General features: G+C 44.3%; 1 protein-coding gene and 1 pseudogene across 1 annotated transcript; both read right to left on the reverse strand.

Moving 5' to 3' along the window:
* Positions 1-24,494: 24,494 nt before the first annotated feature.
* SLC18A1 (solute carrier family 18 member A1) lies at positions 24,495-103,295 on the reverse strand. The gene is made up of 15 exons (XM_077469796.1): positions 103,039-103,295; positions 93,897-94,029; positions 93,369-93,705; positions 93,211-93,269; positions 83,798-83,881; positions 79,244-79,336; positions 79,055-79,144; positions 69,635-69,678; positions 69,492-69,552; positions 66,085-66,180; positions 38,555-38,633; positions 38,410-38,461; positions 37,131-37,314; positions 25,158-25,291; positions 24,495-25,081 (listed from the first exon to the last, which is right to left on the reverse strand). The coding sequence occupies exons 2-15, from the start codon at positions 94,006-94,008 to the stop codon at positions 24,941-24,943; spliced, it is 1,566 nt and encodes a 521-aa protein (XP_077325922.1). The 5' UTR covers positions 94,009-94,029; positions 103,039-103,295; the 3' UTR covers positions 24,495-24,940.
* On the reverse strand, positions 95,971-96,081 carry LOC143964593 (U2 spliceosomal RNA; annotated as a pseudogene).
* Positions 103,296-144,179: the final 40,884 nt, after the last annotated feature.

Raw genomic sequence — 144,179 nt, forward strand, 5'->3', positions numbered from 1 at the left:
TAGGGGTTCCTCTTGCAGACTGAATGCCGGCCTAGCATAAATCAACATTTATATTGTAAGCCCAGACCCTTACAGAAGCACTGCCTGAGTGTGTATCATTGCACATTAATGCTCCAGGGAAAAGAGATCAATGAGCTGCACTGCCGCTGCCAATGCAGGAGAAAGGACCACTCACCGCCACCATATGAGAAGAGAGAGGACCTATGATCTCACTGGACCTACCAGAAGTATTATGCTTTTATTTTTATTTTAAAGTGCATGAGGGCTTTGGGTGAAAGTAGGAGTGATGGTGGCATGTGCATGTGTGTGTGTGTGATTTGGGGGTGGTTGTAGGAAGGCTTTAAAACCAAACTCCAGGATAAGCAAATATATTATAAACACAAGAGTCATGTGTATTCTTCCCTGAAGTGGTCTTTGTGTATTTCTTCCAGATCTGTGCAGTAATCCAGTGTGAAATTTTACCTCTGTGGAGGAGCTTCCTGTAATAAAGACCAGTCACTGCTGCTCTCTCTCCTTGTGTAGGGTGACTGGTCTTGTCTCCGCCCCTTCCTGTTCTTTTCTGCAGACAGCCCGTAGTGGGTGGAGCCCGCAGGAGAGTTCCTCCCCCACTTGCCCAGCAGTATACAGAGCTGGCATTGTGATGACAGAGCTGGCATTGTGATGGCAAGCCTTTTTTTTTTAGCTGGCAAATTAATATAAAGACACATTTCTGGAAATTTCACTAAACTAATCTGATTAAAAAAAAATGGCTTTGAAAGAAAATACGCAATGTCATATATTGTTTTATATTTTTTCCTGGAGCTATTATCTTTAATTAAGAGTCACATGCTCACAGACTGGCGGCTCCCAAGCTGCTGTTTGCACAAGGTGTAGGGCAGGGTAAGGTATGGTCTGTGCAAATAGCAGCTTGACAATATAGTACTAGTAGTATAGTATACTATAGTATAGTACTAGTGCAAATAAACACCAGACCATATTCATCTCCATCTTGTATGAATGTTCTCTTGACAATATTAGGATTATTGATTGTGCTAGAGAGGTGTGACGCAGCATGACCTAAGAAGCTTTAATGCCGCGTACACACGATCTGAATTTTCATTGAAAAAGCCTTGGATGGTTTTTCCAACGAGATTCCACTCAAGCTTGTCTTGCATACACACGGTCACATCAAATTCCGACCGTCAAGAACACGGTGACGTACAACACGTACAACGGGATTATAAAACGGAAGTTCAATACCCAGTGCGCCACCCTTTGGGCTCCGTCTGCTAATCTCTTGATTATCTGTTGTTAGTAAAAGTTTGGTGAGAGACGATTCAAGCTTTTCAGACTTGTGCTTTTCCGATCGTTACTTCTCTTCAGTTTGTGCTTGTGGGTTTGTATCTGGTTTTCAGTGCATGTAGTCAGTTTGTATCTGTTTTCAATTGCGGTCTTGTCCACTCGTTTCTGATTTTCAGCTTGCTCTTCACAGGCCCTGCTGTTTTTCAGTGTGTTCAGTTAGTTCGTTACGACCAGCTGACCGTTTTGAAGCCATGTTGCGGGTACGTCCTCGTTGTAGAGTTCGTGCTCTGCGGGGTCTTGGTGTTGGGGTTCTTACTTTGATCCAAGCCCAGTCCATGAACAGGACCAGTTCTCTCATATACCTTTGCTGCAGGAGATCCAGGAGAATAACCCTGATGATTTCAGGAATTTTCTCTGGATGACGGACCCCGTTTTTCACCATCTGTTGGCTTGGCTGTCCCCTTATATTATGAAGCCATCACTCCTGAGTAGGAATGGGCGGAACACACACCCCTCCCCCCACCTTTCGGTTCGCACCAGAACATGCAAACAGGCAAAAAATTCATTCGAACACGCGAACACCGTTAAAGTCTATGGGACATGAACGCGAAAAATGAAAAGTGCTAATTTAAAGGCTTATATGCATGGTATTGTCTTAAAAAGTGTTTGGGGACCTGGGTCCTGCCCCAGGGGACATGTATCAATGCAAAAAAAGTTTTAAAAACTTCAGTTTTTTTGGGAGCAGTGATTTTAATAATTAAAATGAAACAATAAAAGTATAATATTCCTTTAAATTTCGTACCTGGGGGGTGTCTATAGTATGCCTTTAAAGTGGTGCATGTTTCCCGTGTTTAGAACAGTCTGTCAGCAAAATGACATTTCTAAAGGAAAAAATTAATTTAAAACTACTCGTGGCTATAATGAATTGTCGGTCCAGCAATACACATAAAAGTTCATTGATAAAAAAGGCATGGGATTCCCCCACAGGGGAACCCCGAACCAAAATGTGAAAAAAATGCGTGGGGGTCCCCCCAAATTCCATACCAGGCCCTTCAGGTCTGGTATGGATATTAAGGGGAACCCTGTGCCAAAATGTAAAAAAAAATGTCATGGGGGCCCCCCTCAAAATCCATACCAGACCCTTATCCAAGCACGCAACCTGGTAGGCAGCAGGAAAAGAGGGGGGGCAAGAGAGCGCCCCCCTCCTGAACCATACCAGGCCACATGCCTTCAACATTGGGAGGGTGCTTTGGGGTAGCGGCCCCCTAAAGCACCTCATCCCCACAACCCTTGTCCGGTGGTTGTGGGGGTTTGCGGGTGAGGGGCTTATCGCAATCTGGAAGCCCCTTTAACAAAGGGACCCCCAGATCCTGTCCCCCCCGTGTGAAATGGTAAAAACCCCAAAGCACCCTCCCAATGAAGAAGACTTTGTGAGGCAGTTTTATTTTTTATTTTTTTTAATAAAGGACTTGTCTTTTATTGTCTTAATGTCTTTTTTTTTTTACCATTTTCACACACTTTTTGTGAAATGGTAGGGGTACTATCCCGTTACCATTTCACAAGGGGGGTGGGATCTGGGGGTCCCCTTGTTAAAGGGGGCTTCCAGATTCTGATAAGCCCCTCGCCTGCAGACCCCCACAACCACCAGGCAAGGGTTGTGGGGTTGAGGCCCTTCTCCCCATCAACATAGGGGCAATGTGCTTTGGGGGGGGGCGCTACGCCAAAGCACCCTCTTAATGTTGAGGACATGTGGCCTGGTATGGTTCAGGAGGGGGGGGCGGTCTCTCTCGCCCCCCCTCTTTTCCTGCGGCCTGCCAGGTTGCGTGCTCGGATAAGGGTCTGGTATGGATTTTGAGGGGGACCCACACGCCATTTTTTTTTACATTTTGGCGCTGGGTTCCCCTTAATATCCATACCAGACCAGAAGGGCATTTTTTTTTAAATGTGGGGGAATCCCATGCCTTTTTAATTAATGAACTTTTATGTGTATTGCCGGAACCGACAATTCATTATAGCCACGATTACTTTTAAATTACTTTTTTTTTCTTTAGAAATTTCCTTTTGCTCTCGGACTGTTGTAAACACGGAAAAATTGTGCCACTTTACAGGCATACTATAGACACCCCCCAGGTACGAAATTTTAAGGAATATTACACTTTTATTGTTTCACTTTAAGCATTATTAAAATCACTGCTCCCGAAAAAACTGCAATTTTTAAAACTTTTTTTGCATTGATACATTGATACATGTCCCCTGGGACACTTTTTATGACAATATCATGCATATAAGCCTTTAAAATTATCTTTTTTTATTTCTCCCATAGACTTTTAAAGGGCTTTCGAATTTGCCGCGAACACCCCAAATTGTTCGCTATTCGGTGAACAGGCAAACACCCGATGTTCGACTCGAACATTGAGACCATCTCTACTCCCAAGCAGAGGCTAGGGAGGCAGTACTTGGCAACAGGGAGAAGTCTGCAGGACCTCAAGTTCCTGACAGGCATCTCCCCCAAGGCTCTGGGAATCATTATTCCAGAGACCTGTTCTGCCATCATTCGGGTCCTGCAGAAGGACTATATTAGGGTAAGTTTTCTCCTTTAACATCACATTATATGTATTTAATGTATGTTAATGTTTTGTATTTCTATCACCATTCCCAAATTACCATGATTGGAATATGCTGTGAATGTTCTGTTTATCCTCATGCATGCTTTAAGCTTATAATGCTCCTTTTTTGGCCTACGTGCATATTTGCCTTCACTAACCTTCCCAGCATGCTATACTGGGCCCATATACATCTAGCCTAGTCACTTAATGTATTTTTGTCAGGGCTGGCTTAGCCCTTCCTTCTCTGGGCTGGCTGCTCAGCTGTCAGCTAATTGCCAGCTCTCATCTCTCTCCACAGTTACCAGCTGTTCCTGATCCTGCCTATCTGACCTTCCTACTTAAAGCTGTCCAGCTTACTTCATCTCTGCCTTCGCCTTGGACACATCACAGTACTAATTTTATTTTTTGATTTTTTTTGGCTCCACAGTTTCCTTCAACGCCACAGGAATGGTAGACTGTGGTCTCCCATTTTGCTGAGCATTGGGACTTTCCTAACTGTGGAGGGGCAATCGATGGGAAACATGTCCACATCGTCCCACCACCCCACTCGAGGTCATACTATTTTAATTATAAGGAGTTTAATAGTATAGTGTTGATGGCGGTGGTGTCGGCAACATATGAATCTTTATATGTGGATGTGGGGAAGAATGGGCGGATGTCAGATGGTGGAGTCTTTGCCCAAACCGAGTTCTACGGACATCTCCAGAGTGGTGGCTTGGGATTGCCACCTGCGGAAGAGAGCGTGGAAGGACTCCCATTTGTGTTTGTAGCAGATGAAGCATTTGGTCTGGGTGATCACCTGATGAGGCCATTCCCCCAGAGGACCCTCACCCCACAGAAGAGGGTTTTTAATTACCGGCTGGCCAGAGTCTGAAGAGTTGTGAAGAATGCCTTTGGGATAATGGCCAGCCGGTTCCGCCTATTTCATACGGCAATAATTATGGTGGAGTACAAACTGAACCACATAGTTCTATAATGCCTCATACGTCACAACTTTTTAAAGAGAAATTCTCCTAATTATGTTGCCTCAGTTGGGCCTGAGGCTGGACTTCGTGAAACTACCCTGACGGCCCTGGAATCTGGCTGCCCTGGCTTGCCCCCCCCAAAGCGCCCGGGAAGTGCAGTAAAAATATGTGGTTTATTTTACGGGTAGGGGGGCCATTGCTATGCCAGCAAATTTGTAAATAATTTCTATTTTATAAAAAAAATGTATCTGATAAAATCTTGATTTTGATTTACTGTGTTTCTTTTAGCTGTCTCTTAGGTTCTCCTAGTGCACTTGTAGTGCCAAGTGGTTTTTACATTATTAACTAACCCCCCATTGTATCCCGCGGACTTGATCACCGTGGGGATACCTGCGATCGCCTCACGAGGAGGAAGAACGGGGAGATGCTAATGTAAACAAGCATCTTCCGTTCTGCCTAGTGACAGTGTCACTGATCTCTGCTCCCTGTGATCGGAAGCAGAGATCAGTGATGTGTCAAACATAGCCACTCCCACCCACAGTTAGAAACGCTCCCCAGGGCACACTTAACCCATACACTGCCCCCTAGTGGTTAACCCCATTCACTGCCAGTGTCATTTGCACAGGAATCAGTGCATTTGTATAGCACTGATTGCTGTATAAATGACAATGGTCCCAAAAATGTGTCAAAAATGTCAAATGTGTCCGCCATAATGTCACAGTCATGATAAAAATCATTGATCGCCGCCATGACTAGTAAAAAAAAATTTATATAAAAAATTTAAATTAAACTATCCCCTATTTTGTAAACGCTATAACTTTTGCGCAAATTAATTAATAAACGCTTATTGCGATTTTTTTTACCAAAAATATGTAGAAAAATACGTATCGGCCTAAACTGATGAAAAATATGTTTTTTTATATATTTTGGTGGATATTTATTATAGCAAAATGTAAAAAATAATGTGTTTTTTTCAAAATTGACGCTCTCTTTTTGTTTATAGCGCAAAAAATAAAAAGCGCAGGGGCGATCAAATACCACTAAAAGAAAGCTATATTTGTGGGGAAAAAAAATACATCAATTTTGTTTGGGGGCCACATCACACAATCGCGCAATTGTCAGTTAAATCGACACAGTGCCGAATCGCAAAAAGTGCCCTGGTCAGGAAGGGGGTAAATTCTTACAGGGCTGAAGTTTTGAAAATGCAAGAAAAAATTTTGAAAAATGTTTTAAAAAAATAAATAGTGGCATTTTGTTGTTGTTTAGATTCTCCCTAATACATCAATCATGTTCTTCAGTTTTTGTTCAACCTCATTTTTTTTTTGCTTTATGATGTCTAAATCCCAACTACGCCACATTATGTCCTGGATTAGTCTTTGTGCACTGTCACTGTTGAAATAAGGAGATTGTTCTTCCACAACCTGTACATCACCTCAAAGAAAAAATACACACCATGTATTATAAACATGCAGGCATAACTCTGTTACCTGAATCTGTGGTGTCTGACCCTGACCTGTTGTGGTGACCTTTCAACCACTTCTTCCACCTCTCTTTCCAACACATCCTGAGGTTGTGGTGTCCTCTGTTCCCCTTCTTTCAGAGGTGGGAAGTTCCAGGTGGTGAGTTCCTGGTGTCCTCAGACGTCCTGAGTCTTTTCTCCCCTATGAGAATGAAAGAAAAGATATACTTAGCACACAGATATTTGAGGCCAGAAATAGGAATATGAAACATTGCTTGAAAGTGGGGTACAATTGTCTGTTTTGGCAGAGTTCCAAGCTGAAGACATGATTTTTTCTTTTAACAAAGCTGGAATGCTTACCTTTTTTTGGACAAGTTTCACACATGGAGACACCCCAAGTATCCACTGGAGAACCTGTGTGGGTCACCCTAAAAAATGTGCTCTGGTGTCCCACACTAGTGCTCCTGAGTCCAGATGTGAAAACAGCTGCTGAGTGTCCTCTCCTTACATTACACTGAATCAAGTTTGCAATTCATTCTAGTTTCAAAGACATCTAGACAACAATGTCCTAAACTTATTTTAATACAAACTAGCATGACCAAATGTAGTTAACCCTGTATCTGCCAAAAACGTATTTAGTTGGCAAACGAACTATGTTTCCTACAACCGATTACTGTGCCCACAAACTTGAAAGTAGCCATTTTAAACTGTACAAGTAAAGAAAAGCACACGGAGCAGCATGCAAGTAATAATAATAATAGGAACACACGACAAGTACATACATTTTAGAAGCACTTTCTTGATCCTTCTGTACTGATCCTGTTCCCTCAATTTCAGGTCTGACCAGCATTTTCTCAGTTGCTCCTTGGATGGTCGTACCTCAAAATTGTGGCGCAGACTCTTCACAACTTTAGTCATGATTTTGGCCTTTCTCACATTTGGGTTTAGGTACGATCCATGATTCCCATCATAGTCGGCCCTCTACAATATGTGCATTACCTCCACCATCTCACCAAAGGACATATTGGAGGCCTCAAATCTCCTCCTGAATCAGGATGTTTCTTGCTCCGGGCTGTCCTCCTCGTCGTTACTGCTATTAAGCACCTGCTGTGTCTCTGCCATGTTCCTCTCCCACTGCGATGAAAAAGACGGGGCGGGGAATATTCTAGAAAGAACATCGGGCGGAGTTTCACGCATACACAGTATATATGAAGTTAACACGCATGTGTCGTACGTACGTTTTGTGTGCGGAGGAAGGAGGACGAACGTTCTAACGAAGGTAACATTTTAACTTGGGACATCAGTGGCTTATACTGATTCGAGATTGAGGCCTATATTGGGATAAGATTAGGAGAGTTTAGCCTGATATTAGTGTTTTTGTCTTGTGTTTTGTCTTGCAGAAAATATGAAACAATTCAAATACACTGAATTCATGCGCCAGTTCATAGACAGATACAGGGATATGAGAAATTTGTGGGTGGTTAAAAACCCCTTATATCGCAATAAATCAGCTAGGAAGGCATCGCTGGAGAAACTGCTGCAATTTGTGAAAACGCAGGTCTCCAACGCAGACATTGAGTTTGTGTATATACGAAAATTGGTAGCTTGAGAAGCAAGTATAGGAAGGAGCTTAATAAGGTCCAGGCTTCCATGAAATCAGGAGCAGCAGCAAAGGATGTGTATGTACCCAGTCTGTGGTACTACAACAAGATGCGGTTTCTGGAAGACCAGATTAAAGCCAGGGAATCACTTTCTACACTTCCATCCACCCTTCCCTCAACCTCAGCTGAGGCTTCCGAGGACCAACCTGGGCCTTCCATCCTGGAAGAAGTTGAGGAGCCCAGCTAGAGCCAGGTATAGTATTTTTTCACATATTTATTGTCTGGAAATTATTGTTGTTAACTAGATGTTATTATGCATAACAAATGAATGATTTAACAAAAAGTGTTTTACATATAAATAGACAGTAGGGGCCAAAAAATATTGTGACAAGAATGAAAAATGCTGGGCTCAGAATCATAGTCTTTTCTATTTATTAACTTTCAATTTGCAACAGTCATGAGATGAAAATTGTGTGTGATTGATGAACCAAAAACTCTGCCCCTTTTCATACACAGGAAGACCTCAGCCAGGACGAGGCTCTGGAATGTGTCAGCCAGGAGGTAGGGGTTAGTGTCAGCCAGGAGGTGGCCAGGCCCAGTAGCCTCCCCCAATCCCAGGTGCCTCCCCTCCGCCTTACAACAAAAAGGCCAAGAAGGGGAGTAATATGGAGGAGGTAGCACTGGGCCTCATTAAGGACACTAATGCGGCCCTGAAAACACCCGCCAATGCTGAAGAGGCCTATGAATGCTATGTAGCTGAAAAATTGCAGAAAATGGAGGAGGGCCATCGCCTCATGTGAGAATATTACTTTTCAGGCCCTTCAGAAGGGGTTGAGGGGCCAAATGAGTGATAACATGCACTTATGTGTGCTCGCCCATCCTCCTCCTCCTCCTGCCACAAGTTCACCTCCAGAGCCACAGTCTTCAAGGAAGGCTGCAGGGAAGTGTGAAGGGAAGGCTGCAGGGAAGAAAATAAAGTGATGGCCTGGGTTCAGTCTGGTCTGACAGAAGACGCAGGCTGTGGTAGTACCACAGCTTGGGGACATATATGTCATTTGGTGCTGTTCCTGATCTCTGGAAGTCCTGGACCAGATCGTGCTCCCTGTTCTATGGACTTCTCAGGCTACCAATTTTTAGTTACAAAGAGTTGATGTGTGCCCTGGGGTACAAAGTCTTCGCTAATTGAAGCAGTTTCTCCAGCGTTGCCTTACTCTTTATTTTGTTATGAGTCACAATAAATGGAGATTTTTATATATGAAAATACTTACATGTGTTTTTCTTCAAATAGGACAGTTTGTGAGTAGGCGGGTACATTTCAAAAATACAATGTGTAATTAACAAGGGACATCAACCAACCTCCTTGAGGTTAAAAAATACAAGATAATAATGTTGTTGTGAAAATTGACACACAAAAAAAATAAAAAATTATGGAGATCACTAGAAAATAATTTAAAAATAATAAAAAAAAGGAGTTCTTGATTAAAAAAACAAAAAAAAACAAAGATGACAATAAAAACAAAAAAGATTATTCAGGAGATCACAATAAATAATAAAGAAATACGTTTGTGAGAACTCTGTGTGAATATGAGCAGCAAAACAAATTCATTCTTCTAGCATTATAAAGAAGAAGAGAATGCGCTGCATTAAACTATTTAAAAAATTGCAGCGTAACGAATGTGCTCTCCATTACGAACGGTAGTTTTACCAGACCGAGCGCTTCCATCTCGTACTTGATTCTGAGCATGCGTGAGTTTTTGCACGTCCGAACTGCATACAGACGAACGTATTTTCGGATAGGAACTTTTTCCGACCGAAAAATAGAGAACCTGCTCTCAATTTCGCCAGCAAAAGTCAGATGGAGCATACACACTGTCGCATTTTCCGACCAAAAGATCTCATCGGACTTTTGCTGGCGGAATTTCCGATTGTGTGTACAAGGCATAAGGAAGAGAAAGTTTGACAGACAGAACATCAAAGAAGATCGGAGAAAGAAGCGTGGGGAGGAAGAAGACCGGAGGATGAAGACGTTTTTAATAAAGGACTTATCAAAAACTGTCTATTGTCTTTTGTCACACTACACTAATTTTTTGGTAAATGGGTAGGGGTACATTGTACCCCATACTAATTCACATGGGGGGGTATGATCTGGGGGCCCCGCAGATCCCCACAACCACCGACCAGGGTGGTGGGGAAGAGGCCCTTATCCCTATCAACATGGGGACAAGGTGCTTTGGGGTGGGGGGGGGCAGAGCCTACATGTCGGGATGGACACCACATCATCACTGCTCTTTTAAAGAAAAAAATCCTTTGTGACATAACTAAAAAGACAAGTTGCTTATTTTATTCTTTGTGTTAAAAATTTTAATTATGTATGAATAAAATGTGTTTTTATATATCAACCCTTTGGTTCTATTGTGTTTATGGCACCGTTAAAATCCCATCAAAAACGTTACTGTATAAAAGAGACTGTTCACTTTTTTTCTCTTCCATCATCCATGAGAATTTTCTCTTCCATCATCCATGTGCAAGCAAAATCACTTTTTTTTCTTTTATGTGGTTGGGTATCCTTTGCTAAGTGAATTTTCTCTACAATCACTAAGCTACGGTAAAATGTATCTTTCAAAGTGAAAATATCCCTTGCAAACCAAGCAGTCTATTTTCCTTTATTAAATCAACCCTATTGCTTAAAGTGAAGCTTCAACCAAAAGGGGAAGCTCTGCTTGTTTGCACCCTCCACTGCTACATTGGACACTATTTGGGAGGGAGCGGGTACCTGGTTTCAACAGGCACCCGCTCCCACCTCCAGCTCAGATCGCCGTGGCAAACTGAGCTGGAAGTCCGGCCCCCCTCCTTTCCTCGCAGTCTTCTGAGACACTTAACAGGTCACTGAAGATCATTCACAAGGCACAGCATGATTTGCACATGTGTAGTAGGAAACAGGCTGTGAAGCCGCAGGGCTTCACTTCCTGTTTCCCTTACTAGAGATGCCGGTGTTCTGCCATATAGTGTCCGGCCATCATATAGTGTCCGTGCCGTACTGTGCATGCGCAGTACGGAGCAGACGAAGCTTTGGAAAATCTCTGAAGCTGAACGGTGCCTGCGCCGTGAGTGGAGGTGGTAGCCCCACCATCCAAGCGGACATAGGGTTGTGAATATTAGAGGGCCCCTCGCGGGCGAGCTTCGCTCGCCACGCTTCGGGCTCGGCCTCGCTGCGCTCGGCTCTTTTATATTCCTTCTCTATGTCCACTTGGATAGTGGGGATAGAACCTGGACAGTGCAGGCGCCGTTCATCCTCTGCAATTTTCGGAATCTGTGTTGCTGTGTCCTGCGCATGCGCAGTACGCAGCGGACACTATCGGATGGAGGACCTTATATGATAAGACACCGGCGCCTGTACCCAAAGCCAATTGAAAAGTCGGCTCAGATGAGGACATTGCAGGATCCCAGGAAAGGTAAGTGTTCACATATTAAAAGTCAGCAGCTACAGTATTTGTAGCTGCTTTAATTTTTTTCTGAAGGAGCCTGGAGATCCTCTTTAAGATCCTTGTGTACAGGGCCAGATTAATATAGGGGCTATTGGAGCTGCAGCTCAAGGTCCCTTACCTTAATTAAGATAGGCCCATTTTAAAAAAAATAAAAAAATCACAAAAAACTAAAACAAACAAAAAAACATTGACTTTGAGCGTCGTGGCTCTGGACATAGAGCCCAAAGGTAGCTGAAGGTCTATCCCACTACTGGTCAAAATGTGGGGCTCCTATCACCAATGGTCCTTGAGCAGCCTGTCAGAAGCTACATATGGAGTGCCCCATTTAAATACAAGCTGGCACACTCTGCAGCAGACTGAAAGGATGAGCTCACAGTGCCTCTCCTCACTTCTTGTCAGAAGCACTGAGCTCAATGGATAGCCTGGAGCCTGCAGAGTTTGACAGGCAGCACCACCTGTCAAACTCGTTCGTAGTAGCAGCATAGTCCAGCAATGTAAAAAAAAAGAAGGCGGCAGTAGCACCTCATGAACACCTGTCAGCTGCTGCTATACCACTCGCTATACCACTCGTTAAAAAGCAATACACCACAGATCACTTTTCAGAGGGCAGTAAGCATTACTCCAAATGTGAAAGAAACTTGAAACACATCCATTTCACACTCACCACCAACCAGGTTACTATCCAGCCACTTCCCATGTTAGCCACCTCCCTTCAACTTATATCAGAGGTGACCAGACCCTACTCCAAAAGATATCATTCCCAGTTACTCCTCTCACCCGCTGATTGATATCCTTTCATGACCACCTCACCCCCCCGCCCGTCACCCCCACTGACAGACCTCTCTCCCCAGTCTGTCCCCACACACCTTCTCACTCCCACAGCGTTACTGTGTTCTGCCAGTGGGGAGCCTTCTCTACCCACACAATACAATGATCAGTGTTGCTAACTATAGCTGGCAGCACTGACTGCCCACTGTCATACCCTCCACATTCCTCTTCTGTACATACTGCTCACTGTGATACCCTCCACACTCCTCTCCTGTACATACTGCCCCCATCATACCCTCCACACTCCTCTCCTCTACAAACTGCCCACTGGCATACCCTCCACACTCCTCTCCTGTACATTGTGCCCACTGTTATACCTTCCACATTCTTCTCCCTCACCTGCACATACTTCCCACTTTTATACCATCCATACTCCCCCCCTATGCCTCTTACACACAAAAACATTTCTTTAAATTATTGAAGATCCTCAATGTTACCAGCTCTAGAATGGGCACACTTTTGTTCCATCTTCACCTTCCTTCCGGGTTCTGTGCCTTCGGTCACTTGCCTTGGCTGGGCTGCGTTGCTGTCACTTCCATGCATGCTCATTCGCATTCTCTCTCTCTCTCTCTCTCTCTCTCTCTCTCTCTCTCGCTCTCTAATCCTCCCTCTCTTACCCCTCTCCCCTCTCTCATCCCCTCTCTCTCTCTATTTAATTTTATTTGTTATAACAAAAAAAAAATCATTTTTAATTATTTGTTTTTTTATTTTTATTTTTTTATAAAAAGCCCCACCATAATCCTCAGCACCAGGCCGATGATGTTCTTTATCCAGCCCTGCTTGTGTATATAGACATCTTCTGATGTTTAGTCAGCTATACTTTGTCATAAGGGGATATTGAAATGAATACTGAGTACTATGTTGTATGTTGAAGCTCTTTATTGTATACTTGTACAGACAAAATAAACTTTTTACTAAGGTCTTCCTCTTTCTTCTAGCAATTTTTGATTGTGTCCGTACATTGCTTCTGACTCTCAGATTCTGAGAATGGAGCCACATGCCAAGGATGATGTAACTTCTGTTTGGATGCGTAGGAACACCATCATCAGTGGCCATCCAGTGGCTAAAGAGGAGTGACAAGAGACCTGGAAGAAGCGATGAAGATAATGGCAGCGGTGGGAGATGGAGTAGCAATTGCGAGCCTGGACCTGCCAATACTGGAGGATACTAGTAGGTAAGTGAGAATACCAACACATTATGGCAGAGCACCCTCCCAACCCCCCCCCAGTAGACTTTACATCCACTTTAACAAGCTTTTAGCAGCATTTATTAAAAGCCCTTATAGACCCTCAAAGTTCCAGACTGGGAATATTTGGTTCAGATTTTAGACAGTGATGGCAGTAGCATAAAACAAGCTATTAGTGGGCATAATGGTTTTAGCAGCTTGAACACTGCCCAAATTAATCCTTGGCCTGCTGTAAAATGTAAATCTTGGTGGTTCCTGGTAATGTCAGGAGCCGACCCATCATTCCCCACTGCCCACTGTTGATGAGCTGATCACAATTTCTGGGAGTCGTCATGCCAGCCTCTGATTCCACCAGGAAGTGTCAAGATTTCCAACTTACAGCAGCAAAGAACTTTGGGCAACTAAGATGTTTGAGAAAAATCATCTATAGACAACACCTCACCTCAATAGATCCTTACTTTGTAATGAAAATACATTTATGGTACTGACAGGCTAACTTAAAGGGTTAGTTCACCATTTCAGAAAATATGAAAAGGTGAACTAACACAGTATACCCTCCCCATCCCTCTGTCCCTGCTGTGCTTACTTCCCTGGGTGATGAGCTGTCCGTGCCCATGTAGCTGGGTGCCCAGTCTTGGGATTTTAAATCCCTGCTCTCCCTCTTCTCTGTGCAGTGATTCCGGGACAGATCAGAGCAGTGCTCTGTGCTGGCACTTACCAATCAGAAACGCTCTGATCCATCCTGGAAGCCGGCATAAAGAGGGAGAAGAATGGGGATTAAATCCCCAGATGGCTATACCAGCTGTGTGGGCACTGACAGCTCATCACCCATGGAAGTAAGTAGAGCAGGGATCATGGTGGGAGTTTGGAGGATGTATGGTAAATATTCACATTTTTGTTTTCTGAAAAGGTGAACTTATGTTATGGATATGAGAGGGGGGCATTTTGTAGTCCTATAACACTTTCTGGCTCAGAATGACAGTGCTCCTCCTCCATAGCACAACACATTAAGCATTACCCCTCTATGGCAGGAACTGTGTTATTGGCAAGATCGACAGGTTAAAATAAAGAGATAAAAGCCTGAAAAATGGACCACTAAGCTGCAGTAAACTTTTGGTTTTACACATTAAGATACAGCAATCTTGGGATGGGAGGGGTGGTTTAAAGTGAACCTGTGATTTTATGCACCATGCAGGGCAAAGCTATATGTTCAGTTAGGGATCATTTAGATGGACGCTGACACCTGTCATGCATGCTGAGATGCTTTTTTCTTTGTCTACATCTGCCTTGGAGTTATGTGCAGGCAGCCTATGGAAGTGTATGCAGACGCAATGGCTACATGTCAAAATTTGACATGCGTGCATAAGCGGGTGCATGGATCAGAATGCGGACACTCCGTGTTTAGATCCATATACCTGCTCATGCACACAACTCAAAAAGCACTCTCTATCACCCTCAGCCTCCTCTGGACCTCCAAATTTTTTTTTTTTTTTTTTTGATGCTGTGATACTTTTATGCCCTGTACACACGGTCGGAATTTCCGACGGAAAATGTGTGATCGGATCGTGTTGTCTGAAAATGGTATGTGGGCTCCATCTGACTTTTTCCGTCTGAATTTCCGACACACAAAGTTTGAGAGCAGGATCTAAAATTTTCCGACAACAAAATCCGATCATGTGTAGACAATTCCGACGGACAAAGTGCCACGCATGCTCAGAATATATTAAGAGACCACAGCTATTGGCTACTGGCCCATTTATAGTCCCGACGTACGTGTTGTACGTCACCTCGTTAAGACCGATCGGATTTTCCGCCAACTTTGTCCGACCGTGTGTATGCAAGACAAGTTTGGCACAAAATCCATCAGAAAAAATCTGATGGATTTTGTTGTCGGAATGTCCGACCATGTGTACAGGGCATTCGAGGGTAGCTATCTTTGTTCTCCATGGTCCCACTGTATGTAAGAACAGCCATTGTCTCTTGCTTGCTCCCAATATAGACCATGGACTATAGACTAATGCCTCATATACACGATCAGATTTTCCCACAACAAATGTTGGATGTGGGCTTGTTGGGTGAAAGTCTGACCGTGTGTGTGCTCCATCGAATATTTGTTGTCGGACTTTCCACCAACAAATGTTTGCTAGCAGGTTCTCAAATTTTCCACCAACAAAACCTTGTTGTTGGAATTTCCGATCATGTGTACACAAATCCTACGCACAAAAGTTCACGCATGCTCGAAATCAAGCAGAAGGAGCCGCACTGGCTATTGAACTTCCTTTTTCTTGGTTCGTCGTACGTCTTCTACATCACCACGTTCCCACATTCGTAATTGTTGGCCAACATTTGTGTGACCGTGTGTATGCAAGACAAGTTTTGTTGGCAGAAAGTCAGATTGTGTGTACGTGGCATTAGAGGCTTTGTAGTGTACATAGAGCAATGCATGACCACAACTAACATGCACTGCTCTTTCCAGACAAGGAAAAGAGGAGGTTCGGTAGCTCATGGAAGATGTTATCAGGCAGAAAAATAAAGGCAGAAATGATTTAGTGAAAAATAGATGACAGGGTCATTAAGTAGTGGACGTGTGTGTATTATTTTTGAAGAATAGGGATATTGTTTGGTGTCACTTTAGGAAGGCCTTCACCCAAGATATACTTTGCATAACCCTTGAAACCCCACATTATGTCAACTCCTGTGGTGAATCTTCTGACAGAGGAATAGAGCTGTGGGAACTTCAGAACATTGGAACTGAATAGACACAGAAGCAATACTTACACCATATATGTGTTCATGGCCATTAGGAACGTACTCAATTTTTTCCAACCAAAAACAAATTAAATAATATTAAAGCGTGGCACATAAAAATGTAGTATAGCCAAATCATGGTTTCTTTCCATATTGGATGGAGTAGGAAAGGATTAAAATCCCTGACAGGTTATTACTTTGCTTTCTGTGTCTCATCAATTTAACGTTACTTCTTTTCCCAGAGTCACAACAGGAAGTTAGAGAAAATCTCCCAAAGTGAGGGGAATTCCCCTTTTGAACAGTTGTCCCCTTACCTTGTTATTAAGGACAGCTCTAAGGCCGCGTACACACGCGCGGACTGTTTGCCCAACCTTGTTCGTCAAACAGTTTCGGCAAACAGTCCGCTCAAAATTTGCATGAGCGGACTTGCCCACACACGAGCGGACTGTTTCAACGAACTGTTTGCCAAACAGTCCGCTCAACTTTTGAAATGAACGGACTCGCCCACGTAAGGCGGAGGCAAATCCGCCCATTTCGAGCGCGTGTACAGGTAGGCGGGGCCCGCGAAGGAGACGTCGCGGGCTCCGCCGCCTGGAATGGGCTTAAAGGGGAACCCCAACGCCGAAAAAAATCGGCGTGGGGGTTCCCCCAAAGTCCACACCAGACCCTTGTCCGAGCACGCTACCCGGCCGGCCAGGAAAGGGGGGCGAGCGAGCGCGCCCCCCCTCCTGAGCCGTGCCAGGCCGCGTGCCCTCAACATGGGGGGGTGCCTTGGGGAAGGGGGGGCCGCGCGGCCCCCCCACCCCAAAGCACCTTGTCCCCATGTTGATGAGGACAAGGGCCTCTTCCCGACAACCCTGGCCGTTGGTTGTCGGGGTCTGCGGGCGGGGGGCTTATCGGAATCCGGGAGCCCCCTTTAAGGGGGCCCCCGGATACCGGCCCCCCACCCTATGTGAATGAGTATGAGGTACAATGTACCCCTACCCATTCACCTGTGAAATAAAGTACAAAAAAAAACACAACACAGGGAAAAAATATTTTATTGCACAGCTCCGGGGGGTCTTCCGTCTTCGGGGGTCTTCTCGCCGGACTCCTCCGCTATGTGTGTGTAGCTCTTTTACTAGCGGAGGAGTCCGGCTTTCTTCCTCCCCGCCGCCGGCCTCTTCTCCCGACTTCGGGGGTCTTGTCCCCCTCTTCGGTTCTTCTGCCGGGCCACCGCGCCTTCTTGTAGCTCTTTTACAGGCGGTGGCCCGGTCTTCTGTCGCCGCTGCCTTCCGTTCTTCTGTCGCCGCCTTCGGTTCTTCTGCCGGGCCACCGCGCCTTCTTGTAGCTCTTTTACAGGCGGTGGCCCGGTCTTCTGTCGCCGCTGTCGTCGCCGCCGCCGCCGCCTTCCGTTCTTGTTCTTCTTCTTGTTCTTCTTCTTCTTCTCCTGGAGATGTTGACTCGACGAGCTCTCCGGCCGGAATGCCAGGGCCGCGCTGTGCGGTCACTTATATAGTGACAATGGGGCGGTGTCACATGGTATATGTCACATGGGTTGGTCACATGGGTTGATGTCACATGGGGACTATGACATCGTAAGGGGGCGGGGTCACCATGTGACCAACCCATGTGACATATACCATGTGACACCGCCCCATTGTCACTATATAAGTGACCGCACAGCGCGGCCCTGGCATTCCGGCCGGAGAGCTCGTCGAGTCAACATCTCCAGGAGAAGAAGAAGAAGAACAAGAAGAAGAACAAGAACGGAAGGCGGCGGCGGCGGCGACGACAGCGGCGACAGAAGACCGGGCCACCGCCTGTAAAAGAGCTACAAGAAGGCGCGGTGGCCCGGCAGAAGAACCGAAGGCGGCGACAGAAGAACGGAAGGCAGCGGCGACAGAAGACCGGGCCACCGCCTGTAAAAGAGCTACAAGAAGGCGCGGTGGCCCGGCAGAAGAACCGAAGAGGGGGACAAGACCCCCGAAGTCGGGAGAAGAGGCCGGCGGCGGGGAGGAAGAAAGCCGGACTCCTCCGCTAGTAAAAGAGCTACACACACATAGCGGAGGAGTCCGGCGAGAAGACCCCCGAAGACGGAAGACCCCCCGGAGCTGTGCAATAAAATATTTTTTCCCTGTGTTGTGTTTTTTTTTGTACTTTATTTCACAGGTGAATGGGTAGGGGTACATTGTACCTCATACTCATTCACATAGGGTGGGGGGACGGTATCCGGGGGCCCCCTTAAAGGGGGCTCCCGGATTCCGATAAGCCCCCCGCCCGCAGACCCCGACAACCAACGGCCAGGGTTGTCGGGAAGAGGCCCTTGTCCTCATCAACATGGGGACAAGGTGCTTTGGGGTGGGGGGGCCGCGCGGCCCCCCCTTCCCCAAGGCACCCCCCATGTTGAGGGCACGCGGCCTGTTACGGCTCAGGAGGGGGGGCGCGCTCGCTCGCCCCCCTTTCCTGGCCGGCCGGGTAGCGTGCTCTGACAAGGGTCTGGTGTGGACTTTGGGGGAACCCCCACGCCGATTTTTTTCGGCGTTGGGGTTCCCCTTTAAGCCCATTCCAGGCGGCGGAGCCCGCGACGTCTCCTTCGCGGGCCCCGCCTACCTGTACACGCGCTCGAAATGGGCGGACTTTCCGAGCGGGAACAGTCTGCTCATTTCGAAAGTACAGCGGACAGGCCCACACACGGGCGGACTGTTCGCTCAAACACAGTTTCAGCGGACAGTTTTTCGGAATTTCCGAAAGACTTTGTCCGTCCAACTGTCCGCTGAAACTGTCCGCTGAAAGCCCACACACGAGCGGACTGTCCGCCCAAACACTGTTCAGCGGACAAGGTTGGGCGAACAGTCCGCCCGTGTGTACGCGGCCTTAAATTTTGGATTTCCCCCCCTTTTGTGTCTTGCTGAAGATGGTCATCAGTAACAGGAGGAGGGTGAATCTCCGCAACAGAGACACAGACACCAATACAATTTTGAGAACCAACCCCCCTCCCCCCCCACCCCCCATTAGATAGACAAATGTGGCGCAGGTGGAGCGGCCATAGAAGGATCAAAATTTGGTTGGTCCCTGCTGAACCAGTTGAATTTTGATCCATCTATGGATAGCTTTAACCACCTCAATACCAGGCACTTTCAACCCCTTATGGCCCAAGCCAATTTTCAGCGATGTCGTACTTTGAATGACAATTGCAAAAACTGTACCTAAATTAATTTATTTCTTTTGGTGGTATTTAATCACCACTGAGTTTTTTATTTCTTGCTGAAAAAAAATAAAAAAGACCGAAAATTTTGAAAAAGGAAAAAGGTTTTTCTTAGTTTCTGTCAGAAAGTTTTGTAAACAAGTAATTTTTCTCCTTCACTGGTGGGCACTGATAGGCTGCACTGATGGGCAACAATGAGGCGACACTGATGGGCACTAATGAGGAGGCACTAATATGCAGCACTGGTGGGCACTGGTAGGTGGCACTGATATGCAGCACTGATGAGCACTGATAGGCACTGATATGTGACATGGGTAGGCGGTACTGATGGGCGGGCGCTGATGGGCACTGAAAAGCAGCACAAATTGGCCTTACTGATGGGCACAGACCGGTGTCACTGATGGGCAAAGACCAGTGTCACTGATGGGCACAGACCAGGTTCACTGATGGGCACAGACCAGTGTCACTGATGGGCACTGTTGGGGCTGCATTGTAATCCTGTGAGGAGATACTGCTGATCAGCTCTCCTCTCCTCACACTCTGAGGAGTGAGGCGAGGAGAACCAGTAAATGGCATCTCCCTGTTTACATGTTATCGGTGCGCGATCACGTCGTGATGGGGAACCATCATATGACAGCTTTCCAGAATGAGAGCTCCGCTGTCATTTGTCTATACGACAGGCGGGAGGTGGTTAAAGAATAAGTTCACCTTTTTAAAAAAATTAAATAAATAAATGCACATCTATTTTCAGATAAAAAAAATGTGCATTTATTTATTTTTTTAGCAGATTATGGGTGCTATGCAGGGCTCTTGCAGACTGTCTGTGTAAGCTGTGTGCTCGTATCTTGTACACGCATTCAGTTACACTCTGATGAGGGACTTTCAACAAACTACAATAGTGCTCAACAGTGTCATGGAAGTTCATTGAGAACTACAACCTGACAGCCACAAAGGGGGCCGTGGGGGCCGGTGCATTCATAACATGATACACTCTGAATATGGGTGTAACATGTAACATGTTATTAAAGGTGAACTTATGCATTCAGGGTTAGTTTACGTTTTCCATTTTCTCCCTCTTATCAATGCAGTGCTTTCAGGACAGGCCAGAGCAATTCATTGTGATGGCGTTTACCAATTAGAATAGCTTTGGTTCGTCCTGGAAGTGTTGAATGAAGGAGAGGCATAAAAGCGGGAAATTCCAATCCCAGGACTGCTGGACCAGCTGCGGGGACACTGACAGCTCAGAATTGCTGGAGGTAAGTACAGCAGAGGCCAGGGGCCAGAGAGCTTGCACTGTTAGTTCTCGTTTAATTTTCTTGTGTAAGGATTAAAGATTTAAAGGTTAAATCATTTTAAAGCAGTTTTTTTTTACATTTTTTTTACATAAAGTTTTTACATAAATTAATAAAATCCCTTGTAATAGGAATAAAAGTGTCACAATTTTTTTATAAAGAATAGTGTAAAAATAAAAAGTAAAATGAATAAGGAAAGAAAAATGTTTTTTTAACGCACCCTGTCCTGCCGAGCTCGCGTGCAGAAGCAAAAGCATAAGTGAGTAGCACCCACATATGTAAACAGTGTTTACAGTGAGAGTGATAATTCTAGCCCTAGACCTCCTCTATAACCTGTAGAATTTTTTTAAACATCACCTATGGAGAGTTTTAAGGGTAAAAGTTTGTCGCCATTCCACGAGCGGGGGCTATTTTGAAGTGTGACATGTTGGGTATCAATTTACTCAGCGTAACAACATCTTTCACAATATAAAAAATGGTCTAGCTTTACTGTTGTCTTATTTTTTTAATTAAAAAAAGTGTATTTTTTCCAAAAAAATGCGCTTGTAAGACTGCTGTGCAAATACAGTGTGACAGAAAGTATTGCAACGCGGCCATTTTATTCTCTAGGCTGTTTGAAAAAAATATATATAATGTTTGGGTGTTCTAGGTAATTTTCTAGCAAAAAAAATGAATTTTAACCTGTAAACTCCAAATCTCAAAACGAGGCTCTGTCCTTAAGTGGTTAAGTGGGACCAGTACAAGAAGTAGTTCCGTAGCAGCCCCTATTTGTTCTAGTAGCAGTAGACACTACAAAACTTCTTCAAATACCTGCCCATTTTCTCCACTCTGTCATAATTGGTGCAAAAAAGCTGCAGCTCCAATTCAAACTAAGAGCCCTTTCACACAGATGTTTTGCTTGTGCATTTTTCGTCTATCCGCTTCTTGATTAAAAATGGGCAACAATGCATTCCTACAGGCTTATACCGTGTACACATGGGCGGACTTTTCATCGGACAGAACTCCGAAGGACTTTTCGACGGAGTTTCACCAAAACAGACTTGTCTACACAAAATCACACCAAAATCCAACGGATTTGACCGTGATGACGTAGGACCGGACTAGAATAAGGAAGTTCATAGCCAGTAGCCAATAGCTGGCCTAGCGTCGGTTTTCGTCCATCGGACTAGCATACAGACAAACTGATTTTTCGACCAGACTTGAGTCCATCGGAAAGATTTGAAACATGTTCTAAATCTAAAGTCTGTCTGATTTTTCGAAAGCAAAGGTCCGATGAAGCCCACACACAGTCGAATTTGCTGTCGAAAAGTCTGGCCGTGTGTACACGGCATTAAGGATGTAAACGGGTGATCCGTTGACATCTGCCTACAGCTGTGTCTATTCAGGTCCATCTTTAAAAAAAAACGTTTTCCATTAAAGCCCCGTACACATGATCAGAATTTCTGCCAGCAAAAGTCGGATGTGAGCTTTTGGTCAGAAATTCCGACCGTGTGTATGCTCCATCGGACTTTTGCTGCCAGAATTCCAGCCAGCAAAAGATTGAGAGCAGGTTCTCTATTTTTTGGTTGGACAAAGTTCCAATCAGAAATTCTGATCGTCTGTACAAATTCCAACGCACAAAATTCCTACGTATGCTCGGAAACAATTCAAGGTATGCTCGGAAGCATTGAACTTCATTTTCTCGGCTCGTCATAGTGTTGTACGTCACCATGTTTTTGACGGTCGAAAGTTCAGAGAACTTGTGTGACTGTGTGTATGCAAGCTTGAGCGGAATTCCGTCGGAAAAAACATGTCTGATCGTGTGTATGGGGCATTAGGCCTTGTTCATACGGGCATAGGGCAGCAGTAGTACTAGTGCATAGGGCAGCAGTAGTACTAGTGCATAGGGCAGCAGTAGTACTAGTACAACTTAGTAGGTTTTCTGCAACAAAATTATATTAAAAAAAGGATATAAACTCATATGAACTTAAAGAAGAGCTTCAGCCAGGTTTACAAAAATTAAAAGTCAGCAGCTACAAAAACTGTAGCTACTGACTTTTAATAAACAGACATTCTCTTGTCCAGGGATCCAGCGCCTCCTCACCTCTCCAGCTCACCACCGCTAGTCTCCAGGTCCCCAGAACTGGCATGTTAACTGTGAGAAGCTGGCTGCGAGTTTTTGTGCAAGCCACGCAGGTAGGGTAACCACATTTCCAGACTGCAATTCGGGGGGGGGGGGTCAAATTTTCAGCTCTGAGGGGTTCATGCTAGGACTTGTAGTTCTTCACTTTTGAGGGGGTCACATCCAAAAAAGCAAAGTCTACAAGTCCCTGATATCTAAGGATGTGACCCCCCCACCAAAATTGAAGGACTGCAAGTCTCAGCATGGACTCCTGATATCCCAGGATGTGACTCCCCCCAAAAGTGATGGACTATAAGTCCCAGCATGAACCACTGAGATTTAAGGATGTGACCCCCCACCCCCCAAAATTTAAAGACCCCATAGGTTTCACGGGTTTATGCTGGGACCTGGATTTCTTCACTAGTTGTGTGTGTGTGTGTGGGGGGAAAGGGGGGGTGGAGGCAGAGGGTGTCACATGTTTAGCTCTGAGGGGTTCATGCTGAGAACTTTCTGTAGTCCTTCACTTTTGGGGGGTCACATCTCCAAAAGTGAAGGACTACGAGTCCCAGCATGAACCCCTGAGTTCTAAGGATGCGTCCTCCCCCCATCCCTCTGAGGGTGTCATCTGTCCTCTGCTGCCAGCTCATCTGCTGTCCTCTCTGCAGTTAGTGCCTCATGACACACATGGTGTTCCATCCAGCCTCACCTCTGAGTATTGAGAGTTGCTCTCAAATCCTGGCAGTTCCCTTCCCTCTGAGCAGACTGCCGGAGAAGATTGAGGAAGAGGTGGTTGGAGCTAAAGCACTAGGTGCAGAGGAGGAGGACGTTAAATCCTCTTCCGCTCTGAATGCTGGGGCCTCAGCATCACTCTGTGGTGATTTGACGTCACTGGTTGCTAGACACCGGAGGGCGGAGCCCTCTGATGTGGCCCACGACCTCCTTCTCTGTGATAGAATAGAAAGAATACTGTTATTAAAGGTCAGTTTATTACTAAAATCACAGTGTATATATGGGCATATCTTTTCTGCAGTGGTTACTGGTCCTAGCAACCAGTTTGGGCTGTGTAGAGCCAGCCGTGGAACAAGATAAAATGGGTCTTGGCAGGCCAGGACAAGTGGCGATGCGGCGGCCTGCCCTCCGGGCCCAGTCCACCCACCATGGCTGTGTCAGATTAATTTCAGGACACTGTATTGTCCCAGAATAAAGGTGCCCGGGACCGGGGACGGGCCTGTAAAATGTGGGACTGCCCTGGGCAACCTGGGACATGTGTTCGCTCAAGCCCTGTATATTGCTAAGGAGGTTGTTAGGATATCTGAGTGGTAAGCTGCAATATTTTGGTAGGTAGCAGGTACCTACTAAAACTAGTTACCTGCTCTCAAAAACAAAAACAAAAATCCAGAGGAGGGGGGAGGAGGTAGAAGAGCATGACTTCCCCTTTTTGGTGAAGTTCCTCTTTAAAGTTAACTTAATTGAAGTGCAAACTAATGTAAACTGATTTAACATGAATCTGTAGACATCAGATGTGATTGAAATTATGACGCCTATGTGAAAGGAACCTTAGGGAGCATGAATATTATTTCCTAAATCAACATGATACATCATACATGATGGAACAGAACTGGGGCAGCAGAACTGGTAGAATGGGATTTACATGGGAAATTACAAGAATTGGCAATGGACAGTTCATCTCTGTTCCTTCTGGTTGTCGATTGATGGACCATACATAGTCCATGTAGCATGAAGATTTCCATAACATACTATAAACTGCTTTAATTTTAGTGGTTATTATTGTTGCTGCTATCATCTTTTATATAGTGCCATGATCTTTCATAGCACTTCACAACGTAATAATAATCACATAACATGAGTGAGGAGAAAAGCCACAGAGTGTGCAGGAAATGGTGCCATCATTAACAAATGTCTATGATAGCATAAACCCTAAATGTGGATTGGTGCGGCCTGGCTGTACTGGCTGTAATCAAGGCAGGAGTGGATGGAGATACATAGAAGACTTCTGTCCGGGTGGTGCCAGGGAGAGAAGGATCTCTGTGATGGTTGCATTATATTCTTCAGGACATGACATAATATTCTAATATCCAATTTGTTTTTCCACAGTGCTGACCAATGAGGATTGCTGTTGGAAAAGTAACAGTCTGCAGGTTTCTATATGCACTCCATTACCACTCTTGTTGTAAAACTGGTCAATGGGGTATCTTTCCGGTTCTGTTGTGGATAACACTGTCTTCCTCGTCACTGGTGTGGTCAGAAAGTGGCAGATCTGGAGTATTACTCTGAGTCATATAAGTCCTTGTCTGCATGGAGCATTCCTGGTTTATAATAGCCTACAGATTTGAGACAATTCATTAGAAGCGGTTTTGTAATAGACGATGTAAAATTAAAAATCTTGACTCTCCTTACCAGTTTTTCTTCTCTAGCTGGTGGATTGCGCAGAAAGAAACAGAGAGGCGCATAGATGATATTTAAAATTCCAATGATGACCATTAACCAGGGAAATCCTATGGCCTTTGCAATGGCTCCTCCACCCGAAGGTCCTAAAATTGCAATCGTCTAAAGATTATGGAAGCCTATTTAATGCTTGTATGAATTTCTAATCTTACATGTATCAGTGCGTGAGTTTATTCCATAAAATATAACACCTGCAGACAATGCATCAAGGTACATTTACATAAACAAGGTACTCCATTTCTCAGTGGCTAGTTTAAAAAAAAAAATAATTTAACAAATTTTGTTTTGCAGCCCCAATTAGAGCTTCAAAATACATGAGGGCCATATTATATTCCTTTACGACAAATAGGATAGGGTGGACTCCAGACGCAAAGCATTGCACTCAGAGCCCACCCAGGTATGTTAGAACGGTGAATGAATATTCATTATTCTCACACTGAATCGCCTCTCTGCCAATCAAGAAGCACGGCTCTGAGATACGTTTCATGATTGCCCGAAAGGAGATGTGTTCGGATTGTCTGCCGAGGAAGAGGGAAGAAACGGAAGACGCCGAGCAGGGGAAGGGTAAGCTGTTTGTGATACCCGTGGCGTAGAGCCAAGAAAGCCGCCCGTAATTGCCCGCCAGGGATGGAGTAAGTGCACCGACCAACTCGACCCGACCGTGGTGGTTTGCACTGTTTGCTGCCCCCCCCCCCAAAAAAAAATTACCACCAGTCGCTGCTGGTTGCAGGAAAGAAAACACGCTCAATTCCCTCATCAACACTGACTGTGTTGATGGGGGAATCCCTTCTGTGGAGCCATTGTGTTCTCCCCATGGGGATGGGGGGGGGGGGGGGGGATTGCTGGGAGCCGTTTCCACCAGGAGACCACAGTCATTATTGCTAGCAGCTATAGCCGCTGGCAATAATCACATACCGAAAATCCGACATGCTGCTTGTACCCAAGTTGATTGATGGATTGACTTTGGTACAATCAGTCTGTTCATACATGGTTTAAATCTTGGCTGGTCCCTGCTTAACGGGCCGAAATTCAAATCATATATGGACAGCTTAACTGTTCTTAAAAATGTTCCTTTCCCCCGTGCAGCTCTGGCTCCTCTTTGTAAGGGAGCCCTCATTGGCTAAGAATTTGTGGTCATGATGCCACTCATAGGCTCACATGGCCCAGTTGTTGACATTTCCTCTTCTCCCATGCAGCAGACGCTCACTGGGGCAAGGGAGCTGGAGCTGCAGGATCACATGACCAGACCGGAATTGATTAAAAATACAGATCCTTTTTTATACAGGGTAGGTAAGATAGGTAGGAGGAGGGGGAAGGGAACTATTTTAATAATAGACTTTTCTTTCACTTTAAATGTCACACAAAACTAAAAACAGCCCTTAGTCCACTTATCATGTATTGGTGTCTTTTACCTGGTGAGTAGAATCACCCTCTTAGTCTAGTACTAAGGTAGGGGAAAAGGCAAACTGTGAGGTGTCTTTGGAACAGGAACAGAAGGGAAATCTTCCAATTGGGATTTAAGATCTCCCATTTCAGTTTAGAGAGTTTCTTATTAGTGCATGAGCAATGCAGCATATATCATTAAAGTGTTTGTTAACCTAAAAAAAAAAATATTTATCCTGTTCCCTTATGTTATACAGCACAGTTCTTATGCTGTGTAATTGGGACCCTTGTAACACCTGAAATACCTGGCTGATCCTGCCTGGCTATACCCCCACCCTTGTAAATTGACCACGGTGTATCATGGCTGCTGAGCCCTGACACTGCAGTCAGTTTACATGCCCATGGCATCCGCAGCCCTGCTCTCTGCTCTCTTGTGTCCTCCTCCTCCCTCCCCTCCCTGCCTGTCAGCTCATACCAGTGACCCCCTCCTTCTGTTATCATAAGATATTGTTGTTGCTACCATCCCCTCTGTTATAATAAATGCTGTGCCCCACTGTATGTCTTTTCCAAAAAAACAGCCAATAAATACCTTATTTTATAGCACCTCTCGGCAGTCACGTGACTGGCCGCCTCTCTCCTCTCCTCCAGGTTGACGTCAGCGGGGGTTTCTCGGCTCTGCCCGCTTTACTGTCAGACCTGGAGAGGAGAGAGACGGCCAGTCACGTAAAAAATGATATGCATAGTTGCCAACACTCTGACATTTTTTTGTATGGACACTTTTTTTCTGTAGGCAAATTATTATTTTAATTAGGGACGGGGCAATCATTTGTAGGTGTGGTCTAGCCTGAGCCAAAAATGCAGCCCTGCAAAACAATGGGCGTGGTTTAAATACGCTGAACATTGGGCATGGCTTAAAGTGGAAGTAAACTCCTCTATCGTTTTCAGCCAAGGAAGCTGCCATCTTTGCCTCTGTTTAATCTTCAACTGCTATGGTGCTGCACATGTGATTCGTTATGACACCAGCCATTGGATGGTTTGATAGTTTGGCTGAGAGCACAGCCAATGTGCAGTTAGCATTCCCGGCATGCCTTTTTTTTTAACTGTTTAAATCCATGGGTTTACTTCCACTTTAAAGGGGCTGTGGTTAAATAGAGTTTGAGACCACTTACATAGTGGAAAATGTGGTATTATATGGGGAATGTAAGTAAGGGTTGGGGGATGAAGAAGGAAGGGGGGGGGGGTGAGCAGAGTTGGGGCGGTGGAGAAGAAGGAGGTAAATAGGTTTGGTGAAGGGGGGGTTAAGAGCTGGGCTGTTCCGGGCTGTGCAGAAGAGGGCAGTCCTGCAGCTTCATGAGGCACAGAAGACACCCAGCCCCTCCACAGCCGATCACACCAATCACAAGCTGAGCCGGGACAAGACTGCATACTGAAAGGAGTGTAAGTCGTGGGCATGAGTCACTATGACAGGGGGGCCACATGGGACAGCTACGCCATTGGTGTCGCCCAGGTGTGATCTGCACCATCATAGCGACGCCCGTGACAAAGCCTATTTTTCTGCATTTTGCCCAGGACCCGCTTACAATGAGACATCGGTCTGATTTCCGTGAATGTCCCAGGCAAATCGGGACTGTTGGCAACTATGCACTTCTATGCTAGGCTAATTTAACTCAGCAGACCTAGCTTAACATGAGGTCCCAACAATCACATTACTGATGAAATCTCACCATCCCACCCACAAAAGCAGCAAAGTAGCTAGCAGAGAAAATTCTCTGACTCAGGGTCCTGCAATCCTATCAGCATTTTTGAAAGCCCGGGTGCTTTCACACTGGAGCAGTGCGCTTGCAGGACAGGAAAAAAAAGTGCTGCCCAAGTGCCTGCAAAGCGATTTTCGGCAGCGGCACTTTGTGGGCTCTTTTAACCCTTTTTCGGCGGCTAGTGGGGGTTAAAGCGTCATGTCAGTGGCCGAAAAGCACCGCTAAAACGACAGTAAAGTGCCGCTAAAAATAGCAGAGCTTTTCTGCCAACTCACCCCCACTCTATTGTGAAAGTGTCCTAAGTCCACAGCATTAACCACTTGACCTCCGGAAGATTTACCTCCCTATATGACCAGGCAATTTTTTGTGATATGGCACTGCGTTACTTTAACTGACAATTGCACGGTCGTGCAACGCTGCACCCAAACAAAATTTGTGTCCTTTTTTTCCACAAATAGTATTTTCATTTGGTAGCATTTGGTCACCTCTGCGATTTTTATTTTTTGCGCTATAAACAAAAAAAGACAATTTTGAAAAAAAAAAATGTTACTTTCTGCTCTAAAACATATTCAATAAAAAAAAGAAAAAAATCGGATTTCATCACCAATTTAAGCCAATATGTATTCTGTTACATATTTATGGTAAAAATAAATCCCAATAAGCATATATTGTTTGGTTTGTGCAAAAGTTATAGCGTCTACAAACTATGGGAAGTTTTTATTTTTATTTATTTATTTACTTTTTTTACTAGCAAGAGCGGCGATCAGTGACTTATAGCGGGGCTGCGGTATTGCAGTGGACAGTCGGGACACTGACACTTTTTGGGAACCAGTGACACTAATGCTAAAAATTATGCACTGTCACTTTACTAATGACACTGGCTGGGAAGGGGTTAACTTTAAGGCCGCGTACACACGGGCGGACTGTTCGCCCAACTTTGTCCGCTGAACAGTGTTTGGGCGGACAGTCCGCTCGTGTGTGGGCTTTCAGCGGACAGTTTCAGCGGACAGTTGGACGGACAAGGTTTTTCGGAAATTCCGAAAAACTGTCCGCTGAAACCTTGTTTGAGCGAACAGTCCGCCCGTGTGTAGGCTTGTTCGTCAAACAAAGTTGCGCGCATGCTCAGAAAGGATTTTCACGCCGAAAGCTATAATGCAGTGTATAGGACGTCGTATTTTTCGTCCCATCGTACGTGCCGTTCACGTCATCGCGCACGGTTTCAGCAAACTGTTCGTTCGTCGTGTGTGGGCATGTCCGTCCATGCTAATTTTGAGCGGACTGTTTGCCGAAACTGTTGGACGGACAAAGTTGGGCGAACAGTCCGCGCGTGTGTACGCGGCCTCAGAGCGATCAAAGAGTTAAATGTGTACCTGACATGTGCTTTAACCACTACAATACAGGGCACTTTCGCCCCCTTCCTTCCCAGCCCAATTTTCAGCTTTCATCGCTCTAGCGCTTTCAGTGACAATTGCGCGGTCACGCTACACTGTACCCAAATGAAATTTTTATTATTTTGTTCGCACAAATAGAGCTTTATTTTGGTGTTATTTATTCACAACTCCGTTTTTTATTTTTTGCGATATAAGCGCAAAAAAAGCAGAAATTTAGAAAAAAAACAATATTTTCTTTTTTCTATTTTAAAAGAAATCCAATAAAATCTAATTTTGTCATAAATTTAAGCCAAAATGTATTCTGCTACATGTTTATGGTAAAAAAAATTCCGTGTAGTGTATAATAATTGGTTTGTGTGATCACGGACATATGTACGCAAATGATCATGTACATATGTGTGCAGGTGATCACGTACATATGTGTGCAGATAATCATTGGGACATGTGATTTTAGTGGGACATATGTGGGGGACATGTTTTTATTATTAGGGACATGTGTTTTTATTATTTGGGGACATATATGTTTTGGGGGCATCTGTGTTTTGGGGACATATGTGGGGACATTGTGTTTATACTGTGTGGTGTGTTGTGTGTTTACACTAGACTGGTGATCAGTTAGTAAAAAGCTGTAAAAACAGCTCATACTCACTGATCATCAGCCCGCTGCAGCGATCTTCTCTCCTCTCCTCAGCGATGACTTCTGTGTGAGGAGAGGAGGAGCTGATTGCCTAGCAACCGGCTGTTTGTTTACATCACATGACGGCCTTGATTGGACACGGCCGTCATGTGATCAGGAGGGCCAATCACAGAGCCCTCCTGCCGATCTGAGATGTGCCGTGTCCAGGTGACACGAGCACATCGGGATCGCGCCGCTGCGCGGGCACGCGCACGCGCAATCCCGCTCCTTCTGAAGGATGTTCCTGAACGTCCTATCAGAAGTAGACGGCTCCCACCCGGCCGTATATGTGCATTGGCCAGGTGGGAAGTGGTTAATATCTTGGGGGAGGTGCTTGTACTAGAAGTCATGGATTGGTGCCCTTGCTTAGCAGAGACACAGGATCCATGTCTTCTGTAGTGACAGAATGGCAATCTACCTTCTTTACATAAGCAGATCGCCATTCTGCCTGTGTTCTTTAAGCATCGGTGAGTGCCGACGGACACTGAGTCCCCCGTACCTGCCGATCAGCCCTCGTGTGTCTAATCACAACGGGAGCGTTCTGCCTTTGGCACGCACAACCCAGACCCAGAAGTGCAGGCTCACATACTAGGTACGTGATCTTGTGCAGGAGAGCCACCGTATATACACAGTATATGGTCGGAAAGTGGTTAAAGTGGTTGTAAACCCTCATATATACCCATTGAAATGAACAGCCTCAGATGGTACACAGATAAACAAATCCTCCTACATACGTTTTACTTGTATACCTGCAGTCTTCCCCTTTTCTACACCCTTTGAAAAATGCAGATTGTGTTAAAAATCTTTCATCATTACATAGGAGTGGGTGGGAAGACTGCATTTACAATGTGTGAAAGTTGATTGGAGGAAAGGGACACCCCCTCCCCATAGGCAGGGGAACAAAGAAACATGCAGAGCTATATTCTGAATAGATAAGCTGCTTATCACCCTCTACGCTCCATCCCAAACATAAAATTTTAGCTCATGTTATCTCGTTTCGGAAAACTTGTCAGAAGTTATTAAAAGTTAAAAGAAGGGGTTGCACACACAGGGGTTTCTTCCAAAAAAGTTGGGTTCTTTAAATAAGTGGCACTTTCGCTCTTGCACTTCAGCGATTTGCACAAAGCACACTACTTTACAAAACACCAGACTGCAGGTAATCTCATTTCCAAATCAACTCTCTTTCCTCTCTGAAACATGCACTCTTTACCTCTCATTTTCACAGTTTCAGCCTCTCTCCTCAAACTCTCTTTTCTTCAACCCTCTTCTCCACTCCACAATCTGTACATATCACCCTCACTTCTCCTCTCTCCCTATTACTGCACTCATCACCTCTTTCTAACTCTAATCCCACATGCTAACAAAAGCCATGGGACGCTGAAGCATGTCCCCTCAAATAAATCGTATACTCATATTACCTCCCTTATGCCACGTACACGCGTTCGGAAGTCCGGCCAGAAAAAGACCGATGAGAGCTTTTCATCGAAAAATGCGACGTGTGTATGCTCCATCGGAATTTAGCTGTCCGAATTTCCACCAGCCGAAAATTGATAGCATGTTCTCAATTTTGCTGACAGAAAAACTTTCTATCTGTAATTCCGATCGTGTGTATACAATTCCGACACGCCAAAAAATCACGCAGGCTCAGATTCAACTACGATACAGAAGCTATTGGCTACTGGCTATTGAACTTCCTTTTTCTAGTCACGTCGCACGCGTTGTACGTCACCGCGTTATAAATGATCGGAATTTGATGTGACCGTGTGTAGGCAAGACAACTTGAGCCGAATTCCGTCGGAATTCCGTCGGGAAAACCATCAGAGCTTTTTCCGACGAGAATTCCTATCGTGTGTACGCGGGATTACTCTTCTGCTTCTCCTAACCTCTGGAGATATATCCCCAAACCCTGGGCCTCCCTTATTTAACTGTACCCAGCACACCCATCACCCCACATCCTCTGGCAGTGGTCACAATCTACGCAATTTAGTCTCCATTCCCCTTCTTCCCAAAACCATCCTTCCCTACTCCTGTGCCCTCTGGAACACCTGCTCTGTCTGCAACAAACTCACCACCATTCTCCTACCTATGCGCTCCATGCAACCTCTCCAATAATCCTTTTCCTCTCTCTGATCACCACCTTATTAGTTTCTCTCTCTCCCTGTCTTCCACTACCTTTCCCTCCAATTGCCTAACCATCACCCGTAGAAACCTTTGCCACTTCAACCCTTCTCTCCTCTATTCGGCTACTGACCACCTCTATGACAAAATCTCACCCCTGTCCTGCACCAACCTATCCACTTCTGTCTACAATAAATCCCTGTCCTCCATCCTGGATGAGCTTGCTGCCATCCACTACACACAGATTCAGGCCTCGACTCCTACAACCCTGGCAAACAGATGAAACCAGAAATCTCAAAAAATATAGCCATCTGTGGCATAAGACTAAGGCCGCGTACACACGGGCGGATTGTCTGTCCAACTTAGTCCGCTGAACCGTGTTTCAGCGGACAATCCGCTCGTGTGTGGGCTTCAGCGGACTTTTTCAGCGGACTGTCTGACGAACAAAGTCTTACGGAATTTCCGTAATTTTGTCCGTTCAAACATGGTTTTGTCCGTCCAAACTTGGTTTCAGCGGACAGTCCGCTCTTGTGTAGGCAAGTTGGACGGACTAAGTATGGCGCATGCTCAGAAAGGATTTACACGGCCGAAGGTTGCATTGCAGTGTATAGGACGTCGTTTTTCTAGTCCCGTCGTACGTGCTGTACACGTCATCACGCACGCTTTCAGCGGACTGTCTGCTCATCGTGTGTGGTCAAGTCCGTTCATTCAAATTTTGAACGGACTGTCTGTCGGATTGTCTGACGAACTTAGTTGGGCAGACAATCTGCCCGTGTGTACGCGGCCTAAGTCTTTCAAAGATTTCAATCAATACAAATCTGCCCTCCAAAAATACAATTCTTGCCTCCACACTGCCAAGCAGACCTATTTTACCTCTCTCATTAACACCTTCTCATCCAGTCCCCGTAAACTTTTCTCTACCTTCAACTTTCCACTTAGTCCTCCACTGCCTCCCCCCATTAACTCACTCACTGCCCAGGAGATTGGTAATCACTTCAAAAATAAGATTGATACAATTTGTGATGAAATCTCCACTCTACAGGTATCTCCCCCAGTTAACATCCCATGTGAACAGGTACAATTGGCACTCCCCTTATTCAAACTTGCTATAATAGACAAAGTTGCTAAACTCCTTGCCCACCTAACCTCCTGTTCCCTGGACCCTATTCTCTCTCAAATACTACGGTCACCTTCTGACTCTATCCTATACTCCCTAACCCACATCTTCAAATATTCCCTCTCTGCTGGCATCTTCCCCAATGCTCTACAACATGCACTGGTCACCCCCATATGTAAAAAGCCATCCTTGGACTCTATCAATCTTAACAATCTATGCCCTATCTCCTTGCTCCCCTTTTCCTCCAAACTCCTTGAACGCCTAGTCTACAACCAACTGAGTGATCACCTCATAAAGAATAACCTTCTTGATCCCCTTCAGTCTGGATTTTGCCCTCAACACTCCACAGAAACTGCTCTTCTAAAACTCGCAAATGACTTACTAACTGCAAAAACCAACGGACACTATTCTGTACTCCTACTTCTGGACCTTTTGGCTGCCTTTGATAAGGCTGACCACCCCCTCCACCTCAAAAATTTTTACTCCCTTGGTCTCTGTGACTGCGCTCTTCAGTGGCTCTCATCCTACCTATCCCAGCGCACCTTCAGTGTCACTTACAATTCTATTTCCTCCTCTCCTTTTCCCTTCTCCGTCGGGGTCCCCCAAAGTTATGTTATGTTCTATTTTATATAATATATGAAATATATTTTTCATATAATTTCGATATAATTTCAACCCAAATCTATCTCTCCATCCATCAAGTCACTTCATCAGTCTCCTTACGCATCACTAGCTTACTAACAGACATATATGTCTGGATGTCACACTACTTCCTCAAACTCAACCTGTCCAAAACCAAGCTCATAATATTTCCTCCCTCACGTGCCTCTTCAACTAACTTCTCTATCGAGAGCAATGGCACAACTATCAACCCATCCCCACATGCCAGGGTGATAGGTGTTATCTTGGACTCTGAACTCTCCTTTTGGCCCCACATCCAATCCCTTTCCAAAGCTTGCCGCCTCAGCCTCTGCAACATTTCCAAACTACGTCCCTTCCTTACCAATGAAACCACAAAGCACCTGATTCACTCCCTGATTATCTTTTGCCTCAACTACTGCAACTCCTTCCTCATTGGCTTACCTTTAAATAGACTATTCCCCCTTCAGTCCATCATGCATGCTGCTGCCAGACTAATCCACCTTACAAACCACTCAACGTCTGCTACCCCTCTTTGCCAATCCCTCCATTGGCTGCCACTCACCCTCCAAATTAAATTCAAAATACTAACATTAAGTTACAAACCCATCCAAAACTCTGCCCCCAGCTACATCACTAGCCTAGTCTCAAAATACCAACCTAATCGTCCTCTTCATTCCTCCCAAGACCTCTCTGCTCTCTAGCTCCCTCATCATCTCCTCCCATATTTGCTTCCAGAATGTCTCCCGAGCCTCTCCCATCCTCTGGAATACTGTACCCCAATCTGTCAGACTATCTCCAAATCTATCTACTTTTAAAGGATCCCTGAAAACTTTTCTCTTCAGAGAAGCCTACCCTGCCTCTAACTAACAACTGCACTTTTATTTTATTTATCAGCTCATCCCCCACAGTTATTACCCTTTCGTATCACTTGACCCTCTCTCCTAGATTGTAAGCTCTAATGAGCAGGGCCGCCTGATTCTTCCTGTATTGAATTGTATTGTAATTGTACTGTCTGCCCTAATGTTGTAAAGTACTGTGCAAACTGGCGGCGCTATCTAAATCTTGTATAATAATAATAATATTAATAATAATTATGCTGATAATAGAGGAATGAAGCACCAGAGAAAAACAACACTTAGAGCTTTGGAGAGAGACAAGTAAACACTGCAGATATATTTGCTTAGTTCAAATTTCATGAATGGGGTTTACAACCACTTTAACTACTTCCTGCCTGCCATATAGCAGAATGACGGCTGCAAAGTGGTAAAGTTATCCTGACTGGGCGTCATATGACGTCCAGCAGTATAAGCTGCTCTGACACACTGCATCTTCGATCTTGGTAAAGAGCCTATGACGTAGGCTCTTTAACATGTGATCAGCTGTGTCCAATCACAGCTGATCACATCGTAATGAGGAAGTGACATTTTTTTGCTTTTTCTCTATTTGCGCTGACAAGGTGCAGGTAGAGGAGAGCCAATCAGTGGCTCTCCTGATGGGGGGTGGTTGGTGCATTGATCAGTGCAGACCCACCAGAGATGCGCACTCATGCCCCACCAGGGATGCAAATCAGTGCCCATCAAGGATCACAATCGGTGCCCAACAGTAATGCCTATCAGTGCTGCCTATCAGTGCCATATATCAGTGCCCATCATTCCCCATCAGTGCCACCTATAAGTGCCCATCAGTGCTGCATATCAGTGCCAATCAGTGCTGCAGATCAGTGCCACCTCATCAGTGCCGCATATCAGTGCCACCTATCAGTGCGGCCTATCAGTGCGGCATATCAGTGCCCATCAGTGCTAAAAAACCCAGTGGTGCTCAAATACCATCAAAAGAAAGCTCTATTTGTGGGGAAAAAAAATATAAAAATTTTGTTTTTTATACAGTGTTGCATGACCACGCATTAGTCATTCAAAATGCGATAGCGCTGAAAGCGGAAAATTGGCCTGGGCAGGAAGGAGGTATAAGTGCCCTGTATTATAGTGGTTAATATCCGCAGCTGAGAGTCAGGGGGAACAAGGTTCTTCTGTATACCAGTCTTTCCCCATTGTCTGTTCTATAGCTTTGACCAGGCAGGCACACTCCCAGATGACCTACAAATTCCCAGGCTCCTATCATTACTCATATCAGAGGACAATGTCTGGGTCTTCAAGGCCTCACACACCCAAGGCCTCACACACTCACAGGAACTGCAGAAAAAGGTCAGGGGAGACAGGGAGACTATAGTTTTTCCTACCATTCCTGTACCACCATGCCTGGGAATTCTTTAGATCAGCTCTGTAGAAGAATATATCTTAGCAGTGGTGATGTCAGCTCTCAACTGGCTCCACCGACAGTTGGCATTTATATGGGCATTAGCTCTACCCATGACATCACTAAAGAGGAACTTCACAAAAAGGGGACCTAACACCTGATTACAACTTTTACTTTACCATAACATAATGACAATAATGCCATCTAGTAGCAGGCAAGCTAACTGCACCTGCCAACATGCTTTATGTCAACACATGAACTGATTGGTCCTTTCACTATTTCTCCCTTTCACACTCTAGCCCTGGTCTACATGGACTGCAGGTGGCTGATACCAGGTCAAATTTAGGTGCTTACACTGCTTGGATTAAAAAAAAAATATATACATTTCATGATGTATTAATTACAGAGCTGCATTAATTTGACTCTATATCTGGCTAGAGATCAGCCTGTTGATTGTTATTTGGCCCTACGTATCTTTTGCATATTGTATGTCGTATTCAATTATATACAGGAAGATGATCGTCAGCAGCAGAAACTTTTATATAATATCATGAGTTTTATATGTATTAAAAATAACAACCATTTTCTTACCCACTGCAAAGCCCAGGCACAGAGCAATATCGGAGATGGCATATATCCCGCCATAGACGGAGGTGTGGCGCAAATCAACTAACTGTCCCATGATGGGCATAATAGATGCGTCCACCATTCCAAGGGCAACGCCAATTCCAGCATTGGGACCAATGAGGCCATAAATATTGACAGCGAGTGGAACCTGAAACATGGAAGAGCATCAGGATGTAACAAGGCCTGGTACATAAAAGGATAAAGTTGAAAATCTTTAATGACCTTTAAGTTTGCTAGATGTTGGAGTATTTGAGAATTATGTCTCGTGGTAAAATGTAAAAAGGTAGACAATTAATTGGTTAAATTAAATTGTGGGATGTCTTTATACAGTGTATGGGTACAACCTACATGTTTGCTAAAACAGCCTCCCCAAGCTAATCTAACCTAGAACCCCCTACCTCAGTGCATAAGTACAGTAAAGACTATGCAGGCATAGATGACATCTTAGGAGATTTCTGCATCCAGGCTGTAAACAACACAGGGGGCTGTTGCTGCCTTGAAGAGTTGACTATGCACCAGGTTGGGAAGGTTCTAAGATATGGTAACATTTGGTTTGCTAAAGCACACACTGCTGTTTTCATCTTGCGTTTTTTTTCTTGTTTTTTTTGTTTCCATTTTGGTGTTGTTGATCTTCTCCATACTCTTTCAGCTACTTCTTATCTGCATGAACTCACTCTAGCGTCAGTCGCACAATATTTCTCCGTATCAGCTTCCTGATAATGGTAACTAACAATATTGTATATTTTAGATACAATTGTTATTTAGACTCCATTCACACTTGTGCAGTTTGTCATGCAACTTTGGGCATCAAAGTTGCATGACAAGTTGTTTCCCTATTTTTTCCAATGATAACCATTCATATATGCGAGACTTAAAGTTGCAGCAACTTCAAAGTAGTTCATGCACTACTTTGGTTCAACTTTCATGTAACCTGAGGGCCATAGACTTCAATGTTCACCCTGACAGGTTGCATGAAAGTTATATCTGAATATTTTACGATGAAACATTTTTCCATTATCACTGGTCAAAGCCAAAGTCATATTCATGTTGCACCTATCCAAAGTTGTACTCCAAAGTCGGTGCAACGTTGGAGTTTTACAAGTGTGATTGGAGCCTTAGTGGTTTGTAAGGGCAAAATAGCTTTGCAAGTTCAAAGTCAATCTGGTATTGGTGTATCATTTCAATAATATATATGTTAAAAGTTCACCATCATTATTCTGCAAAATTACCAAATTGTACTCACACAAAGAAGGCTAACTCCAACCACAAGCATACCAACAAGTGTACATAGCCACCTAAAAAAAATGAAGAAGAAATAAAAATAAAAGATTGTCACCTTATTCAGTTAAATAAAAAGCTGGGGTTTCAGTAGAGTATGTTTGTCTCACCTTCCCATCTTATGAGACAGCGTCCCAAACAGGTTAGTACATAGTAGGTATGAAATGCTAGCAGGTAAGAAAGCCAGTCCTAGAAAATTATAAATATTCAGTTAAACATTATTTGATGTCTAGATTGCAAAGAAATAGCAAGCTGCAATAATTAAAATACAATTTTAGATGCGGACAAGCGAAGCTGGAATAGAAAAGATTTGCTATAATATAGGGAACATTTAGAAATGTTAATTGTGCCTAATCAGTCCCCTGAAAATGTACTGTTTGTCTTGAATGCCTCCTGAAAAATAGCAGTGCACTTCCTGGTATGTGAGTGTGCCTAGGTACTTCTGTGCCTACAGCCTCATAGCTGTATATCTGCAGTGTGAGATCTAAGGCACTGCTACCTATGACTGCTATTTTCACTGATAAGTTAGTAATAGCCTGCAGAAGGATCATAAGTAATACTGGTGACTAGTCCTTTGCCCTCTACTTGCCTTTTTTTGGGTACAGATTCCACAGTACAGTTCCTCTTTAAATATATCCTCTAGCCTTAAAACAAACATTTGCTTTGCCAATGCAGGACAAAGCAACAGGTTTTCATTAAACCCTTTCCTCCCTTAGGCCCCTTTCACACTGAGGCGGTGCGGGCATCGGCAGTAAAGCACCGCTATTTGTAGCGGCGCTTTACCGTCGCTTTAGCGGCGGTATGCAGCCAATAGGGGGGTGAAAAAGGGTTAAAAGCCGGGTAAAAAGGGTATAGCCGCGCTGCCCCATTGATTTCAATGGGTAGGAGGGGTTTAGGAGCAGTAAATACACCGTTCCTTCACCTCTCTAAAGATGCGGCTAGCAGGACTTTTTTCACCGTCCTGCCAGCGCACCGCTCTAGTGTGAAAGGGGCCGTTTTTTTCAGGCGCTACACAGTCGCTATTTTTAGCGCTGTAGCACCTGAAAACTGCCCCAGTGTGAAAGGGGCCTTAGTAGCACTTATTTTTTTCTTCCCTCCTCCACGGCTGTTTTGGAAGTGTTTTGGAAGTGTTGTGATCTAAGAAAATACCTGATACCGCTGCATAATGAAGAACATGGGATTCACTACTGGTGACAGCGCTGGGCTAGTCATCAAGTACCAGCGCTGCCCCATAGGGAGACTCCCGAGCCTTGTGTAAACTGTTTTATGCACTCCCAAAAGAATAGACAGAGGAAAGGTGAGTATGGGCTGTTGGGGCATGGGTTAACTTAAAAGCATAACCCTAACTTGTATAATTAATTATGTTTGTTAATAAGCCCTAAAGAAGTGGACATAGATCTCTAAAACATGTCAGCCTTCTTTCTGATCTTCAAAAAAAAAAATACTCTCTGTTCCCTATGTCTCTTTTGGATAATAGCATTACCACTCCTTGACAGACTGTGAAACTGGCCATACACTCTTTTTTTCTCATTCAGGCACTTGACTAGGGATGGGCCGAACACCCCCTGGTTCAGTTCGCACCAGAACATGCGAACAGGCAAAAAATGTGTGCAAACATGCAAACCCCATTAAAGTATATGGGTCACGAACATGAAAAATCAAAAGTTCTCATTTTAAAAGCTTACCGTATATGCAAGTCATTGCCATAAAAAGTGTATGGGGACCTGGGTACTGTCCCAGGGGACATGTATCAATGCAAAATAAAGTTCTTAAAACGGTTGTTTTTTCAGTAGCAGTGATTTTATTAATGCTTAAAGTGAAACAATAAAACAATAAAATAATGAAATATTCCTTTAAATATCATGCCTGGGGGTTCTCCTTAGTCTGCCTGTAAAGTGGAACATCTGTCTGATGTGTTTTACAGTACAGCAAAATAACATTTAAAATTGCTCGCAGCTGTAATGTATTGCTGGCTCCCGGTAATATAGATGAAAATCCATGAAAAAATAGGTGTGGGGAGGGGGCGTGGCCTGCTGCAGAAGAAGATGGCCGCATAATCACTGAGCTCCACTCCTTCACAGCTACTCTCAGTGCCATCCAGCAGTAGTGATGGACGAACTTCCGACGGGACATTTCGCGAACGCAGCCAAAAGTTTGTGAACTGCAAAGTTCGCGGCGGGCCCTATTGACTTTAATGGCAGGTGAACCTTAAAAACCTACAGGTCATATTTTCAGCCACAAAATACTTACTAGATGTGCACACATAGTCCCACCACATGGACACTGACATAAAAGTATTCAGTGAATCTGGGATCCACAACGACAAGCATTCTTTTTTTATTTGTGAAATTTTGACAATTCAGGAGCGCATGAAGGCCATGGAGGAGAGGAAAGGTCAGGGCAGGCTATGAAGATGGTGCAGGAGATGATCACCCGAACCGTGATAGAGAGCATTGACACCAGCACAGTGATAGAGAGCACTGACACCAGCACCGAGATAGAGAGCACTGACACCACACCAGCACCGTGATAAAGAGCACTGAGATCAGCACCGTGATAGAGAGCACTGACACCAGCACCGTCATAGAGAGCACTGACACCAGCACCATGATAGCGAGCACCAGCACCATGATAGACACTGTCCCTCAGTCCCTACACTGATAAAAGACAGCTGCAGAATCGGGCAGCAATCAGCAGCACAGCAGTCAGCAGCAGTGCACCACAAACCTATATATTCTACACCTATACCAGTCCTTAAAAGGACCTTTGTGGACCTAGTAGCTAGTGATTTGCAGACTGTCCCTCAGTCCCTACACTGATAAAAGACAGCTGAAGAAATGGGCAGCAATCAGCAGCACAGCAGTCAGCAGCAGTGCACCACAACCCTATATATTATACACCTGTACCAGTCCTTAACCACTTTCAGACCGGACCATTTCGCTGGTAAATGACCAGAGGTCTTTTTACACTTTGGCACTGCGCTGCTTTAACTGGTAATTGCGCGGTCATGCAATGTTGTACCCAAACAAAATTTGCGTCCTTTTCTTCCCACAAATAGAGCTTTCTTTTGATGGTATTTGATTGCCTCTGCGATTTTTATTTTTTGCGATATAAACGTAAAAAGACCGCAAATTTTGAAAAAAAATGATATTTTCTACTTTTTGTTATTAGAAAAATCCAATAAACTCAATTTTAGTCATACATTTAGGCCAAAATGTATTCAGCCACATGTCTTTGGTAAAAAAAAAGTCAATAATTGTATATTTATTGGTTTGCGCAAAAGTTGTCACATCTACAAACTAAGGTACGTTTTCTGGAATTTACGCAGCTTTTAGTTTACGACTGCCTATCTCATTTCTTGAGGTGCTAAAATGGCAGGGCAGTACAAAACCCCCCCAAATGACCCCATTTTGGAAAGTAGACCCCCTAAGGAAATTGATAAGAGGCATGTTGAGCCCATTGAATATTTTATTTTTTTGCCTCAAGCGATTGAATAATGACAAAAAAAATTTTTTTTTTTTTTTTTTACACAAAGTTGTCACTAAATGATATATTGCTCACACATGCTATGGGCGTATGTGAAATGACACCCCAAAATAAATTCTGCTGCTTCTCCTGAGTATGGGGATACCACATATGTGGGACTTTTTGGGAGCCTAGCCGCGTACGGGGCCCCGAAAACCAAGCACCGCCTTCAGGCTTTCTAAGGGCGTAAATTTTTGAGTTCACTTCTCACTACCTATTACAGTTTTGAAGGCCATAAAATGCCAAGATGGCACAAAACCCCCACAAATGACCCCATTTTAGAAAGTAGACACCCCAAGCTATTTGCTGAGAGGCATGTTGAGTTCATGGAATATTTTATATTTTGCCACAAGTTGCGGGAAAATTACAAACTTTTTTTTTTTTTTTTTTTTTTTAACAAAGTTGTCACTAAATGATATATTGCTCATGCATGCCATGGGCATATGTGAAATGACACCCCAAAATAAATTCTGCTGCTTCTCCTGAGTACGAGGATACCACATATGTGGGACTTTTTGGGAGCCTAGCCGCGTACGGGGCCCCGAAAACCAAGCACCGCCTTCAGGCTTTCTAAGGGCGTTACAGTTTTGAAGGCCATAAAATGCCAAGATGGCACAAACCCCCCCCAAATGACCCCATTTTGGAAAGTAGACACCCCTAAATTTAGGGGTACACTAGTGAGACTAGGTAATAAATGGCGGGTGCCCTGAAACTATAAAAAAATAACTAACCAACCAGCGTCACCTGTAACAGTTATATGGTGATCACTGGTGAAAGGGTTAACTAGGGGGCAATTAGGGGGCTTTATGCGGTAGTATATGGGGGTCCCTGGCGCTATAAAAAGCTGCAGCGAACCTAAATACCTACCTGCCTAACTAGCGTCACCTGTGACACTAATACAGCGATCAGAAAAACGATCGCTTATTAGGCTGGGTTCACACTGGAGCGATGCGGGAACGCCACGAATGCGCGGCGGGTTCCCGCATCGCATGCCTCCCGGCGGCAGTTCACACTGCCCTATGCGAACTGCTGGGAGTGTCAGTGAAATGTTACTGACACCCCCAGATCAGTTCGCATATCGCAGTGCGATCTGCAAACTCGGATCGCATGGTGTGAACACCCATGCGATCCGATTCTGCTGCGGGCCAAAAAAAGGGTCCCGTGCGAATTTGCGGCGGGTGCGGCGGGTGTGGCGGGTGCGGCGGGTGCGGCGAATGGCTGAACTCGAATCGCACAGAGATCGGATGTGATTTGCACTGCAGTGCGGTGCGAATCACATTCGTTCTCATAAACCGCTGCAATGTGAACCCAGCCTTAGTGACACTGGCGACGGGGGGTGATCACGGGGTTAAACCTTTATTGGGGGGGGTTAGGGGGGTACATTAGAACTAAAGGGGGCTAACTCTAACTGCCCTAACAGTTATTACAGTCACAAATGACACCAATGCAAAAAAAAAAAAAAAAAAAAAAAAAATGACATTGGTGTCACTGTGACTGGGGGGCAGGGGTAATTGGGGGGGTGATCGGGGGGTAAAGGGGGGGTGTGAGTGTGCCTGGCATGTTCTACTGTGTGTGTAGAGTGTTGGTGCAACTTACTGATCCGCTCTCCTCCGTGTCGGAACGAAAAATACCGACACGGAGGAGAGAATACATCACTTCCTCTCCTGTGTTTACATTACAGGAGAGGAAGTGATGTCACCGGGGATTTCTATTCGTCGGGAGCGATCGCGAGGGGGTGGCCATGAATGAATGGCCGTCCCCTCGTCCGGGATCGCTCCCGTACGAATACCGACCGCCGCAGGCACCGGGCGGGGGCCCGATCGGGCCCCCGACCCGCGGGAGGCAAGGGACGTACATGTATGTCCTTATGCCTGCCCGTGCCATTGTACCGACGTACATCGGCGTGCGGCGGTCGGCAACTGGTTAAAAGGACCTTTGTGGACCTAGTAGCTAGTGATTTGCAGACTGTCCCTCAGTCCCTACACTGACAAAAGACAGCTGCAGAATTGGGCAGCAGTGCACTCAGCAATCACCAGCACCCTATATACTGTACACCTATACCAGTCCTTAAAAGGACCTTTGTGGACCTAATAGTAATTGCTAGTGATTAAACTGACTGTCCCTGCTCCACACAGCGTCCTGTCTCTACACTGACAAAAGACAGCTGCAGAATAAGTCAGCAGTGCACTCAGCAATCACCAGCACAGCAGTGCACCAGAACCCTATATACTGTACACCTATACCAGTCCTTAAAAGGACTTTTGTGGACCTAATAGCTAGCGATTTGTGTCACTACAGTCTGTCCCTGCTCCACACAGCAACCTTTCCCTACACTGGCAAAAGACAGAATGTAAAATGGCCACCAGATCAGGTCTCTTTATAAGGTAGGGGGAATGTCCAATTGTCCATGTGCCGAAATGTCTCAATTGGCTGTCCTGTACCCCATGATGGATGTGTCATCATGGGTCAAAGTTCTTTCACAATGTAAACGCATATGTCCGCCGGGCGAACAGCGCCAGAAGTCCGCCGGTTTGGCGAATCGCGAACACGCAAAATTCGCCGCAAACCGACCGCCGGGCGAACTGCAAGACCATCTCTATCCAGCAGCCCTTTTGTGCACTTCTCCTTCTGAGAAAGTGAGTCCCATAAAGCGTAAGCCTCCGGATTATGTCCCGCAAGTGAAACCAGCCTAGAGGATTGCGTCGGCTCCTGGATTACTACATGTATCCTGGCACACTCAGCCTCCAGCCCCAGATGGACTCAGACTCAGACATGGAGGAGACTCATGAGCAGCAGCTCCCCCCAGATATGTCTCCCAGGCCGGGTTCACACTGCTGCGGGGGGAGATCCGGATGTGATTCGCACCGCACTGCAGTGCAAATCACATCCGATCTCCGTAGCGATGCGAGTTCAGCCATACAGATAGTATGGCTGAATTCGCATCGCTCCCGTAGCAAACTCGCACGGGACCATTTTTGGTCCGCAACAGAATCGGATCGCATGGGTGTTCACACCATGCGATCCGATTCCTGTGAGAGTCGGCAGATCGCACTGGGATATGCGGACGGATCTGGGGGTGTCATTAACATATCATTGACACTCCCAGCCGTTCGCATAGGGCAGTGTGAACTGCCGGCGGGAGTAATGCGATGCGGGAAAACGCAGTGGATTCGCGGCGTTCCCGCATCGCTGTGGTGTGAACCCAGCCCCAAGGAGAGGTAAAAGATCAGCCATGTCTCCAGCTCACTCCCCCACCAAACCTCCTCCTGTGAAAAAACAACATGGCGCTGTGACCAGTAGTCCCACAGATGATGCTCTCGCTACACAATTACTGGCAGTTTCACAGCCTCTGACAATCCTGCTTCAGAACACTCTCTGAAAGCAATGTTGCTCTCCTTACAAGATGACATGCAGAAAGAATTTAGAGCCTCCATTACCCACTTGCATACCAGGATTGATTTCCTGAAGGAACGTACAGAGCACATTGAACAACACTTATCAGAAGCCACCACAGCTCATAATACTGTAGTAGACATCCAAGATGAACACTCTGAAGCTACACAGCAACTCTGGATGAAAGTTGCCAACCTGGAGGATTGCTCCAGGCAAAACAAATAAAAATCAGGGGAGTCCCAGAAGCTATCACTCCTGCTGCGATAGTTTCGTATCTACACCAACTGTTCCACAAAATCATACCGTCACTCACAGCACAGGATTTGCTGATTGACCGGGCCCATAGAATTCACAAGCCACTTCACTGCCAGCATCCCTCCCTAGGGACATTCTAGACCGAGTCCATTTTTTTCAAGCCAAGGAACACATTATAAGAGCTGCCATGAGAGATCCATGCGTACTCTCCCGGAACCGTTTGCCAAAATCTCTCTATATATTGATATTTCTGCAGCCAACTCACAGGAGCATAAAACATTTGCACCAGTTAGGGATGAGCTTGATGTTCAGGTTGAATATAAGTTCGACATGAACATCGGGTGTTTGCACATTCGCTGAACAGTGAACATTATGGGACATTTGCTGAAAATTAGAGCGCTGTGTATGATTGGCCAAAGCATGCCCCCCCTGACCTGCATGCTTTGGCCAATCACAGCGCACTCTGCTAAGAGAGCCATAATTGTCCAGAAACTGGGTGCTTTTGACCAATCATGGCTCAGAGGGACTAAGTTCACGCCTCACACTATATAAGGCTGCTTACACGGTGACAGTGAATTAGTGTTATAAGGTTTCAGGTGTGAATGGGGAGCAGGTGTGTTAAATTTGGTGTTATCGCTCTCACTCTCTCATACTGGTCACTGGAAGTTGAACATGGCACCTCATGGCAAAGAATTCTCTGAGGATCAGAAAAAAAATTGTTGCTGTACATAAAGATGGCCTAGACCAGTGGTGGCGAACCTTGGCACTCCAGATGTTTTGGAACTACATTTCCCATGATGCTCAACTACACTGCAGAGTGCATGAGCATCATGGGAAATGTAGTTCCAAAACATCTGGGGTGCCAAGGTTCGCCATCACTGGCCTAGACTATAAGAAGATTGTCAAGACCTTGAAACTGAGCTGCAACACAGTGGCCAAGACAATACAGCGGTTGAACAGGACAGGTTCCACTCAGAACAGGCCTCGCCATGGTCGACCAAAGAAGTTTCGTGCACGTGCCAAGCATCAAATCCAGAGGTTGTCTTTGGGAAATAGACATATGAGTGCTGCCAGCATTGCTGCAGAGGTTGAAGGGGTGGGGGGTCAACCTGTCAGTGCTCAGACCATACGCCGCACACTGCATCAAATTGGTCTGCATGGCTGTTGTCCCAGAAGGGAGCTTCTTTTAAAGATAATGCACAAGAAAGCTCACAAACAGTTTGCTGAAGACAAGCAGACTAAGGACATGGGTTACTGGAACCATGTCCTCTGGTCTGATGAGACCAAGATAAACTTAATCGGTTCAGATGGTGCCAAGCGTGTGTTGTGGCAGCCAGGTGAGGAATACAAAAACAAGTGTGTCTTGCCTACAGTCAAACATGGTGGTGGGAGTGTCATGGTCTGGGGCTGCATGAGTGCTGCCGGCACTGGGGAGCTACAGTTCACTGAGGGAACCGTGAATGCCAACATGTACTGTGACATGCTGAAGCAGAGCATGATCGCCCTCCCTTAGGAGACTGGGTTGCAGGGCAGTATTCACACATGATAACAACCTCAAACATACCGCCAAGGCGACCACTGCCTTGCTAAAGATTCTGAGGGTTATGGTGATAGATCGGCCAAACATGTATCCAGGGGGCATCCTCAAGTGGAAGGTAAAGGAGAGCAAGGTCTCTAACATCCACCAGCTCCGTGATGTCCTCATGGAGGAGTGGAAGAGGACTCCAATGGCGATCTGTGAAGCTCTGGCAAACTCCACCCCCAAGAAGGTTAAGGCAGTGCTGTAAAATAATGGTGGCCACACAAAATATTGACACTTTGGGCCCAATTTGGACTTTTTCACTTAAGGGTGTACTCGCTTTTGTTGCCAGTGGTTTAGACATTAATGGCGTGTGTTGATGTTTTTTGAGGGGACAGCAAATTTAGACTGTTATACGAGAAAAGTGTAATTTCTTCAGTGTTGTCACTTGCAAACATATGATAAAATATTTTCAAAAATGTGAGGGGTGTATTCACTTTTGTGAGATACTGTATATATACTCTGAGTATACTCTGTATATTCTACATTTAGCATAGACTATATATATTCAGTGCTTACTCAATATTCAGTCAGTGCAGGCAGTGTATTAATATATATGTGTGTATATATATATATATACACACACACACACACTTCAGGTCGTGTACACAGTATCTAATGCAGTGTGTACAGTTTCTGCTACACTTCTGGTGGTGGACACAGTATAAAATTCAGTGCAATTGTTGTACAGTTTCTAATACAGTGCAGGCAGTGTACACAGTATCTAATACAGTGTGTACAGTTTCTACTACTTTTCTGGTGGTGTACACAGTATCTAATACAATATGTACAGTTTCTACTACACTTCTGGTGGTGTACACAGTAGACAATACAGTGCAGCTATAGTACAGTTTCTAATATACTGCAGGCAGTATACACAGTATCTAATACAGTGTATAGGGTTTCTACTACACTTCTGGTCATGTACACAATACAGTGCAGCCGTAGTACAGTTTCTAATACAGTGCAGGCGGTGTACACAGTATCTAATATAGTGTGTACAGTTTCTACTACCCTTCTGGTGGTGTACACAGTACACAATACAGTGCAGCCATAGTACAGTTTCTAATACATTGCAGGCGGTGTACACAGTATCTAATACAGTGTGTAGCGTTTCTATTACACTTCTGGTGGTTTAACCAGTATACAATACAGTTCAGTCATTGTACAGTTCTAATACAGTGCAGGCAGTATACACAGTATCTAATTGTCGGGCTGGGCTCAGCCCTTCCTTCCTATGAGCTTGGCACTCAGCTGTTGGCTAATTGCCATCTCCTATTTCTCCACAGTGACTCACCAGTTGATGATATCCTGCTCGTCAGTCCTGCCTACTTAAGCCATCCAGCCAAGATGGTCTCTGCTTTTTCCTTGGTCATCATCACAGACACTATCTCCTGCGTTCCTGTTGAAGACTTGCTTGGCTGACATTCCTTCTGGCTACAGATCCTGCTTGCTGTTCCACTATGCTGATCTCTGGCTTCCTGACTTTCTGGCTTGTCTGACTATCTATTCTGGTTACAGAACTTTGGCTGTTTTAACTACGTTTGTTCTATTTACTTTTATTATTAAACACGTGTGATTTAACTGTACTTCTGTCTCGGTCTTATTCATGGTTTCTCATAGTAGGCGAAGGCCATGAATTCAGAAGATGCAGACAATCCACTTGGTAATATTTTTTCCAGTTTAGATGAGCAGGATCACCGCATGGATCAGTTTGCCATGGCGTTACAGACGCATCTGAGTCGCATGGCTCACATGGAATCTCCCACTGTAGCTGCTCCGGTACAACCTGTGTTGCAGGCCATCCCTGTCTGCTGCTGCTCTAGTCACTGTGCAGGCACCCACCTCAAGTATTACCTCTATAAGAGGTATGTCTGGTTCCGCTCCACTTCTCCAGTGATTCAAGGGCAATCCAGTCCAATGGAGAGGGTTTCTCAACCAGGTTGAGATGTACTGTGAGATGCTGCCCCAGGCGTTTCACATGGACAGAAGCAAAGTAAGTTTTGTGATATCTTAACTTTTTGAGAGAGCCTTGGCAAATCCTCTAAGGGAGATGCAAAAACCTGTTGTCTTGAGCTACCCTGAGTTTGTGGATTTTTTTAAAAGGATATTTGATGTTCTCGCATGCTCTGCTTCTGCTGTCAAGTGTCTCATGTCCATCAAACAGAGTACATGAACTGTTGCTGATTACACCATTGAATTTCATACTCTGGCAGCAGAGGTTGCTTGGAACAATGTGGCCCTCGTGGCTGCTTTTTCTCATGGTCTCTCAGATACCATCAAGGATGAGATAGCAGCCCGAGATATACCCACTGAGCTGGAGAAGTTGATCATGTTTGCCATCCTCATTGACTCCAGACTCGGAGAAAGACTTCCTTTTAAGGAGCGTTTGCGGAAGCCTCATGTACATTTGTCTCCAAGATTTGCAGTCCCACCCTTGCCTCCCTCACTTCCCATGTGTCCTGGTACAGAGTCGGTCGGTGAAGGTGAACCCATGTACTTGGGCTTCACGCGTCTCTCTGCGGATGGTAGAACCCTTAGGAGGAGGGAGAGATTGGGCCTTTATTGTCACCAGGCAGGTCACTTTTTGAAGTCTTGTCCTACCCATCCAGGGAATGCCCGGCCCCTTGAGGTCCTGTCACGGGTAGACCTTAGGTACCGTTGTTTCGTCCCCAGTTATCCAGAAGGATAAGTCCCTGGTTTTGATTACACTTTCTTGGGCTGAGTCGTTTCCTCAAGATACAGGTTCTAATCAACTCTGGGGCTTCAGATCTGTTCATTGATGCTGCCTTTGTATCAAAGCACTTGATACTGCTGCAGCTGCATGACACTCCACTTGCTATTGAGGCTCTTGACAGGAGACCTCTACAGCCTGTCCATGTGATGAGACTTATGAGACTGTTCCGTTGTCCAAGGCCGTAGGGGCTCTTCACCATGAGATAATCCAATTCCAAGTTATTTCCTCACCTAAGTTTCTCCTGGTTATTGGTTATCCTTGGTTACATAGGCGCAACCCCTTTTTTGATTGGCTCTGTGCTAAGGTTCTCCCCTGGTTGCCCCAATGCAGTAAGACGTAAGACATGCTTATCCTGATCCTACGTTACCTTTTATCCTTGAGATTGATGCTTCTGAGACTGGAGTTGGCATCCTTCTGTCTCAACGTCCTACCACTGAGAGCGCTATGCAACCTTGTTACAAGAAATTGTAACCTGCAGAGTGCAATTACGAGATTGGTGACAGAGAGCTGTTAGTGATCATTTTAGCCCTTAGACACCCCTAAGAATGGAGACATCTCCTCAAATGTACCACTGTGCCGGTTCTCATTCTCACTGACCAAAAGAATCTCACATTCTTGTCTGGGGCTAAATGCCTCTCTCCCAGAAGGGAGAAGGCTCTTTTCTTGTCAAGTTTCAATTATAATGTCTCATTCTTACCTGGTACTAAGAATGTAAGTGATAGAAAGGATGAACCACCGCTCCAAAGTAATCCTCGAGGACTGAAGCTCTGTCTCCTATTGATGAACCGAAGCTGCTGACCATTACACACACACTGAACAAACAAGCAGGACAAAACTCTGGATAGCCACGCACTGGAAAAATATTTGAAATCCCATCTTTAATTGAAACAACGTGGGTCACATCAAAACAGAATCAAAAAATCCACAGCAAAAGGAATAACAGGTTACAGGAAAATCTGACGCGTTTTGCACCGTAATCAGTGCTTATTCATAGCTGATCATGAGCAAGCACTGATTATGGTGTGAAACGTGTCAGTTTTCCTGTACCCTGTTATTCCTTTTGCTGTGGATTTTTTGATTCTGTTTTGATGTGACCCACGTTGTTTCAATTAAAGATGGGATTTCAAGTCTTTTTCCAGTGTGCGGCTATCCAGAGTTTTGTCCTGCTTGTTTACTAAGAATGTAAGGGCTGACGCTTTGTCATGACAATTTTCCTCCACTTCCAAGATGGAGTCGGTTCCGGTTCCTGGGATTCCTCCTGATCATATTCAGACTACAGTTCGAACCAGTATCACTTCTCTTTTGGGTGACAAAATTCTTGCTGCTCAGGTCCATGCTCCTCCTGAGAAACCTTGTGACCGCTGCTTTGTTCCAGAGAGTCTCCGTACTGCCGTGCTCCAGACTTACCATTCTCCCAAGGCTGCTGGCGACCCTGGGAAGAATCAACTCTTTTGGGCCATTTTCCAACAATTCCGATGGCCTAGTAGTCTACATGCTGATGTAACGGCCTTTGTAGCTGTCTGTTCCATGTGTGCTTGGAGTAAGACTCCACGACACGTTCCAGTGGGCCTCCTACAACCCTTATCCAATGGAGAGAGGCCCTGGACTCACCTATCTATGGATTTCATTGTGGAGTTACCCAACTTCCAGGGAAACACAGTTATCCTTATGGTGGTTGACCGGTTCTTCAAAATGTCTCATTGTATTCCACTTAAGAAGTTGCCCACTTCTAAGGAACTGGCTTCCATTTTTGCTCAGGAGATCTTTCACTTACATGGGCTACCCAAGGTAATTGTCTCGGACAGGGGTAGTCAGTTTATGTCCCAATTCTGGCTAGCCTTTTGTACACAGTTGGGAATTCACCTTTTTCCTCTGCAAATCACTCGCAGTCTAATGGGGCTGCAGAACGGGCCAATCAATCTTTGGAGCAATTCCTACGTTACTATATTTCTGACCATCATAACAACTGGTCAGACCTGCGAGTTTGCTCACAATAGTGCCTTGAATTCTGCTTCCCGATTGTCCCCTTTTATGGCGAACTATGGTTTTCAACCTTCCATGTTGCCTGACTCATTTGTTCCGCAGAATATTCCCGTGTTAGAGGAGCATCTACGTTTGTCTTTGTTCCACTTGGGCACATGTCCAGGAGGCTTTGCAACATGCTAAGGATAGGTACAGCCTCCATGCTGACCGCTGATGCCTGCCTGCACCTTCCTATCAGGTTGTGGATAGGGTCTGGCTGTCATCTCGCAACCTCCGACTTCGTGTTTCCTCTCTGAAGTTCCTTGGTTTATTGGGTATTCTTCACAGGATTAACCCAGTGGCTTACGCATTAGAACTTCTTTCTGATATGCATACTTCAGATCTATTTCATCTCTCCTTATTAAAACCTTTGGTCTGCAACCACTTTACCACCTCGGTGCCACATCCTCACGCTGTAAAGGTTGGGAACCATGAAGAGCATGAAGTACAGTCCATTGTTGACTCTCGTAGGTTCCGTTGGAGCATATAGTACCTGGTGAGTTGGAAAGGGTATAGTTTGAAGGAACGCTCTTGGGTCTCATCTTCAGACGTACATGCCCCTGTCCCCCTCCGTGATTTACATACTCGTTTTCCCCTCAAGCCTGGTGGTCCACCGAGGGGAGGGGTCATTGAGGTGGGGCTACTGTCACGGCTGGGCTCAGCCCTTCCTTCCTCTGAGCTGGCCGGCTAATTGCCAGCTCCGATTTCTCCACAGTGACTCACCTGTTGATGATATCCTGCTCGTCAGTCCAGCCCACTTAAGCTGTCCAGCCCAGATGATCTCTGCTTTCGCGTTGGTCAACACCACAAAGACTATCTCCTGCGTTCCTGTTACAGACCTGTTTGGCTGACATTCTTGCTGTTCCAATACGTCAATCTCCAATACCCCGCCCCCTCTGACGCTGGTGAGGAAAGCTATGGGGTTCCCCAGTGACGTATGGGTGACCCCGCCCCCCTCTGATGTAACGCAGGTTTCCTGATGTAACGCAGGCAATGTTCGAGTCGAACATGAGTTCGACTTGAACTCGAACTCGAAGCTTATCCCTACTGGAAGGCCACCAAGGAGAGGAAGATGCTCGCAGGCCACTAAAAGAGGGTAAGCAGTCTATGTGTCTACAGTCAACAGTGGTGGTCGTGGACATGGTGCATCCTCTGCAGGTGGCTGTGGAGTATGCTTGTCCTTTTTTTTCCGCTGCTGGCCTTGTTATTGAGCCAGAACATGCAGAGGAGTTGGTGGAGTGGATAACAATGCCATCCTCATACTCTGTTACCCAGGTTCAGAGTAGTTTGCCCTCCAACGCAGCTGCCAAAGAGGCCTATTCCACCGGCTCCTTGTCCACAATCACTCCTTCTGTAGCCCCACCATCATGCAAGGAGGAGTCCCCAGAATTATTCAACCACAGTATCGGGTACATGCTGCTGGAGGATGCACAGTGATTTGAAGGCTCCGATTTTAGTTCCCAGGTTGACGAAGGGAGTAACGTGAACCTAGAGAGAGGAGGTGTCCAAGAAGGACAAGAAACTGGCAGTCATGTTCCCCCAGCTGCAGCATACTGCCATGTTTGCTCCAGTGACGAGGAGGGAGGGGATGATGAGTTCACTGACTGTATTTGGGTGCCTGAGAGAAGGAAGGAGGAGGAGGCGAAATTCCAATGAGGCAGGATGTCCTCTAGGGGGCAGCTTAAGGGCAGCCACCCTATTGCATCATACTGCAGAGCTCTGCAGGTGCAAGGCACTGTTGACTCCCCACTGACATTTAAAAGTTCCCTGGTGTGAGCTTTTTCGACACGTGTGCAGAAGATCACATCACTGCTGTTTGCAACCTATGTCTGATCAGATCAAGCATGGCCAGAACATGCTTGACCAGACATATGACGACCTGCCATGCAGTCCGTTGGCAACAGCACTTGAAAGACCCACATTAAAGAAAAAGGCAGACTTCTCCTTGCTCCTCATCTGGGATCTCCATCCCTACTATACCTCCAGTCCTCTCAAAAACCTGCACTGAGAGGAATGAAGGTATAGCAATAGGTGTCCCAAGTACTTGCAGCCAATCTGCTAGCAGTACACCACCATCTGATTTTAGCAGGCAAAGCACTGCAACTGTTGCCTTTTCAGCTGGTAGACTCTGCCCCCTTTCGTGAATTTGTGGAATGTGCTGTACCTCAGTGGCATGTTCCAAAACGCAATTTCTTTTCACGGAAGCCATTCTGGCTCTCTACCGGCAAGTGGAAGGCAATTTTTGGCCTCGTTGCACAGGGAGGTCAGCAGTAAGGTTCATATTACTGCTGACTCATAGTCCAGCAGGCATGGGCAGGGACGTTACCTTTCCTTCAGGGGGCACTGGATAACTCTGCTGGCAGCTGGGAAGGATGCAGGACAGGGTTCAGTGTTGTTGGAGCTTGTTCTGCCACCACGCCTTCAAAATTCTAGTGGTGATTCTGCCACAGCTTTCTCCTCCACCCTCTCCTCTTCTTCTTCCTCTATGGCCTCTTCTGCAGATTTATCCTCTGAGTGATGCTCTGTATGCATTCAAGTGGCTACGAAAGCAGTCAGGCTAAAAGATGCCATACAGTGCTTCAGTTGGTTTGCGTAGGGGACAGGAGCCACACTGGGGCAGAGATTCTGTCAGCTCTGCAGGGGCAGGCTCACAGGTGGTTGACGCCCAGCTGGCTTCAGCCAGGAATGGTTGTATATGACAATAGCACCAACCTTCTCTCCGCCCTCCGACAGGGACACTTGACCCATGTTCTATGTTTGGCACACGTCCTGAATTTGGTGGTGTAGCGGTTCCTGAGCAAGTACCCAGGCTTACAGGATCTCCTGAGGCAGGGCAGAAAAGTCTGTGGTCATTTCCGCCAGTCATACAATGCCAGTGCTCAGCTGGCTGACATTCAAAGCAAATGCAACCTGCCCACCAACTGCCTCATTTGTGAAATGCCCACCAGGTGGAAGTCAACGTTGGCAATGCTGCAGTGGCTGCACATACAGCAGAGGGCCATCAATTAGTACCTGTGCGAGTATAGCACCAGGAAAGAGTCAGGGGAGCTTGGCTTCTTTTTGCCACACCAGTGGCTACTGATCAAGAATGCATGCACTGTCTTTTCACCATTTGAGGAGGCCACAAGGATGGTGAGCAGCAACAATGTATGCATCAGTGACACTGTCCCTCTAGTCTTCCTGCTAGAGCACATGCTTCGTGGAATCATGTACAGGACACTTGAGGTAGAACAGCCGGAGGAAGAGGAGGACTTCCTTTCCTCTCAAAGCTCCTTTTATCCAGATAGCATTCCTGTGGGCCCTCCAAAACACACAAGAAGAAGAGGAGGATTGTGTCAGAATAGATGTAGAGGATAACACTCAGCAGCAGTCTTCAAGGAATGGTTTTCAGTCCCCAGAAACCCAAGGAGTTGTACGTGGCTCTGAGGAGGTAGTTACGGATCTTGTGATCCTTAGTGACCCAGAGGACTCAGAATCGAATGCCTCTGCAAACATATGCTGCATGGCCTCCCTGATTCTGCAAAGCCAGCGAAATGACCCTAGGATTCGTGGTATCAGAGAGAGGGATCATTACTGGCTGGCAACCCTTCGTGATCCACATTACAAGGGTAAGGTTGCAGAACTCATCCTGCCTTTGCAGAGGGAGCAGAGGATGAAACATCTTCAGGAGGCCTTGAATAAAGGTTTGTGCAATGCATTTCCGGACCCTGGGAGGTTACAATTTCCTGGTGCTGGACAACATGTTTCTGAGGCTTCGTTCAGTCAGAGGAAGAGTGGTGGAGAAGGCAGCCGGCTGACTGATGCCTTTAAACAATTTTTCAGTCTTCAGCGACAAGGTCTGATTCAAGCAAACATCGCCAGTGTCTGCTTTACATGGTGCAGGAATATTTAGGGGCAAGAGCAGACTTGGGGACCTTTGCAACAGAGCATCCACTGGGTTACTGGGTCTTGAGAATGGACCACTGGCCAGAACTTGCTCAGTATGCAATTGAGCTACTGGCCTGTCCTGCATCCAGCGTGCTTTCTGAATGCATATTCAGTGCTGCTGGAGGGTTTGTAACGGATCAAAGAGTGCACCTGTCCACTGACTCCGGTGATAGGCTCACATTCATAAAAATGAATCAGTCTTGGATCACCAGCTATCAAGCGTCTGATGCAACTGATTGAATTTGCTATGGATGTGGGATCCCTTGAAGACTGCCTATGCTGACTATCCTATTCCTCCTCAATCTTGATGATGCTAGCTTCCAACAATATTTTTTGTTTAGGGCACCACCACCACCACCACCACCCAATGCCCAATTTTCTGCCCCTGTTTAACAGGGGCATGTAATTAAACATTTTGATATAATATTTAAACGCAGGGCCCATTCCTGCACCCAACAAAAGTAACTGGGAGGGCTTACAGTGTTGTGACACCACCACCACCATTCATTGCCCAAGGCCAAATTTTTCTGCCCCTGTTTAACAGGGGCAAGTAATTACAATTTTTTATATAATATTTCACAGCAGGGCCCGTTCCTGCACCCAACAAGAGTAACTATGAGGGCTTACAGTGTTCTGGTACCACCAACACCTAAGGCCCAATTTTCTGCAGAGTATATAGGGTAGGCCGTAATAAACTCAGTAGGAAAAACCTTCAGAGTTTATTCCGACGGGAAAACTGGTCGTGTGTGCAGGGCATAACTTTATTACTCTCTGGAATGTCCACAAATCTGTCATCTGTTATTGATGTTGGGGGCCCAGGAGAAGAAAAAACGCCATGAAACTATTAACACATTCCAGGAAAACATAAAATCCTTAGAAGCATGCGATAAGTTGGCCCCTTCATAAACTATTGTTACTGAACTCTATAAGTAGGATCTGAATTCAGTATGAAGTTTATAAAAAACTTTTTTATTTTTATCTGAAAAAAGTTAGACTTCCATGGTACTCCCAGGGTGACAAAGCAGGCAAAGTCCTAGCTTAACAATTTAAACGCAGGACAGCACAGCCCAAAATACAATATCTCGTAGACTCCCAGGGCCATAGACTTACCAACCCAAAAAACATGGCTAACTGTTTTGGCACCCTATATTCCAAACTATACAACCTACACCTCTCCCCTACAGAACCTAAACCTAGTCAATCATCAATACATGATTTCCTTTTCTCCTCTGCACCTCCCTTCTCTAACTCAAATGCAATTAGAAGCTCTGCCGCAACCCTTCTCACACCAGGAACTCCTAGCTCCTATTAGGGCACTCCCTTTGCATAGTCCAGGGGCAGGACAGCCTCAGTAATGAATACTACAAAACATACACTGAGCAAGTCCTACCCCATCTCTATAACTCCTTCAACAGATTCTTAGCCACTGGTGATATCCCATTGGAATCTGTTGAAGCTGTCATCACCACCATTCATAAACCTGGCAAGTCCCCTCATGAAACTGTACGCCAAATTATTAGCAACTCATTTTGCTCAGCACTTGCCCCACCTGGTACACCCAGACCAGGTGGGATTTATTCCTCACCATCAGGTCTCAGACAGAACAGGACATTTTGTATACCTCATTCACTGGGTAGAGCACATCCAAATGCCTTCCCTTCTCATTTCACTTGAAGCAGAGAAGGTGTTTGATAGGGTGAAACTGGAAGTATCTGACTTTACTCCACCCCCAGTGCCAAGGTTTTGACCACAGGCCTCCTCTCAGATTCATTTCCCATTACCAATAGCAGCCATCCGGGGTGCCCACTCTTACCCCTGATCTTTACCCTGGTTATTGAACCCCTAGCCCAAGCAATTTGCGCCAACCCTCTCATTTCTGGAATATTGGTAGGAAATACTCCACACAAAATTGGCATATATGCGGACAATATCATCATATCCCTTACAGTCCCATTACATTCGATGCTCCCTTTATGTCAAGTCCTGGAGAACTTTAGTGCAGTCTCCTTGTATAAGCTAAATGACTCTAAATCATCCATGATTGGAATCTCCTTGTCATCTTCACTCAAAACCAATATATCCAAAATTTCCCCCTTCTCCTGAGCACCCAACTCATCCATGACATACCTGGGTATTCAACTTACCTCTCTATTCTCTCCATCACCTTTCTTCTAAAGAAACTTCAATCAATAAGTACTTCTATGTAATCCATTAAAGCTTTCTGGACTTTCCCATTAACAATTCTATCGGCTGACATAGCTAAACGAACACTCTACACCTTCATATGGGCAGCTCATAAAGTCCTCACTATTGAGTACCTCTACTGCCTTTGCTAGTCTTGGAACACCCGACATCAAATCGTATTACAAGGCAATCATCCTGGACCAAGCAAAACGGTGGTGAGCCCCACTCTCCACTGCCCAATGGCTCCAACTGTAAGCTACAGCAAGTTTTCTACCCCCCCATCTACTATTAGCAGCGAATTGGATGGACATTCACATCGTTCCTTGTTACCCTCTGTCAATGTCGCAACCTGGAAAGCTATAGGACCAAACCTATCAAGGGATCCACATAAATGCCCTGCAGACCCTTCCGCTCCTCTTTCTCCAACTACTATCACCAAACTTACCACTACAGCATTGGTCTACAGCAGGGATTCATCAAATTGGAAACCTATACCACAAACTACACCTAAAGACTTCCAGCAACTCTCGGCCTCATATAACTTCCCTAGTAAGGACTTCTAACCTGCCTCTAACTGACTTCAATCATTCATAACACTATATACGGCCAACTTGTAAGCAGCCTTATTATAGTGTGGGGCGTTGACTTAGCCCCCTGTGCCATGATTGGCTAAAGGCACCCTGCCTTTGGCCAATCATGGCTCTCACAAGTTTAGGCGCAGGTCAGGTGTATGCTTTGGCCAATCATCAGACATCAATGCACTGTCATCACGTTCCGCAGTACTCAAATTTGCCGCGAACGCCCCATAATGTTCAGGAGTCGCCGAAAGGGCAAACATCCATCCACACTATACAATATGGATGGATGAGTCTCCCACTGCACCTACTGTATCTTGAGTACTCGAACGGCTGCATCTAATTGGATGCTGTTATTTGACCAAAATGTTTTTGAGGTCGACAGCACAACTATGAGTACCCGGTGCTAGGTGTGAACCTGAACTCTGACTTTTTGTTTTGGCCCAAAATCCAATAAGTGTGCACATTTTGCAAAATTCATAACATTGACAAAATTCTCCCCTTCCTAACAAACACCACCAAGCTACTAATTCAGTTCCTTGTCTAGACTATTGCAATTTTCTTCTTGTTGGCCTAACTTTATATAGGCTATTCCAAAATGCTGCTGCCATTCTCATCCACTGTACCAACAGCTAAGTGTCTGCCACCTCTCCCAGTTCCTCCACTGATATTGACTGCCCAACAAATAAAATTCTAAATACTAACAACATCATACAAAGCCATCCACAACTCTGCTGCAAACTACATCACCAACCTTGAATAAAAACAACCCCCAAACTGTTCTCTTCACTTTTCCCAAAATCTCCTGCTCTCTAGCCCCCTTATTACCTCCTCCCATGTTCACCTTTGGGACATCTCCAGAGTCTCTCTTGTCCTCTTGAACTCCCTACCCCAGGGGTGCCCAACCTTTTGAAGAGCGAGGGCCACTTAAGCGACTTGGTAACCTTTTGCGGGCCACAATGAGCAGAGCAGGCGGATGACAGGTCTGTGCAGAGTGGACACGGACACAGCCCACTCTACTCTATGGGTCCTCCAATCTGATCCGGATTGATCCCCTTCTGTTTTTCTGGGTTTTTTTTGTTTTTGTTTTTTTGCGAATCAGATTGGAGGTAGGTGGGTCTAAAAGGACACAAATATTTTTACAATTGCTGTTTCATAGAGGTGAATGGAGGGTTCGATTGAGTTGGACTGATTGTGTGAAAGGGGCCTTTCACACTAATGCAGCGCAGTGCACCTGTGTCTTTCGTGCGGGTTAGCTACACTTTGCCATAGACTTCTATTATATCCTGCAGGTGTGGTGCATTTTCTGAAAGCTCACCAAAACCGCAGGTAATAACAGAAGTCTATGCCTAAGCGCAGGTAACCTGAAGGTGCACTGCACCTGCAGATCTGTTTGAAAGCAGCCCAGTAACCACTGCGTAGATATGCCCATATATACACTGCAATTTTAGTAATAAACTGACCTTTAATAACAGTCTTCCATTCAGGTATCGCCTGCTGTTGCTGTCCCCGGCGCTATACAGGAAGCATCAGCTTATACAGCTCTGCTTCACAGCTGCTTGCTTTGCCGGCTTCATTAACAAAACAGATGCTCTGGGATGGCAGGTCTGCAATTCATGATCTGGGCTTGCCAATCTGCCATCCCACAGAAGGAGGTCGCGGGCCACATCAGAGGGCTCCCCGGGCCACTGGTTGGGCACCCCTGCCCTACCCCAACTTATAAGCCTATCTTCTTCTCTGTCCACCTTTAGATGATCCCTGAAAATCTCTTCCCTCACATTTTATTAGCTTTTGTATCACTTGCTCCCAATTTTAGATTGCAAGCACTCACGAGCAGGGCCCTCCTAACCCTGAATTGTATTATAACTGTATATTCTCTATTTTGTAAAGAGCTGTGCAAACTGTTGGCGTTATATAAATCCTGTATGATAAAGATTATTATCAACATGTTCCTTCTCCTTGCACTGTCTAGTCACAGGCAGGGGGAGGCACAAGACCAGTAAGTGTTACCTAACTGTAGCAGAGAAAATATCTCTTGTCCTGCCAGACAGGACTGTGCTGTGTGTCAGGGCCTTGTAAAGCTCAGAAATGAGTGGACAGGAATTTAAATCCTTTGGCAAATAAAACAGCTTGATTATACTGCATTATTTACTTGAATATTTAGCAATTTGCCTGGAGTTTTGCTTTAGGTCATTTGCACTTGAGGAAGCAGAATTTATTGTACAGAATATTGCAATTAAGCGCTGGAAGCTTCTTGGATGCAGAGAATACTTTACTGTCATGGAGAAATATCAGAACATGTCTTTAAGTGCATTGACCATAGATAGACAAAACATCATGTTATATCCTAGAACAGCCATTCTCAACCAGGGTTCCATGGAACCCTGGGGTTCCTCCAGAGGTTGCTAGGGATTCCTTGAGCTGTGGCTGATGAACCATCTATTTAATGATGCCTACAGAGTTTAAGTTTCAGCATCACTTAGCAAAGCCAACAGCATGACACCAAATATCTTTTTAGCTGTCTTTAAGGGTGGCATTCTGAACACCATTTTAAGGGGGACATTTTTCCTATGGACCACCAATATAAGGAGCCCTGATGATTTGGTTTTAGTAAGGGTTCCTCGAGACATGAAAATTATTTTTGGGGTTCCTCTAGTGTTAAAAGGTTGAGAAAGCCTGTAAGAGAGTATAAGAACTATAAACTATAATACTACAGCGCCACCTGCTGCATATATAGGTATAATGTATACGGTATTGCCAGTTTATTAACAACTTTACATTACATGCTGTTGTCCTTCCAACAGAATTAACACATTTTTGAAAGCTGGACAAATTCTTGAAAGCTTTAAATATATGCAGTGCACCTATATTTGAGATTAAATTTGGGGAAAGAAAGAAAAGAAACATATCTTCTTGTAAATTGTTCACCTGATATGTTTTGGAAATATTGTCACCTAGTAGATTCTCTCTAACAGATAAAGGATTTGAGGTAAAAGATTTGATTTAATAACATTACATCTAACCATCCAGGAAAATGTTTGTTTGGACCACGCTTATGAATTTTTCCTGAATGAGGAAGTGAGGGGTAGAAAATTGAGCGAGAAAAGTTTTGTTAGGTCATTTGCTAGCTGAATCCCAAAGTAACAGATGTAAGACAATGCCCATTTAAAAAAGCAAATTTGGCTTTGTAGTAAAGTACCGTTTAAAACTGAGGGAATCTGATTTATGGTAGCTTGGAAATTTGAGAGAGCCCTATATCATTTGAATTCACCATTCAAATTTGGGATGGTAATGTCTGATTGACTGATAAAGAAAATAAGAGATGCTTATCTCTGTCTTCTGCGTCTGGACATATTCGATGGTATCTGATTGTCAGGTCACCTTGAACCCAGGTGACAGATGCACACCGTAAGGATCAGGAGTGCACCGCAAGGTTGTGGAACCTACGGCTGACTGCTGCAGACGGGGGTCAAGGTGATAGGGAGGCAGGGCCGCCAGAACACCAAGATGGATCCCACCGGGGTTAGAGCGTAAGATTCCCTGGGGCGCGGAGTCTAAGAGCCAGCAGGTGTTCACCAGAGCCTCGAGTAGTGAGGATGGACTTGGCTGCAACTGGCTCCAGGTCGCGACCCCCAGGGTCCCCCAGCTCACACCCACAGTAGGCAACCGGAGGATAGGGATGGTGAGGGACAAAGCCAAGGTCGGGGCCACAAGCAGACAAGAATAGTCGGGGACACTCCAAAAGGTCAGGATCACAGGCAAACAGGGATAGTCAAAGACACGCCAAAGTCGGTAACAGAAAACAGTAGAAGAGCACACGGCAGGTAACAGAAAGCTAACACACAAAGGTTGATCAGCAGGATTGGCTTGCAGTGCACAGGTTAATATAGGGTTCTCTGATAGGAGCTAGGGTGGAGCCATGCCAGAGGATGGATTATAAAAGCAGTCAGGTGAGGGTCAGCTGGTCTTTAGAAATGAACACATGGAGACAGGTAAGCAGTCGAACTCTATTGCATAACCATGACACTGATACATATACAGCCAGGCCATTAGATACCATTAAATATGTTCAGACCCAGAAGCCAGAGATAAACATCTCAGAAAACTAGCAGAAGAAAGGTTACAAAGACAAAACCATCAACAACAGCATAAACATGGCCTTGAAAACCCAAAGAGAAAATCTTCTCCAATACACAGAGAAAAAAATAATAATAACCAAGTACCTCTAGTCACCACATACAACCCAGCACTAGAAGGGACCAAAAAGATAATCAAAGATTTAAAACCCATTATAACAGAGGATGAAACGCTGAAAGAAATATTCCAACAACCCTCAATATTGTCTTTCAGACAACTACTCAACCTCAGGCCGCGTACACACGCGCGGACTGTTTCGCCCAACCTTGTCCGCTGAACAGTGTTTGGGCGGACAGTCCGCTCGTGTGTGGGGCTTCAGCGGACAGTTTCAGCGGACAGTTGGCCGAACAAGGTCTTACGGAAATTCCGAAAAACTGTCCGCTGAAACAAGGTTTCAGCGGACTGTTCGCTCGTGTGTAGGCTTGTTCGGCCAACTAAGTCTCGCGCATGCTCAGAAAGGATTTCCACGTCGGAAGGTTGCATTGCAGTGTATAGGACGTCGTATTTTTCGTCCCGTCGTACGTGCCGTTCACGTCATCGCGCACGGTTTCAGCAAACTGTTCGTCCGTCGTGTGTGGCCATGTCCGTCCATGCTAAGTTTGAGCGGACTGTTCGCTCAAACTGTTGGACGGACAAAGTTGGGCCAACAGTCCGCGCGTGTGTACGCGGCCTCAGATAAACTAATCAGCAGGAAACTTCATTCTAATTATGAAGTCACAAATAATGGAAGCAAACCCTGCACTAAAAAATGCTGCAAACTGTGCAACCAGATCTATCCAAAAGTGTCACACACATAAATGGGACCTTCAGTATCATGGGATCATACAGCTGTAGCTTCAGTAATGTTGTGTACCTCCTTCAATGCAAAAGGTGTAGTGAAGGGTCTTATGTTGGTGAAACAGGACAGAAGTTGCAAGCAAGGATGAATTTGCACAGACATATCATCAAGGAACATAAAGAAGACAGAAGACATCACTTCTCACAACCCGACTACACTAAAGCAGATGTTTAAGTTTTTAGTTCTTAAAGGGAATTTCAGAACTATCCAGGAAAGGAAAACGTTTGAGCTAAGAATAATGCTTCTTTTTGACACAAAAAATAACGGCCTAAATTTAGATATGGGTTTCCTTACCAATTATCCTACAGTTTTACGACCCCCTCTGTCACTGTCACCCCCCCCCCCCCCCCCCCAGTCTAAAGCTCTCCCTCTGTCTTATGTCATTAAGTATGCTAGTTTTATTACCATTGCCATGTACACTTCTTTGTGTATGTTTGTTTTTCTTTCTTTTTTTTTTCTTTCCCTCTGAGATTTGTGTTTTTAACATTCTGCTACTGTCTGTGATACTTTTTTATATACTTATATAATGTTATACTAACATTCTGCTAAAACATTTGTGAATTAGTACTGCTGGGGCATTGAAGAAGGGGACATATACTGAAAGCTTGTCCTGAAAAATTGTATGTTAGTGCAAATAAAAAAAGTATCACGGACAGTACTCAATTGTCTATGTATTTGTTAGAAAGGACGAAATACAAACAGATAAAAATAACTACTGTAAGGAAATGGTTAAATGTGCCAGTACTTTTATAACCATTCACGTGTTGTGTCATATTATTATACAAGGCTCACCCTGAGGAGAATTCTCTTTTAAGTAGTTAATGTCTCTCTAATAAGATTTACTAGACTGGATTTTGATTAAGTGGTTTGATTTCCAGAAGGACCTTAATGTGATACTGAACAGTCACTGTTCTACATCTGCACAACAGGATGAAACAGTCATATTTGCATGAGCCTTGTCATCCTCCTGGCAATTCTGTTTGCTTGCTAAACTGTGACCCAAGACAATGATAATTGTGTATATATATATATATATACTGTATATATATATATATATATATATATATATATATATATATATATATATATATATATATACACCAGTATATTGGCAAAAGTATTAGGATGCCTCCCTTTGCGCGCACATGAACTTTAATGGCATTCCAGTCTTAGACCATAGGGTTCAATAGAAGCAACTATACCAGCTTCAACTCTTCTAGGAAGGCTGTCCACAAGGTTTGGGAGTGTGTCTATATGAATGTTTGACCATTTCTCCAGATGCGCATTAGTGAGATCAGGCACTGACGTTGAATGAGAAGGCCTGGCTCGCAGTTTCTGCTCTAATTCATCCCAAAGGTGTTTTATTGGGTTGAGGTCAGGACTGTGCAGGCCAGTCAAGTTCCTCCACCCTAAACTCACTCATCCATGTCTTTATGGACCTTGCTTTGTTCACTGGTCGAAATCATTTGGTGGAGGGGGGATTATGGTGTGGGGCTGTTTTGCAGGGGTTGGGTTTCAGCATACCAAGGCATTTTGGACAACTTCATGCTCCCAACTTTGTTGAAACAGTTTGGGGATGGCCCCTTTCTGTTCCAACATGACTGTGCACCAGTGCACAAAGCAAGGTCCATAAAGAAATGGGTGACTTTATGACTTTGGGCTGGAGAAACTTGACTGGCCTGCACAGAGGCCTGACCTCAACCCAAAAGAACACCTTTGAGATGAATTTGAATGGAGACTGTGAGCCAGGCCTTCTCTCCAACATCAGTGCCTTACCTCACAAATGCACTTCTGGAAGAATGGCCAAACATTCCCATAGACACACTCCTAAACCTTGTGGACAGCCTTCCCAGAAGAGAAGAAGCCGGACGAAGACTGGGATGCCATTAAAGTTCATGAAATCTGTAGACCTAACTTACTGTTAGAACTGACAACTCAGTGCCTGTACTAAAATACCAAGCTGTATTGCCAGCCTTGTCCAGTTCTTTTCTACTGGACAACAGAACATCTCCTCCTCTCTTTATCTTCATATTATAAGAGGGCAAGGCAGGGCAGATAACACTGCTTGGGATTTCAGTGCAGTAGAGGCAGTGGTGTTGTCGGCTCAAACAGGATGTGAAGAACTATCCAGATTTCTGGCAGAATCAACAGTTATTTCTCAGTATTTACAGTGGTCTTAAAGAGACAAAACATGAGTAAATTTTCATGTATTGCACACGTTTTGCACATTTTCTTTCCTATTTTGCCTAGAGAAATCTGACAACACAACAGTTTACACACAGTTGTGTTACAGTCAGGTGATGATCATGTTATGTCTTTGGATTTGATTACCCTAACAAAATTTCTTGAAGGTGTTATTTCATGCCTGAACAATCCTTCAGCTGGGATAATTTTAGAAACTGATAAGTATGTAGTTCTCAAAAAAGGAGTGTGCAGCATCACTCTGCAATTTGTAGTGGGACAGGTACCTAGTTGCCAGCTCGGGGAGCACATGGTTTCCATCATCCAAATAGGCAAGGTAGGCTCCATAACTCCAATAGCCATATTTGCAATCCAGAGAGCCCCTGTGAAGAAAGATATAACACCATAAGCTGTATTTAGTTTGTCGGTAACACTTTATCCGTCAACACAACTGCTCTTTAGAAAACTTAATAGTGATGTATTTCACCACTTTTAGACTCCCCGTTATAAAGTTGTGGGGGTGGGAGAGAGAGGGAAGTAGAGAAACAGAGGGTAATAAGTACAAGGAGAGAGAATAAAGGAGGGATAGAGAGAAGAGAGAGCAAAGTAAAAGGAATATGGTAGGTAAAGGATAAACAAGGGACAGCAGTGCACCATGAAAATTAAAGGTGGCCAAATCAAAATTCGGCAGGTTAAGCAGGGCCTAACCGAATTTCAATCCATGTATAGCCATTCCCATTTGAGAAAAGTTTACCTATTGATCAACTCCTCCTGAATGTGACTGTTGGAGTATTTGTGCTCGCTCTGCAGTGCAGCTAATATACAATATAGCCAGGAGGAAGATTCCTTCATCCACCTCAAATACGTGAATGGGGGAATCCGTTCCGATTTTTTTTTTTTTGATCAGCTAACTGACTAATCAAAAAAAAAATGAATCATCTATCGCCAGCTTAAAGCGGTTTTGCACCTAAAAAAAAAATATTAAAAGTCAGCAGCTACTAATATTGCAGCTGCTGACTTTTAATAAAATCACACTTACCTGTCCCAGGGTCCAGCGATGTCGGCGGCAGATGACGAGCGATCGCTCATCTCACTGCTGCCCCCGCCGCCATCGTCTGTCAGGGAATCGAGAAGTGAAGCATTACAGCTTCACTGCCCGGTTCCCTACTGCGCATGCGCGAGTCGCGCTGCGCGTCTCTTATGGTCCCCCGCTGTGTCTCTGGGAACTGTGTGTTTCCCAGAACACAACGGGGGGGGGGGCGGAGCGTCTGCGGGGGTCTGCGGCGGTCTGCCCGGAAGTGGGTGCAGATACCTCGATTATCCAGGTAACTGCACCCCCCTCCCCCCTGAAAGGTGCCGATTGTGGCACCGGAGGGGGGGAGGGATCAGATTAGCGGAACTTCCCCTTTAGGGTGAAGAACCGCTTTTTAAGAGTCGGTTAGAAGAGAAGAGAGTTTTAAGGGGGAAGGTAATACGAGGAGAGGGGTACGGAGAGGGTTAAATATTTCTGAGATAGATATGCACTGCAAACAACCTGTCATGGACTTGGGTACAGAGTATACAAGGAAATAGAAGACTAGTATAAAGGTGTATCCATTTATTGGGTGCCCCCCGAAAATTGACAAGCACACTGGCACACTATCACAAAAACCCAATGTACCCAAATAAGGATAAAGCTCATAGTTCAAATTAATAGCTGGATTAACTCTCATATTCCCATTATTAATATTTTGATCCTGTGATCCCATGAGGGATTAAACATATTCTCTCTGATCTTTGGAAAATGAGCAATGATCACAAACTATGTGTTTCCCCAATATGGAATGACCTCTTCCTCCATACTGATTTGCAGTCACCAAGACTGGAGAATTAAAAAGCGGGTTGTGACCTATCAGGTTCAAGTATTAGAGCCAGGTCTTGCTGGGGACCAACTGTGTGTTCAGGAGCGCATAGACCATATAATCTAGGACAGAGTAGATGCTTGGAATAGATTCCAGCAGAGGTAGTGAGTCAGTCAACAGTAAGTGGATTCAAACATGCTTGGGGCAAACATTGATCTATACTCAGACAAACAAGTTAACAAAAAACAAACAAAAAAAACACATGAAACGAAAAAATAAACAAAAATCATATTAATATGAATCCAGTAAAAATAGTGGCAAACTCAATGGACAACTTTATCCTTTTTCTCCTGAAACTTTTCTATTTTGAGCCTTAAGCAGTGGCACTGCAAAGAAAAGCCAGGAGGCTTTATGACAATTATTTTCATTTTTGGAGTGATAGTGAAAACCCCTATGAGGGCAACAATTTGTTGTGTTGAACTTTATTTTCCTTTTTGTTAAAAGTGGGCCAACCGACCCTGAAACAGTATTCCCTGGCTGGTCTGAGTGCACAGGTGATGCAATACACTTGAGAAATAGCCCCCCGCAATATCACAATATACAACATAGCTCCCAACTATCCCTTATTTTGAGGGACTGTCCCTGATTTGGAACAAAACAGAACAAAAATATTACAGCGCACACATGCAAAACTAACATTTACCTCCAGCAAGGCTTTTTAAAAACACCTAGACATTTTCAAAAACCATTATCAAAAAATATGGGGATTTGGTCACACCATATTGCTATACAGTGCTTAAGCCCACTTACTGCGACAAAGTACCCCATGATTAGTGGGTCCTACACTATCCATAGACTAGGAGATCCTGCTTCTCTGAACCATGGGAGCTATACTCCTCTATATGGAAGAACATGAGGTCTCCACCATGACACAGGTGGTCACTAAATGAGAGGTACTTACTGAGGGAGTGGGGTGCTCCACCCAACAGGATTTGGACCCCACTCCCTCAGTAAGTACCTCTCATTAGTGACCACCTGTGTCATGGTGGAGACCTCCTGTTCTCCCATATAGAGGAGTATAGCTCACATGGTTCAGAGAAGCAGGATCTCCTAGTCTATGGATAGTGTAGGACCCACTAATCATGGGGTACTTTGTCGTAGTAAGTGGGCTTAAGCACCGTATAGCAATATGGTGTGACCAAATCCCCATATTTTTTGATAATGTTTTTTGAAAATGTCTAGGTGTTTTTAAAAAGCCTTGCTGGAGGTAAATATTAGTTTTGCATGTGTGCGCTGTAATATTTTTGTTCTGTTGTATGGTCTTATGGCAGCACCATCTTTATGCATTTTTTTAGGGTATGCCCCCCAAATATCTTGTTTATCTTGTTTGATTTGGAACAATGTGCCTCTGTCCCTCTTTCCTCCTCATTTGTCCCTCATTTTGGTCTGATCTATTTAGTTTTAGTTGTATATAAAATGCACTTTTTATATTTCAAAAAGTGTTTGCCAGTGCTAAACCTTTCATCCAATTTCTAAATTGTTACATTGCATTTGTAAATTACAGAAACCAGTATACTGGAATAGTAGTGGTAACAAAAAGCACTTAAATTCTTCTTTAAGGGGGTGTGGCAGGGGTGTGTCTTATGCCAACATACTTTTGCTAAGAGGTGTCCCTCGTTCCAATCTCAAAAAGTTGGGAGGTATGTACACAGTATATATATATGTATATGAAGGGGGTTTGGAGGGTGAGTGGGGAAGGTTTGTCTGTACCGGGCCCCATGCTGGTTGATGCAGGTGTGGCATTTTTAGAAGAACTGCAATTTAAGTGCCATTATGTACACAATATAACTTACCAGCAGCAACCAAGATATAAGGGTCCTTGAGGAGTATAAGATATGATGTTGGTGCAATGCTCTAAAGAATAAAACACAATATATTAGAAGCAGACATAGCAGTGAGTACCCATATCTCTCCCTTTACTGACACTGACACTCACCCCTGGAGAAAACTTAGAAGGCTTCAGAAAGAAAAGCTGGAGAGCTGTGGACAGAAAGGGAAACAAAAGAAGAATCAGAAGGCGGGATAAGGTGGTAATGCATTCAATGTGGTGCAGTGCATCGTCATACTATTTTTCTTTTTAATTGCATCACAATGACTGCCTACAGTGGCTTCCTTCCCCTTGGCAGTTCATATTGTGAATTATGACAAATTAAAGCACAAACAGGATCATTTAAACCCATTAGGGCTTTTTCACCTCTTCAGTTCTTTTTTGCATATATTCTGTAGAGATAAATGTACCTCAATTGGTTGAAGGGTCAAAATTCATATACTGAGTTTAAAAATGGATGACACATTTAGTGCAATATGAATATTATTTGGTAGTTTAATAGTATAACATGCACAGGTGTATACCACACACCTACATTTTAAGAGGGAAGTTTCAGGAAAAAAACTTTAATTTTAAATAAAGAACTTTGAAACAAAATAAGGCTCAGTGCCCATCAATGCAGCCTTACCAGTGCCTATATGCAGCCTCACTAGTGCCCATCAGTGCAGCATGATCAATGCCCATCTGCAGCTTCACAATTGCCCAGCTGCAGCCTGATCAATGCCCATCTGCAGTCTTACAATTTCCCATCAATGCAGCTTGATCAATGCCCATCTGCAGCCTCAAAAGTGCCAACAATGCAGTCTAATCAATGCCCATCTGCAACCTCACCTCAGATTACTGCTGCCTCAGAGGGGACAGATAGAGGACGGGACGAGCACCATCAGATTACATACAGCGATAATCTCCTGTTTACACGGTGGCTTCTTTAATACAAAGTCCCGCCTCTTGGACTGGCTTCTATGATAGACAGAACACTGGTCCAATGCTGGCCCAGGAGAGGGGACTTCCTGTTACAGAGGCCGATGAGTAAACAAGAGATTCTTGCTGTATGTAATCTGACGGCACTCGTACCGCCCTACTCCCTGTCCCTTCCAAGGCAGCTAAAATTGAAGAATTGACATATAACATGCACACACTATTTGCACCCAATTTTCAGAGTGAAAAAGTGCATGTAATAAGCCGATAAATACTAGTGCATCTCATTATACAGATTACTACACCTACGCAAAGGATATTTTAGATGGAATGTAAGGGATTTGGTTCCAAAAGAGGGACAGTCCCTCCAAATAAGGAACATTTAAGCACTTTGACAGAGCAAAGTGGATACGTTTGCGTGGTACAGTCCATATCTTTGAGTTTCGGCATGGTTTTTTTTCAAATGTACTTCACACTGAAGTTTATCTCCTTGCAAATGAGTCTCCCTTTGGAATGAATGGCATTAAATGTGTAATACAGTAAAACCTTGAATTGCAAGCAAAATTTGTTTCCGCAAACATGCTTGCAATCTAAAGCACTCGTATATTAAAGCAAATTTCCCTATAAGAAATAGTGGAAACTCAAGTGATTCGCTCCACAACAATTTATTTATACTGTAATGCCACGTACACATGACCGATTTTTCCATCAGAATAAACTCTGACGGTCTTTCCAACAGAGTTCTGACGGAGTTGCCTACACACGATCACACCAAAGTCTGTTCATTTAGAAGGCAATGATGTACCACGGGACTAGAAAAAGGAAGTTCAATAGCCAGCAGCCAATAGCTGCCCTTGCGTCGTTTTTGGTCCGTCAGAATAGCATACAGACGAACAGTTTTCCCGATAGGAATTGATTCTGTCGGAAAGATTTAAAACATGTTCTATTTCTAGGTCCATCAGAATTTTTGAAAAAAAAAGTCAGATGAATTCCACACACGATCGGAATATCCAATGAAATGATTCCGTCGACCTTTTCTGCTGGAAAGTCCGGTCGTGTGTACACGACATAAGTCCTTCAGTTTATAGTCCATATAAAAATTATTATAGCAATGTGATAGGTTGTGTAACCATAAAATGTCCATCCACAAATGGAAGCCTTCACAAGGGGATTAGAAGGAAAATCCATCAGAAGCTACAGAGCTCTACTGCAGGGTAGTCTTCCCGGTCATGATTGCAAACTGACAGCGGTGAAAGCCAGCGGTGAGGAGGAAGGTCTATGTGGACAGCTTTACCCCGGATGACTGCATACTTAGATGTGCCTGTTTTAATCATCAATCATGTGAGTTGCTAAATGTTGTACCTTCATTAAATGTAACCATATTGCTACACTTAGAGGTGCCTCTGTTTTATACTCAGTTGTGACATGACGCTACTTGTATATCAAGACATCGCTCGTTTATCAAGTCAAAATTCTGCTTGTCTTGCAAAACGCTCTTAAACCGAGTTACTCTCAATCCAAGGTTTTACTGTATAGTGTAGTATAGGACAGGCTTGTGCATAACGAAAAAATATTTTGTTTAGATTAGTTAATCTAGTTATTTTGTTTCGTTAAAGTCTGTTGATTCATTAAATTTGTATTTGGGATTCGTATACGGAATTCATTTTATTTATTTTTTTTATTTACCGTCTTTTTCCGATTTGAAACATTCGAAATATGGTTACAGTTAGAATTTGAATGGAATTCAATGTAAAATTAGATTTGAATTTCAATTTGAATTTAAACTTCGTAATTCGGGTATTCGGATATATTCGAATCTCAGAATAACCAAGTTTGTCCGAATATTAATTAGAAATGAACCACAAATGACTAGTATCAGAGGGTATTAAGGCAAGTAGCTGCACATTTGCTTGTTTCTCTACATTTAAATGCACATGAACTACATGACCAGGCTTGAGGGGAAAACATCTATGGAAATGCACCAGGTACTGTATGCGCCCACAGAAACTACGGGAGTCAACAATGGACTGTACTTCATACTCCTCATGGTTCTCAACCTGTACAGGGTGAGGACGTGGCACCAAGGGGGTAAAGCGGTTGTGGACCAAAGGTTTCAATAAGGAGACATTAAATAAATTTGAAATACACATGTTAGAAGGAAGGTCTAATGCGTAAGCCACTGGGTTAATCCTGCGAAGAATACGGAAAGGCCCAATAAACCGAGGTGTGAACTTCAGTGACAGAAAACATAGTCGGAGGTTGTGAGATGACGGCCAGACCCTGTCCCCAAACTGGTAGGAAGGCGCAGGCAGGTGTCTGCAGTCAGCATGGAGTCTGTTCCTATCATTAGCATGTTGCAAAGCCTCCTGGACTTATGCCCAAGTGGAATGAAGACCATGGAGATGCTCCTCTAATGCAGGAATACTCTGCGGAACAAATGAGTCAGGAAACATGAAAGGTTGGAAACCATAGTTCGCCATAAACGGGGACAATCGGGAAGCAGAATTCAAGGCACTATTGTGAGCAAACTCTGCCCACGGTAATAGGTCTGACCAGGTGTTATGATGGTCAGAAATATAGCAACGTAGGAATTGCTCCAAGGACTGGTTGGCTCGTTCTGTGGCCCCATTAGACTGTGGGTGATACGCAGAGCAAAAAGCAAGCTGAATTCTCAACTGTACACAAAAGGACCAGGACACAAACTGACTACCCCTGTCTGAGAAAATCACCTTGGGTAGCCCATGTAAGCAAAAGATCTCCCGAGCAAAAATGCAAGCCAGCTGCTTAGAAGTGGGCAAATTCTTAAGTGGAATACAATGAGACATTTTTGAGAACTGGTCAACCTCCATAAGGATAATCGTGTTGCCCTGGTAGTTGTGTAACTCCACAATGAAATCCATAAACAGGTGGGTCCAGGGCCTCTCTCCATTGGGTATGGATTGTAGGAGGCCCACTTGAAGATGTCTTGGATTCTTACCCTAAGCACACATGGAAAAGGCAGCTACGAAGGTGGTTACATCAGCACGGAGACTAGGCCACCATAATTGCTGGGAAATGCCCCAAAAGAGTTTATTCTTCCCAGGGTGGCCAGCAGCCTTGGCAGAATGGTAAGTCTGGAGCACGGTAGTATGGAGACTATCTTGCACAAAGCAACAGTCACAGGGTTTCTCAGGAGGAGCATGGACCTGAGCAACAAGAATTTTGTCACCTAAAGGAGAAGTGAGACTGGTGCGAACTGTTGCCAGAATAAGTTCAGGAGGAATCACAGGAACAGGAACCGACTCCATCTTGGAAGTGGAGGAAAATTGTCGTGACAAGGCATCAGCCCTTACATTCTCAGTACCGGGTAAGAATGAGACAATGTAATTGAAACTTGACAAGGAAAGAGGCCATTGCGCCCTTCTGGGAGAGAGGCGTTAAAACAAGAATGTGTTATTCTTGTCTAAATGTGTTATTCTAATGGTCAGTTATGCCTTGTACACATGGTCGGACATTCCAACCACAAAATCCGTCTGATTTTTTCAGACGGATTTTGTCCAAAACTGGTGTTGCATACTCATGGTCGGACAAAGTTGTCGGAAAATCCAATCGTTTGGAATGTAGTGACGTTCGTTACCTATGACAGGACTACGAAGAGGCTAGTAGCCAATAGCTTTGGTCTCGTAATTTGATCTGAGCATGCGTGGCACTTTGAATTCTCTACAAACGATTGGAAAAAGTCGGATCTGATTTTTTTGTCGGAAAATTTTAAATCCTGCTCTCAAATTTCTGATGGAAAAAGTCCAATAGAGCTCACACACGATCAGATTTTCTGACAATATAATCCAATCGGACATTTTCCATCGGATATTCTGACCATGTGTACAGGGCATAAGAATGAGAACCGGCACAGTGGTACCTTTGAGGAGATGTCTCCATTCTTTCAGGCCTAAAATGATCGCCAACAGCTCTCCAATCTCGTAATTGCACTCCGTAGGTGACAATTTCTTGGAAAAGTAGCCAGAATTATGCAAAGCGCTCTCACGGGTAGGACGTTGAGACAGAAGGGCGCCAACTCCAGTCTCAGAAGCATCAACCTCAAGGATAAAAGGTAACTTAGGATCAGGATGTGCCAACACAGGAGCAGAAACAAAGGCAGCCTTGAGACTCTCAAATGCCTTAACAGACTGTGGAGACCACCTCTGTGGGTTACCGTCCTTTCTGGTCATATCAGTCAGGTACATGACCAGAGATGAGAAGTTATGAATAAACTTCTAATAATAGTTGGCAAAGCCCAGGAAACACAGCAGAGGACATAAACTCACAGGCCACTGTAGGACTGCTGAAAGTTTCTCTGGGTCCATCGAAAAACCAGCAGTGGAAATTACATAACCCAGGAATTTAACCTGTTCACGATTGAACTTGCACTTCTCCAATTTACAATAGAGATTGTTCTCTTAGTTTCTGAAGCACATGACAGACATCTGTGTGGTGGTTCTCCAGGATATTGGAAAATATGAGGATATCTTTGAGATAAACCACCACACATAACTGCAACAAATCTTGGAGGACATTGTTAATGAATTCCTGGAAAACTGTTACAAAGGCCAAAAGGCATTACAAGGTACTCATAATGGCCTGTTCTGGTATTAAATGCAGTTTTCCACTTGTCGCCCTCCTTAATCCTCACGAGATTGTATGCCCCTCTCTAATCAAGCTTCATGAGGTGGTCAAATTATTCCATAATCAACAGAATTGGATAGGCATTCTTAATCGTGAAATGATTGGGACCCCTATAATCAATACAAGGTCTCAGTTCACCACTCTTCTTCTTCACAAAGAAGAAACCAGCACCAGCAGGGGACAAGAATTTGCAGATGAAACCTCAAGAAAGAGCGCCTGCAACATACTCCTCCATGGCCTTACCCTCCAAGACCGACAAAGGGTAAACCCAGCTACGAGGGGGTATGGCACCAGGTTGAAGGTCAATTGCGCAAGCATACAGCCGGTGTAGAGGCAAATTACCGGCTTGACCTTTGTTAAAGACATCGCTAAAATCGCGGTACTCCTCCAGCAGGAAGGAGAGTGAAGAGGTGCACAGGGCCTTGGCTACCTTCTGGAAGCGTGTCTTACTGCATTGTGGCAACCAGGAAAGAACCTCAGCACGGAGCCAATCAAAAGAGAGGTTGTGCCTCTGTAACCAAGGATAACCAATGACCAGTGGAAACTTAGGTGAGTAAATAACTTGGAATTGGATTATCTCATGGTGTAGAGCCCCTATGGTCATGGACAACCGAACCATCTCATAAGTCACATGGGCAGGCTGTAGGGGTCTCCCATCAAGAGCATCAATGGAAAGTGGAGTGTCACGCAGCTTTGATACAAAGGCAGCATCAATGAACAGGCTTGCAGCCCCAGAGTTGATTAGAGCCTGTATCTTGACGGACGACTCAGCCCAAGAGAGGGTGACCGAAAACAGGGGATTTTCCTTCTGGATAACTGGGGACGAAACAACGCCGCCTAAGGTCTGTCCGTGACAGGACCTCAAAGTTCAGGCATTCCCTGGACAGGTAGGACAAGACCAAAAAGTGACCTGCCTAGCCAAAATAAAGGCACAATCTCTCCCTCCTCCTAAAGGTTCTCTCATCCGAGAGATATGTGAAGCCCAAGTGCATGGGTTCATCTTCAATGATCGACTCGGTACCAGGAGGCATGGGAGGTGAGGGAGGCACAGGTGGGACTACAAAGCTCGGAGGCAAACGTACAGGAGGCTTCCACAAGCGCTCCTTAAAAGAGAGACTTTCTCTGGAGTCTGGAGTCAATGAGGATGGCAAACATGATCAACTTCAACTCATGATCAACTTCAACTATCAAGTGGATATATCTCGGGGTGCTATCTCATCCTTGATGGAATCCGAGAGACCATGAGAAAAAGCAGCCACGAGGGCCTCAATGTTCCAAGCAACCTCTGCTGCAAAAGTACTGAATTCAATCGCGTAGTCTTCGCAGTTCTTGTACTCTTTTTGATGGACATGAGGCACTTGGCAGCAGAAGCGGAGAGTGCGGGAACATCAAATACCCTTTTAAAAGAGGCCACAAACTCAGGGTAACTCAAAACAACAGGTTTTTGCGTCTCCCATAGAGGGTTTGCCCAGGCCAAGGCTCTCTCAGAAACCAAGGATATAACGAAACCTACTTTGCTTCTATCCGTGGCAAACTAAAAGCATCTAAAGGTATATCTCAACCTGGTTGAGTAACCCTCTGTATTGAAATGGATCACCCCCAAATCGCTGGGAAAGGGGCGCAAAACCAGATATACCTCTTATAGAGGTAATACTCGGGGCGGGAGCCTGCACAAAAACTGGTGCAGCAGCAAGCAGGGGCGGCCTGCAACTCAGGTTGTACCGGAGTAGCCACAGTGGGAGATTCCAGGTAAGTCGTGTGACTCAGGAGTGTTTGTAATGCCATGGCAAACTGATCCATGCGGTGATCTTGCTCATCCAATCTGGAAAAAATATTACCAACAAGGTGGATTGACTGTATCTTCTGAATTCATGGCCTTCACCTACTGTCAGAAACCATGAAATCAGACCGAGACAGAAGTACAGTTAAATCACACTTGTTTAATAATAAAAGTAAATAGAACAAAACATAGTCAAAACATAGCCAGAGTTCAGGATAGTCAGACAAGTAAAACGTCAGGAAGCCGGAGATGAACGTAGTAAAACAGCAAGCAGAATCTGGAGCTCGAAAGGATGTCAGCCAAGCAAGTCTTTCAACAGGAATGCAGGAGAGCGTCTCTGTGATGTTGACTAAGGCGAAGGCAGAGATCCTCTGGGCTGGACGGCTTAAGTAGGCAGGGCTGACGAGCATGATATCATCAACAGCTGAGTAACTGTGGAGAGATTGGAGCTGCTGTCATTTAGCCGACAGCTGAGCGACCAGCTCAGAGAAGGAAGGGCTGAGCTCAGCCCTGACATGCGCCCTCTAGATGGACTAATTTCCCTTCCTTACTATAAATAGTAAGGAGTGGTGGAGAAAAAAAGGAGTGGAAAGTTGAGTAATGAATGGTTAGTGAGAGGAGAAGTGTGTACCTCAGCCCTTGTGGGAGCGCTAGGACCTGCACAACGCAAAAAATGTGAAGTTACCAGAAACATTCTTCCCCTGCAGGGGAATGCTGTCTATTCTTCCCCCAGTGGGTCCTGCCAGAAAAGCTGGAGAGCTCTATTGAGAGAAAACCCTGAAAGTGGGCAGAGAGCTGAATGTGACCAGCCATGATACATGCTGCACATGGACTGTAAATATATACGTTTAAATTGATTGTTCGTTGCATGTTTGAAAAGCGAAGAAAACTTTCAGGAAGAAGTGGATTACATCTTTATTTCAGTGGTACATGGTGGCCTCTACCCGGGAAACAAGAAGTAAGTGTACTAGTGGTTGTCAAAAGAAGGAGGATTGGCCAGACTGGTGGTGGTGGCAGGTCTCCTTTCTGGGCCATGTACCCTCAACCCTGGCTGAGTATTTAGCACACCCTCTGACAGACCCAACCTGCAACCACATATTCAAGGCCCCCTCAACTCTGTTTTAACACTAAAGTGATGTTCCCTGATAGGTCTTATTGGCCAAAGAGTGTGGAGCTGGAGCTGTGTAGCCAGATTTGACCCAGGACCGTTGGCTTATATTTGCTGTATGCCTGTAGTGGGAACTGGCTAAACAAACCGCTGCCAGGTACTGCATGTTTTTAAAGCTGTAAAATATTATTAGGGAAATTCATTTACAAGAATCAATTTTAATAGTCTAGATATGTTATCTACTATAGTTCTCTAAAATCTATGCATTACCATGCACCAAAGAATATGAATTGTGGGCTTTTTATGTCAGTGGTGACATACTTTCTAATGGCAAGGATTAGAACACAATTTCTAATACCCACGCGACTTTCTGTCTTGTGTGTGTGCAGAAAGCAAAGCTAGCCACAGTCATAAGAGCGTGGCTAGACAAGTAGGCACCATCTGACATCCAGATCTTTTTTTAATTAATTGTGACATAAACATGCATGCTTGGATCACCTGAGGGAGAACATGAATGGGCGTAATCTGATTTACTTTAAATTAAAAAGATAGGGTTTTAGCAAAATTATCCAATATTTTTTTAGATCAGTGGCCCAAGGCCAGGCCAATGGGTAGGTTTAAGGGACGGACACCTTGGATGCTTTGCAGGAGAGGAGTTTAAAAAGAGCAGGTCCTGCAACCATTGTTGCCGATCTAATTCACATCTCATGGGAGGCACACTTTGGCCTTTTCACCTTTGATGTTAAAGGATCTTGACCCTGTACTGTGGATGTCTGGTGTCCCCAGACATGACGATCACGACAATCAACAGGTATCCATTGGCACCTGCAGGAAATCACAATATCTTCCTGAAATTAATTATGGCATCAACTAGGAGAGATGAATATATGACAACAATGACAGAGACTGTAGTGGCTGTTTACATGCAGCCAGCAGTACCTCTGTCCCTGTATCACTGTGCTAGTGTTCAGTAATTATTTAGTGATAGGGTAACTTAGTCAATATCAATAGTCCAATATATCATAAAGAGTACAGTAGAAATAGAGACACAGATTCTTACCACCATCCAGTAGAGCGAGAACTGCCAGCACCAGAAATGGGGAAGACTTTCCAACAAACTCATACATTACAGAACCAAATGGAGCCCCGGCTGTAGAGATATTCAGAATGTGAGAAAGGAAATCTCAAGAGAAGATACAGAAACATTCACAGGACAGCACAAGGAGAGATAGGAAATATAGATACTTACTGAGAACACCCAACGCTAGACCTCCCAGTGCTATACCCATTGCTTTTCCTCTCTCATAGTCATCAGTGTACACATTTGCAAGCATCCCCAGACCTGAAGGAACATGTATAACCATACATGCATGGAAACAAAATCACATTTGATAAGAGTAGACATTTCATAGACTTAAAGATGGGCATGTATTATTTATGTTAAAGAGCAATGTAATGCTAAACAGCAGAGTAATGAGACATTAGGATTAGGCAGCTTCATTCATATACAGTACTCCTCCTTCAGCCGTAGTAGTAAAACCTTCCCCTGACCATTCTTTATTGTGCATCTCTTTGGAGTGAAAACCTGTCATGTCTCTGTTGTTAATTGTGTCACAGACCTGTGCAAAGCTGTCTCCAATTTTGCTGCCAGAGGTCACAAATACCCAAAAAAAACTTGTTGCATAGACTTTGCGAACTTAGAGGCAGCCTGATTTGCCTCTAAGTTTGTCACTACTATGCTGAATACATGTCTCATATGGTCCTCAAAAAGATTATCTACTGGTCAGTTTTTAAAGGGCAACTCAGATTTTTATATGAAGACTAGGGCAGTTATACAGTATGGTAATACAGTATGACATGACTTAGTCCGTTTGCATGTGGGCAAATCCGTTCATTTGGAAGTCCGTCGGAAATCCGCCGAATGTCCGTCGGTTCTTGTCTGCCAAAAAGTCTAGTTGAGTGTTAGGAATTCAGAAAATTTCTGGTTGTGCTAAGTTTTTATTGATACAAAATGGCTGACTTTATGACACAAGATGTTCTCTCTCCATTACCAATGTTGGTAGGAAAGAGTTTCTCTGAAACCACTAGGTTTGCACTTAAATAGTTTAACATTCAAATGCAGCCTGGCTAGGATCACAATATTATGTGAGCATGTGTAATAACATAAACCCTGTTTTCCTAGGGCAGCACACTGCAACCATGTAATTTTAAAGAACTAATGGTGCTGATATAGTTATGATTAGCTAAACAATGTTGGCTTTTTTAGTAACACCTCTATAACATTTAATTATTAATTAAACAGTAAATTACTAGTAAATTGTATAAAACCAATATGCAAGCCAATATATATATATATATATATATATATATATATATATATATATATATATATATATATATATATATATATGTCTAAAATAAAAAAGTCAAATGAATAAAGAATATAAATATGTTTAGAAACTGAAATAAAACAAATGTAAAAAGCAATATATAAATAATAATAATGAACTTGGTCCCTGATATTCAAGCTTCTGACGCTGGCAAGATAAGAAGTTGCCATGAGCTTGTCATGTACAGCAAATGCCATTAGGTGTGGACTCCAACAATCAGATAAGCTATTTTAACAATTTTATATTGTGAGTGCATTTTTACCAGAGTTTATGGTATAAAAGTTTTTTGCTACATGATGTCAACATTTGGTATTTTTCCTTTATTTTACGTATGCCTGTGTACACTGGCTTTTGTTCACATTAGAACTTCTTCTTTTCGAATACGAGTTAATAGAAACGGATAATAGAAAAACAAGTCAATACAAACGCAGCTTGTAGCAGGTTGATTCAGCTTAGAAGGAGACAGAGCAGATCAGAATAAGTTCTAAGGCTGGATTTACACCTATGCCGTTTTAGTGCTTTTTGCATTTTGCAGATTTGCACTACAGTCCATTTAACATTGTTTCCTATGGAACACGATCTGTAGTGCAAATCTGCAAAATGCAAAAAGCACTAAAATGCATAGGTGTGAATCCATCCTGAGGAGATAACAACCAAAGTGAGTGATGAGAACCACTGTGTGGGTATATATGTTGTGTGCTAAGTTATTTCCTAACAAAACAAAAAAAAAAACCTCCTCCTGCTGTTTGTCCAACTGTTTTATCTTCTACTTGTGCCCACCACCATTTTTCTAGCACAAGTTCACTGTTCGTTACAGCTTAGGGTTCTACATGATAATATTGTTGACTTTCTCTTGAGGGAGCAGTGCAGTGAAAATGCCCTGTACACACAACCGGTTTTCCCACTGGAATAAACACTGAAGGTTTTTCCAACGGAATTCCGATGAATTCTGATGAAATTCGGCTGAAGCTGTCTTTCATACACACGATCACACCAAATTCAGATTGCGGTGACGTATAACACGTATGATGGGACTAGAAAAAGGAAGTTCAATAGCCAGTAGCCAATAGCTTCCGTCTCATACTTGCTTCAGAGCATGCGTCGTTTTTGGTACGTCGGAACAGCATACAGACGAGCGGTTTTCCCGATAGGAATTTGTTTTCCGTAAGAAAAATATAGAACATGTTCTCTTTCTAGGTCCATCAGAATTTTCGAAGTAAAAAGTCCAATGGGGCATACACATGGTTGGAATATTCAATGAAAAGCTCCCGTCTGACTTTTTCTGTCAGAAATTCCGACCATGTGTAAGGGTCAAAAGAAGTACTATGAAGCAGCAAAATAGTAAAAAAGCAACAGTTTAAAGCTGGCCATACATTATACAATTTTCTTATTCAAAGTGGTTGTAAACCTCTGATTGTGAATTTTACCTATAGGTAAGCCTAGAAGAAGGCTTACCTTTAGGTAGTGGAAATATCTTCTAAACGTGTGCAGTTTAGGAGATATTTGCTGTACACTGCGCCAATGAGGTCATTGCAAATGCGCTGTGAAGGAACAACACTCAGTGCTGTCTCTTCACTCGCAAGTGCCATGACTGGTGGCTCCCGTATGCATGCGCGGGAGTGACGTCACATGGCTCCGGCCAGTCACAGAGCCGGAGTCCGCAGCCCCAGAAGGAAGAGGGGTGAAGATGGATGCGGCCACCAGCAGGGACAGCGTGGGCTCTGTTTGCAGGTAAGTGGCACATAATGCATTATGCTTTTACATTGCAGGGGAACAAAGAGGAAGTAAAACCCATCAGGGTTTACTTTCTCTTTAATTTCCTTTAGATTTACCTTTAACTATGTAGTGCAAGGGCCTTCTTGATTGCATACAAATTGAATGTGTTTAGCTTTGACCTCATATTATATGGTTTGGTAAATCTAAAGGAAAATTGTACAAGATGATTGTATAATGTATGGCCAGCCTTAAGGTTGTCATTGACATATGACAGTATTCAGTACTTCAGACATACAGTAATTGTACAGCCCAGGGGTAATGCCTTTCAGCTGCCCTCCCAGAAAACATTCACGTGGATTAAACAGACTGTTTGAGGCACCAGGGTATATAAGGGAAGAAAACAAAGATTGGAAGTATTTCTTCCTAGTCAATGATTCTTAATTTAACAACAGGGAGTGTTCAAAATGTTGCTACAGACATGGGATTTCCAAATTATCGACCAAATTAGGCAGGCCATAACAAACCGTGTATGAGCAGGCTGAATGTACCAAGTTGATCGATCGAACAACTTGGTTACAATCAGCATGCCGGGTTTTACCTGCAATTATCGCTAGCAGCTGCTATAGCCGCTAGCAATAATCACTGCCTTCTCCCAGAGGGGATGGCTTCCTGACCCAGCAGGATGGATTTCTGCATCAGCCCTGTCTTTGTTGATGGGGGAATCAAGCAGGTTTCTTGCTGACAACCTGTGGTTGCCAGAAAGAAATTCACTCCGTGTATGGCCTGCCTTAAGGAACAATTATGTCACAACTATGACCAATTTAAAAGAGTTAGAGTATGAGGATATACAGTAGGTGGTGTGTATAAAGAGAAGTAGGGTGCATAACAGAGCTAGCAGACACACCAAGAACGTATTGTACAGTAGAGGGGTTTTAAAAGTATGAAATACATATAAAGTATAAATAACTATACAATAAATGACAAAGGGGCAATAATACAGAATGGATTCAGCTGTTAGCCAGCCAACTCTGTGAAAGATGGTGTCCATTAGGGCCATTTTAATAAAGAGGCAAAAAAAGAACATTTGTCCATGACCTTTGTAGAGGCCTACTCTAAAAGAGCTCATATCTCCTCCTTCACTACCAGTCCTAAAATTCACCGGAATATGCCACATCGAAACAAAATATTCTGATATAGTTTAATCCTAATTCAGCACTACTTATGAGCCTAAATCAGTCCTAATAATTTTGTGAGTAACATAGCTTCCACCAAAACCATACCATGGCTTCCATGTCAAAAGTATTCAAAAAGCCCCTTGCTGAACCAATGCTTAGCACAGCAGAGCCTTGGTCAGATAGTTTGTATAGTTTGGTTCCTCTGGCCTGCCTCCCTATAAACTGTTGGGAAATATTTTCTTGTTGGTCTCCTAGTGAAACAGTTGTGTGCAGTTGGCAATAAATTGCTCCACAGTATTTGGCTGCATCTGTGCTACACACTAGCGGTTCTGAATGTACAGTTAGCTATTAAGGCAAACAGAAATGATTTGCATTGCTTTACCTACAATCTCGAAATAAGAAGCAAGTCCTTGTTTTTGGTGATGGATTATGTCCATGGATGGCTGAATATCTTCTGTTCGAGGAAGGCTCTACTGTGCTACGCCATGTTTACATGAGAAACCATAATTGCGATCTTCTTACCTGCCACAGTTGAAAATGAAGATCCAACTCCCTGCAGTGATCTTGCCACAAAAAGTAATGTGTAAGAGCCAGAGAAGGCAAACACTAATGGAAAGAGACAGTCATTATTCATTATTCTAGATGTAATGCCTGCACAATAAAAAGACATATACAACTATATTTTTAATAAAAATTTACATTTACTCTTCCTTTAATTATTGCCATCATATCATTGTCCTAATTCCATCAGTGGTAACATAATAGTGTTGAAAGGCTCTACATTATAGCTACACAGAGAAGTCAGAATTCAAGAAGTTATCTATGCCTACAAAGTGTTTTCTGGTGCACTTTGAGATTTAGATGGAAAGCCCCTATCAAAAAATGTTTATGTTCATATCAAGTGTAAGATTCAAATTTCTTTGCTGCTTTAAAAGTGTGTCAGATTAATTGTGATTGGTTATGAAGGGCAACACTACCACTTCCCACTGTAGCAAATGCCAAATAAAGCCAAAAGCTAACCACAATGGCATTTGAAATCACATTTATTTTGATTGGACTTTTTTATGGCATGGTCTGTGTCAGACCCATTCTTATTGTGTAACACAACTGCAAAGTGTCAAATACAAGGACATAACTATTAGACATGGGCGCCGTCAATAAATTTGTTTCGTTCCGTTCCGTTCCAGTTCATGTTAGAATTAATTCGTACTTCGTATTTCGTGTCCGAAATTCAATTTCAATTCGTACGAAATACGAATTGTCGTTAGGTTCGTTAACTTGTATGAACGTTCTTTACGATGAATTTAAAGGAAAAAATATATACCTCAATATGACAATATGTCCAAATTTCGTTACTACGGAAACAACACGTGACTTGGTTGACCAATCAGAGGTTTTCTTCTGCTGCTGAGGCCTACAGGGCAGGCCCGATCATGTGACTTCCCTTTGTGGGTTAGTTAGTGTAGTGGAGCAGATCACACGATTATTTGTCTGTGCATCTGAGCGAATATCTTTGCAATCCTTAGTTTTTCAATGTTCATTTTAGTTTATATCAGTTGTAATTTGCAAGTGTATCATCTTTTAGTGTTTAGTTTTTCGTTTTTTGGTTGGTTTTGAGAGATCATTTTTTTTTTTCTTTCATTTCTTGTTTCATTTAGTTAATATTTTGTTATTTTCTGTTGGTATAATATTTTTTTTGTACATTTGGTGATTTTGGTGTTAGTTTGCTGCAATCAAAATCATATTTTTTTTGTCTACATTTTTCTAACTTTTAAAGGAAAAATGAGCAGCAAACAAGGCCAAAAAAGCAGTAAGAGTGCTGCTGGGAGAGGGAGAGCTATGAGCCGTGTACATGAGCAGCAGGTGGGACGTTCTGTCTCTGTGTTCTCTGAGCTCAGCTCACCTCCCATAAAGCTGAGGCGACTGGGAGTGAAGACTGCTGGTGGTAAAGAGCCTGGCAAACAGCAGACATTTGCATGTCGCCAGCTGTTCCAGGATTTACCTCCTAGAACCAGCAGCACAATTCATAGCAAAAGTGTGTCCCAATGTGCTCCAATATGCCCTGATGTGCCCCAATGTGCTCCAATATACCCTGATGTGCCCCAATGTGCTCCAATATGCCCTGATGTGCCCCGATGTGCCCCAATGTGCTCCAATATGCCCTGATGTGCCCCAATGTGCCCTGATGTGCTCCAATGTGCCCTGATGTGCCCCCACCATTCTTCTCATTTACACATATGACTGCTAGAACAGATAAAAAGACATTTAGGGAAATTGATCAAGCTTGAAGCGAACAGAACCTGGAGCAGTTGCCCATGGCAACCAATCAGCTTCTCTTCAGTTTGTTCCGTTAAGATTTGAAAATACAAGAGAGAAGCAGATTGTCTGCCATGCATCGCTGGTCCAGTTTTCGCCTGATCACCCCACACTGTTTGGGGTCACCGGGGATGTGCGGAGAGCACATGCTTGGTAACACCAAACAATTTCCAGTGACCCCGCATATCCCCGCTGACCCCGTACAGTGCGGGGTATAAAAACAAAAGCAGCTGTGCATGGCAGCCATGTGCTCATTATGAGGGGCTCCCACCATCCCTGTGCTGTGCTGACTTCCTCCTGGGGCTGTACCCCTGCTATGCTCAGTATGTCAGCACAGGAATGGTGGAAACCCCTCATAATGAGCACAGCAGAGGTACAGCCCCAAGAGGAAGTCAGCATAGCACAAAGATGATGGGAGCCCCTCATAATAAGCAAAATGACTGAGTCGTCGATGCGACGACAACTGATCCAAAATTCGTAAACAAAAGTTCGTATTGCGTACAAAATTCGGACGCATGGCAATTCGTATTCCGGATCCTCCCGAACGTACGAATTTAGGGAAATTCGTACGAATTTGCGATTCGTACGAAACTAATCGCACATGTCTAATAACTATAGCTGTAGCAGTTGATGGAGCTGCTATGGTGCCTGGAGGTCTGTCTAGCTACACAGTTATTCGTACAGTTGTGTAAAATTAGAATTTGGCAAATACATTTGGATAAAATAAAATTATATATAGTTAGAGCACCTATACACAAATGTTATAGAAGCAATTAGTGTTGTGCATCACTATAGAAATTATCGTTTACAGGACTTGTTTTTAAGATGGATCTGCTAAACATCGACTCTAAGCCCTTGTACACACGGTCGACATTCCGCCGCAAAATGATCAGACCATGTTGTCGGATAATCCGACCGTGTGTGGGCTCCATCGGACTGTTTCCATCGGAATATCTGACCGGCAAAGTTTTAGAGCTGGGCTATAAAAATTTCCGAACAACATGTCTGATGGGACTTTGTCCTATCGTTTGTAGAGAATTCCGATCGGACAAAGTGCCACGCATGCTTAGATCAAATTCCTAGACCAAAGCTATTGGCTACTAGCCTGAACGTATTCCCGTCGTAACGAAAAAACGTCACCACGTTCTAAATGATCGGATTTTCCAACAACTGTGTCCGACCGTGTGTATGCAACACAAGTTTCGGACAAAATCCGACTGATTTTGTTGTCGAAATGTCCGACCGTGTGTACAAGGGCTAAGGCTGGATTCACATTTTTAGTGCTTTTTGCATAGGGCAGATTTGCCCTACAGTCCAATTAACATGGTTTCCCATGGCACATGTTCTGCAGTGCAAATCTGCAAAATGCAAAAAGCACTAAAAATGCATAGGTGTGAATCCAGCCTTATAGCCATCTCAAAGACAATAGGGGTTATTTACTAAAGGCAAATCCACTTTGCACTACAAGTGCACTTGGAAGTAAAGTCGCTGTAGATCCTAGGGGGACATGCAAGGAAAATATAAAACAGCATTTTAGCTTGCACATGATTGGATGATAAAATCAGCAGAGCTTCCCCATTATTTCAGATGTACCCCTTAGCCCTTGTACACACGGTCGGAGATTCCGTCGGAATATGTCCTATCGGACCGTTTTGTCAGATATTCCGACTGTGTGTGGTATGCATCGGACTGTTTCCGTCTGAATATCCGTCGGACCAAATTTTCCAACTTGCTGGAAATATTTTCCGACAAACTGCTCCGATCAGACATACTCTGATCATGTGCAGCCTACTCCGACGGACAAAGTACCACGCATGCTCAGATCAAATTCCTAGACCAAAGCTATTGGCTACTAGCCTGAACGTAGTCCCATCGTAACGAAATAACGTCATCACGTTACGTACAATCGGATTTTCCGACAACTTTGTCCGTCCGTGTGTATGCAACAGTTTCGGACAAAATCCGTCGGACAAAATCCAACGGATTTGGTTGTCAGAATGTCCGACCGTGTGTACAAGGGCTTAGATTTACAGAAACTGCACTTCCAAGTGCACTTGTAGTGCAAAGTGGATTTGCCTTTCGTAAATAACCCCCAATATCTCTAGTGATAAAACATAATAACTGCCCCTTCGTAGCTGTGATGAGGCCCTGTCAGACATAGTTATAATCCTCACCAATTGTGAATTATTGGGTATATCTACTGTAGACTGTTGACCCCGTCTGGTTCCAAAATACGAAGATCAACAATACCAACACGATTGACAATCCAAACAGTTTTTTGATTAGCATTTTGTTAATAGGCTCTGGGATGCTGTCATGTTTTTCATTTAATCCAACAGTGACGGATCAAACAGTCATGAGCTCTGAGCATTGCTGCAGCCACAGTCATCCTGATCTTTTTTCAGATGTCTGATCAAATATTGAAGTTATATTTTTAGCATTACTTTTAGAATTGGATTAAGTTAAATTTTATAGAAGAAAAAAAACAATATGTTTATTAATCCAAGTTTTTTAATTAATCACCCTAATCAGTAGTGCCTAATGTGTCTAGAACCAAAATCTAGTAGACAAAATCTGAATTTTAACATAAATCCAAACCAAAACTAATTGACATTTAGTTTGTGAAAACATTGTGCAGCATGAAAGATTTTTTTTTTCGGTTTTCAATTTTTTCATCCTTTCTGCTGATCTCCTCCAGCCTCTTTCAGCCACTGTCAGTCTACATGCACTTGCTGAAGCATTGCTCTGGATTAGCTTGCTGATAGTGACAACAGTAGAGTACAGCTATAAAAATGTGTGTTGGCATGGCCGCTATTAGCCTCCATTGGGAGTACATGTGATGGGGTGTAACATTCTGTAAAATCCATTCTACACAGGTAATGCGGGGACAAAGTCCCATTACTACCTCCAGCAACCAGAGGTTTACACAGGAAATAATGGCAAACATTTCAGAAGTGCATAATTCCTTCACCAAATGAAACATACATAATGATGAAATAACATTAACTATAATTAAAAGCATCAACAGTAATTAACCACTTAAGGACCGGAAAGGATTTGCCCCCTTAATGACCAAGCCATTTTTTGCAATACGGCACTGCATCACTTTAACGTCGCGCGACGTTGTACCCAAACAACATTTATGTCCTTTTTTTCCCACAAATAGAGCTTGGTGATATTTGATCACCTCTGTGGTTTTTATTTTTTTGCGCTATAAACAAAAAAAGAGCGTCAATTTTAAAATAAAACCAAATATTTTTTACTTTTTGGTATAATAAATACCCCAAAATAAATATTTTTTTTCATCAGTTTAGGCCAATATGTATTCTACATATATTTGTTAAAAAATTTGCAATAATCGTATATTGATTGGTTTGCGCAAATGTTATAGCCTCTACAAAATAGGGCTACAAAATAGCATCTACAAAATAGGGCAAAATCGATTTATGGCATTTCTATTATTTATTTATTTTTTACTAGTAATGGCAGTGATCAGTGGGAAAGATCGGACATTTTTGAAACTTTTTTGGGACCAGTGATATATATACAGCGATCAAAGCTAAAAATAGCCGCTGATTACTGTATAAATGGCACTGGCAGGGAAGGGGTTTACATTAGGGGGCGATCAAGGGGTAAAGTGTTCCCTAGAGAGGCGTTTCTAACTGTGGGGGCAGTGTACTGACTGGAGGAGGAGAGAGATCGCTGTTCCTGATCACTGGGAACAGCAGATCTCTCTTTGCTCCCATGTTAGAACGGGGATCTGTGTATTTACATTCTGGCTCTCTGTGGAGCGATTGCGGGTGGGCTGGCTCTTAAAGCGCCCAAAATGCACCTATGGCGATTTGCGCAGCCGTGCCAACCTGTCACAGTATAAGGACGATGGCTGGTCTGCCAGTGGTTAAAGAGTATCAAACAACTGGGGTTTAAGGCTACAAATGCTGGGAGGGTGTTTTTCAAAGTGATTTTGCAACAAAATAAAGCATAAGGATGGATGGGTGAGTTTGCTTTGAATATTAAAAATGCATAATACAGTGTTTCCACTTTGTGGTGCTCAGATACAGTTCAGTTCTGTTTTAAGTTGGCATGTAGAGGCTGGGTCAGTTCAAGACCATCTACCCATAACTGAAATGTCAGTTTTAGGTATATGAACCATTTAACCCCAACAAGCATGGTCAGTGGATGGGCATGATCTGGCATGGAACAGTATTTGTAGGCATCCGTTCAGTCATCACTAGTTATAGGTAAATATGCCAAAGCTTGATTATGCCATAAATGTAATAGGTGAAAGCACCAGGGATGGGGCTTGTATCAAAATGATTAATTTAAATGTAAAATTTACCTGAAAGTTACCAAAAATCTTTGTAAATGTACAGTAACATATGCACAAATCTAATTAGTTATGATGTCACATCTTTGGTACTCCTTTAGGATATGATCTATGTATATGCAGAGGCATTTTCACTGTAATGTTCAGTATGACTTGATCTAGCTACCACAAGGTGTCTGCTCTTTCCTTTGCCTTACTAAACAACCATCAAATTGCCAGGACTTTCAATATAGGGACATACAGTGCCTTGAAAAAGTATTCACACCCCTTGAAATTTTCCACATTGTGCCATGTTACAAGCAAAATGTAAATGTTTATTCGGATTTTATGTGATAGACCAACACAAAGTGGCATATACGGTAATTGTAAAATGGAAGTACAATGATAAATGATTTTCACATTTTTTTTACAAATAAATATCCGAAAAGTGTGGTGTGCATTTGTATTCAGCCCCCTTTACTCTGATATCCCTAGCTAAAACCTAGTGGAACTAATTACCTTCAGAAGTCACTGAATTAGTAAATAGAGTCCACCTGTGTGTAATTTAATTTCAGTATAAATACAGCTGTTCTGTGAAGCCCTCAGAGGTTTGTTAGAGAACCTTAGTGAACAAACAGCACCATGAAGGCCAAGGAACACACCAGACAGGTCAGGGATAAAGTTGTGGTGAAGTTTAAAGCAGGGTTAGGTTATAAAAAAATATCCCAAGCTTTGAACATCTCACAGAGCCCTGTTCAATACATCATTCGAAAATAGAAAGAGTATGGCACAACTGCAAACCTACCAAGACATGCCCGTCCACCTAAACTGATAGGACAGGCAAGGAGAGCATTATTCAGAGAAGCAGCCAAGAGGCTCATGATAACTCTGGAGGAGCTGCAGAGATCCACAGCTCAGGTGGGAGAATCTGTCCACAGGACAACTTCTAGTCGTGCACTCCACAAATCTGGCCTTTATGAAAGAGTGGCAAGAAGAAAGTCATTGTTGAAAAAAAGCCTTAAGAAGTCCCATTTGCAGTTTGTGAGAAGCCTTGTGTGGACACAGCAAACATGCAGAAGAAAGTTCTCTGGTCAGATGAGACCAAAATGGAACTTTTTGGCCTAAAAGCAAAAGGCTATGTGTGGAGAAAAACTAACACTGCACATCATCCTGAACACACCCTCCCCACCATGAAACATGGCATTCCGAACTTCAAGAACGCGATGAAATACGACAAGCCGAGAAAATTGAAGTTCAATAGCCAGTGCGGCTCTTCTGCTTGATTCCAAGCATGAGTAGAACTTTATGCGTCGGAATTGTGTACACACGATCAGAATTTCTGACAACGGATTTTGTTGTCTGGAAATTAGAGATCCAGATCTCAAATTTTGTGTTTCGGAAATTCCGATGGAAAATGTCCGAGGAGCCTACACAGTCAGAATTTCTGGCAAAAATCTCCCAATGAATGCCAACCGTGTGTACGCGGCATTATGCCGCGTACACACGACCGGACTTTTCAACGGACTACAACTTTCGGCAGAGTTCCGACTGACTTTTGGAACGAACGGACTTGGTCACACACAAGCACACCAAAGTCAGACGGAATCGAACGTGATGACGTACGAGCGGACTAGAATAAGGAAGTTCATAGCCAGTAGCCAATAGCTGCCCTAGCGTCGGTTTTTATCCGCCGGACTAGCATACAGACAAACGGATTTTTCGGCGGGACCCAAGTGTGTCAGAAAGATTTGAAACATGTTTTAAATCTAAAGTCCGTTTGATTTTTAGACAACAAAGGTCTGATGAAGCCCACACACGATCGTATTGTCCATATAGTCCGGTCGTGTGTATGCGGCATTAGAGTCTGAAAAATAATTGAGACTGGGGGCAGAGGTTCACCTTCCAGCAGGACAACGACCCTAAACATACAGACAGAGCTACAATGGAATGGTTTAGACCAAAGCATAGTCATGTGTTAGAAAGGCCCAGTCAAAGTCCAGACCTAAATCCAATTGAGAATCTGTGGCATGACTTGAAAATGAATTTGTAAAACATTTTGAAAAACATTTATCCTTTTCCTTCCACTTCACAATTATGTGCCATTTGTTCCGGACGATCGACTATCCGTTTTTTGTAGCATGCTAGTCTCATGTCGAAAGTGAAGAGGTTACTCACAATACGAAAATTTTCGGACGACAGAATACAACGTCAGTAGTGACGTAATGTGTTGAATAGTTTTGTATGTATTCTTTCATTTCTGAGCATACCTAGTCTTGCTCTTATGATTTTTTTCAGACAAAAACCGTACTAATGAAATGAAAATGGGACATTGAGTAAAAAAAGTATAACTTTTTTTACAGTTTGCACATCCAGCTTTTGTTTGAGGAAAGGGCTGTCGAAAGCACCGTACTAATGATCTGAAAATTGTCAGACAGCTCAATGTACACATTTTTCCATCTGATTTTCATATCATGTGTACAGGCCTTTAGACCCCATACACACTATTAGATTTTATCCAAATTTTTGTCTTATTTGTCAGATTTACCAAAACCATGTAGTGCAAGGGCCTGCCTAAATGCACACAAATTGCAACTCTTATGCTGCGTACAGACGATCAGAATTTCCCACAATCAAACTACAACGGATGTTGACTCAAACTTGTCTTGCATACACACAGTCACACAAAAATGTGTCGGAAATTCTAAATGTCAAGAACGCAGTGACATACAACACATAAGACGAGCCGAGAAAAATGAAGTTCAATAGCCAGTGCGGCTCTTCTGCTTGATTCCGAGCATGTGTGGACTTTTGTGATTTGGAATTGTGTACACACGATCGGAATTTCCAACAACAAGTCTTGTTGCAGCTGCTGCAGCCCACACACGATCGAATGGTCTGCTGGAATTGTTCCGTCGGACCTTTGATGTTGAAAAGTCTGGTCGTGTGTACGCGGCATTACATTCCCTTTTTTATTGCACATGTATCTGTGAACACATTAGGTATTGCACTATTTAGTCACCTTTTCATTCATTGACTATTTATAGTTGTTTCTACTTTTATTTTTGCTTATTCAACACATAGTAGCGCAGGGGACAACTATCAATAACACTTTCACAGTACCTGCCTTTGCACAGGCAGCTGTTTCTATTATTTTATCTTCTGTCACATTTTTGGGTTTTCACTTCTAGCAAAAAAACAAAAAAAAAAAACCCCATACTATACGTGTACCACCAGCAACCCTTCACTACTTATAAGATAATGAGCCACTTGAGACTTTTTCTATATGCACTTGTAAGTCATGTAATTTACTCACTGAGAGTAGACAGGAACAGGATGACAAATCCACAGAATAAAGGCGTATCATATCCTACCCTATGAACAACAAAAAATAATTAAATATTAAAGTGAAGCAAACATTTGTCTAGTCACAAACAGGCCTTCTTGCGTTAGACTGACCACATACAGCCATACCTGTTGGTTATCAGCCCTACTAAAGGGTTCACCAGGAGCTGTAATATTGCTTTGGAGGCAAACAGTAAACCAACTTGTACATTCTCATCCTGTAATACACTCTTTTCCCTGGTACAAGTCTCATTCTTTGGAGGTCCTTGGATCTTGTCATTGGTCCCTTGAGTTTGAGGATTACCATGATGATCTGGACCTCCACTGGATATGGAAGAATTGTCAAATAAAGAGTAAATGTATTGAAATGAAGAATTGGTGACAGATTGAGAAGAAGTCACCTGGACTATAGATGTATTTCCATTCACGTGTTCTTTTTCATACAAAAAGCTTGGGATGATGGGCACTAAAGAAAGAAATGTTACAGATGAGTAGATAAAAAAAAAATACTCATACTTTATTTATTGTTTTGAACCAGCAGAACTCACTGTAATTTTGTTTAAAAAAGGTCGCCTTTATTTATAACAAGGGAAATTGCAAATGCAATGTCTAATTCCAAATTATTTTTCAGAGGGTCAGCTGGATCTCCAAACATACCTACAACTGTGAACAGCATATTGTCCAGTAGTAGACCCACAGACACCACCACAAGGACCACCTCCCGGGACCCTCTCTTCTCTTTTAACCAATTGCAAAGATTACACTTCATCTTGGCAAGACGGAAAACACCCTGAAAAAAGGAAAAAAAAAACAATTACGTTTTTAAAAATTAGGTCTTACAAAGGATGATGTCAAATGGCAATGTGGCGCAGATCCCGTTATTAACAGAAAAGCTGATTGGCACCATTACAGCATAGAAATGCATGGAGATTACTACAGGACAGTGATGGCAAACCTTGGAATCCCAGATGTTTTGGAACTACATTTTTCATGATGCTCAACTACACTGCAGAGCGCATGAAAATCATGGGGAATGTAGTTCCAAAACATCTGGGGTGCTAAGGATCGCCATCACTGCTATAGGATAAAGCAATTATATTCCAAAAATACTGCATTAAGCATTTTTTTAAAGGGAATAAAAAGTCATTTTGTGCATATTTTCTTTGTTTATTATAGTCTGGACTAATAACGTTTAAAATAAGATATTTTTAATAAGGTGGATAAAACAAAATTGCAAATTAAAATTTGATAGTTTCATATACAACCAGCAGATGGAGCTGTATTTTGAAGCTTTTATTTACTGCCTGTTGTAAAAAGCTGGTTTAAAGTGCTCAATAGTCCAAGCTGACGTTTACACATAGATTAATCTGCCAAAGCAGTGACTCCTCCCCCTCACTGCCCATCCCTCCATAGGGCTCTGTATGAATTCTGCATTAACAGATATAAAACAGATATAAAAGTATAAACTGGTATAAATCTTTGTAGCAGCTTATATATGTCTTAATTCCTACTCACATGTAAAAACATACACAAGAGGGTTAAAAAGGCCTAGTGAATTACCACCAAAACCATTTATTAAAAACACACAACAGTGTTATACTCACAAAACTGGAATAAAATCAAGCTTATCAAGTAAACAGCTCCAGCAGGTGAGATAGGTCTTTTTTTGAAAGCCTGTGCCGTGCAAAACACACTCAAAAACTTCACCCGGTGCCAATAAAATGTGCACACACATAGGAAGTGAACACAAAAAAGTGCAACGGGTGCACAAGCCCTCTGAAATCAGAGGGCCTTGCCCTGAATCCCTCAGGGCATTAGGCTCCTGACAGGGACAAGGGTACTTAAAACATGGTCTGTCTGTCCGAGACCAGACAGACCCCGTCCTTTGGAAGATCTACCGAAACAGACCCACCCAAGTACTAGGTGGGGCTCCCCCGATGGGAGACCCCAAGAAGAGAGAGGGCGAGCCAGAAGGCTATGTCCACCCCCTTCCCAGATGTTCAGGACAGGCCCGAGGACCTGTGACCCTACTAATCACACGTGCAGTGCACAACACAAAAAACATGACACACAAATAAAGGTAATAAATTAAATAAAGTGGGGGAGGAATAAATGGAGAGGAGAGTGAAAAAGGTGGCCATTGTGTAACACAATGACCAGGCCCTCTAGCCAGGAATAAAAAATTCCTCTAGTCCTAGCCAAAATGCCCGGCCCAAGAGGCAGGTGCTAAAAAAGCGAGCTATGGTGCAGTGACCTTGGTGCCCAAAATCAAAGTGACCCTCGCTCAGAGTGATTTTTAGGCACCCCTGGACTGCCACTCCACATACTCCATAGGCTTTCAAGACCGCCCTGACCAACAGCCCAGACCACAGCAGCCCCCACTCCAGTCAGGAAGGCATGGAGCTCAGGAAGCCCGGGGAGAGCCTGCCCATCCACAAGCTCACCCTGCTCCCATCACTCCTACCTAATTACATTCAGAGATACTAACCGTTCCTACCCTGTATACAGAGGAGGACCCGGGGTTCTCTCTTGAAATACTGTCTGGAGCTAGAGCTACCCCAATCTAGGCCAGAAGGCCAGAGACCCAACCCTCTGGGTTCAGTCCACATGCAGCACCCATCCTTACCAGGAGCACCCTTCCGAACGGCTCAGACTCAGGCCCCACTGGCACCAGCATGGATGCCCAGATGCTGACCCCTACCGACACCGCCCTTCCAGGTCCAATGACACCATTGGATTTGCATCAGTTCTCTCCACACTCGGGAGTGTCGTCAGCGCCTCCTCTGGGGACTGATAAGAACAGATACTACACTTGATCTAAGCCAAAAGGCAGAGAAGCGAGTTCCACCCAGTTCCAACTGAAAAAATGCCCAGGCTATATGTGTTGTGACAGTATGAAACCCTGCCACTATGTAAATGGGCATAAAAGTGACACCAGATTCTCAAAGCTGCCATTTGAGAAGCTCTAGCAGGTTGATTGTGAACTGAGAAAGCAGTGTTCTATGCTTTCTCCAGATTTGGTAGTTCTGGCTTGGGGCTGGGAGCTTGAAGGTTCCAAAAAGTATTAAGCTGGACAGAACCTTCAATCCGGTGTCTAAGCTTTGCTTGACTCTTGCAGCCTGTGTGAGTGCACAGGTGTGCAGGGTCATTATATGGCAGAATAGTGCATACATATCTCAGGGCAGTAGCAGGTGGAGCTGGAGGTGCAGTTGTTGCAGCCAGGGAGGAGGTATTTTCCTGTCTGGAGACCAAGGCAATATCCTCGAGACAGCACTCCATGTGGGAGAGATTCCAGTAGTGGCAAAACTACCAGGGTCGCAGCAGTCAAACTTGTGACTGGGCCCTGGTGTTCTGCTGCTGTGGGGGCCCCCAAGACCCGGCATCTCCCCCTGCACCTTTGGCTGTCAGTTTAGTACGTAGTGGGGGGAGGTGGGAGGGGGTGATCGGCAGCTCTATGGTGGCCTCGGGATCTCCTTTGGGCCAGTAGTTCTCTTTCCGAGTGCAGTGTATACAGCAGAGAGGGGAGGGGTTTCTGGCCCAGGCATGTATCGGTTTCACTCTTCAGTGTACAAGTGAGTCGCTTGGCCTGTACACTATTGCTAATGCATGCCTGGGTCAGAGGCCCCTCCCCTCTCCACTGTATACACTCGGGAAGAGAACTATTAGCCCCAGGGAGATCACCCCCTTTCACATCCCCCCAGGTGGTACAGAGATGTGCTGGGGGTTGGAGGTGCACAGACAGAAGAAACCAGCCAGGTACACTGGGACCCTGATGTAAGAGGAGGGGCTCTCTGGGGACCCCGATGTAAGGGGGAGGCTCTCTGGGGACCCTGATGTAATGAAGGGACTCTGGGGACCCTGATGTAATGAGGGGTGGACTCTCTGGGGACCCGAATGTAAGAGGGGGGACTCTCTGGAGACCCTGGTGTAAGAGGGGGGACTCTCTGGGGATCCTGATGTAATGAAGGGGGCTCTGGGGACCCTGATGCAAGGGGGGCTCTGAGGACCCTGATCTGCACTCAGATATGTAATGATATTTTATATATATATATATATATACATATATATATATGCCCGCCCAAGCGTATTGCTTTTTTTACTTCGCTGCTATGGGCTCCAGCCCCAGTCTTCTGTAGACCTAGCAACGCCCCTGGTGGGGGCTCTTCGTGGTTTCTTGGCCCTGAAAATTCTAGTTACACCTCTGGGTTTCAGGCCATTGGATGAAGTTGGGCCAGCTGATAGTCAGAGAGATTGTGAGATTGTGAGAGTCTGGGAGATTATTGAGGCAGCTGAGGAAGAGTCCAAGGAAGCCAAAATAATCTGTGAGTCTCAGAGGAGTGAGAGCACCTGGGGTGTCAGAAGAACCTCTACCTAGGGGCTAAGAGTGGGCACCTGCAGCAAGGTACTGCAATTAAAGTTGAGTGAGCATAAGAGACAGGTAGTTTGGCATTTTTTATTTGGTGTGAAGGTGAAACACCTGTGTGATGAATTTGTTGTTGTAAGGACTGTCTTTTCGGGATCCCTTAAATTAAAAGTGGGTTACCAGGTCTTTAACTGTAGTCTCTCTCTGTCATGGACTGTAATAATGCCATCAACCACAAGAGCTATCATCCCCCATATCAAAATATATGTAATGATGAGGGCAGACATACGAGGGGAAATAGTGGTCAGAGGCTGCCGACATACTTGAGGTTTGGCTGGAGGCTGCAGAAGACAGTGAAAGACTGGGGGTAGTAGAGGCTAGTAGAGGTCAATGTTATTATACCTTTACAAACCAATGCTCCCACTCCACTGGAAACTGCTAGGGTCCAAGGGCCACACAACAAGTACCAGCGGGCGACAGGTTGGGCATCAGGGACCTAAATGCTGGACATACAGTTTAGATGCTCTAGACAGTTGCTAAATACCAGCACAGAAAAATACCAGATCTATAGATCTTTATAACACAAGGACCTGTAAATACAAATAAAGCCCGTTGCCTTCATACCACCAACCAACATGAAAAGAGATGGTCAAAGACAACATGCATAAATGGGATATTGATTTTTCTAACTGACCCTTATTGTTTTTTCGGAAGGCGGTGTAACCTCTCCCCCCAATTTCCTGAAGTAAAAATATGCAACTTCACCATAATTCAAACCTGCATATGTGTACAATCATTGCTAAGAATGCTCTTTCAGACCTGATTGTGCATGTATGGCCCTTCCACTGTTTTTGTTTAATGCATCAAGACCAGTAGATTTCTCCTCATTTAAAATTGTTTTGATTAAATAAAGATTAGCCCCCGTTCACATCGCCGTGATTTGATATATATATGCCGGCAAGAGGAGCGTTCCAATCGGTGCAACGCCAACTTTACGGCACCACACCGATTTTCAAAAGTAGTTCCTGCACTACTTTTGGTGACCTCTGGGGCGATTTCAATAGACATCTATGCATGAACCCGGACAGATGTCTTTCAAGTCACCCCCCGATGATGGACTGAAATGCGGCTTTGAAATCGTGCAAGTTCAGATGAATTTCAAAACCGTGCTCAGTGTGAATGAGGGCTAAGTTTGCATTTACATTCATTATACAGTATGTTGTAGGCATTCAATAGTCACTACACTAAAGAGCTAACAGTCCATCCAGCAAGATTTTTTTTGCACAGGATCCTGGGCAATAAAATTGTGTACACTAATTTAGTAATAAATCATAGCTATAGGAATAGATAAGGCAGCAATTCTAAATGAGACAAGAAGCATATACTGTACTGTATATTGAACATTATCTATACAATCTACAATTCTGCTTGTATGCAGATCAGAAAAAAAGCCCTGCAAGATCTATTCATTCTATTTGCAGTGCCTTGAAAAGTATTCATACCACTTGAAATTTTCCACATTATGTCATGTTACAACCAAAAACGGAAATGTGTTTTATTGGGATTTTATGTGATAGACCAACACAAAGTGCCACATAAAAGTGGAAGGACATTGATAAATGGTTTTCAATTTTTTTTTACTAATAAATATCTGAAAAGTGTGACGTGCATTTATATTCAGCTCCCTTTATATTGATACTCCTAACTAAAATCTATTGGAACCATTTGCCTTTAGACGTCACTCAATCAGTAAATAGAGTCCACCTGTGTGTAATTTAATCTCAGTATAAATACAGCTGTTCTGTGAAGCCCTCAGAGCTTTTTTAGAGAACCTTAGTAAACAAACAGCAGTACAAGGAACACACCAGACAGGTCAGGGACAAAATTGTGGTGAAGTTTAAAGCAGGGTTAGGTTATAAAAAAAAATATCCCAATCTTTGAACATCTCATTGAGCACTGGAAAAACTAGTATTGCACAACTGCAAACCTACAAAGACATGGCTGTCCACCTAAACTAACAGGCCCGACAAGGAGAGCATTAATCAGAGAAGCAGCCAAGAGGCTCATGGTAACTCTGAAGGAGCTGCAGAGATCCACAGCTCAGGTGGGAGAATCTGTCCAAAGGACCACTATTATGCCACGTACACACAACCGGACTTTCCGGCGGACTAGTTCCTACGGTCTTCCCGACAGACTTTCAACGGAGTTCCGCCGGACTTCCGAATGAATGGACTAAGTCAGTTCGAAAGTCCATTCGTTTTGAACGTGATGACGTAAGACGGGACTCAAAAAGGAAGTTCAATAGCCAGTAGCCAATAGCTGCCCTTGCTTCGTATTTGGTCCTTCGGACCAGCATACTGACAAACGGTTTTCCCAATAGTAATTGAGTCTGTCGGACAGATTTGAAACATGATCTATTTCTAGGTCCGTCGGATTATCCCACACACAATTGGAATGTCCGACGGACTTATCCCGTCGGACCTAGTCTGCCGGAAGTCCGGTCGTGTGTACGTGGCATTAGTCACTCACTCCACAAATCTGGCCTTTATAGAAGAGTGGCAAGAAGAAAGCCATTGTTGAAAGATAAAAGCCATAAAAAGTCTTGTTTGCAGTTTGCGAGAAGCCATAAGGGGGGGGGGGGGGGGACACAGCAAACATGTGGAAGAAGGTGCTCTGGTCAGATGAGACCGAAATTGAACTTTTTGGCCTAAAAGCAAAACGCTATGTGTAACGGAAAACTAACACTGTACATCACCCTGAACACACCATCCCCACTGTGAAACATGGTGGTGGCAGGACCATGTTGTGGGGAAGCTGGTCTGAGTTAATGGAGCCAAATACAGGGCAACCTTAGAAGAAAATCTGTTAGTCTGCAAAAGACTTGAGACTGGGGCGGAGGTTCACCTTCCAGCAGGACAATGACCCTAAACATACAGCCAGAGCTACAATGGAATGGTTTAGATCAAAACATATTCATTTTTTAGAATGACCCAGTCAAAGTCCAGACCTAAATCCAATTGAGAATCTGTGGCAAGACTTGAAAATTGCTGTTCACAGACGCTCTCCATCCAATCTAACAGAGCTTATGGGGGCTCAGGGGGGCTGAATATGCACGCCACATTTTTCAGATATTTATTTGTAAAATTCAAAAATCATTTATCATTTTCCTTCCACTTCACAATTATGTGCCACTTTGTGTTGGTCTGTCACATAAAATACATTTACGTTTTTGGTTGTAACATGACAATATGTGGAAAATTTCAAGGGGTGTGAATACTTTTTCAAAGCACTATATACCATGAGCAAATGTAGAAATTAACTAAAGATTCCTTTCTTCTTTGCAGTTACATTATTACAACATTGCCAGTTATAGCCTTATCTGTTTTAACCATATTTAACTTTATATATATATATATATATATATATATATATATATATATATATATATATATATATATATATATATATATATATGTATATATATATATATATATATATATATATATATATATATATATATATATATAGATAGCTAGATATTTATATATATATATCTATCTATCTATCTATCTATATATATATATATATATATATATATATATATATATATATATATATATATATATATATATATATATATATATATATATATATATATACTACATTTTAATAAAATGTAAGTATATGAGGTATTATAAAGAACCAATAAGACTTTCATTTTTCTTACATGCATGTTTGTTTGAAATTTACAGTTTCAATGCAGATCTCCTGAATGAATTAGGATACCAGACATCTCCTAGTTTGTCAATTTAAAATTTTTGTTGTATCCCACCATCAAAAATGAAGCATCCTTCCCTATGAAATCTATTAAAATACAAAAAAACGCTTAAAGTAGTATTAAAGCCAAAACTAATAATATCTTATATTTCAGCTTACCAATCATTAGATGCAGTGGCTGCATCCATTTTCTTTCCTTTATCTTTTTCCCTCTTTGTTTTCACCTGGCGATCTTGCCAGTAACACCCCTCCTGTATTAGAGAGCCCACAGTCTAGATAAGGGAGCATATGGGGCACCGCTGCACAGCAGCATTGTCAGTCGGGAGGGGGGGGGGGGGGGTGAACTAGCAGATTTAGATACACTAACCAATTGAAGCCAAATTCCACCTCACTTTTTATAATTAGTAGGTTTTTTAATAATTAGGATAAAGGTTTTACGTGAATAAATTAAAGCTGATCATTGTATGCACCCCTGTCAGTGTTAAATGGTTTGCCTTATCCATATAAACTGATAAATTCTGCTGGAGAGGTTGTGCTTTTGAAAAACAACAGACTTTCTGGCTGAATCACCAAATGAAAATAGAAGAAAGAAAGCCTAATAAAGAAAATGAATGCAGCCATCGCATCTAAGAATTGGTAACCTGCAATATAGAGAATGTCTGCTTTTTGGGTTTAATACTGCTTTAACACTGTCATTGGTGCTTGAAAAAGAAATGAGGCAAATCATTAAATGACAATTAGAGGGTGGAAAGTGTTTCTCCATATTATTTCAAAATATCTCAACAAGTGGGCAGTTCTGATTATTGTTTTATCAAATAATCGAACAGCATAGCGTTTATAAAACAGATAGACATGAACCTATATACACACATACATGTATCCGAATCCATACTTTTTGGTGATTAATGCAATGACGTACAACCAACTTATCAAAACTTAGAATTAAATATAAAAATACACTGCACTAATATCCTAGCCTGCAGATGCAGGAACTCAAATAGCATTGGATTCTATGTATACTCATGCAAAGTTCTGTTTTCTTTGGCAGGCAGCAGCTCTACTATAAATTCACATTACACCAGGTAATATAAGCATGCAAATATCTGGTGTAGTGAGACTTTATAATTGAGTTGCTGCTTTACGGGGGGGGGGGGGGGGGGGGGATGGAACTGTTTTTGGGGTATGCAATAAAGCTAGGGTTAATTAAATAGTTGCATTTGGAGGCTAAAGTATGAGTGCAAAGTATTTCTGTATTATACGCAAAGCATATAGTACTCCAGGAGTCTTAGCATTCAGTGTTCACAATATTCACAAACCTAAAAATGTCTATAATGATGTCTTCTGTGAAGCTGTCAATGGCATGTCATTGCTAAAATGGAAAAAAGTGTACTATAACATTATTTTCATGCATTGTACATTCATTCTTATCATCATTGTTATCTTATTTTATCATCAATTGACATTCACACAATATTAACCAAAGTCTGTATTTTATCAACATACATATACGCATCATAATTTCTCATTGGGTGGTCCATGGCCAAATGAGACAGTGTTGTGCAATAATACAATCTTTGAAATCATTTTTTTAACAACATAGTGCCCTTGATTTAAAAATGAGTGTCAGCTAAGATTAGAAGAAGAGGGACATGGTCTTACCTTGTGAGCTCTTCCTGTAGTAATGTCCTTTACCAAGAGAGACTCTGGGCTGTGTCTTGTGTCAGTCCAGATGAGAAGGACTATCCAATATCCATCTCAGTGAAAAGCTTCCAGGTTTTGCCCTGCATTCGGTGCCTGCGTCATGGGAAGACAGGGTTAATAAGGCACCATGCAGGCTGTTTTCTGTCAACTTTTATCACATCCATCTCTGCACAGTTCAGAGTGAGGAGAGAGGTAGACAGAGGGCTGTGACTCACTGTATTTGCTTTCCTCTATGTGCTTTCCTAAAGCAGCTGACAAACTCATCTCTTTCCTTTTTTTGAATGCCCGAGGGCGACAGAAGAGGACAGGAAATGTCCATATAGAAAAGGACAGATGGGAGATGTCTGAAGTCTAATATATATCTGTATGAATATATTAAATATACTGCCTTGTCAAAAGATCTTTGGGGTATTTTGTTGGGAGACCCTAGTTGAAGAACTAAGTTGGTTTCAAGGGGTGCAACCTAAACTAAATATCACCTACCCGGTGACGACTGGAATGTTGTGGAGACCTCTCTTGCACCTCCTTCCCAACACACCTGAAGGTGGAGACAGAGAGTGTGAGGGCGCGGAGTGGCACAAGTGCCAGAGTAGCTGGCTACTAAAGTCCGCTCTTTAGATGGATGAAGCTGGGGGACACTTCAGTATCCTCAGGAAAGGATGCTGATGCAGCTTGGCACCAAAGCAAGAGATGGTAGCAGAGCAGGCAAGGGACCAGCGGCAGACGACTGAGTAAGCAGGCAGAACAAGCTCCTCTGAGTGCAAGGTTTAATGTGTACAATAATATGTTATCCAACACTTACATAGAAGTAAGGAATGACAAGCTCATGGAAGGTGAAATCTCCTAGTTTGGTCTCCAACGTCTCTGGCATGTCCGGTATCAGCGGACTGTCCAGCTGCGGTAACCGCAATGTCTCTGGAGGAAGCTGGCTAATTCTCTCGGTGGCTGGAGGAGATGGAGGTATTCCGCTCTGTTAGCAAGCCCGTGAGCGTGTGACATGGGAGAAACACAACGCGTTTCAGAGCATGCGTGAGACTCACACGGAGCATGCACGCTCCTTTCTCAAGTGTACAGGGAGGGGCAAGGAACAAACTTTAAATTCTCTGAGGTAGGAGGAAATCAATTGGCCGGTTAGCATAATTTTAACCATTAGCTTGCCAATACAGAACTTACACAGGATTAGAGATGAATACTGGGGGGGGGGGGGGGGGGGGGTCTGGGCAAATTTGACCATAAAAGTCTGGAGCATCACCTCTGAAATAACAGGCTCATTTTTTATTTATTTTTTAAATAACAAACATGTTATACTTACCTCCACTGTGTAGTTGGTTTTGCACAGAGCAGCCCGAATCATCCTCTTTTTGGGTCCCTCTTTGCTGCTCCTAACCCCTCCCTCCTTTGTGTACCAATCCACCAACAGCTCGCTACAGGGGCACCCAAGCCAAGTCAGAGCTCTGTGTATTCCTTCAGACATGGAGCCCCGACCTGGTCCCATCCCCTCCCCCCCTGATTGGCTGACTGATTTTGATTGACAGCCGCACGAGCCGATGGCGGCGCTACTTTGAAGCCCCAGGATTCTCCTACTACACCAAACCTATGGAAACATAGCTGTTATGAGTGAATTAATTCATAACAGCTTTGTTGACACTGTGATCCTGTGATTGTATAGAGATCACATGATCACCACGCTGCGGGTCTCGGGATCAGTGCCTCTAACCCCAGAGAAGGCTGTCTACCTGTATATCGTCCAGCCTGCTCGTGCAAGCACACCTGCAGTAAAAGTACTGTGGGGGGTCAGCAAGTGGTTAAAATATGAGCTTACTGTTCTCTGTACCTGTAAGCCTATGGAACTATTCAGCTTTGAAATACAAGCGGTATTAAACCCAAAATCAAACTGCTAACCAATTCTTAAATGTGATGACTTCATTCATTTAATTTTTTTAATGTTTTTCCTTTTCCGTTTTTATTTTCACCCAGTGATCCTGCTATGTTTGAACTTTCATTTACAGACCAAGTTGTCCAGCAAAAGTGGCAGTTAGTGGGTAAAGACAAACCATTGAACACTGACAGGGGTACTCACAATCATCAGCTTATAATCATGTAGCGCTACCCCCATAGGGGCTGCTGGTAATAGCTGGTTCTTCTCAAGAAGTACAGAGGCTGCCCATCCCCATAAGCACCAGCCAACTCACACCAGCTCCAATAACTCAGTCCAGTGGATTTATTTTTGATATTTATTGCTTGAAGAAATTTTAAACAGGAGAGGGGTTAAGACAAGGGATACGCCTAAACAATTGCAGAGTAACAGGAGGACACTTTTCTCTCCGCTGGCACTCCAGGAGTCTGCTGAGAACAGGGGAATGGCCAGTACTTTGAGACCCTGATAAAGTTATTTCAGTCAAAGCTACCCCCCAGTCACCTTCTGGACACTCCTCTCCAGAGATTGGCAAGGGCATGATAAATATTCAGGCTGGTCATTTGAATCTCCCTCCCTATGTTCTGTAAGCTTCTTCCAGAGGCAGGGGGAAGCAATCAAACTCCCAGCCTGTGAAACTCTGAACAGACCAGAACAATCACTGCTCCCTTGAATACAAAATTTGCCTAGCATCCTAGGAGCATGCTACATTCATTCATTACAACTAAAAGGAAAGAATGGGTACGTTTATTGTAAGGAAGAAAAAGGAGAAAGGTCTGGTGTCCCCAGTAACCCACTTCCATCCCTGTAACATATAATAAAATGAAGGTTCGCCCCAGGACTTTAAATCAAGTGGGTACCATTTCTGTCAGTAAACAAAACAGTAGAAAATATAGTATATGGTTTATTCAAGTAAAATTGTTCACATGCATAGATATCAGCAGTCATAGTACACGGGCATCATACTGCCCAACGCGTTTCACGATATCTCCCCTCTCTCTTTTACTATCTTGTCACTTGTTAGTATCCCTCTGCTATCCTATGTTTCTAACCATCTCTATGTCCCTACCATCTTTGGCTCAGGCCTTTCATTCATACTTAATGATTCTATTTCATTACTTTAGATGCCTAACAAACATGCTTATATTCACAGCCTATACTCTTTATGGACTAACAAGGTCTCTAGGGATACATCACTATATTCATGCTCTCCGTTTGGCCCCTGGCAGGGTCCCATCTGACTCCGCCCCATCAGCACCCTGGTGAGGCACCTGCTGCTGCCGTCTTGGAGCCGCACACCTGTAGCCATGGTCAAGCTCAGTGGTGAGTATGGGGACCCATAACCCTCCTACTCTGTGCCTTTATAATTAATACTGTGCCGTATTGCCAAATCTATACTTTTGCATCCTAGGCACATTGTTGCACACATCCAAACCTGAAGAGCGAGCTGGATCTCGTGAAACGCGCTGGGTAGTATGATGCCCGTGTATTATGACTGCTATTACATCAATGGGTCAATATTCCTTGTTTATGTATCTTTTTTAAATTAGTAATTGTTGGTGATATCTATGCATGTAAACAATATTACTTGAATAAACCATATACTGTATTTACTACTGTTTTGCTTACTGATGGAAACGGTACCCACTTCATTTAAAGTCTATTATAGTTTATTGTACAGAAAAGCAACGTATATACAAGGAATAAACAACTAATGCGTTTGTGACTTTAGATATGAATAAACACAGAATCCTGATATTTTTATGAGTCTGTCCTACTAAATCCACACATTATAGGAAGCAGGAATCATAGTACGGTAATATCTAGAGCAAACAGTAATAAACGTTAGCAGGAAATTTGAATTCACTTTAGGCTCCAGTATCATGTGAATCACCAGGAAAGCAGACAGCCCACTGATAAGGTGCTAGTGTCACAATATGAATGCTGGTAATCAGCTCACACAGAGTACAAACCCCGTCATTACTATAATCTAATTAGGAAAGCAGTGCGTTCTGAGCACATAAATGCTGAAGGTGTATTATGTAGAAACTAACAGCACATTTGTTTTTCTTGATCTAAGACCAGAGTCATACACACATAACATGATGTCACCATCATTGCTAGGAAGTTGATTTCATGTTGGATTAGGTTTTGTGACAAAGAGAACATCAATATATCGTCAAATCTGTGTAATTAAAGCCTATGTTTCCTTAAAAAGAATAAGCACAAGGGAATATACCTAATGTCAATGTGATGTGTCCCTTGTGCTGCTCTGTCCTGGTTTAGCAGAAATCTTCCTCTTCCAATGTCGCCCCTCAACCTTGCATTCTTCTGGTGAGCTAAGGAAGATCTAATGCCGCGTACACGCGACTTTCCAGCAGACTAGGTCCGACGGTCTTCCCAACGGACTTTCGGCAGGGTTCCGACGGACTTTCTGAATGAACAGGCTTGGCCACACACAAGCACACCAAAGTCCAATGGATTCGAATGTGATGGCGTACGACCGGACTAGAATAAGGAAGTTCATAGCCAGTAGCCAATAGCTGCCCTAGCGTCGGTTTTCGTTCATCGGACTAGCATACACACGAACGGATTTTTCGAACGAATTCAAGTCCGTCGGAAAGATTTGAAACATGTTTTATTTCTAGGTTCGTTGGACTTTTTGGGAAAAAAAGTCAGCTGGAGCCCATACACGATCGTAATAGCCGACGGATTCATTCCGTTGGACCTAGTCCATCAAAAAGTCTGGTCGTGTGTACGTGGCATAACTGATACTCATCAAGCATGCCCGACTAGGCTTGCCCTTTCTGGCCAGCTCTTCTAGTCTTAGAAGCCAGTACTACAGCTTCTATAAATAAAACAGGATCTATGAATGGAGGACAGGGACATGATTGTTAGGTCCACCCCATCCATTCATAGATTGCTTTTCATTTAAAGAAGCTGTAGCTTCACTGAATGGAGGAGCTGGGCAGAAAGGGCAGGCATGTAGGCAGGTGTAGTTAGGCTTACCATCTGTAGGTTGCCTAGTGTCATTTTTGATTGAGAAAGGGAGTCCATAAAGACATTAGTGAGCGAGTTTGGAGTGGAGGAACTTGACTGGCCTGCACAGAGTCCTGATTTCAACCTGACAGAACACCTTTGGGATAAATTAGAGCAGAAACTGCGAGCCAGGCCTTCGTCTTACCCCTGCAATGGCCTATGGTTATTTCGGCCTGAGATTGAGTGTTGCAAACAAAATTCCTCCATCGCTCCTACTACACTCCCTCCCATGTTCTTTTTCGGATGGGCACACTTGCATCTCTCAACTGCACCAATTGTGCAGGGAATGTGGGGTAATTTTATCATATGGTCTGGGACTTCGGGCCTAATGGTGGGGTATTCAGTCCTACTGGTTCACAATCACTGACTTTGTTATCGCGGTCCTCCAAGCTCCTAATATTTGTAATCCCTTATGCCGCGTACACACGAGCGGATTGTATGGCGTACTTAGTCCGTCATACAATCCGACGGAAAGTCCGTCATACTTTCCACTGAACGGACTTGACCACACACGGATACCCAAACAGTCCGACGAAAGCTTGCGCGATGACGTGTACAGCACGTACGACGGGACTAGAAATAGGAAGTCCAATACACAGCAAAGCACCTTTCCACCGTGTAAATCCTTTCTGGGCATGCGCCATTCTTAGTCCGTCCAACTAGCACACTGACGACCGTATTGTCCGCTGAAACCAAAGTATGACGGACAGAATTACGGAAAATCCGGCCGCGTACACACGGGCGGACTGTATGGCGTACTTAGTCCGTCGAAACACATTTCAGAGGACAGTCCGCTCGTGTGTGGGCTTCAGCGGACTTTTTCAGCGTGCAGTCTGGCGTACTAAGTATTTCGGATTTTTCGAAATTCTGTCCGTCATACTTTGGTTTCAGCGGACAATCCGCTCGTCAGTAGGCTAGTTCAACGGACTAAGAATGGCGCATGCTCAGAAAGGATTTACACGGCGGAAGGGTGCATTGCTGTGTATTGGACTTCCTATTTCTAGTCCCGTCGTACGTGCTGTACACGTCATCGCGCAAGCTTTCGACGGACTGTTTGTGCATCCGTGTGTGGTCAAGTCCGTTCAGTGGAAAGTATGACGGACTGTCCGTCGGATTGTATGACGGACTAAGTAGGCCATACAGTCCGCTCGTGTGTACGCGGCCTCCGAAATACTTAGTACGCCGGACTGCACACTGAAAAAGTCAGCTGAAGCCAACACACGAGCGGATTGTCCGCTGAAATGTGTTTCGATGGACTAAGTACGCCATACAGTCCGCCCGTGTGTACGCGGCATTACTTTGTTTATTAGGATATGTGGAGGAAGACTCTTCCTGCAGGGAAGAAAATGCTTCTACAGTTATTATTCTTTTATGCCAAAAAAGCTATACTTTTAACTTGGAAGTCTCTTTCCTTTTGGCTCATTTTAATCAATAAGGCCCTTCCTATGTACAAATTAACTTACGAAGCAAGAGGCTGTCCTAAAAAATGTTATAACATTTGGTCCCCTTGGCTAGACTTGCAGGCTACAGTTCCTCCAGAATAACCCTTTGTGTTATTATATCCATGTGTATAAGTTGGTATTAAATATATGCTACATCATGTTCAGTTCATTTTTCATTCCCTTTTATTTTTTATGATGTTTTAATATGATATGGGACCATTATAGTTTGTCCTACAGCACTGAGATTACCTGGTATGTATGAACAAATAGATGTCGTTCTCCCTTCCTTTTGCTTATCTTTGACCGAGCTGCATCTTGGTGCACTATTTTGGTTGATAAGCTTTGATAAATTTTGTCTTATTACTGCACAAAAACATTTTTGTCATTGTCATTGCAATCATTGTAATGTTTATAACAGTTTAATAAACATACCTTTTAAAAAGAAAAAAAAGAAAAACATTCCCATAGACACACTCCTAAACCTTGTGGACAGCCTTCCCAGAAGAATTGAAGCTGTTATAGCTGCAAAGGCTGGGCCAACTTAATATTGAACCCAACGGACTAAGACTGGGATGCCACTAAAGTTCATGTGCGTGTAAAGGTAAGTGCCCCAATACTTTTGGTAATATAGTGTATATGTGTGTAGCAAAGTCCCGGGCCCCTTTAAGCATAATGGTGACCTCCAGAGTAAGGGACTGCTGATATCCTTCGGTGTAGAGTGGGTTGCAAGGCATGGTGGGTGTAATGCAAGATGAAATGGTGGGTGCCAGACACTTTCAGAATGCAAAGAGATTTGTTGTCTCTTAAACAGAACTGGGGGAGTGAGAGGGTTAGGGCCAGGACACCCTTAAGTAGATGCAATATTAATTGTCAGACTCCGAGACGTCTATAAGCAGACAGCTATACAGGTGAAGGCCTCCAGCTAGACACCAGTTCTGTATAGGTAGGACACTGTCTCCTATGACAACAGTCTTGTAGAAGTTACTAACTGTAATTGTATACAACTATTTGCAATTAGAACAGTTCTCCGCTTACCCCACACTCACTGTGGGTCTTCACTCAACAATCTCCCAGTCTCTCTCGCTAGACTTCAGATTCAATAGCCACTGTATCCCCTGAGCTCTTCCCTTGTTAGCAGTCAGTATCTTGCTCAAGCCTCACCCCCGCTTCCCTGCTGTGTCCCTGGCTTGGCACTCACAAATACTCCTCAAGCGTCACCCGTGTGGACATGCTAGGTTCCTGGCTTGAAATTTGCCAGTGCTCCACAAGCGTCTCCTCTGCTGTCCCGCTGGGTTCCTGACTTGGCACTTACTGAAGTTTTCCAACTTCACCATCCCCAGCTGGTGAGAAGTCTGTTCTGGTACTAGCTTCTGCTTACTCATGATTCAGTAACAAGGTGGATGGTCCCTTGTGGCGACAGCTTCCTCTTTACCTCCGACCACAACTGGTTCCCTGGCCAGTGGAACCATTACTTCTGGTTGGACTACAAGCCCGCAGTCCCAACCCTCTGTTGCTCTCCCACTTCTGGATAGGCACTCAGACAGCCTAGCAGCCAGATGTCCCCAGAATAGGCCTCAGGCTCTGCCCTAGCAGCCCAGGACAACATAACACACGTCCACTCAGACAGCCGTCCAGGTGGCACAGAACCCCAATCACATGACTTCACCCAAATAAATAGGCTTTCCCAGCACAGGGGCAGATCCAGAGTCTAGTCTTGGGAGGGGCACTGCCAGAAAATACGTTTTTTTGCAGGCAATTTATCGGGGAAACGGTGGGTGTTAGCGCTTCAATCATTCCAACTCCATGGTTGCTATGGTGTCAGGATGATTGAAGCGCATTTTTTATATTACTACATTGTTATATAAAATGAAATAGCTCAGCTCACCATAATGCAGAATCAGTGAGAGCCTGAGTGTGTCACTTGCCACCAGATGCGGATTTTCATTTGCCACGCCACCTGCCATACGTTGCAGATTGTCACTTCCCACCATCGCCTGCCAACAGATGCGGATTGGCACTCGCCACATCACCTGCCACACTTTGCAGATTGTCATTTGCCATGTCACCTGCCACAAGTTGCGGACTGTCACTCGCCACATACCCTGCCACACGTTGTGGACTGTCACTTGCCACATCATCTTCCACATGTTGCGGATTTTCACTTGCCACGTCACCTGCCACAAGTTGCAGACTGTCACCTGTCACATAACCTGTCATTTGTTGCTGATTGTCACTTGCTGTGTCACTTTCCTTGTATCAGGGGCAGAGGCCTGCAGTCAGTGTGACTGACTGTGTGGAGTGTGGACAAGATGGAGGGAAGAGATGCTGCTGGTGGGTGGGGCCAACACACTCAGGGGCGGTCACCTAGAAGGAAGATTGCTGATGCTCTGCCACACAGTGCCACTGCCACTACTCACTACTGCAGTCTGAGACTGCAGCAACAACTGTTCCCCTAGGCTCTGCGCCAGGCAGCTCCCGTCACGTCAGCTCTGAGTCTGAGACTCCAAGTCTGACATGACTGACTCAATGACATCACTCGTTGCTAGATGCCAGGCAACCCGGCACTAGTGCAGGGTTGCCAAGCCAATGGTGCAGCTCCACCCACCTTTAGGCTCCTCCTGATCCAGGCGCTGTGTAATTACATACTAGAGTCTCTCTCTCTGCCCCGCAGATCAGCTTACGAGACAGAGAGAACGATTTGGACAGAGCAGCGCTGCAGCCTGCAAGTGATTGTGACAATCAAATCATGTCAGTCAGTGTGATATTTTCGGGGGGGGGATCCTTGCCCCCCCCCAGGATCCGCCCCTATCCCAGCAGGCCAAGGGACTCAAGAAAATCCCTGCCCTTTGGCTGAGACAACCCATTTATTCATAATCTTTCCTTGCTATGCCATTGTCTTAACCAATGTCACCAGATACCCAGCCACCTAGTAACAGAAGAGAGAAGGGCAGCAATTCCAGAATTAGGGGGAAATCAATTGATCTCCTAACAACTGGCCAAGGCAACTATTGGCGGACAACTAAATGTAATAGTAACCCTGCCTAAACATCAGGGTGCTGCATGTGAGAACTGTCGAAATAGGCCTGGGGTAATGGCCAAGTCTTTGGAATTCTTAAGATTCTGCAAAGCCTGTTATTCCTGCCTAGTAACGTTAGAACCCCATGAATTGGTTTTTCCATTCAAATTCAATTAACTGCTGCTTTCAAATTGTCTTAAAGGCATCCACAGCCCCATTTCTGACATGCACAAGGTAAAAAAATGATCACCTTTGTAAAAAGAGCTGTGTTCAGTGCCATGTAAACCAATTCTTTTTTTCGTATTCTAAAGCATGATCTGAGTTTCCGACGGGAAATGTTCGATGTGAGCTTATTGTTGGAAAGTCCGACCGTGTGTATGCTCCATCCAACATTTGCTGTCGGAATTTCTGCACACAAATGTTTGAGAGCAGGTTCTCAAATTTTCCGACAACTTCACTTGTTGTCGGAAAGTCCAATCGTGTGTACACACGTCCGTTGCACAAAAGCTCATGCAGGCTCGGAATCAAGCAGAAAGAGCCGCACTGGCTATTGAACTTCCTTTTTCTCGGCTCGTGGTATATCTTGTACCTCACCGTGTTCTTATGTTTGGAATTTCCGACTACATTTGTGTGACCGTGTGTATGCAAGACAAGTTTGAGCCAACATCCTTCAGAAAAAAATCCACGGTTGTGTACGGGGCATAACTGTTCTAAACTGAGCTTAGCACACAAGTCAGAAACGTACAAATTGTTCTCTCAATCTCTCTCAGGCCACTAGAGAACAGTTCAGGATAAAACAATAGATTCATTTTGGTTCGAGTTATGCCATGTACTTAAACCCTTGACGCCGACAGTACGCAGAAAAGTGGCCTCACTGGACTGAGCTTTTTTCCGTGGGGCTGCATATCTGTCTTTGTGCTGGGAGTGCGCTACGCAGTGCATCCCCAGCACAGAGAGCGGGGTCTCACCAAGAGCCCTGGGTCCTGTACTAACAATTGGAACCCAGAAATCCAGGTCACCTGATCGCTGTGAGAGCCTCCGATTGGCTATCACAGTGATCAGTCACTGTGAATTCTGCCCGTGTTTCTCTTTCTGTGAATGGAGAGGAAAGATACATTATATCTTTCTCCTTGCAGAGAGAAAAAAAAGTGTGTGTAAAATAAATAAATAAAATAATAATAATACTAAAAAGTAAAATAAAAAACAAAGTAAAAATGCCTAGATCAGTGTCTAATCTAGGTCAGTCCCAGGGTTAGTGTTTGGGTCAAGTAAGGTTGAAAGGTCCTAGTCAATTATATTTTGGACAGCATGTAACCACTTGCCGTGCACGCTATAGCCGAATGTCGGCCACAGTGCTGACCTGAATTTCCAGGAGGCCATCATATGACGGCCTCCCCTTTGCACACTCCCTGCAGGGCACACGCGGCGCGCAGTGTGATCACTGAGGCACTGAGACTCGGGTGAACACAGATCCGAGTAAGGAGCCAGTCCCGGCCCCTTACCACATGATCAGCTGTCAGCCAATGACAGCTGATCACATGATGTAAACAAAAGCTCGGTAACCATTTTTTTTTCTCCTCACGCTGACAGAGGAGAAAAAAAAAGCTGATCACAGGCTTATCAGCAAGGGACATCAGTCCCACAGAGGAAGACGCAATTATGCCTCATCTGTGCCCACCACCAGTACCCCCTGCCAGTGCCACCTGCCAGTGCCCACCAGTGCCACCTATCAATGCCCACATGTGCCACCTAATGCCCACCAGTGGTGCCAATTAGTGCCACCTAGCAGTGCTGCCTATCAGTGTAACCGATCAGTGCCCATTATTGCCACCCATCAGTGCCCATCACTGCCACCCATCAGTGTCCACCACTGCCACCTATCGGTGCCCATCAGTGCTGTCTCATCAGCGTACATCAATGAAGGAGAAAAATTACCTGTTTGCAAAATTTTATATACATATAAACATTATATATATATATACAGTGCCTTGCGAAAGTATTCGGCCTCCTTGAACTTTTCAAACTTTTGCCACATTTCAGGCTTCAAACATAAAGATATCAAATTTTTATTTTTTGTGAAGAATCACCAACAAGTGGGACACAATTGCGAAGTGGAACGAAATCTATTGGATTTTTGAAACTTTTTTAACTAATAAAAAAATGAAAAGTGGGGCGTGCAAAATTATTCGGCCCCTTGCGTTAACACTTTGTAGAGCCACCTTTTGCTGCGATTACAGCTGCAAGTCGCTTGGGGTATGTCTCTATCAGTTTTGCACATCGAGAGACTGAAATTCTTGCCCATTCTTCCTTGCAAACCAGCTCGAGCTCAGTGAGGTTGGATGGAGAGCGTTTGTGAACAGCAGTTTTCAGCTCTTTCCACAGATTCTCGATTGGATTCAGGTCTGGACTTTGACTTGGCCATTCTAACACCTGGATACGTTTATTTGTGAACCATTCCTTTGTAGATTTTGCTGTATGTTTGGGATCATTGTCTTGTTGGAAGATAAATCTCCGTCCCAGTTTCAGGTCTTTTGCAGACTCCAACAGGTTTTCATCCAGAATGGTCCTGTATTTGGCTGCATCCATCTTCCCCTCAATTTTAACCATCTTCCCTGTCCCTGCTGAAGAAAAGCAGGCCCAAACCATGATGCTGCCACCACCATGTTTGACAGTGGGGATGGTGTGTTGAGGGTGATGAGCTGTGTTGCTTTTACGCCAAACATATCGTTTTGCATTGTGGGCAAAAAGTTCGATTTTGGTTTCATCTGACCAGAGCACCTTCTTCCACATGTTTGGTGTGTCTCCCAGGTGGCTTGTGGCAAACTTTAGACGAGACTTTTTATGGATATCTTTGAGAAATGGCTTTCTTCTTGCCACTCTTCCATAAAGGCCAGATTTGTGCCACGTACGACTGATTGTTGTCCTATGGACAGACTCTCCCACCTCAGCTGTAGTTCTCTGCAGTTCATCCAGAGTGATCATGTGCCTCTAGGCTGCATCTCTGATCAGTCTTTTCCTTGTCTGAGCTGAAAGTTTAGAGGGACGGCCAGGTCTTGGTAGATTTGCAGTGGTCTGATACTCCTTCCATTTCAAAATGATCGCTTGCACAGTGCTCCTTGGGATGTTTAAAGCTTGGGAAATCTTTTTGTATCCAAATCTGGCTTTAAACTTCTCCACAACAGTATTACGGACCTGCCTGGTGTGTTCCTTGGTCTTCATGATGCTCTCTGCGCTTTCAACAGAACCCTGAGACTATCACAGAGCAGGTGCATTTATACAGAGATTTGATTACACACAGGTGGATTCTATTTATCACCATCAGTCATTTAGGACAACATTGGATCATTCAGAGATCCTCGCTGAACTTCTGGAGTGAGTTTGCTGCACTGAAAGTAAAGGGGCCGAATAATTTTGCACGCACCACTTTTCTGTTTTTAATTTGCTAAAAAAGTTTAAAATATCTGATAGATTTCGTTCCACTTCACAATTGTGTCCCACTTGGTGATTCTTCACAAAAAATTTAAATTTTATATCTTTATGTTTGAAGCCTGAAATGTGGCAAAAGGCTGAAAAGTTCAAGGGGGCCGAATACTTTCGCAAGGCACTGTATATATTTATTTATTTATTCAGTCTTTTTACTTTTTTTTAACAAAAAATAAAAACTGCAGAGGCATTCAAATACCTACAAAAGAAAGAAACTTATAAAAATGTAATTTGGGTACAGTGAGCATGACCGCGCAATTGTCATTCAAAGTGCATCAGCGCTGAAAGCTGAAAATTGGTCTGGGCAGGAGGAGGGTGCCCAGTAAGTGGTTAAAAAAACAAACAAACAAAAAACATTTTTTAAATTAGTATCATTGTCAGTGTCAGTGTGTTTTAGGTAGGATTTAAAAAAAAGCAAAATGTGCACTAGTGATTCTAGGCTGTACTACATGTAAATCCAACAACTAACATACACATATGTAGTATCACTGTGACCATTGGGAGCAGCAAAATGTATTTTGGGTTTTTCTTTGGTGGTAGATTATAGTAGTAACAATAAATATACAGCTAAATTAAAACAATATGTATTTTTTATTATTTTAGGCCAGTTTTCCTTTGATAATAAAAAAAAATCAGGAGACATCCATTACCACTTACTACAGTAGGGTTGCACTGATACCAATACTAGTATCGGTATCTGTGCCGATACCGAGCATTTGCGCGAGTACTTCTACTCACACAAATATGCTGGCCAGGCAAGGGATGCAGGTAAGCAGGTAAGGGGTGCACAGCCGCACGTTCCATCAGCCGCACGTTCCATCAGCCGCACGTTCCATCACAGGGCTCATTCTATGTGAAATTTCAGATGCATAGAACAATTTTCACATTATTCAGCTGCATTAAATACAAAAAACAACCTTTGGAATTTATATATTTTTTTACTCGCCATTTCAGGACTGTTGCCAAGGGGCCCCTCATAATCTGCCTCTTCCTCTCCCTGGCGCTTGACGTCATTTCCCTCGACGCCCATGCTCGCTAGTGCTCCTGGGAGATGCTTGTCATCATTTCCCAGGAGTCAGCGCCGAGGGCTTCGTTGCCATCACCATGGTGGCGGGCACTTCCCAACGACGACGCCCGTTGTGATGGCAACATCAGAAGTGTACAGCGCTGCGCCGTACATGCTGCGCATGCGTGAGAATGGGCGTCCGCGCTGGTCGCTCAGCTGCACCAGAGCCTGGAAGATAGTGCTTGTGGGCTTCACATGCCCACAAGCAAGATGGAAATTAGCTAGAACAAGGAATAAAACATTTCCTGCTCAAAAGATCGGCAATCGAGCAGCAATTAAAAAGATAAACCTGAGTGCTAGTAACAAGTTCTTTAAAATTAAGATATTCATCCAAAAACCAAGAAAATTTTCACAGTTGGAACTCCACTTTAAGGCAGCCTATCGTGTCTGCGTATCATTGTGAATGTTCTTCTTTATTTCTAGGTTCATTTCTTGAAGTATATATGCTGCACATAGCATTTTACCACATCACTTTGCATACTATCATCAGTTCATTTCTAGGTTTATTCCTTGAATCTATATGTACTTAGCGCTTTATATAGCACTTTGTATCATTTGCACTTTATATTTTGCATTTTATTCCTGGATACCCATCTGGGGTACGCCCTCTTTTTTAGCACTTTTTTAGCGCTGCATCCCCCTTGTCCTTTATATTTTATGCAATTAATCTTATTGCTGATGCTGGCAGCTGTTGTATATTAGTAGCACAATTTTTTCCTTCACTATTTTTTTAATGTTATTTTTATTTGGATCTAAGGGAAGATTGGTTTGAAAGGGGTTAATCTATCCCCTCTGTTCCTCCCCTGATCAAGGTGCTGCTTGTCTATTTATTTTGCTGTGTTTGTAGAGTAGTTTGTTATGACTAAAGCCCATCAAGGCTGAAACATCATGTGTGTGGAGCTATGTACTGTAACTCCTGTTGGATCATAATAAGGCTCCATTCACACCTAGGAGTTCCGGATTGTGGGCAGAATCGCAGTGACTCTGCCCCCAAACCCGAATCGCCGCAAAATGTGGGACACACATACGATCCCCATTACTTTCAATGGTACCCCAATCGCGGCACGATTTTCCCACGTTTGTCAATCTGGAAGTCCCAGGACTTCTTTTGGCCAACAGGCGTCCCACGATTCTGTTTGCATGATTCCACCACGATTTGTCGGGCAACAATTGCAGTCTGCAGCTGCAGTCTGGGCACATGTGAGCATCTTTTATATGTAACATGTCTTTTATGGGTTTGGCGCATCACATTACCTTTTTGGGGACTTTGAACACTAATACCCCAGAAGAACAATATATGACACACTTGCAAAGGAAGTACGTCTTAAGCCTCGTACACACGATCAAATTTTCCAACGGGAACTGTGTGATGACAGGCTGTTGGCAGAAAATCCGACCGTTTGTACGTTCCATCAAACAACTATTGCTGGATTTTCCAAGGACAAATGTTGGATGGCAGGCTTTAAAATTTTCTGCGGACAAATGTCTGTTGTCAGATTTTCCATTCATGTGTACACAAGTCTGTCGGACAAAATACAAATGCGCATGCTCTGAAGCAAGGACGAGCCAGAAGCGGTCAGTGTTGTAAACTAGCGTTCGTAATGGAGAATTAACATTCGTGACGTGGCAAATTATGAAATATCAAATTTTCTTCTTCTTTAATGGGATAATAATAAAGCTCCTTTGCTGGTGATACTGATGGAGTTCTTGTAAACGTATTTTAACCACTTCAATACCGGGCACTTAAACACCTTCCTGCCCAGACCAATTTTGAGCTTTCAGCGCTGTCGCACTTTGAATGACAATTGCGCGGTCATGCTACACTGTGCCCAAATGAAATTTTTATCATTTTTTTCCCACAAATAGAGCTTTCTTTTGGTGGTATTTGATCACCTCTGTGGTTTTTATTTTTTGCTAAACAAATAAAAAAATACCGAAAATTTTGAAAAAAAAAATGTTTTTTTTTGTTTCAGTTTCAAAACTTTGCAAATAAGTAAGTTTTCTCCTTCACTGATGGGCACTGATGGGGTTATACTGATGGGCAATGATAAGGTGGCACTGATGGGCACCGATGAGGTGGCACCAATGAAGTGGCACTGATGAGGTGGCATTGATGGACACCGATATGTGGCACTGATAGGCGGCACTGATGGGTGGCACTGATGGGCGACACGGATGGGCACTGATAGGTGGCATAAATTGGCACTGATAGCTGGCACGGATTGGCATGGATGGGCATGGATAGGTGGCACAGGTGGGCATGGGTAGTCGGCACAGGTGGGCATGGGTAGGCGGCACAGGTGGGCATGGGTAGGCAGCACAGGTGGGCATGGATGGGCACTGATAGGTGGCATGGATGGGCACTGAACCCTTACAAACCACTTTGACCTACAGGTAAGCCTAGATTAAGGCTTACCTGTAGGTCCAAGAAATATCTCCTAAACCTATACGGTTTAGGAGATATTTACCAAAAGACAGGCACCGCTGTCTACGGCGCATGCACCATAGACAGCGGCGCGCAGGCGCACTGAGCAGGCTGCAGATCACTGCGATATGCCGCTCGTGTCGGCTCCCATGCACATGTGCGGGAGTAACGTCAACACGGCTCTGGCGAATCACAGCGCCAGAGCAGCGAGACCCGGAAGTCACTCCGGGATACATGGCAGCGGCGAAGATGAAGACGGAGGACCGCTTCGGGGGCTTCGTTCTCAGGTAAGTTATTCATAATGAGCTAGTATGCTATGCATACTAGCTCATTATGCCTTTGCCTTACAGGTTGTTTTTTTTTTTTTTTTTTATATTGCCTTTACTTCCTCTTTAAGCAAAAAGTGCATTCTATGCATCCAAAAATATAGAAAATATATCAAATCGAATCATTACTCAACCCAAAAATAAAATAAAAGCCTCATGCATGTGTCCTGCTTCTTAATATAGGGGATAAACAATGCCAAGAGTTGGTGAAAGCAGGGGTCCGTCACCCGGAGATTATTCTCCTGGAGCTCCCGCAGCAAAGGCATATGACATAATTGGTCACGATTAACCACTTCCCTACCGCTGTATAGTCATATGACACCCGCAGGAACTCTTCGTCCCTCCGGGTGGGCGTCATATGATGTCCTGGGATTCCCTGCATTGTGGAGAGTGTGCACCCGCCGCATCACTTGAGACCCGATGTGCGTGCCCGGCAGCTGTGATGTCTGCTGGGCACCTGCAATTGCTCATCACAGAGCAGGGACATGGATCTGTGTGTGTAAACATACAGATCCACATCCTGTCAGGTGAGAGGAGACCGATCTGTGCGTTCCCATTACAGAGGAACAGCGATCGGTCTCCTCCCCTTGTGAGTCCCTTCCCCCTACAGTTAGAATCACTCCCTAGGACATATAGTTAACCCTTTAATCACCCCTAGTGTTAACCCCTTCCCTGCTAGTCACATTTATACAGTAATCAATGCATTTTATAGCACTGATCACTGTATAAATGTCACTGGTCCCAAAATAGTGTCAAAAGTGTCAAAAGTGTCAAAAGTGTCCGAAATAACACAGACAAACAAAAAAAAAACAAAGCAATATGCAGTAGCACCTGCCTACAACTAAATCTAAGGGCTGCTAAGCTACAATATAGTACATTTCTGTTTTGGTTTAGATACACTTTAGAGTTAGATACACTTTAGGGTCTATGTATAAAAATTTTGTTGAATGAGTATGATACACACTTGCACCGCTGCAATGAAATTTGCAGGTCTCTGTTACAAATCTATCTCATATGATTGTTAGTGTGATCTAATGGCCATAAGGCCGTATTTACCTAAATCAAGAAACAGCAGGCTTACAATTACTGCATATGTTTGGAAATATTAGCAATAGACAACATGCACTGAGACATTTATGGTGAGGATAAGGTGGGCTGGTTCTCCATGGAAGCTTGGGCTCTGCTGCTTCCAGCAGTTATATGGGCAAGGCAATTGCATCTACCTTTATTTCTTATGTCATTTCACTAAGTTAATTCTTTATGGTTATGCTGCCACTGTGTTGTCATTGTTTAACCACTTCAGTTCCTCAAGATTTTACCCCCCTTCATGACCAGGCCATTTTTCTATTCGGCACTGCGCTAGTTTAACTGGCAATTGTGTGGCCATGCAACGCTCTACCCAAAAGAAACGTATATACCAGTAAAAAAAAAAAAAAATCACACAAATAGAGCTTTCATTTGGTGGTATTTGATAACCACTGAGTGGTTTATTTTGTGTGATATAAATGAAAAAAGACAGAAAATTTAAAAAAAAAAAAAAAAACTATATTTTTTTACTTTTTGCTATAAAACATATCCAATAAAAAAAATCAAGCTTTTTTGTAAAATTTTGGCCAAAATGTATATTGCTACATGTTTTTGATTAACAAAAAAAATCCTAAAAAGTGTATATTGGTTGGCTTGCATGAAAGTTATGGCGCCTACAGACTATTTTATTTCTTTAATACTACTACTGGCAGTGATCTATGACTTATAATGGAACTGTGATATTGCTGAAACTAACTGACTCTGGGGGAACTGACTAACTGCCACTGATATCACCGGTGTGATTAAAGTGGAGTTCCACCTTAGGGGAAAAAAATTAAAAGCCAGCAACTACAAATACTGTTAACACCAGGGGCGATAAAAGGGTTAAGTGTGTCCCTAGGGGATGCTTTCTAACTGTGCGGGGAATGGTTTGACTGGGCAAAGAAAGAGATCAGTGTTCCTGTTTAGCAGAAACACAAGCTCTCTCTGTTTCCCTGTGACAGAACGGCAATCTGCCTTGTTTACATATGTAGATCACCGTTCTGCCTCTTCCGGGAATAATCAGCACACGATCTCGCCTCCAGAGGCGCGCGCTTCCCAGAGCTACTGCATGGAACCACATACAGTTAATGTGCGGAAGGCACTCCGGAACCAAAGGGTAACTCCACCTTTGTGGGGAAAAAAATAGCAAATAAAGAAAAAATAATATAGCACATATAATTGCGACACTAATCATATTGTAATTGAATGTTATTAAAAATTACCTTTCCTTTTCAATCTGCAGCCTCTGTAATTTTCTGAGAATGTATTGCAACATGGCTACCTGGAGTTGTTCTGTACATAGAGCGTATACTGACCACTCTCTAGAAACATCATTTCCTGCTTGTGTGATTGGCTCATGAATTTTCCTAGAAGTTTGCTTAAGATACAAGTCAGATTTCAGGCATCCCATGCCACAAAAATTAAATTTTTGGAGAGATACTTTCAATAATAGGAGCACGTCTAAAGGGATGCAGGTGCAGCAGATTTCATCGTTAGTGCCCTACAGCTGCACACCTAATGCCGTGTACACACGACTGGACCTTTCGACGGACTAGGTGCGACGGTCTTCCCGAAGGACTTTCAATGTGTATGCAATCAGGAAGGCCCTTCTACTACATGGTTTTGGTAAATCTGAAGGAAAAACTCATCAGAAAATCTGATAGTGTGTATGGGGCTTTATTCTCTTTCTTTTTCTTGATCTGTGTTTGTATTTGTATAAGCCTTGGCTTTTTTGGTCTATGTGTTCATCTCCTTTGCCGAAAGTGTCCTCCCCTCCTGTCTCCCATATTGGAGTATGAAGTTATTGAAGCTCCAGATTATAAAAAAGATTTGCCTTCAGTTTCAGAAAAATGTATGCTCTTTGATGTCCCAATTTTTGTTGCGTTTGACCTCAGATTGACCATCTATGACTATGCTTTTTACAAGATGCAAGTGAATTTCCTATGGATCTACCAAGTTTACCGAGTTCTGCCCCTTCTCCAATTGAGAAAAATTCTCTAAAATCTATGGGGGGGATTTACTAAAACTGGTGCACACAGAATTTGGTGTAGCTGTGCGTAGTAACCAATCAGCTTCCAGATTTTGTATACACCAGTTTAAGTAAATATCCCCCATTACGTTTTTTTTGTCCCACGTGAATTTTGTTAACTTTGTATTCATTATTTTATTTTCCAGAAAATTCAGGTTCAGAAAACTAAATTAAATTAGGTGCAGTTTTATGTTTCACTAATTCAATTTGGATGAAAAGTAAGGCCGCGTACACACGGGCGGACTGTTCGCCCAACCTTGTCCGCTGAACAGTGTTTGGGCGGACAGTCCGCCCGTGTGTGGGCTTTCAGCGGACAGTTTCAGCGGACAGTTGGACGGACAAAGTCTTTCGGAAATTCCGAAAAACTGTCCGCTGAAACTGTGTTTGAGCGAACAGTCCGCCCGTGTGTAGGCTACTTTCGAAATGAGCAAACTGTTCCCGCTCGGAAAGTCCGCCCATTTCGAGCACGTGTACAGGTAGGCGGGGCCCGCGAAGGAGACGTCGCGGGCTCCGCCACCTGGAATGGGCTTAAAGGGAAACCCAACGCCGAAAAAAATCGGCGTGGGGGTTCCCCCAAAGTCCACACCAGACCCTTGTCCGAGCACGCTACCCGGCCGGCCAGGAAAGGGGGGCGAGCGAGTGCGCCCCCCCTCCTGAGCCGTACCAGGCCGCGTGCCCTCAACATGGGGGGTGCCTTGGGGAAGGGGGGGCCGCGCGGCCCCCCCACCCCAAAGCACCTTGTCCCCATGTTGATGAGGACAAGGGCCTCTTCCCGACAACCCTGGCCGTTGGTTGTCGGGGTCTGCGGGCGGGGGGCTTATCGGAATCCGGGAGCCCCCTTTAAGAAGGGGGCCCCCGGATACCGGCCCCCCACCCTATGTGAATGAGTATGGGGTACAATGTACCCCTACCCATTCACCTGTGAAATAAAGTACAAAAAAAAACACAACACAGGGAAAAAATATTTTATTGCACAGCTCCGGGGGTCTTCCGTCTTCGGGGGTCTTCTCGCCGGACTCCTCCGCTATCTGTGTGTAGCTCTTTTGCTAGCGGAGGAGTCCTGCTTTCTTCCTCCCCGCCGCCGGCCTCTTCTCCCGACTTCAGGGGTCTTGTCCCCCTCTTCGGTTCTTCTGCCGGGCCACCGCGCCTTCTTGTAGCTCTTTTGCAGGCGGTGGCCCGGTCTTCTGTCGCCGCTGCCTTCCGTTCTTCTGTCGCCGCCTTCGGTTCTTCTGCCGGGCCACCGCGCCTTCTTGTAGCTCTTTTACAGGCGGTGGCCCGGTCTTCTGTCGCCGCTGTCGTCGCCGCCGCCGCCGCCTTCCGTTCTTCTTCTTCTCCTGGAGATGTTGACTCGACGAGCTCTCCGGCCGGAATGCCAGGGACACGCTCCGCTGCCACTTATATAGTGACAATGGGGCGGTGTCACATGGTATATGTCACATGGGTTGGTCACATGGTGACCCCGCCCCCTTACGATGTCATAGTCCCCATGTGACATCAACCCATGTGACCAACCCATGTGACATATACCATGTGACACCGCCCCATTGTCACTATATAAGTGGCAGCGGAGCGTGTCCCTGGCATTCCGGCCGGAGAGCTCGTCGAGTCAACATCTCCAGGAGAAGAAGAAGAACAACAAGAAGAAGAACAAGAACGGAAGGCGGCGGCGGCGGCGACGACAGCGGCGACAGAAGACCGGGCCACCGCCTGTAAAAGAGCTACAAGAAGGCGCGGTGGCCCGGCAGAAGAACCGAAGGCGGCGACAGAAGAACGGAAGGCAGCGGCGACAGAAGACCGGGCCACCGCCTGCAAAAGAGCTACAAGAAGGCGCGGTGGCCCGGCAGAAGAACCGAAGAGGGGGACAAGACCCCCGAAGTCGGGAGAAGAGGCCGGCGGCGGGGAGGAAGAAAGCCGGACTCCTCCGCTAGCAAAAGAGCTACACACAGATAGCGGAGGAGTCCGGCGAGAAGACCCCCGAAGACGGAAGACCCCCGGAGCTGTGCAATAAAATATTTTTTCCCTGTGTTGTGTTTTTTTTTGTACTTTATTTCACAGGTGAATGGGTAGGGGTACATTGTACCCCATACTCATTCACATAGGGTGGGGGGCCGGTATCCGGGGGCCCCCTTCTTAAAGGGGGCTCCCGGATTCCGATAAGCCCCCCGCCCGCAGACCCCGACAACCAACGGCCAGGGTTGTCGGGAAGAGGCCCTTGTCCTCATCAACATGGGGACAAGGTGCTTTGGGGTGGGGGGGCCGCGCGGCCCCCCCTTCCCCAAGGCACCCCCCATGTTGAGGGCACGCGGCCTGGTACGGCTCAGGAGGGGGGGCGCGCTAGCTCGCCCCCCTTTCCTGGCCGGCCGGGTAGCGCGCTCGGACAAGGGTCTGGTGTGGACTTTGGGGGAACCCCCACGCCGATTTTTTTCGGCGTTGGGTTTCCCTTTAAGCCCATTCCAGGCGGCGGAGCCCGCGACGTCTCCTTCGCGGGCCCCGCCTACCTGTACACGCGCTCGAAATGGGCGGATTTGCCTCCTCCTTACGTGGGCGAGTCCGTTCATTTCAAAAGTTGAGCGAACTGTTTGGCAAACAGTTCGCTGAAACAGTCCGCTCGTGTGTGGGCAAGTCCGCTCATGCAAATTTTGAGCGGACTGTTTGCCGAAACTGTTTGACGAACAAGGTTGGGCAAACAGTCCGCGCGTGTGTACGCGGCCTAAGAGTAAGAGTTTTTTTTTTGAGTTTCCAGCCACATCACAGCAATGTCTAAATAATAGGCTAGTGCAATTCGTTTCGTAACGAATCGAAATTCGGCCGAATGCATTCGAATGTCCGAATAAAAAAATAACAAATATGTTGTTATTTGTTATTTGTTATTTTTTTATTCGGACATTCGAATGCATTCGGCCGAATTTCGATTCGTTACGAAACGAATTGCACTAGCCTATTATTTAGACATTGCTGTGATGTGGTTGGAAACTCAAAAAAAAAACTCTTACTCTTACTTTTCATCGAATCGTAACGAATCGAAATTCGGCCGAATGCATTCGAATGTCCGAATAAAAAAATAACAAATAACAACAAATACAAAAGAAATATAACGAATGAATTTGAATGAATTCGACATGATTCTGTAATTCTTTAAAGATCTAATGAAACAAAAGGCCAGCTCAAAGTAAATCTTATAGTCCAATCAGCTGATTAATTTTGTGCCAGAGGATGGATTACTGGCAAAGTGCATTCCTGAGAACTGAGTTAGAAGGGTGTTGTATTGTATTTGAACCGAGGAGAAGAGACATTGTCATTGTGTGTGTTAAAAGATTCAATAAACAAACGACTTTCCATTTAACGAATCATTATCACGAATAATAATAGGGAATAGCGAATTTCAACGAATACGAACGAATGAATTCGACACTCTACAAATAATAATGAATTATCCGAAAACTTATTAATGTAACATAACGAGTATAACAGAACGAAATGATGTATTTTACAAATGCAAACAACAAACCGAAAACTAAACTAAATTTTCCGTTATGCACAAGTCTACTAAATAATGCTATATAAGAGAATATAAGGAAATGCACCTCTGGTGGGATGTAGCCTTACTTAAAGAGTAACTCCAATTTTGTTGCGAATAAATCATTCCCCTCCGGGTGAGCTATGTACATTTAAGGATTTAAAAAAAACTTACAGATTACTACCTTTTTGTTATTCTAAAGAAATCCCTGTGTATTTGTCTGTGCCCATGTGGTGGGGTAATCTAATGGGAGTGGTTTCATAATTATCAAGCAGCTGCTTCACCTGCAGGGGTCTAATGAGGAAAATTGCAGAATCCCTTTAGATGTGTTTCTATTGGGAGTATCTTAGTTCAGACTTCTGTGAAAATCAGTGAGCCAATCACACAAGCAGGAAATGATGTTTCTGGGGGCGCTCTGCACATATTCTGTACGGCAGTGGTCATCAACCCTGTCCTCAGGGCCCACTAACAGCCCAGGTTTTATGCATTACCTTGGGGAGATACAGACTAGAATACTGCAATCACTGAGCAGCAAATGATATCACCTGTGATGTATCTCGCAAACCTGGCCTGTTAGTGGGCCCTGAGGACAGAGTTGATGATCACTGATTTACAGAACGCCTCCAGGCTGCCATATTGCATTGCATTTTACAGAAAATCACAGCGCTGCACATTGACAAGGAAAGGTAATTTTTAATAACATTCAATTACAATATGACTTGAGTCGCAGTTGTATACCCTATATCATTATTTTTTTTATTTGCTATTTTTTTCCCATGAAAGTGGAGTCTACATAAATGTAGAATGTATGTTATGCCGCGTACACATAAAAAGTCAGACGGAAGCTTTTCATTGTATATTCTGATCGTGTGTATGCCTCATCAGACTTTTTTTTTTTTACGCACATTCTGGCAGACCTAGAAATAGAACATGTTTTAAATATTTCTGACAGAACCAATTCCTATCGGGAAAACCGTTCGTCTGTATACTGTTCCGACGGACCAAAAACGACGCATGCTCTGAAGCAAGTACGAGACGGAAGCTATTGGCTACTGGCTATTGAACTTCCTTTTTCTAGTCCCGTCATACATGCTGTACGTCACCGCGTTCTTAACGATTGGACTTTGGTGTGATCGTGTGTACGCACGACAGTTTCAGCGGAACTCCGTCGGAAAAACCTTCGGAGTTTATTCCGATGGGAAAACCAGTCGTGTGTACGCGGCATTAGTTGCTTGAAAATAAAAAAAGGTTCGTACTTTGAGGTCCATGGTGCATAATTTTAAAGATGAATGAATGATGATTCTCAATGAAGTCTCCTTTAAAATAATGCAACTCATAATTAACTATGAAAAAAAGGATGCCTGGATAAAACACAGGAGGAGATACAGGCCATCCAAAGTAAATTAATGAATCATAACACAATTCCCTGCTCAGTGTTCCTGTGCACTTTTGACTGCTCCTAGTCATTACTGTTTATCTCTGTGCATTGTTGGTCTCTCCTAGTGATCCTGTGTGTCTCTGTGCACTACTTCCATCCCTAATAAGATAAGAACTCACCACTCTAGGCAAACCATTCCAGGATTACACCTCCTGCTAGAAAAAGGCATGTGCAGGCTCTGTAAGTGCATAGAAAGAGAAAAAAATGGCTGGACGGCTGCACTCCAATAAGTCAGATAAATTCCAAATAGTCACAAACGATCACATCGATCCCAGAGGAACTGCTCCTCTGGGATCGATGTGATCGTTTGTGACTATTTGGATTTTATCTGACTTCAATAAAGGTGTCTTAATGGAGTGCGGCCATCCAGCTATTTTTTGCTCTTTCCATCCCGTAGTACTTCTGTTTGTGTGCATGCACTCCTGCCAGTCTGGGTTGCACTCCCTACTGTCCTGTGATCCCTATGCCTCAATGATGCAAGGGACTCTTGACTGCTTATCAGCCCTTAGTTTCCAATAGCTGCCTGTTCAGTTGGGTCAAAGAATCACAGCAAGAGAATTGTCTAAAGCCCAACCCATTTCCACCTTCAGGAGCTCTGGAGAAGACAAAGTGGTTCCTTAGACTCTGCACCTCAGCCCTTCCAAGGGCCCTCACATTCATCGTACATGTATGCAGGCTGGGTTCTCCCCTGTTGGTACCTTACCTGTTCTAGACTCCTCATGCACCCCAACTGTATCTTTTGTACCTGCATTCCCTGGGACCCCTGTGCCTCCATGTGTTCTACATACTGTGACAATGGGAAAGGCAAGGTTATTGATGGATGCTATGTGTCATCACGCATGCATTCACATGTAGGAAACTAAGGTAGGAAACAACCTGGAACAGGTTTCTCTAGCCTGGGACTCAACTCAAGGAAGCTAACACCTGAGAGAGCTGCATATATGGACATTGCTCTGTAAGAGAAAGTAAAAGGTTTGCAAAGCGCTTGTTTTTGGTTGGTAACTGGGGGAAGCCCTTCACCTGTGAGATAAGAACCTGTTCTGTTTAGTTAGGATTTACTTTCTGTTTTGTTGTGTTTGTTTTCTATGCCAGGGTTTTTAACCAAGGTGCCGCAAAGAGTCATCAGGGGGTGCCACGGCCACATCCTGGTCTGAGTGCTACTTGTGTTAATTCCTGAGCAGTGTGACTCTGTGAGGAGAGAGCACAGTTTGTACAGCTCTCTCCCAGTCCTTGCAGCTGTACGTGCTACCTACCCGCATCCTACCAACCCATGACGTCATTGGTTGTTAAGGACATGTCGGGCAGCACTACAGATATTTTGTTTTGCTGGCAACAGTACACATAGCTACAGGGAGGAAGAGAGAGCTGTATGGACTGTACTCTCTCTCCCTCCTCACAGAGCCAGACAGCAGTGTGGAAAAAACACAGCCCACCTTTGTGCTAGGAGGAGGGATTTGTGGGAGGGGGGATTTTAGAGGATTGTGCTGGAAGAGGGGATTGTGGGGGTTGTAGCGGGGTTTGTGCTGGGAAGGGGGATCGGGGAGGGACGTTTGTGATGGGGGGGGAATTGGGGGGGTTGTGCTACAAGGGGGGATTTGTAAACAGGGGCTGTGTGCTGGTAGAGGAGAGGGGGAATTTGAAGGAGTTACAACCTAAGATCACTGAACTTTGCTGAACAGATAATTTTAGGCACAGCAGGTGAAGTGAGGTAACGCGTTTTCCTGTACCGCACAAAAATGTGTTGTCTTTTGCAGTCGCATGTAGGTGCCATTATTTCTTAACCACTTGCAGACCGGACCATTTTGCTGGTCAAAGACCAGACCACTTTTTGCGATTCGGCACTGCGTCGCTTTAACTGACAATTGCGCGGTCGTGCGACGTGGCTCCCAAAACAAAATTGACGTCCTTTTTTTCCCACAAATAGAGCTTTCTTTTGGTGGTATTTGATCACCCCTGCGGTTTTTATTTTTTGCGCTATAAACAAAAATAGAGCGACAATTTTGAAAAAAACGCATTATTTTTTACTTTTTGTTATAATAAATATCCCCCAAAAATATATAAAAAAACATTTTTTTCCCTCAGTTTAGGCCGATACGTATTCTTCTACATATTTTTGGTAAAAAAAATCGCAATAAGCGATTATTGATTGGTTTGCGCAAAAGTTATAGCGTTTACAAAATAGGGATAGTTTTATAGCATTTTTATTAATAATTTTTTATTATTTTTTTTTTTTACTAGTAATGGCGGCGATCAGCGATTTTTATTGTGACTGCGACATTGTGGGGGACCCATCGGACATTTTTGACACATTTTTGGGACCATTGTCATTTATACAGTAATCACTGCTATATAAATGCAGTGATTCCTGAGTAAATGACACTGGCAGTGAAGGGGTTAACCAGTGGGTGGCAGTGTAGGGGTTAAGTGTTCCTAGGGGTGTGTTAATAACTGTGGGGGGGTTGGGCTTTCATTTAGTGAACACTGATCTCTGCTCCAATCACATGGAGCAGAGATCAGCGTCATTAGTTGCTAGGCAGAATGGAGAAATGCTGTTTACTCGGCATTTCCTCCATTCGGCCGCTCCGTGAGACGATCGCGGGGATGCCCGCGGCGATCGAGTCCGCGGGTCCCGCGACCGGACTCACGGGGGTCCCGACCAGCGCGGGAGCACGCCGCCGGCGGCACGCTCCCGATGGCAGGGCGGCATTGAATATTGGACGTACCTGTACGCCAATATGCCTGCCCGTGCCATTCTGTCGACGTACATCGTCGTGCGCTGGTCGGGAAGTGGTTAATGACCCACGCCATGCATCTTGCAAATGTGTGTGTATGTTCGCATCCATTAAAAAATGCTACGTGCGTGAACAAGCAAAAAAGCGCATGCTCGGACGCACCTGTGTAATCAAGCCCTTGGCCCTTGTGCACACGGTCGGACATTCCGACAACAAAATCCGTCGGATTTTGTCCGAAACTGGTGTTGCATACACACGGTCGGACAAAGTTGTCGGAAAATCTGATTGTTCATAACGTGATGACGTAATTTAGTTACGACGGGACTACGTTCAGGGTAGTAGCCAATAGCTTTGGTCTAGGAATTTGATCTGAGCATGCATGGCACTTTGTCTGATCGGAATTCTCTACAAACGATCGGACTAAGTCCGATCGGATCATGTTGTCGGAAAATTTTATAGTCCAGCTCTAAAACTTTGTCGGTCGGATATTCCAACAGAAACAGTCTGATGGAGCCCACACACGGTCGGATTATCCGACAACATGGTCCAATCGGACATTTTCCGTCTGAATGTCTGAACGTGTGTACAAGGGCTCAGACTGGTGTGCCCCGGGATTGTGCACAGTTCTAAAGGGTGCATTGACTGAAAAAAGAACACTGTTCTATGCAACATTTCAAATTAAACTTGCTACAAGTCAGACTTTTAAGAAAGACTTGCCATTTGAACTGCCTTTTTCCCAGGGAAGGTCCTCCCAATTTGAGATAACCCCACAATACATATCTTTACCCCTGTGTTCCTGTAAGCTCCTGTTCTCCTGTCCCCTTGTGAGCCCCGCACCCTAGTGCTGTAGGTGTCTCTTACTGGTGTTCCATGTCCTGCCTGCCTATAGAATCAGTTCCCCTGATGCTGTACTGTACTCCTGCCATTCCTGTATGTCCTGTGATCTGTGCTTTCCAGTATTCTCTGCCAGGTCAGGATTCTTTGCCAGAGGTCGTCTAGTGCAATGTAGTCTAGTGTGTGGGCTGCATGGGGGATCCACAGTCATGAGTCCTACTACCATTCATGAAAAATTAGAAGGCAACTAATATATATTTATAATTCAATACATTTTTATTGCGCAATATTCCAAGGTAGACATATAAAAGCTTACAGAGTTAAATTTAATATGTCCAATATGAACAGTAAACACAGAGAATAAACAAGGTGTCGTGCTGGCATCAGAGTAGTTTGGTATTTCGGCAATACTTTAAATGTGAAAAAATTATAATAAGACTTCATATGTCATATAATGAACACAGTGGCGGCTGGTGCTTAATATTTTGGGGGGAGGGCGGCAAAAAAACCTGCTCCCCTCACTCACACAACCATCACCTCACACGAGGGAGATGGTCGCAAAGGCGGCAATGGGACGGGAAGGTGGCGATTAGTGTGGCCTTACTTAAGGAGGCTGCTCCAGCTTGCTGAGGGAAGACCCAGGGCCGTTGCTTCTCCTCCCAGATTGTACAGGCGTTGCTTTCCCTCCCGGTCGAATAGGAAGTGGGTCCTGAGACCGGATTGGCTGGAAATTCTAACATTTCCTGGCCAATCGGGACACGCTTCCTGATTGACTGGAAAGAGAAGCAGGAAGACATTAGCAAATATTAATTCGCTAATTTCACACAACTGGGTGGGCTCAGGGTGCAGTGATCTGCGCCCCAAGCTCACCCTTTATTGAAGCCAATTAGAGCCTCAGGCTATAATCATGTGTTTCAAAAGAAAAAAAAAACATTGACATCCATGCGTCCGGTGCCCTGCATGTAGATTAGGGGTCGGGTGCATGGATTAGGGGGCCGCCACTGAATGAATAACAATTATGTCTTGTACAATGCTTCCCTAATGTCTCCGTAAAGACTGATGAAAAAAAGTCAGGGGAGCAAATGAGGACACAAGTCTTGAAATCAGTAATAGCAATAGCTCAAGAACAAAATCATAAAAGAAAACGTATAAACAGAAGAAAAAGAAAACAGAAACCATACACCATTTGCTATTGTTATTTCAATAACAAGTTTGGGGTCCAAGCTATCCTGTTAATTTGGAAGGATGCAAATGAATTAGGGTCCTTTCACACGGGGCGGATCAGTTCTGATCCGCCCCGTGGATATCCGTTTGCTCAGCGGGGATCACTCCGCCGATCCCCGCTGAGCAGGGAGATGACAGCTCCGTCTCTGCACACTGCGCAGGGACGGACCTGTCACAGCGCCGCTCTCCCCTATGGGAGATCGGATGACGACGGACCGCAGTGCCCGTCGTCATCCGATCCACAGACGGATGGAAAAATAGCTTTTTCCTCCGTTACACTTTTTCGGATCGGAGCGGGTCGGATGTCAGCGGACATGTCACCGCTGACATCCGACGCTCCATAGACCTCTATGGAGCACCCGTTCAGGTCCGCCTGAAAAACTGACAGGCGGGCCTGAACGGGACGTCAGTGTGAAAGGACCCTTAGGGTTGTATGCTATTACTCTCTCATGTAAACAATGTACAATCACTCTATGTATAACTTCAGACATATCAGGAGCTATACCTGTTTTCCATTTTTTTGGCAATTTAACAGGAGAGAGGTTATGAATATATGAGACACAATAGTGCGGTATTGTAGTGGATATCAATCTATATCCAGATTAAGCAAAGCTAGGCTTGGAGTGGGTTTTGTTAGGATACCTGTAACCTTAGAGATCAGTACGAATACAGCATTACAAAAGCTATGAAGGCTGGGACAGGCCCATAAAATATGAAAAATATTGCCTATACCTCCACAGTGACACCAACAATGTGTAATCAAGATAAGTTTTTGCCAATTTCTATGGAGTAAAATAGCCTCTATGTAATATCTTAAGGGCATTGTGCCAATGATATATGCAGTAGGTAGTTATGTGTGATGGCAGAGAGCTGTGTCAATAGGGATTTGAATACCCAGTTCCCTCTCCCAGTTAAGGAAACTTGCCAATTTGCTATCATCTTTGGGGTAGTGGAGAATTTTGTAAAACCGTGATATGCCACCTTTAGTATTGTATTTAGTGGTGAAGTTTTGCCATACGGAGTTCATAGTTACATGGTTGAGTGGGTATTTACTATGAAAGTGCTTAAATTGGAAGGAATGGAAAGTGCCCTCTAACACATTTGCGGAGATATCGTCCAAACTGGGGTACCCCATTTGTAATCATCTATTTATTCTCAGTGTGCAGCTAAAGTATTCATAGGCAGTAAGAGGCAGTGGCCCCCTTTCAGTAGTTGTAGAGTAAGGTTGGGCACCCTGAATAGACTGCCAGGCCGCTAAAGAGGCTTACTTAAATAGATGGTAGAGAAGGTGTTTGTACATGCTGCCCTGTAGCTTGTGCTATCCACAAAGATGGTAGATCTCAGTTATTGAGCATGGTTTTATCCATATGGACCCATAATTTATCGTATTGTGGCATAAACCAAGCTTTAAGCTGGTCCAGAAGAGTAGCTATGTAGTAGTGTTTTAACACAGGTAATCCCACCCCTCCAGCGGACTTCTATTTTATCAGGGTGCTATACGGTATTCTAGCCTTACTGTCCTTCCATATAAATTTTCTAAGAGCTACATCAAAATCCTAAAAATTTTTTGAGGGCAATGGAATAAGGATCGTTCTAAAGAAGTATAAGCCCTTGTACACATGGTCGGACATTCTGACAACCAAATCCGTTGGATTTTGTCTGACGGATTTTGTCCGAAACTTGTTTTGCACGAAGTCCGATCGAATCATGTTGTCGGAAAATGTTATAGCCCAGCTGGAAAACTTGGTCCGTCGGATATTCCGACGGAAACAGTCCGATGGAGCCCACACACGGTCGGATTATCCGACAACACGGTCCTATCGGACATTGTCCATCGGAATATCCAACCGTGTGTACAAGGGCTTAGGTAATACTAGCATTTTAAATGCCGTGAATCTCCCAATCCAAGACAATTTGCATGTTTTTAAAGTCCATTTCTTTTTTTTATATATAATCTAGAAGGGGAAGGAAATTTGCTTGGAATGAGATTCCCAAAGATATGGATATTGTTTTTTAGATAGGAGAGCAACTTGCTATCTACCCAAACAGGGATCGCAGATGATTTGGTAACTTTTTATAGTAAGAAACCATGCTAAAATTTTGAAATTCAGCCTGGATTGCTTGTAAAGAATATTTTGGTTTTTGAGAGAGGGGATGGGAGGAGCCGCTGACACGTAGCAGCCGCCGGAGCGGCTTGCGTCCTCTTCCCCCGCCGCCCCCGCCTTCCGCCTTCCTTATCGCCCGCACCGCCAGCACCGCCCACCCGCCGTCAGCTGTTCGCCTGCACGAGGCAGAGCGGATGCTCCGGATGAAGACAAGAGAGAGAGCGGGCAGAGAGCGTTCCCTTGTGAAGCAGGGACACAGCGGTAGGACGGCGGCTCTGTGCGGAGCTTTGCACCCCCCCCCCCCTCACCACTGAGTTGGCTTGGCTGCACGGACATCTCTACCCCCTCATATGTCGGTAAGGTCATGGATCAGATAACAGTGGCAGAGTAGAGGAGCAGTGGAGCAGCTAGGTGAGCAAGTAGTGTGGATGAAAGGAGGGGGGACGGACAGCTGGACATTTTGTCATTGCTACTGACTAAAACTATCGCTGAAATGGTTTTTCTTTGAAAGTGGTAAGGTGTATATATATAAGACTGCTAATGACTGCTATTAACGTGACACTCACTACTAGACCACCAGATTGTTACCAACGCTGCCTGATCAGTTGGATATAAACCCTGCAGGGTGAGAAGTGGCGTGAGGTGGATGGATATGTGAAGGACAGATAAACAGCAATGCAGTGCGGAGTTTTCTTTTTCTTTTACATACATGTCTCATTCAGAGGTATAAAGTAGCGGTGTTGATTTGCGCTCACTTGCAACTGTCTACCCTTTTGCCTATTGTTTGTCCAGCACTTCTTGACAGCAACTCTGCGGGTAGACACAGGTGGTGAATGCTGGAGTTGACTTATGGCTTGTACCTGTGTCTAAAAAAAAAAAGAAAGGAAAAAAAGGAAAAAGAGGGAGAATCCTGGCGCAGTGCCTTGGGTGGAGAGTCGGACTGGTGCCCACTGCTCGTTAACAGCACTGTTGCTGTCCGCTGGCATACTGGCATAAGGGGGAAGGATTATACCACTGTGCGCAGCCTTACTCTGTGAAAGAAGGAAGGGGAAGGGGAGAGAAGGAGGGGGAAGGGGAAAAAGAAAAGAAAGAAAGAAAACACTCCCACGCAAAATAAATCTCTCCAGCACTCCTTCCTACCTGACGGAGGCATCCCGCTCCCGGAAAGTGACGTAATCAATCCGTACCCCACAAGAGTTATAGGAAAGGAAAAGGACATTGGCTTTGAAAAAAGGTCTTGGTTCTTGTAGCTAATCTGTTACAAAAGGAGAATGCGGGGGAAGACGAATAAAAGGGGGGGAGCGGGGCCTGCTAGCCCTGGGGGGATACAACGATATTTGGTGGGGGAGACAAGTATGATGGAAAGCAGCCAGGAAACCCCCAGCCAGAAGACATTAAGAAAATCAGGCGCGGGTATTAGTAAAACTATGGAGACGGGAGAAGGGCGGGGAGCGGAAAAGCCTAAGGACTTATGCCCAACTCGCACTAGGATGGGGGGGTAAGCTCCCGAGAAGAAGACAAGGTTAAAAGAAGGGAAGAATTGGGGAGAAAAGGAGAGGCCTCCCCCCAACCCGAAATCCAACCCGAATTAGAAGGAGACCCAGTGTTGGCGGAGCCACAAGTGAGCCTGAGTATGCTGAGAGATATTTACAGAGGCATTGACTAAGGTTGAAACTTCACTTAAATCCGATATAGCTGGGATAAGGGCAGATATTGGTCGAGTACTAGGTAGGGTGGAAGATATGGAAGAAAGAATGAATGGGTATGAACAGAATCTGAGGGACCTAAGAGAACAAGTGAAATCAGCCCAAAAAATAAATAGATCGATCCTATATAAAATCGAGGACCAAGAAAATCGTAGAAGAAGGAAAAATGTAAGGATAAAAGGTCTGGAAGAAAAATTTAAAAATGAAGAGCTCCCCAGGGTGATGCAGGACCTGTTCAATCCCATTCTAGGAAGGGCGGAGGATGAAATATTAAAAATAGACAGAGTACATCGAGTCGCAGGATACCGGTCCCAAGCCACAGAAAAACCAAGAGATGTAATAATCAGATTTCATTTTTACGAGGAAAAGGCGCTAGTATTGGAGAATATCCGAAGGATGGACAAGATTCTGTTTCAGGAATCGGAGTTACAGATATTCTCAGATCTGGCAGGGGAAACATTGAGGAGAAGAAGGCTTTTTAAACCCCTGACAGATCTGATGAGGTCATTAAATGTTCCCTATCAATGGGGATTTCCAGCATGTCTTAGGGGAAGGAGAGACGGCCGCACCGCAGTATTAAGGTTTCCAGAGGACTTAACGGACTTCTGTAATAAGTTAGAAATCCCCCCACCAGCACTACTAGGATGGGAGGAGCGGCTGGGGAATAAAGGAAGCAGTGGGGCTATGCGGTGGTCTCGGGGTGTCGGGGACAGGGGGGGAGAGATGGGGTGTAATTACCATCACTGGGGGGCGAAGGGGAGGCGGGATGTGGGGGGCGGGGGGGGAGTGCGAGCACTTTGACAGACTGTGAATGAGGCGGTCCTCCCAAAGAATGCTAGGCGGGCAAAAGGTGACCTGTGGGTCACCGGGACACCTATGCGAGGAACAAAAATGGAAATTGTTCACTCCTCTGATTGGAGGAGGGGGGGAAGGGGGGGAGGAGGGAGGGTGGGAGGGGGCTGGAGAGGGGGGGAGGAAGCGGGGGGTGGGATAGGGGGTAATCTCTCTCTCAAACAGGGTGTATGCACTTTCTCTCGTGCTCCCTCGTCTCCCCCTCCTCTCTCTCCCCATGCCGACCTCCGGCGGGGAGGGAGCATGCTGCTCCCCCTGGCGGGAGGGGGGGAGAGAGGAGCGGGAGGGGATGAGTGAGATATGACAAGGTTGAAATTGATAACATACAATATGAGGGGTATAAGTACTCCCCAAAAAAAGTTCAAAGTAAATAAGGAGTTAGAATTGTATGGGGCGAATGTGATCTGTCTGCAGGAAACACATATGTCACACGAGGTTAGAGGGAGATTGACGTCTTGGAGGTTCCCTACATGGTTCTACGGCGACTCTACTACATGTTACACTAGGGGGGTAGCAATAGGTTTTGAGAGAAGTGTCAGGTTCGAAGTTGAGAAACAAATGGCCGACCCGGAAGGGAGATTTTTGTTCATAAGGGGAAGAATCTCGGATGGAGTATACACCTTTGCGAACATATATTCCCAAAACAGGGACCCAGATAAATTCCTAAGGAAGGTCCTGGACCTATTAGCAGAGTTCAGAAAAGGTAAATTGATAGTGGCGGGGGATCTGAATATGTGCATCGACCCTCGGGTGGACTCCTTAGCGGGGTCCCCTCGATGGTCGGGGCTCAGATATAAAAAGATAAAAGCTCTGCTCTCAGATTTTCAGTTAGTCGATGCTTGGAGGATTAAACATCCGAATAGCAGAGACTATACTTTCTACTCATCGGTGCATGGGACATTCACCCGAATTGACTATGTACTGATTGAACATCAAATGCTCCCAGCACTCAAAGATACAGTAATAAAATCTATCTCCCTGTCTGACCATGCTCCAGTCATGGTACAGCTGGAGCTAGTAACAGATCAGGCCAAAAGAGAGACATGGAGATTAAATGAAGCGTTGATACAGGACCCAGAGACTAGAAGTAGGATTGAAACAGAGCTAGAAGAGTTCTTTATAAGAAATGACTCCCCAGAGGTTACGAGGAGTACGATATGGGAGACCCATAAAGCATTTATACGAGGAATTTTAATAAGCATCGGGACAGGGAAAAAAAAGGAAATAGGGAAAAGGCTACAAGATTTAAATAAGGAGATTTGGGAATTGGAGCAACAAACAAGACCAAAGGGGATCCCAGAGAGAGTAGAGCTGAAAGATAAGAAGCTAGAATTAGAAGGACTCTTGGAGAAGGAAAGGGTGCGAGTTAACCACTGGGCAGAGAGTTTAAGATACCAGGAGGGGAACAAACCTGGGAAATGGTTAGCGAGAGTAGTGCGGGAGAGAAGAAATGCGTCCTTCATATCAAAAATAAAAAATGAAAAGGGGGAAATGAAGCATTCCACTCCTGAAATAGCGACGGTCTTTCATGGCTATTATAGCCAGTTATATGAGGTAGGACAGGGAAAGGAGAAAAGTAGAAACAAGGAAGATACTATCGAGTACCTAAAAGGAATAGATCTCCCTACAGTCCCAGCAGATGAGTTGGAGAGGTTAGAGGCTCCGGTAACGGTAGACGAGGTTGTGAGGGCAATAAGGGGAGTGGCAATTGGGAAGAGTCCAGGCCCGGATGGGTTTCCAATCTTATATTATAAAAAGTTTGAAAAGATACTGGCGCCCAAATTATGCGAGTATATGAACGCAGTCGCAGAAGGGGAAGAATTAAGGGAAGAAGCATTGATGGCTTATATAACTTTGATATTAAAGGAGGGGAAGGATCCAACAACCCCTGGGAGTTACAGACCAATCTCTCTTCTGAATACGGACGTGAAGATATTCTCAAAAGTGATAGCAGAAAGGCTGAAACCATTACTACCCCAATGGGTCCATAGTGACCAAACGGGGTTTGTCATGGGAAGGGAGGGTAGGGATAATTGCCTTAAAACCCTCATGTTGATTCATGGAGTGGAAAGCAGCGGATCCCCGGTCGCCCTGTTATCTGTGGATGCTGAAAAAGCATTTGACAGGGTAGACTGGGGCTTCATGTTTGAGACTTTAAGATATCTGGGGTTAAAAGAAAAAACATTGCGATGGATAAAAGATAAATTCCTAAGGAAGGTCCTGGACCTATTAGCAGAGTTCAGAAAAGGTAAATTGATAGTGGCGGGGGATCTGAATATGTGCATCGACCCTCGGGTGGACTCCTCAGCGGGGTCCCCTCGATGGTCGGGGCTCAGATATAAAAAGATAAAAGCTCTGCTCTCAGATTTTCAGTTAGTCGATGCTTGGAAGATTAAACATCCGAATAGCAGAGACTATACTTTCTACTCATCGGTGCATGGGACATTCACCCGAATTGACTATGTACTGATTGAACATCAAATGCTCCCAGCACTCAAAGATACAGTAATAAAATCTATCTCCCTGTCTGACCATGCTCCAGTCATGGTACAGCTGGAGCTAGTAACAGATCAGGCCAAAAGAGAGACATGGAGATTAAATGAAGCGTTGATACAGGACCCAGAGACTAGAAGTAGGATTGAAACAGAGCTAGAAGAGTTCTTTATAAGAAATGACTCCCCAGAGGTTACGAGGAGTACGATATGGGAGACTCATAAAGCATTTATACGAGGAATTTTAATAAGCATCGGGACAGGGAAAAAAAAGGAAATAGGGAAAAGGCTACAAGATTTAAATAAGGAGATTTGGGAATTGGAGCAACAAACAAGACCAAAGGGGATCCCAGAGAGAGTAGAGCTGAAAGATAAGAAGCTAGAATTAGAAGGACTCTTGGAGAAGGAAAGGGTGCGAGTTAACCACTGGGCAGAGAGTATAAGATACCAGGAGGGGAACAAACCTGGGAAATGGTTAGCGAGAGTAGTGCGGGAGAGAAGAAATGCGTCCTTCATATAAAAAATGAAAAGGGGGAAATGAAGCATTCCACTCCTGAAATAGCGACGGTCTTTCATGGCTATTATAGCCAGTTATATGAGGTAGGACAGGGAAAGGAGAAAAGTAGAAACAAGGAAGATACTATCGAGTACCTAAAAGGAATAGATCTCCCTACAGTCCCAGAGGATGAGTTGGAGAGGTTAGAGGCTCCGGTAACGGTAGACGAGGTTGTGAGGGCAATAAGGGGAATGGCAATTGGGAAGAGTCCAGGCCCGGATGGGTTTCCAATCCTATATTATAAAAAGTTTGAAAAGATACTGGCGCTCAAATTATGCGAGTATATGAACGCAGTCGCAGAAGGGGAAGAATTAAGGGAAGAAGCATTGATGGCTTATATAACTTTGATATTAAAGGAGGGGAAGGATCCAACAACCCCTGGGAGTTACAGACCAATCTCTCTTCTGAATACGGACGTGAAGATATTCTCAAAAGTGATAGCAGAAAGGCTGAAACCATTACTACCCCAATGGGTCCAAAGTCACTAAACGGGGTTTGTCATGGGAAGGGAGGGTAGGGATAATTGAATTAAAACCCTCATGTTGATTCATGGAGTGGAAAGCAGCGGATCCCCGGTCGCCCTGTTATCTGTGGATGCTGAAAAAGCATTTGACAGGGTAGACTGGGGCTTCATGTTTGAGACTTTAAGATATCTGGGGTTAAAAGAAAAAACATTGCGATGGATAAAAGCATTTTATTCCCACCCAACGGCAAAAATTTAAATTAACGGTAACCTTTCCCCGGTAGTAAAGTTATATAATGGAACCAGACAGGGGTGTCCTCTGTCCCCAATGCTGTTTGTACTGGCCTTGGAACCCTTGCTGGTCTCTATCAGAAAAAATGGAGATATAAGGGGGGTGAGAATAGGCGGAGAGGAGTATAAGGTGTCTGCGTATGCAGATGACATATTATTCTATGTTTCAGAACTCAGGGTGACTCTGCCAAATATAATTAAGGAGATCCATAGATATGGGAAGTTGACAAATTTTAAGATCAATATGTCAAAAACTGAAATTCTGAACATAACAGTACCTAAAAAAGAACAAGAGGAACTCCAGAGGTCCTTCCCCTTTATCTGGTGTAGGGAAGAGCTGAGGTATCTTGGGGTAAGAATTACACCCACATTGTCATCTATATACGCGGCCAATTATACATATATATTAAATAGGGTTAAAGAATGTATTAAAAGTATGAGACATAAACCCTTGTCGTTAATAGGGAGAGTAAACGCGTTAAAAATGTTCATTTTACCAAAATTGACATATGTGTTCCAAATGATCCCAATAAAAGTTCCGCAGGAGTTCTTCACGAAACTTAAAACTCTAACTTTAAAATATATATGGGGACGTAGGATTCCCAGGATTTCTTATGCGACTCTAGAAAGGGGGAAAGTAGGAGGGGGATTAGCAGCCCCGAACCTCAGAAGATATTACCAGGGAGCAGTAATTTCACGAGTGGTGTATTGGGTGTATGACAAAGGGGATAAAGGGTGGGTAAATATAGAGAAAACACAAAGCGGAGTTAATCTAGGAAAAAGGATTTGGATACCACGGGACTATCGCGACTTGGGGAGTAGCACCAACCCACTAACCAGGGCCGTAACTATAGGGGGTGCAGCAGTTGCGACCGCAACTGGGCCCTGTGCTGCAGGGGGCCCATGCAGCCCCCTCTACATATGGCCGGCAGCAGCATAGGCAGCTAGGGGTACCAGTGTACCATGCACACGGGTGGCTGGAGGTGGAGGGTGACTAGCAGAGCTCCATGCTCGACTATCGCACTGGCTGCTCTTTAGTTGTGCATTCCCCGCATGACCCGTGTCCTCGGCCGGCTCCTCAGAGTACCCCTCTCCTGCTCCATGCATTGCCGCTCAGTCCGATGTCTGTTCTCCCCAGCCAGATTAAAAAAAATAAAAAATAAAAAAAACTACTGATGCCAGTGGTGGAACTACAGGGCTCACAAAGGTCATACCTGTGACCACGCCCTGGAGTTCCACCGCCGGACTCGGAGGGAAGGGCCCTGGCTGGGGTTCAGGGGGGCCCTTCATGGTTTCTTGCATCGGGGCCCTGAAGGTTCTAGTTACGCCACTGCCACTAACTATCAATCTGTTTAAAATATGGGATAAAGTGGGAGAATTAAATCACTGGCAGTATAATTCACCTTTAATTTCTTTATTAGACACAAGTTTTTTTAAACCAGGGAAGGAGGAATATGTTTATTTTACCAGATGGGCAAAAAAGGATGACATTTTGTTGAGAGATGTGATGAATGGGGACAGATTTTGCACTTTAGGAGAAATAAGACAAAGATGGGGGTGTAGGAAATTAGACAGTTGGAGATATGCACAAATTAAACATTTTGCTCAGACCCTGCCTCGGCCACTTTGCGGGGAAGGAGATCTTAGACCTATGGAGAGAATGCTTTCAGACCCGAGCTGCAAGAAAAAAACTATGTCCAAAATTGATAAAATCCTAGAGGAGGAAAAGGAACCAGGGGAACCACTATTCCTGAAAAAATGGGAAGAAGAGTTAGGTACTCTGGGGGATAAGGAACGTAGAAAGAAGATCTTAAGAATAGCAGGTACAATATCTAAGGACAATATGTCAGTGGAGATGTCATTTAAACGAATGGCAAGATGGTATATTGTCCCACAAAGAGCGCATAAGAGAAGAGCAGATATATCAGCATTATGCTGGAGGGGCTGCGACAAGGTGGGAACCTTTGCACATATCTGGTGGGAGTGTGGAAAGATTGGCCCATACTGGGAGAAAATAATAGAAAACATCTTCCGGATAACAGGGGAACAGGTAAAGAAGGAACCGTGGACATGTCTGTTTCATGATACTGACAAAACATTAGGGGAATACAAAAACTCATTGATTCCTCACTTATTGATTGCTGCAAAAAGCCTGATCCCAAAGAGATGGGGTACTTCCGAACCCCCATCTATGAGGGAATGGTTAGGTAAAATAGAGTGGTTAAGATCAATGGAGGAATCAATATCTAGAAGAGGAGACCAAGTGGAAACTCACTATAGTAAATGGGGAAAATGGTTGGAGTTCAAGAAAACAAGGGAATATCTCAGAATGAGTGGATTCGAGGGGAAGTGAGAGGGGGCGCCGCACTGCGCATGAGCGAGAAGGAGCAAGCGTCGGCCGGCAGGACGTGTGACGTCGATACCGCATGCGACTGTATCGACGTCACACATCCCGCCGGTGTCCTATCATATATGGTCCCCCATCGGATAGTGTCCGCTGTGTACTGTGCATGCGCAGTACACAGCACACACAGATTCCGAAAATAGCTGAGGATGAACGGCGCCTGCGCTGTGAGTCCAGGTTCTAGCCCCACCATCCAAGTGGACATAGAGTAGGAATATAAAAGAGCCGAGCGCAGCAAGGCCGAGCCCGAAGCGTGGCGAGCGAAGCTCGCCCGCGAGGGGCCCTCTAATTTTCCCAACCCTATGTCCGCTTGGATGGAGGAGCTGCCACCTCCACTCACCGCGCAGGCGCCGTTCATCTTCGGAAATTTTCCGAAGCTTCTTCTGCCCCGTACTGCGCATGTGCAGTACGGGGTGGACACTATATGATGGCAGGACACTATCTGCAGGAACACCGGCCGACGCTCGCTCATTCGCAGTGCGGCATCGCCGATGCTCCTACTCGCTCATGCGCAGTGCAGCGCCGATGACGCTCCTTCACGCCGTGGGGACTGGTGGGGGTTAGTAATTATAGAATTGTGAGAGAAGGAGCGCGAACGGCAGGTAGGTAGGTCAGTGTAGGTAGGTCAGTGTGTGTTAATGTCAGTGTAGGTAAGTCAGTGTAGGTAGGTCAGTGT

This window comes from Lithobates pipiens, unplaced genomic scaffold (assembly GCF_037356315.1).
Source record: "Lithobates pipiens isolate NorthernLeopardFrog02 unplaced genomic scaffold, aLitPip1_a1.2 Scaffold_8, whole genome shotgun sequence".
NCBI classification, from domain to species: Eukaryota; Metazoa; Chordata; class Amphibia; order Anura; family Ranidae; genus Lithobates; species Lithobates pipiens.

Bases quoted from the DNA above. Each gene is read 5' to 3' on its own strand.
- SLC18A1 (XM_077469796.1), bottom strand. From the start codon at position 94,008: ATGAAGTGTAATCTTTGCAATTGGTTAAAAGAGAAGAGAGGGTCCCGG. The intron at 69,679-79,054 runs GTAAGAATCTGT...TTCTGTCCACAG, and splicing joins TCTCGCTCTACTGGATGGTG to CTCTCCAGCTTTTCTTTCTG. The intron at 38,462-38,554 runs GTGAGACAAACA...CATTTTTTTTAG, and splicing joins CTGTCTCATAAGATGGGAAG to GTGGCTATGTACACTTGTTG.